At 29.9% G+C, this 109,037-nt stretch overlaps 1 protein-coding gene across 2 annotated transcripts; it reads right to left on the bottom strand.

Annotated features, from left to right (window-relative positions):
* Window positions 1–15,539: 15,539 nt before the first annotated feature.
* Window positions 15,540–68,931, bottom strand: LOC132756957 (homeobox protein Hox-C11a-like). Of its 2 annotated transcripts, XM_060748105.1 has the most exons (3): window positions 68,786–68,931; window positions 62,201–63,395; window positions 15,540–16,411 (listed from the first exon to the last, which is right to left on the bottom strand). In XM_060748105.1, exons 2-3 carry the CDS (start codon window positions 62,685–62,687, stop codon window positions 16,077–16,079), a joined length of 822 nt encoding a protein of 273 aa, XP_060604088.1. In that variant the 5' UTR covers window positions 62,688–63,395; window positions 68,786–68,931; the 3' UTR covers window positions 15,540–16,076. The 2 variants fall into 2 exon arrangements, with proteins under 2 accessions (XP_060604088.1, XP_060604094.1); XM_060748111.1 differs by lacking the exon at window positions 68,786–68,931 and having other exon boundaries at window positions 15,540–16,387; window positions 62,201–63,625.
* Between the last annotated feature and the right edge of the window lie 40,106 nt (window positions 68,932–109,037).

Here is a 109,037-nt window from a genome sequence, read left to right as displayed (position 1 = left end):
AACCGGATGGCAGATTTTGCTTAAACTTACAGGGATGAACAACCTTAATGTGTAGATGGTAGTAAAGGAAGGAATTTTCGCTGCGACCAAATTTAACAGAATTATGGCCCTTTGTTGATTTTTTCACTAGATACTATGTAGAAATTTTGTGAACGCAACTCCTCTTAAACCGGATGGCAGATTTTGCTTAATCTTACAGGGATGAACAACCTTAAGGTGTAGATGGAAGTAAAGGAAGGAATTTTTGCTGCAACCAAATTTAATAGAATTATGGCCCTTTGTTGATTTTTTCACTATACACTATGTAGAATTTTGTGAACGCAACTCCTCTTAAACCGGATGGCAGATTTTGCTTAAACTTACAGGGATGAACAACTTTGAGGTGTAGATGGTATTAAAGGAAGGAATTTTCGCTGCGACCAAATTTTACAGAATTATGGCCCTTTGTTGATTTTTTCACTATATTCTATGTAGAAATTTTGTGAATGCAACTCCTCTTAAACCGGACGGCAGATTTTGCTTAAACTTCGAGGGATGAACAACCTTAATATGTAGATGGTAGTAAAGGAAGGAATTTTTGCTGCGACCAAATTTAACAGAATTATGGCCCTTTGTTGATTTTTTCACTATATACTATATAGAAATTTTGTGAACGCAACTCCTCTTAAACCGGATGGCAGATTTTGCTTAAACTTCCAGGGATTAACAACCTTAATGTGTAGATCGTAGTTAAGTAAGGATTTTTTGCTGCGACCAAATTTAACAGAATTATGGCCCTTTGTTGATTTTTAGTTTTCAACTTGTGGCACATGTAGTCCAAAAAATATTTGACCTAGAGTCATAACATTGACAGAACAGTGGCGTGTGGGGGCATCAGTGTCCTATGGACACATTTCTAGTTGTTTTCAACCTTAGGGTTTATTCTTTGTGACCACACCAATAATCTTCCTATAGATTCTGAAAATATTTTATAATGTGACTTTGAATTGAAAATACTCTTTAAAAAAACAACAACTAATTTATCTTTTATTTTACCATTCCTGCAATACTCCTATTTTCTAGATTATGCAAATGACCTTTGTAGGAAAGGTCACTTAGATCATTGCCTTTATATACTGAAATAAAAAAAAATGGATGTCTTTTATTATGTATGTAACATGCTATTATATTTATATACTTTAAGGGGCATACAAAAGAAAAAAAAGCAAATGGTCGTTTCTAAAGTGATTGGTCATAAAAAAAAATAAAAATTTATTTTATATGTAAAAATTTTGGATTTTCAGAAAAGGGAGACAAACAAAATATGGGGGATAATAAAGGTTAAAAAGGGGGAAAAAAAGAATAGTGAAAAATATTAATTTTCATTTTAAAGATATAAATTTTTACAAAATTTTTTAGATTCAAATTTTTTTACTTAAAATTGTTGGAAAATTAATATGCAAATGGAAAATTTCTTGAAGTGAATTTAAAAAGGCACTTAAATGTTTTCATTATTAATCAACAAGATTTAGATGAATATCATTAAGACAAAGTAACCGTCTTCATATGTCAATATTCATAATTCAAATAAATCACTCTCATATTTTATTGTTACATTATTGTTAAGTTCTAATTTTGACCATTGTAACTCAGCTTTGACAAAGTTGCTATGATCTATTAGATACACACAAAGTTTGGATCATTTATATGCCATCAGTATTGAATCAGGCCGGCATGTGCATCCGTGCACTTTGACCAGACTTGATTTTTAATATATTGATATCCCTGAAACTCTTAATGGACCAGTCCAAATAATCACTGGCACAAGTCCATTATACAAATTCAGGTTGTTAGGTATATAGAATCAGTAATTTGCCTACATGGCTAATACAGGGGTTTGTAATTCCTGGCATTTCTAACCGTAGAAGATGAGATAATTAGGTCAAACTTTCCTACCATTAACACTGTAACCTAGAAATTCTGTGTCGGGTTCAATTAACTCAGATTCTGTTCCAACAATGGAACTATGTGGTTAATGTATACAATATTATAACACATTGTCTGTTTACATTGTAGCCCTGAGCTGATTTCTTGTACAATATGATACAACAAGAATTTCTGGTTAGGTTCTGAAAATATATACACTTTCAAATAAGCATACTATTGTTTTCAGCAAGGTTAAAAGTTAGTGGCTCTACTTTGTTTGTGCTCACCTATCGTGGTGCATATGGTGCAGTAATGGGTTAACTTGTATTAATTTATATAAGGAGTTAACCCATTTCTGCACTAAGGTGACAATGTAGGTGATAAAAATGCGTAAGTCAGTATCTCGGGTGTTGATTCTTCCACCAGTAAAGCCAAGTGGATATGGTAAGAAACACTAGACAGGGATAGTAAAAAAACATTTGTTTATAGTACATTGTATATGAATGAATGATATAAATGATGTATAATTCTTTATGAATGAATATATTTTGTTTATCTGTATAATTATGTCAAGGAATAAATGCATAAAACTAAAATATGCTTCCCTTATCAATTCTTTATTTAATTAAGCAAGAAACATTAAAATTAAATTGATTTAGTGTTTATTCATTACTAATAAATATTGTATTTTTTGTAATTTCAGAACAATTTATCACCAAATATATAATTATAATTGTCCATGATTTTAAACTGCTGACCTGTAGATTGTTTCTAGCCACTCTTTTATAAAAAAAAATATCACTTTTTGCTAAATCTATCTATTAAGACTGGTAACAGACACAATTTTGAACTCTAGTTACCTCCCTTGGACTGTTACTTGATGCAAAAGATTTCACATTCCTTACATCACTTCATTTTGACAGTATTCATTAATACTGTGATCAAAGTTGTATGTCCAAAATATTCTAGGTGTGCAGATTCATTTTGCACAAAAACTATGTACATCTGTTGAATGTCACAATAAGTAATTGTTAGATGTATATTTTAAAGTTTATAAATAGCCACTGAAACCAAGTTTTGTACTGCTGGTTTTGCTAGCTTACTATTCCTGTGCATAAAATTTAGTTTTATTCCATTGGATTCCACCCAATGCTGTGTCATCAGAAATTTTGTTGAGTCTAATGGTTATTTAACTCTCAGTGCTGATTCCTGTGGAATTGGTAGTTGGTCACTTGCAGAGAAATTGGTATTTGCTGGTTAGTTATCCTGGATAGCCAGTTAGATTGAGCTTCTTGGTAAGAAAACAGGATAAAAACAACCAAACAAACAAATGTTGTAAACGTCTGACCCAACACAAGTTTTGATAGTATGTAAGATAGTTATTGTTCTATAAGGAGACCATACCAGTGCCCTTTTTATAAAGCATTGGCTGAACTGTGCTGTGGCAAATTCAATGTGGCTTACTGCCATGATCCAGAGAGAAAACTACCAACACTGCCCTATATAAAATATTCAGACATATTATGTTATAGTCCCTGGCGTCCGTCCACCAGCCTGTTAGCAATTTGGTTTCCAGAGCATAACTTAGGTTCCATTTGGCCCACAATATTCAAACTTCATAGGATGATTGTCTATATTGAGTAGAAAACCCATATTGATTTTTGGGTCACAAGGTCAAAGGTCAAGGTCATTATTACATTAAAACTGATACTTAACAGTTTCTGCTCAATAACTGAAGAATTAATCAACCTTATTACATTAAAACTGATACTTAACAGTTTCTGCTCAATAACTGAAGAATTAATCAACCTACAGCTGTAAAATTTTATAGGATGAAAAGCCATGTCCAGTACATGAACACTATTGATTTTAGAGTTATAAGGTCAAATATCAGGGTCGCAGTGATCTTTACACTGAAAATTGTGGTTTCTGGAGAACAACAGAAGTTCCATTTGGCCCACAGTGTTCAAACTTCATAGGATGATTGCCAATATTGAGTTGAGGACCCCTATTAATTTTTTTGTCACAAGGTCACAGGTCAAGGTCACTATTACATTAAGTCTGAAAATTGTTGTTTCTGGAGCATAACACAAGTTCCATTTGACTTACAGTGTTCAAACTTCATAGGATGATTGGCTATATTGATTAAAAGATCCATATCTATATTCGGGTCACAAGGTCAAATGTCAATATCAAATGACCTTAATATTGTTAACAGTTTTGCAACTGTCAAACTTCATAGGATGATCACTTACATTGAGTACATTAATGATATGCCCTAAAAAATGTCTTATATTATGTTAACCTATAGCTCTTCAGCGTTTCTTATGTAAAATTCTTCCAAGTATAAGTAATAGATATACCATTGCTGCATTGACGATTTCTGGGTTTGTGTAAATTATACCATAATCGTGAGGTTAAGGCATAAGAAAGGTCACGTGATTATGGTATAATTTACGCAAACCCAGAAATCGCCAACGCACCAATGGTGTATCTGTTTTAACCTATAGCTCCGCCCAGAAACACTTACTCCTTCGATCTTCAAAACTGAAAATTATACCATAGTCTGGGTATGGTATAATTTACGGTTATTGGAAATTAACCTAAAGCTCTTCAGCGTTTCTTATGTAAAATTCTTCCAAGTATAAGTTACTTGTTTGGATATTTCAAGATTATTATATATTGTTCATTAATGGCCCTAAAACCCATCCGTCTGTATAGATATTGCATTTGAATCGACTTCGACCGTAACCTGTGGATTTTAATAGCTTATCGTTCTGGACTAAATAGGTGAATGATTAGGTAATGAATTGGGTTTGACTATCACCACAAAATTATGTGGTAAACATATTGCACCGGAGTCGTCTGTTTGTACGATATTTGGTGCTTTATTCAAATTTTCATCTTAATGTCAAGTATTAATCTGTTTTAATTCATTTGTCATAGTATAAGTAATTCTGTAATGTAATTAAGACTGTCGATAAACTAATTCTTAGTCTTAACTTCTCCAGAAAGAACCTTTCCCTTGTTTGCTTCTTTTCATCTAGATCTCAGTTGTTACTACTGTTATGGTAGAATTTAAGCGGCCTTAAGCTTTATTTTTTTTTTTTTTTTTAATTTCATTTTTTTTTTTGAAAAACTATTCTGTGCCGTTTAAAACTAAGTATTTCAGTAATATTACCTAAGAAAGTACGTCATATCACTGCTATTTATAGCTTGCAGTGACTTTCGTTTCTAAAAATAGAAGGTTGGGCTTTACTTATTTACAATTAAAGAGCAGTGTATCAAGGGATTTCCCTATTGTTTATCTATTATATCAAAGACAAATTTCATTTTATATCTTTATTCTTTTGATTCGACAGTTATATGATTTATCTAAAAATAACATATTTAACCTTGAGAAAAGCTGAAGGCCGCTTTAATCTCGATACTGCCTTCTCAAGATATTGGTCATTTGTTACCTGCCTTTATAAAAGGATGATCTTTTCTTTCGATATATAATTATCCTCATCTTTTTCTCATCTGGAATGACCTATTCAAGGTTGCGATTTTGTTTCTTATCCCGACAAAATTATTCCGAGCTGTTGCTTTTGCAAGTTGTTTTTTATACATGAAACACCTGGTACATTAAAAGCTGTGAGACATCACATATTTAGGAAAAATCGATGCGAATTTGGTAAACCTCAATTTAAATAAACAACAGCAAAATCTAAGGCCTTTATTGAAGTTAATTTGACTGGAAAATAACAAACTAAAGAAGTTAAATGTTGCGACTGAGCTGCCAAAATACTATCATTCTAAGTATGTAGATTCGTTTTGATCTAATTCTGAGGTCATTCAAGCTTAAAAAAGGCAAAAATGATAAATCGATTTGATTGAAACAACATCAATTTACAAGTACAAAATATACCAGGATTGTTTTAGTCAATATGAAGGACCAGAGAAAGACCAAAGTCATGTTTATATCTTCAATTTTTAACTCGACTAAAACAAACGTTTGCGTCCGCGTAGATACTCGTATTTCTGATTAAAAATAGTGTGCAGTATAATATATTACATTACATTTTCTTTATTAAAAAAGGAATTTACTCTAAACTTCAAATATAATATCATATTCACATTATCAGCACCTACATCACATGTGAGATAAGATGCATAACACTTTAGCTTCTTTATTCTTTAGGGTAATAATAACTCATGTTATTTTAGAGATTTCTCCTCTTTTGAACTTACAATCTCATATTTAAATCTACTCAGTTTTTACATTTTACTCTATCTTTTTATAATAAAACATTTCAAAGATTCTTTGAACACTTAATCCTTATAATTTTATAGACAGTTAGCATTGACAAAGTTTTTAAGACTGGCAACCATTTTCCAAGAACTATTCACCATTTGAAGTAGGAACGTTGTACATTGGAGAGTCTTGTTTCTAATAATGAAGACATATTTTAAAAGATTCGCAACCATTTCCCAAGAACTATCAACCTTCTGAACTAGGAACGTTGTACATTGGAGAGTATTGTTTCTAATAATAAAGACATACATTAATTATAATTAATATTTTGTTTGGTTTATTTGTTTTTGTCGGCCAGTTCTTCGTACAGTTTTCAAATTCTGTATGAAGTCACTATTTAATAATATTTGTAGTTTAAAGCATCTGGGATAAGTACAGTTTGAAGTATCAATACAGTTTTGTTTTAAGGCAACGTTATTGCCTTTTCTTGACTATTATAGCAGAAGTTTTAATATTTAGGGATATACATGCATGTGATACGGCATGTAATACAATTATAAGATAATAACGTTATTTGATAATACTTCTAAATCGTTCAAGAATGTGTCTTAAGGCTTTAAAATAAGATTGAGATTGATTACTGTAAAAGCTCATTATGTTTAAGGTGAAACAAACTCTTAAAGACCTTAAATATATACGATTTGACTTATATTTGAATAAAAAGGAAGAGCCGTATATATTATTTTCCTATACATTTTCATTTGACTTTTGATATATATTAAATAAAACTGATTTCATATCAATAAGTTGGCCATCAAAAAGTTAGTATATTCTCTATTCGCACAGTAAAACGTGACAATGAAAATTAATATTTTAAAAAGTATTAATTACCTCCTTTACGTTGACATAAAAAGTAAGTAACAATTTCAAATTCATATTTTATTTTCTCTTGAAAAAAAGAGATGTATTCACCAAACTCCTTTAACTTGACATAAAAAATAAGTAACAATTTTAAATTCATATTTTTATTTTTTGAAAAAAAGGAGATGTATTTGCAAAATTTCTTTACCTTGACATAAAAAAGACATTAAATGCACAATTTTGTCATTGTCAACTCATTTGCTTGTGTGTTTTTTTTCTTCACACAACTGCACAGTTTGTAACCATTTACGTCTTAACACAAAAACATCCATGGCTAATTACATATGAATTGTTAAAGCTAAACCATCGTACAGTAATTTTACTGCAACTGCATTTAAACTGTAATCAGAACACCAAATAATAAAACAATGTTAAAGGAAAATAAAGAAGCAAAACAACAAAAACCGCTTAAACGATAAAATGGTCCAGATTGAAGGTCTTCTGAAATCTTAGTTGTATTTCATCACCGTGACATTGATTTCAAACTTATCCAAGACTTTCCGGCAAAGATGCTGTCCAATTGCTTGAAATATGTTAGTTTTTCCATAAATATTTGCTGCTGAAGGAGATTCTGGACTGAAAGTCATCGGTGTATCCTTGTCTAACACTGAATTCCAAGAATTGCCATTAGACGAAACAAGTGAAAGATGTTAAACAATAGAACAGAGAAGGTGCAATAAGACTTCTGAGCATCGCGATCAGTGACCGCGTGTTTCAAAAAAAGAATGCCATTTAAAAATGTATTGCCAATGCCCAGGGAACATTAGACAATTACGAGAAAATGCAGATAAGATTTGCATGCATTTTTTTATCTTTTATTTAAATTTCATGTTACATTTATGTACTTAAATACAAAATAGAATTCCATTTAATATTATGTGAATATGTCTTTAGTCAATTTATTTATCACTTTTGACTTAGTGTGTCTTTTGATGTTTTGCAAAAAAGTGCTTTGCGGTGAAAACCAATTAAATGTTCTCTAGTGATTTCTTTTATACACAGAGCAATACAATTTTATGGTTAAGAATTCCTTTAAGAACCACATCTTTGTTTCTGGCCAATGTTATAATTCCATTTATAGGGTCTTTGTATTATTTCCGTATTTGATGCTAAGTTTTAACTTTAAATTTCAACTTCTAAAATACTGCCTTGAAGTTACATTTAAATTCATATTTATTTTAAATGTCAGAACACTATTACTCATTTGCCTTATAGAATAAAGTTCTAATATTATGTTTTCTGATCACAATTGACTCATTAATATTGCCTTTGCAATTTTTACTTATGTATACTGTGCAATGCCCATTAATTCCTCATACTTTTGTCTTTATACACAGTTAAATGCATTCTTTATTTTTTCTTAAACGTTCTATTGTATTAACAAAATGTTATGCATTTCTTTTCCTTTTTACACTTTCCTTTATTTACTCATTGCATTACCCTGGAACTTTTATTTTCATCCAGCTCTAACTTCACTTTTAAAAATGAAAAAAGACCCTTGATGAATGTTAAAGAAACGGCTTTGCTATGCTATCTTCAATTTGTTTTATACTCTAGACTTCCTTCTGACAAATTGATCTTACTATTCACTATGGTGGCATTTGTGAGTATTTTGTGTGTTAATTATCCGATTTGTCTTTGACCCCATTTCATCATACGCATGATGCTGTTAGACTAAATTCTGAAGTGGCTTCGTTCCTTTACCGTCTCTTTTTATCACCATTGTGTATCTTTCCTCATACGGATCATTTTGTCTAACTAAACTCTAAAGTGGCTTTATACTTTTACCGTTCGGTTTTCACCATTGCATATTTCATAAATTGAAATGGAACTGCATCTATTATAAACCTAACAAAAATAAATGCATTTTTAATAATAATTTCAGGATTCAAGATGACAAACACTTGAAATGAGTGCCAATATGCGTGGGTTCCTCTCAGTGTCTACATTTATAGTTATACCACATGTCTGTGTGTTTTATCCATTGTGTAGTTTATGACTGTTATTGTTGCGTCTTTAATGCCAAGTTCTTGCCTTGCTGTCACTGATCTTGAAGTGAATACAATTTTTATTTTATTCAAAAGTGCGTCAGTTTCTTTGTATTCTTCCATTTTGTATCCATTTTAATATCTAAAAAAGGATGATTTATCGGAAGGAAAAACAATTCAAGAAGAGTATAACAAATTGTTTTATCAATGTAGAAATCTTTAACGATTTCATATAAAAGGCAAACATTACTACAATGTACTTTGTAGAGTTCATGCATGTTAGACTGAAATAAATTATTCTTCTCGCAACCGAATGCATCCATTTGTACAGAGGATTGAACGAAAATGCACGATTCTCCACCAACGCATACATTGTTTCTGTTTTTATTTTTTACAACACGCAGAATTTTACTTTTACTTTTTACTATTACATGTATAAGGAAAAATAAAAACACTTTCTAAAAACTGCGTGGGCAGTTAAAATGTAATTGTTGACAACATTTAGTCGTGGCATTCAAGTTTTTTTTATTGTCACTTTGAGTATAATTATGTTGTCTTTGCTTAATTGTATATAAATACCTCTAAAGTAAAACTAAGTTTTAATTGCCAGTGTTACAAATTTTAATAATCTGTTTAATTAAATGATAATGAAAACAGCAAACAACCCATAGTTTGATGTGTTATGACCACCCTATGTAACGATTTTTACTGTTACTCCCTCCGTCGCAATCCAGCATAAATCAATGTTTTATGCCATAAAAATGACTGTTATTATGACAAAATATGATCTAATACTGTGCGGTAGGAGACGCAAAACATTGGGCTCTCCCCTCAGTAGACTAGTTACGTATCTGAACATTATTAAAGCAGTTTCTCATTGTTATTTATGGTTGTACATCATCATTTGTAACCTCAATTACAAAGCTTTCTATCTCGAATGCATCAAAATGTACAAGCTCAACTGATTTATCCTTCTGTGGATGTATTTCCTTGTGTTTTGGATTATATAAATTTATATTTACTACGTGAATACTACTTTAGGAAATTTGATTTATTTTGGTCTTTAAAACAATGTCACTTCTGTTCGAAAGATGTGGCAAGCAATCTTCTGTTGAATGTTGTATAAACTAGTTCGGGTGTTTAAGGAAAAAAGATGCTAATAGATTGTGGCAAAGCGATGAGAAATCCTCCAAAATGTCTTGATAATTACATTATAAATGATATACAGTATAATTATGTGTTTCATCTTTTTGGCATTGTTCCTTTGTAAAATGCTTCGGGCTGTACCGATATTTATATCACGCACAAATTGAATTGAATTTTAAATACAGTTCTTAGATATAATACAGTATACAAAATATAATAGCACATAATTGCGAAACTAACCTTTGCACTATACTTACTTTAAATGGGCGGTTTCATTTGGTCTTTTCATGTGCCATTGTTATTATGGCATCACGTTTTCAGCTTACTGTGCATGTTATTACATAAAATAATGTTACTTCGGTCAGTAGGTCTACAATAAACAGCATTTATGTGTTATGCAAATGCACCTCGGGTATATACAAAAATTAACACCTGCGATAATATTTTGTCTTAATATTATTGTCCGCTCCTTGTAGGAGCTTATTGATTGCACCTTCATCTTTTTTTATTCGATACAATGGTTGCTAGGATGCGCGCGAGAAAGGGGGCGTGTCGTAATTTTTGAGTTCTCAACATTTGCTCAATAAAACGGCGTGTTGTCTTTATTTTCTTTGTTGCTTAATGTTTCTTATCAGATTCCATACAACGTGGAATACATTGTGCAATAGTGCACACTTGTATTGTGATGTTTTATGCGATGTCTTGGAAACATGTAACATGTTTGTATATTTGAGAAATCACACATTAAAACACACCAGTCCTCTATAACAACAGAATGCAACAAAACAGACAAACCTTTGGATTATTTTATCTTAAAAAGTAAATGTAACAAAAATGGCCGCTTTTGAGAGATGCAAAAGTCTAATGTTTAATATTTAAAGGACAAGGTAATATTAAAGCAGAATTTCCCGGACAGTTCTTGCAAGCGTTTTGAATTGTGATGTAAAAAATGAACACTTTTTTCTATTGGTTTAAAATCAATACATAATGCATTGTTGTATTTCATTATTATCATCTTTATGATCATGTTGAAAAGCAATATGCTTACAAACAATATTATTATTTTTTGCAATATGACACTTTAGGGTGCTCGTATTAACTTAAAAATTCACCGCCAAAAATAATACAACAATGAACGTGTGTGACTCATTATTCAAACATATTTTTGAAGATTTTATTGGACGGTAATAAAGATCGTGATTGTCACGTTTAGTTTTTCATCCGGAAAGAAGACTAGATTGATTCACCAAGTTCATCGTCCCTTCTGATGCTGCAGAGTTTTACCTTAGTTATCCCCCTTTCACTTTGCACTAGATATGGTCCAGAAGACCATATTTATCAGGTTTGATGCTAAACACACCATAAAGTGTTTTAAAGTAATCAGTTAGTTGAATTATTCTACCATATACCATGATTCCCTTAATGACATCATTCGACATGGTTAGTTATCTTTCAGAATGTATATTTAATGAAAAATCAGCAATTAATATTCGAAGTCTTTGAAACAAAACGGCCATTACTGAATGCGTTTTCAGCAGTTTTTTGGTTATTTATTTTTCATGTTCTTTTTTTTTTAGAAACAACTATAATGCAATAAATTTGTAAATTAATCCATAAAATTTATTAAGGACTTGCCTAAATGTTTCTTATGACTAGTTTAAACCTTTCTAAACATATCGTAATGCCATGAAATTTAGAATGTCGTACTAAAACGCTAGGGTTTGTTGAGGTGGGGCTCTTTTTTATAAGGAGGTAAGTGTTTTCAGCACCAAGTCACTTTCATTGGAAACGACTTTAATGTATTTGGGGGTTACATGCCAAGGACGAACAAAGACCTTCGTTTCGCTTTTAAAATACAAATTTGACACGTCTTAATTTATGAAAGGTCAATGCTTTGTTGACAACGTTTTATATTACATGTTTAAGGGACATCTTTTGCTGAAATGAAATGCAATTATTATCTCTCATTTGCTTGCTAATGCAATTCTGTAGACTTGTTGAAATAATAACAAAACAAATTAAAGTTCTGAGCACATTTTAATCACGTTATACACATAGGAAACCTTTTGAAGAACATCATAATAAAGTAATAATGGAAGTAATTAAAATGAAAGTATACAATGAAAACATGAGGCAAAAAGAAAAAGAAGAAGAAAAAAAACAGAGAAAAGGTATAAAAAACCCATCCGTCAAATTAATGAAATAATACGTAAATAAGTTGAACTTAGCTGCAGACGAATTAACGTCATTAAATGCCCGGATATTAGCCGTTATTTTAAAATAACGTAAATGTGTTTTAATTCACAGCTCCAAAAACACTCATGTCGTCTTCAAAGCGTATACGATTTAACAAGACAGCTCAACACTTATCGGCTGTTTTAGCAATATATTTCATGTTGTTGCTTTTTTCTTACAGAGAATGTATGGTCTTGTATTGTCGTAAGAATGACAGTGTTGTCTTTTTCAGCAACAATAAAAACGGAGATATACTGCACTTGTTTTAAAAATGTTTTACACAATAATATCAGACCAAAACAAATAAAACAAACAAACATTATATGTGAAATGCCTTAAAACAAATATATATAAAAAAATCAGTTACAGAAAAAGGGCAATAATCATATGTTTCTATATATTTATTTTTACAATACACCTTTATGATTTAATCAGTTTTTGATATGCTATAAGTGTGTAATTACCAAAATGACAATAATTTGTCCTCAGAAGTGTTTCTGCCAGTAGATATGATTTTCAAAACATGTATTTGTAAGCATATTATATAATGTTTTGTTTCCAAATGAAAAGCTTATATTTATATATGAATATTGATTTCAAGTGGCATTATTTCGATTTAATAGCAGCTGTTCTTTTAAAATAATAAACAGTGAATTAAGACTGGTTTTGTCATTCTTGAACAACATAATATTATACATGTATGTATTTGTAATGTAAATAAAATATTTCTTAAAACATTTGTAATGATTTTTTGTAAGAAATGTACAACAAATAAAGATGTTTAGAGTTTTTAGTCTAAACAAAAGTCAAACCTTTGTATTTTATGTTCTTATAAAATGGTGAAAAAGAAAATAAGAAAAAAAAACTTTAAAAAAAACAAACTGAAAAAGCCCCGATCTATTTAAGGTAAGTTAGCTGATAAACATGTATTCTATATTAATATATAAATGTTTGAAAATTATTATAAATGAAATTTAACTGCACGTTAATTTGACGAAAAAGTTAACTCTGATAAAGAGGAATTTGTAGAAAATATATGAAATACATTTTTTAAATATAAATCTACTCTAGAATTAATATACTGACTGCAAAAGCTAGAATAATTTACCTTAATTATTCTTTGAACTTTCTTAAAAACAAGAAAGTTTTGTTTTTAAATTCATATATGAAAATGACTTTTTTCATTTTCAATATAATCACATTTATATGTGCCTTTTAGTCAGTGATATTTTATTTTAAACACATGTTAAGTTCTACTTTCAATTAATTTTATTACAAAGTTGATGGACATATATTTTGAAGAGAAAATTGCTCGTAAATAAAACCATTTAAGACATGATTTAACCATGCGTCAAATAACACACGACTGGGCTTCAATACAATACCATTAATATACATGTGGAACTTTATGACGATAAACAAACCACATAGCCTAAACTTAGCCGAACATGATTTGTATCTTAAATTTTCTCAAACGAAATATTTCTTTAACATCGTTAAATTTATTAAATAGTAAACACTTTTAGATTCGTAGAATATTTTAAATAATCTTGCCATTTATTGTGGGCAAAGTATTATTTAGAATCATTTTATGAAAATAATAAAATTAACGAAATATACTAAGCGGTGTTTACCGGGTGGTTATACGAATGTTTTTTTTTATTATTTAGCCAAATTATTATCAAAATATGTTTTATAAACTGGGTTTTGGTCTGAAATAATATTATATCAATTTTATTAACCAATTTGATATGTTTATTTTTAATAATTTACAAAGGTGAATATCATTATGATACTTTTAAACTCCTTACAATAATAAACAAAAGAAGGATTCATTTTAAAACGAACGATTTTTTAATTCTTTTACAAAAATACTTAAAGTTGTACAAAAATTATGGAATAAACGTCAAAGGCAATTAATTTCGTTTAAATTCAGTACGTTTAAAAAAAAACATTCTACGATGACTTTGTAACTTTATGATTATACTATGCCTGAAAACTTATTAAACGTTAAACTAAAAATAATAATACTCGAATATTTAATAACAAATAAAGTAAGATTAATAACTAAAATTAATCTCCATCTCAACATAGTTAACAAGGCAAAAAATAACATATTATAAGAAACAAAAAGATATAGTTTTATAGATGAATATTTTTTACTTTTAAGTTCACGCGATATTTTAATCATAAAATTATAAAACTTTTTTGTATTTCTTTTTTATCATTTTTTTAATATATATTTTTTCTTAGCTGCTGAAATTAATTTGTACGAGAGAATACTAAAATACACGCATATTTGACAACAAAACCCATAGAAATTATTTTTCTTTTCTTGTACAAACCTTAGCACAATTTTTAGACATGTTGTTAATTAAGAGCCATGCAATTTTTCGTTCTCAACAAGCAATCTTCATGTTACTGTATTTTTTATGCCACACATTTGAAAAATTGACTATAACAAAAGAAATTACTCAACGTTTATTACTCAACGAGTGTTATATACTTCATATTCCAGTCAAAACAGCCGAATTCAGTTTTGAAAGATGACTGTGTTGTATTTCTAATTATAAATCACAAATGTTACTTTAAACTGAAATGAGTATAATTTTTATTTGAAAATGGAGTTAATTTGTACATGAATTTTACCCTTTATATAAGCACAAACATACATTCTTAAAAGAAAAAAAATATTTCAGGATATTTATTTATCATATTATAGAACTAGTTAAAATACAAATATGTTAAAAATATAGCGCAAATAGAAATGTATCGCTATATTGTAATTAAACAACTGCATAATAATGTGCGCTAATTTTCAATTACTAGCTAACTAACATATTTCATTCGGCATTATGTCTTTGTCTGCTATAAATAGTATACAGTAATTTATGAAGATTATTTATCATTATTTATCTATTCACTCTATAAATAGCTGCTAACAGGTTCAAGGATATATTTTATTCAAACCGTGATGCCTAGACATTAATTACATGGAAATTGTAGGGACATTTATATTCAAACACACTTACAAATATATTTCAAATCATATCAAAAACAAAAGTTCACTTTCCAACGTCACTTCCGGTAAATTTTGCCGAGAAAACGTCCTCCGTTGCATGACGTGTATTATTTGTTTTCATTATTTGATATATATTATTTCATCTCGTGCCCCTAATCACAGCACCCTCTTACGTAGGCAGTTAAATTCATTGCAAAATTGCATTTGCAAATAGACCATGTGCTTGTTATATCGGGACCAGACAAGACTGTCGGGTGAACTGGAAACATTTTATGTTTTATGCACCATAAACGCATCTCCTTGATTTTGACATTGAGTGAATAAGTTTAAATCTGGTTTCACAACAAAAACACATTTGGCATTTGTTATGATTTAAGCGCTCCATATATAGAGCCAATGTTATAAAAGCCCTTTTATGTTTGCTGAGGGCGTTTAAATGAGTGTAATATGGATCACGTGATCAGCACAGGCTTTGTAAGTATGTCCGACACTGTTTGAAGATCATATCATTTCAGTATATAACAGTCATTCATGAGAACTTATTCTTAAATAATTCTCATATTTACACTCAATCAAAATATATTTCATAAAATAATTCAGCAGTTACTAGCTAACTCGTTTCTCATTGGCTCATGTGCATTCCCATGTCAGGAACATCCGGACTATCGTTCTTATCCGAATCACCATCATGTTTGCTGATTTTTTTCGCTTTTATCCTCCGGTTTTGAAACCAGATTTTAATCTGTCTTTCAGATAAATTTATAAGTTGGGAAAGCTCCCATCTCCTTGATTTCGATATATAGGTAGAACTGTTATATTCCCGCTCAAGTTCTGCGATTTGAAATTTAGAGTACGGACGACGACGTTTTCTCAAGGTCACGGCCGTCGGCGCTAAAGTTGTTGAGGGTAAATGGATCGCATTCTGCATATCACCTGAAAGTAGAAATGAATTATAATCTATAAGTAGCGGCCAGTGTAAATTAGCCGCATAGAGTAATAACATTTTTACTTCTTATATGTTATATCTACGTTTCATGTTATTTAAAAACAACAACAGCAACAACAACAACATCAGAAAATAGAAATATATTTTATATAGCATATAAACGCTAGACTTTTTGCCGTGATACAGAGAATTATTAAGCTCTTATTTCTATGATTATTTCATCAAATAATATACTTTCGTTGAAGGTTCATTTAACTTCTCGTGTAGAACTGGTTACATTGAATTTCCCTTAAGACGTATTAATATCTTTTTTTTATATATAATGCTCGAACTCTATGTACTTTCATCAATGCAAATGTACAACATACAGAACTGACACAGCTTTTCTAAGACATTTCAAAATTGATCGAAATATATCATTGTAAATGAATATAGATCTACATTGTATTAATATGTAAAATTACTAAAATATATGTTTTTAATGGTATTATAGTCATGATGTTGTGGAACGTTGATGAATTTTCATCCTATTTATATTTTTACTCTTACCATAATGCTGTTCTTGATTATTATTATTATTTTTATTAATTATTATTATTATTATTATTATTATTATTATTATTATTATTATTATTATTATTATTATTATTATATATTTTGTTATGCTCATTGCATTGTGCGAAAATCAATCTTTTTGTTTTGTAAAGTTAATGAAAAGATAGGAACATTTTTTTTTATATTGAAGAAACAATTATTAAATTTCTTGATATTAAGTGAAAAAATACAAAACATATTGTTACGGTGTATCTTATAATTATCAGTTGATTTGCTTTGAACAAATTACGTACTATCAATAATATAATAATTTATATATTTCCTATTCGTTCAGAAGACAAATTCACCTACTAAGTTAGCGTGATATACAAACAAGAGGCGTTTTTTTATATTTTGATGTATTATCAATGTTAAATTTATTGTTTTCAAAATATTCAATTAATCCTCAAACGCATAATTACTCATTTTTTATGGTTCAGTTTTTAATAGACCTACATCACATATCCGAACAAAATAATCGATTGCCCGAAGATCATTAAAAATGTTTTTGTACGGTAACAATGCAGATAGATAAAGTAGACAGGTAAAAAAAAGAATGAAAACAAAAAGGAAACAATGAAGGATGTATATAAACAAGATGCGTATTTAGGAAATTCCAGCTATCAACGGTTCGTGTATTTTCGACTTTCTTCGTAAATTTCCGTATATAACATATATTTCTCATAACGGAAGACTGGTCATACCTCTTGAAATAAAGTCTTAATTATCATCATCATTATTATCATTATTATCTTTAATAAAGCGTTCAGTTTTCCGGACTATTTATTGATCCTAGGCATAGCAATAGCTTATGTGACGATTAAAAGACACGAAAAATAACGAAAATTGCCGAATGTTTACGAAGTTATGATGGATGTATTGCCAAAAACTTTAATTGATTAGAATAAACGTGATCCATCAATGGCTGCAAAAAACGAAAGGCGACGGAATATGTCCCAATATAAATTGATGAATAATGATGAGCCTACAAATAAGGTTTTCTTTAAAATATATAGAGGATATTTGTTTAGTTCAGTGTAAGATCGGAATATATTTCACCGAGTGAGCACCAAAAGGTATATTTCACGAGTGGCGCAGCCACGAGTGAAATATGAACTTTTGGTGTTCACAAGGTGAAATATATTTTGATATTACACTAAACTTAACAAATTTTCTTTTTATTATATGCAAAGAAACGTTTTAAAAAGACATTAAACCTAATACTGAATGAAAAGCGCGCCAAATAATAATACAACGTGACGTCATTTATGACGTCACGTCATTAAGTTGGTATCCAGTTCTGTGCACGCTGGTATTTCAGTGAAACAACGTAAGGGGCTTAAATTCAAAACAGTGAAATTATCAAAGTGGTAATTTCACTGTTTCAAACAGTGAAATTACCAGTTTTTATATCACTGATATATTTCTATAAACCACCGAAAAGCATGTAATAAAAGACATTTAACAATGCGACAAATCATAAAGATATTTAGACACAAAAGAACAACACGAAAATCTGCAATTTTTCTAATGAATCAGGCAAGTTTATGCGTCGAAAATGAATTGGAAACAGCACTGCTTAATTTCTAATAAATACAGAATTATTCAAAGATATTAAAATTTAACACAGGGAAACAGCCAGACAGCAAGATGGTCAAAAGGGTTGGGGTGAGGTGGTGTTGGGGAGGGGGATTTATTAATATCCATTGGTGTTTAAGGTGTATATAAAATTAAGAAACGATTTGATGTGTAGCATATTGCCTGCCCGGATATAAGTAAAAAAACAAACACCAAAATGAAACAAAATAAATGATATTTAAAGTATATTGTTGTTTTGTTTGAAGGGAAAATTAAAGAAATAAATGCCAAGTGTTGTTTCATGGGTGCTTATCTTGGGACAACGTTACAGCTGTTGTTGTGAATTGTTGCTTATTTGATACTTTCAAGCGTCAAGTCATTTTTGTGACTTGGCAGCACCCCTTAAACCTACAAAATATATTTTTTATAATAAAAGAAGGATATAAAAAAGAATCTAAAAAACTTAAAGATTTAATTGAAGTACACTGTAACGTAACATATCTTCTTTATTATTATTTTTTTCAAAAATAAAATTATTGAATATCAATAATAACAAATAAAACAACGTTTTTTCTTGAATAATTTTCCAAGGTCAGGAAATGAATAAAGGAATAATAATGATTATGTTTTTTTTCTTCTATTTGCTTAATGAACAAGATTCGGACAGTATTTTGATAAATGCGATATGTATAAAAAATTATCATAAAACGCGTCATATTTTTTGCCTTTACGGTTAAGCCAGACAAAATGGGAGACACCAGAATAAAATCAAAGGCAACTAAACTTTGTGATTCAAGAATATTACATATATAATAAGCCAGCGTCACGGTGGTCTGGTCCATTTGTCAAACAGTGACAACGTTATGAATTGTACATCTAGTAATTAGTTGTCATAATAGAGTTTAAACGCCAAGCGACGACGTTAACGACTCTACCACACACGTTAACGTAACTTGCATAATATGCGACGTAACGCGTAAATTTACAACATCATAATCTAAATGTTCCGTTTTATCACCGGCCGATTTACTTTAAACGTTTTCCGCGGTAAAATGTCGCCCGTAAATTAGATTATTCTTTAAAAAACGGTGTTACCGGTAACTTTAAAAGTCTCCGTTAAAATTTTATTGCTTTGTCTCTGACTACAAATTAACTGACATTTGCAGCCCATTATTCTGCTTTTTTATTTGACAAAATAGAATAGACAGTAAGTTGATTTCAATATGAACGTTAAACGTAACTTATTTTGATAATAAATTGTCTTCATTTGTCCGTAATTTCCGCATTTAATTTAAATTAGTCATGGCAAGTCATCCAATAGTTCTTAATTCATAAACATTCTTCGAATAAGCATTTAGAAATAAACAAGATACTCATTACAGATTTAAAACAAATATAAGTAATTTTGTTTAATTTTCGATTAAATTTAATCGTATTAGACAAATATGCAAATAAAGAAAACGAGTGTAAATAGTAGCAAGGGCTACATGTATATTTTTCAGCTATTGTGTAAGGCAGGAAAATGACCAATGGCAGACTTATTTGTCTTCAAAATTCTTCTTAATATATCTTATTTTAGTTGTTACAATAAGTAAAGAAAACAACAAAATATTTCTTTATTCATGATTCTATGTTGGCGAGCTTTCTTTCCCAACTCCTACAGTTTCTATTTATTGATTTCAAAGCCCAAAAGCATTCTTTCGTTTTCAAGCACATGTCTAAATTGTGTTGACATTCCCAAATGATTAAGGAAAAGCATATGAAATAATTAAAATAGTACACAAACAAAAGAGAAATACTAGTCATTGCGATTTCATATTCAACAACGACAATTCCACGTTAGCATGTAAAAATAAAAAACTGAATTCTTTATTATCAATTTATGATTGCCTTATTGGTAGCCCGAGCCAAAAAGACGGCCTTATCCGTCAAGTTTGACTTTATTATTACCCCTGTCATCAGCGGAATTGCGCATGCAATCGTGGAGGTTAAAATAATATAATCATTATTAAAACAATATTTCGCACTAAATCAAATACCTACGACTATAATGGTCATGTTAAAGAAGTAAAAACAAGCGCCGCCTGTCCAAAATGAAAAGTTTGCAAGTTACATATTCAAATGAGAATAAAATTTAAAAAATAAGACCTTTGAATTTTTTTGTAGTGAATCGTATAACAAAAGACACTTATCATTGTCAGATATTTATATTTAAAACTCGAATAAATATGCATTCTATGATAAAATCGTCAAAGAAATGTCAGGTCCGGGCATAAATGCGGTGAAACTGTTTTATCCACCAGCTTATTAGCATTTATTTCGGCAAATAATTGTTTATGTGTTCTTTACCAAAAATAGTAATGCGTGTTTTACTAAAAGTAATATAAGTTTAGTGCATTTGTACTGTTTTGCAAAAGATTGCACCAATATACATACATTGTATATCTCATTCTATAATAAATTTATTTTTCAAATCTGACAACAATCATATTTTTTAACAAATTTGTTTGAACATGTATACAAAAGAAATCAACATAAAAATAAATAAAACACGATTTTTTTATAGCTTTTTAGAAAGATACATTTCAATTTCAGAATCAAATCACCCTACTATTTCTACATTTAGATATTTCTTTGTCCATTTCTCATCTTAGTATTTAATTATTTTGTTATTGTAACACCTTTGGCCAAAGGAGGAAAACAGCTTAATATTGTCCGTTTTTCTCTTTATTTCGGATAGGTCGTAATTCGGACATATTAAGGTACACAGAGCGTGTCTGGGAGATAAGGGGTCTTTGAGGTGAAGATTTGGACGAGTTCAAAAAGAAATAAAAATTTCATTAGTTATTTCTGTGCCAATTAAATCAGTATTATTGTCCATGTGGCCAACAATATAATCTCGAAAATCATGGAAATTTCGCTATGAATCGGATATTTTTGTAATAGATACCGACAAGTTAAACTTAAGCGTGAAATGGCACAGCTTTCATGGTCATTTGGGATTTTATTAATTGTGACTTTCCGTAATAAAAGAACTATAAACGAGTAGATAATATGGCACAGGGCTTCTAACGTTAACACCGGTCAAATTTATTATTAGAATATTGAAAGAGTTAGAATTTTATTCCCATTTTTTTATGAAAGAATCCAAATAAAACGGACAAGGTTGTAAACGATATTATGAAGGAAAAGTGTAAAACCGAAAAAAATAAATTTTGGATCAGTAACAAATAGACTTAATGTTTAATAAATTATCAAAAGCAAAAAATGAGTTCAGTGAAAACTTAATTGTAAATTAATTTTTTAAAAATCAATAATACTATACACAATAATATTTGAAATGTTAATCAGTTAATCATATGCAACTGACAATTGATTAATATTTCATCATGAAAATTATTATTTATTCAATAAACCTTTGTACCGAATTACATTTACAGTGTATATTAATATATTCATACATTGTGTAAGAATCTGTTATTGTTAACTTCATATCCTGTACGTATAACCCCATCACCACTCTTCCACTTTTAATTGTCCACTTCACCGGTGTTCGTCGCCTTGGCCTCTGATTGCTGACTGATATATTTATTTACATATTCTGATTTTTATAGACATATTTCTTTTATTTCTGACAAAAGAGAAAACATTAAATGACGTGCTTATATTTTTTGGTTGACCTCGTTGACATGTTCTTTAAGACGAAGGGTTATTCAAGATCGTGTTTAGTTTGTACAACCATATAAAACTCAGTCTTTAAACAATCGATTTTGGAACACTCTTAATTCAAATACTTAGCAGGGTGGTAAAACCGGTTTTATTGTCACATAAACCCATAGATCAAAGCGTTCTTTAACGAAAATACAAAACTGTTCGAAACAACGGCTAAACGACAAATAACATAAAAATAGTTTTATTGTCTACTTTTAGTGTCTCTATGCCTTGAAGAGAGGTTCCCGGCTTGAACCGTGTAATGATGGTGAAATCGGGGAGAAAATAGCGTGATATAAGGACATTTTCCGCACTCTACATCCTACTTCTAATTCAGCTTAATTTATCTTTAATTTGATCGCACCTTGTAAAGCTTTCCCTTCCATTCGAAGGCTTAAACGTGCTTTGAAGAGCATTTATATATGTCATGGCATCAACTATTTTGCTATTATTAATGTAGAAATTGATTTAATATTACATTATTTTTTCTCTATGAAATTTATGGAATTAATCATAGACCTATTGGATTATTATAGATTGAAAAAAGCAAAAACGGTGGAGAAAGTTAAATGAAAAATGTAATTAATTATATAAGCAATGAAAAATAATGATTTTGGGAGTTCATTGTTAAAACTATTTCAATGAATAAGGACAAAGTTGCAATGTATGTTTAACAACGTATTTGTCAAAAAACATAAGTATCAATAAATGATGATCATTTGTTTTTGCGTACCGTACTTTTTATTAAACGAGTAAAAGAAAACTCGCAAAATTATGTGAGACTTTGGGTCAAACCCTTTTACTGGCTGTAACGTAAAAATTTTGTTTTCTGAAAAATATTTAATGTAAAAGACCGCTATAAAATGATAAAATTAATTAAACTCTTAAAGTAACGCGTATCTTGGGAAATATTTTTTAAAATTATTCTGTTTTTAAGGGGTAAATTCGCCGTTCTCCTTTTATTTAAAATGCTTTTCGCTTCGATATTTTAAAAAAAAAAAAGGTTCAACAAACAGTTCTCAAAATAATATAAAGAAAAAGAATAAAAAATTTTGGGACAAAAACTATTCCTTTTCTATTTTTAAGTGTGTAACAATAATTCATGCATACGCACTCATTTTCAAGAAAATCTATAAAAACATTTTCTTTCAAATCGGTAACATTCATAGTATTTTTATAATTTCTATCAATTATCTAGTAAATAAAATACAATGTATCCAAATATAGCTTTCTTTTTTACCCTTCTAAAATGATACATAGACTCTTTGACTCACATCTTCTACTCTTTTTGATATACATGTACACTATTGCTGCGCAAGCATATAACAAAAAACTCAAAACATAAAATTAGTAACAAACGTTGACGATTGGCTCATTAATCATAAACTCCATGCTGAATATGAAAAAGAGAACCCCAGCTTTATAACCATTTTAAGTGCGCCATAAATGTTTCGACATATCAAAAGAGGCTGAGTATTTATTACAACCTGGAAGAACGTCATTGGTGGGCCCCCTCATATCTCAGAAATATTGACATTTTATCACTTTTCTTAAAAAAATGGAGACACAATCTTGTCAAAAGTTTTTTTTACAGATATTTTCGATAAGATGAATAAAAAATTGCTTTCTTATGCCAAGGTATCAATTTCCAGCCACAAAACAACAATAACACCAATTCGAATCGTTTCTTTGCACCCCCCCCCCCCCAAAAAAAAGAACAAAGAACAAAAACAACACCAACAATAGTTATAAGAAGAAGAATTTCGGAAATGCTATTCAGTATAGAAAATAGATAATAATTTCCCGTCTAAAGATATCATTCAATGGTCTATTTAACAACCGATTTTTTTCTGATTTAGAAACCACCCAAATGGTTACCGGAAATACATGTTTTTGTACGCGTCAAGAATTCAACACCAGAGGTGCAATTATCGCCATAAACTTCGCACAAACTTCTTCCAGTTTGCCGTATTTTTTATCAAAGAACACGAAAGATCTGGGCGATGTCTTCCATAAAAATCAAGATTTGTACACTAAAAGAAATCTCTTGTTTAATAAGTACCTTCTTAATTGGCCACAACCGTCAGGTTTTTAAACAGCAGATAACAAAAACACAATTGCAAATAACGTGTAAATAAAACACGCGTCCCTACACAATTAATGACTAACACGAAATTGTCTGAAATGTTTTGAAAGTAGGAAATATCCGTGCCTTATAAGAGCGTTTCTAAGATTTCAGATTCAAATAATGTATCTGTAGCATTTAGCATGAAACAGTGCAATAAAGTATTCCGAAGAAAACATGAAATTAGAATTCACATACTTTTAAGAAGCTATACACAATTTTATTTGTGTACTCGTGTCGGTTATTTCAATCTGATTTTTCAAATAGAACTTGTTTTATTTTTGTGGCCAGGTATTTGACTTTAAAGAACATAATTATGGCAAAAAACATACACTTGTAATAATAATTTCTTCATTCAAACAATAACTGGTTACCTCTGTAGATTTTTGAAGCTGGTTAAATAAATGCTAAATGAAAGTTTCATATGCTTTAAAGCAGCATGCCTCCAGATTCATGCTATTTTTTATGAAAATGTTGGAAATGTTTTTTTGTGAAATATTGTAAAGTGAACAAATTTACAATTCAAGTAAATTACCAAAATGAGGACGAAATATGTACACAAAAAGTCCTTACTGCGTTACAAACGCAGTAGAAATATTGTGATTAATATTGCAAATCAGCCATTAATCCCACTTTACATGTAAAATATCACTTGAATCATTTTACTTATCTTAAATCTTTGTACATTTTTACCCCAAGTTTATTTTTCTTGAAATAGTTTGGCTCATCTGGAGGCATGAAGCTTTACGCTTTTTAATCAGTTCTGACTGCAATATATGTATTTGTTATTTTGTATTGAAAATATGAAGACGAAATAAATATTGTTTAATCCAAATACTATTTTCTTTTCACACATTATGCAAATGATATTAATCCGCCTTAAAATGACACATGGTATTAAGAAAAAGTTGCATTGAAAAAGAACTGTTTTATTTCAATTTTATTTGAAAGGTATCTATAATATGCAAAGCATTTAGTTTATACAAATTTATTTAAGTTTGATTGCGTTAGAAGCTATAAGCTTATTGAAACACTCTCGAATCCGTTCTTGGAACCAACCAGTACTAAGCAATGACTGTCAAGTTTCTATCTAAAAAAAAACAACGAATTGCCCCTGCCAGGGTTTGAACCCACGCGGTCAGTACTGCTTAGATTACTAGTCCGACGCGTTAACCACATTTGTAAAATACTATGAAATATATTTTATATTTTCACTGTAAAAAGTGATTATTATAGACTGAACTTTAGTATGACATTGCAGTATTTTTACAATGTTAAATAGCTTTTTTTTAAATTAAACCGTACATATTTCATGTACTAGTAACACACACACATGTATAAAAATGAACTTACAAAACAAATGTTGCATTTTGTGTGTCATTATGCTACAAAAACACTTAGCCTTATTTAATTTAAAGAGGAAAACAATCTTTATAACAGCTGTTTAATTTTCTTTATAAATCAATAAAGACATAAAATAATGCGATATATGTCTAGATTTCATCTCTATTGATACTTTGACAAGATCTACCTTATAAACAAATTACATGTTAAAAGGACTCCACTTAGGGTAATTTTGAAATAACGTGAATGACGATCATTCAAGATATGTGTATTATTAAATGTAGGTCTTGGTCAAAAGCTTTCGTGCAAAATTTCAAAACAATAGCGCAATTTTTTTTAATAAAAAAAAATTTAATTCTGCAAAATGACCCCAAAATGAAAAGCGTTTAACAAATTTTTGACTTAAATAAGGTTACAATCTCACTTTTAAAAGAAGTCATTTTCAATTTATTCCTCGTCCGATTTTTATTACCTTTTTTCATACTTTCCCGTTTTTTATTCCCCCATTTTATGTATGGAAGAATTTTCAATTTTATGATTTTAATGTTTCTGGAGCACCTATTATGATATGGATAACTGTAGAATTTGAATCTGAAATTCAAAGCTTAATTTTTATGTTAAAAGTTGCAAAATATCTTAAGAAATATCACTGCAAACTAATTCACGGCTGCAACACATTACATTTCATTTGTAATGTTAATTTACAGTATAACCGTAACGTAATATACGAAATCAAAAATAAAATATGTTGTTTTCCTAAGGTATACGAATATTACAAATATTTCAACTAATGAGGAATAAAACAAAGCCTTTAACAATAAACTTGCGTAGATATAACGTAAAATTCGGATGAATATTTGCAAAAGTATAACAAAATCTTATGTTTTTACTTAATTTCTTGTTATCTTTTTTTTTATTGGATACTTGTCAATGAATTAACTCGATAAATATCTAAAGTTCAAATAATGCTTAAAATGCAGCTAATTCTAAGACTATGAGCTTTGCAGAAAAACGAGGCCGGATTATGTAGGAAAACAAAATACGTTGATAAATAGTTTTAAATGATATAACTTTCCATGTTATAAGCACCGTTTATTAATTTTAATTGTACGGGAATCTGACAGTTTTTATGTCTACTTCATTAAATGGGGTATAATGTGATTAGGAATACATAAAATACCGTAAACATTAATTAAATGTAGGCATTGTAATACGTAATTTGCAATTTGTACAGTTTATACTTACAGCTCCATTCTTAAATAGTCTTGCATGTCGTAAAACTAGTCTAATACAGATGTTACTAATTTAGCTATATACTCCTGATCATTAATTCGTGCAAAAGAGCTCGGTTTTTAGAGTTACGTAATGGTTTAAAAGCTTTTTCAAGCATTACATACACCTAGTTGCAGTTAATTAGCATCTAGAATTGCCCGGAGATAAGAACTGTATCCAACTCCCTAGAGACATCATATTGTACAATCATTGATCCAAATTCTGATTTATATGATCTCGTTGGTGATTTATGGCTCAATACACTTGTATTTACCATGTCAAAACTAATTTGGATTTCATACTGTCACTATCTAGGCTATAAAATGCGTATTAAGTTGTTAGGTTAGCTTTTTGTTCCACTGCTCATGACGTTGATCAGTGTCATCATCACCATCACTTTGAAGATTATTATCCTTCTTTAAAAAAAATAACAACTGTTGAAAAATCCATTTCGTATTCATAGTAGTTAGTAGTGGTTAACATTAGTAGTATTTTTATAATACAAATAAAAAATAATCCAAACAAGTGGTAGAAAAAATGGACACAATTTAGAGAAACAATGACAATGGTTTTAAATAAGATTGTTTGTCGAAGAAATTGAATTGCAAAGAATTAAAATGTAAAAAATTAAACAGTAAAATATCTTCCTTATGTTTGGATATCTTTTCTGGCGAAAGGAAAGAAAAAATGCTTTATTTTGCCTTGTGTTCGTAAATGAGAAAATGTTCATTTTTACTACGCCTAGCTCTTAAACACACATGTCCATGTATTCTATTAATGATCATATCTTTCCCAGCATCAAAGGTCCTCAGATACTCTTTAGAATACATATACACATTTTTGTACAGTTAAAATACTAACATAGGACTTAATACAGAATATACTTTATATGAATAAAGTGTATACAACCTTTGTAACACCATATCGGGTCATTATGATATAATGTTCGGAAAAGGACTAGAAGATGGTTTTCTCAAAAGACCATGGTGTTGATACCCACGGTGTTGGTATGAAAAGCAACCAGGCCAAAAAAAGGGCAGGTGAGTTGTCGTGAAATGCCATAATGCATATGCACACGGTTTGTACGATGATTCGTCAATAATAGGCCATAAAACTGTTATACTGGGTCATGTTAATGATTAAAAAAGAATTCAGCAACCATGGACTGCAGCATAGTTCGTATGAACAGTCATCCAGCTAATCACAAAGGCCAAGAGGTATACAAATTGTCATTTGATCTGTTCATGGAGAGCAAATGAATTGGTATTTGCAACCAAAAAGATGGTACGAAGTGCCAGACAATATGAGATTGTTATGGGGGTACCAAGAAGTTGGTATGAGGAGCCATGGAATTGGTACGCGTTGTCATGGTGTTTGTATGGGGTGCCATGGTGTTGGTAGGAGGTGCCATGAAGTTGGTATGAGGTGCCATGGAATTGATACGCGTTGTCATGTTGTTTGTATGAGAGGCCATGGTGTTGGTATGAGTTACTATGACGTTGACTGGAAGTGACATAAAATTGGTAAGAGGTGCCATAAAGTTGGTTGAGGGCCATGGATTTTTGGTATAAAGTGTTTGGGGTTGAAAAAAGTGTCATACTTTTTGTGGGGGGCCCAACTTAAGAGGTCCATGGATTAAACAAGGGCACAGAGAGAAAATTGGGGCTTTGAAGAACGCCACAAATCTGCAGGTTTAATGTTATCTAACAACATTCCCGCATCTTAACTCTCGTTTATTGTCTAGATGCTCTAAGTATGTAACCAAATGAATTTCGAGATTTTTATATGCATCAAGCTGGGTTTATATACTTACTTTCTAGTGCACTTACAGTTTACTTATCATATATAATGCACTCAACTGAACTAATTTGCCGACAGTATTTTGTTTGCTCCGCTAATTAGTCAGCTTTACTCTCTTTTACCCGTTTTTTAAATTAAAAATCAATTTTTCATAAAATTTTCAAAATTTAATTACCCCTTTATACACTTAGATATAAAAATGTTAATATAAAATTCAAACCATATGCGTATGTTAAAAAAAAAGAAAAACAGTTCGATTTTTTTTTGAAAATAAAAAGATTGATTTTTCTACAGTGACGCAGACGTAAACGATGAATTTAATGTTTTTTGCAGCAATATTATGATCATATATTTGTATTTAAATTGCCATTAGCATATAAATGAGAGTATTTCCATTTGTAAAACAGATGTTGTTTGTGCTGATATATGCGTAAGTCCCTAATCCGAAGATGGATTAAAACGGATAAAAAAGTTTTAACAATTTTTTTTACCGATGCATTTTTAAAAGGGGGTGGGAAAAAAAAAAAGCTTTTTAATTAAAAGGGCCAAAAAATAAAATTTTGGTCCCCAGAACTCATAACTGAAAAAGAAAGGTGTACATTTTGAGAGTATTTCGTATATTTTAAGACACCATTTCATATGTCTTATTTAATTTCTTAGATTGCATTATGTAGTTCTTGTAAAAAGCCGCAACTTGGTGTATTGTGATGAAATAAGATTGATAGTTTATCACTGAGTAATGTTTTATATATAACAATTAAAGGTTAAAGCCAAACCGAAAGAATTTAAACGAAAATCGCCATTTTTGTTTTGACCAATTAATAAGCTCTGACAACCGAAGCATGCATGTTCAGATAATCAATATAACCAATCAGAAACGTTGTTACAAATACCGATAATCTATGCGACGAGCTGCGCATATATTAGAACAAAACGAAAACAAACATGCACCTGTTTGACAAAGGAAGAAAAGTGGGCAAAAGAAATCGAACATAAAACTTTTTTCTTTTTTACTCAAAGAAAAGGGGGGAAACAATTTTTAATTAAAAAGTTTCCCTTTTTTATAAGTAAAACCCCAGAGAAATTTTTACCACTTAGTATGAATTAAACACCCCCTCATATTCCCGCAACATGTTTTTAAGTTTTCAAAAAATCGTCAAACCAACAAACCGGGAAAGGTTTTTTGAAAATTTTGTTTTATTATTTTTAAAAAACCTAGGTATTAGAAACGGGTTCAAAGTCGGGTATTTTTGAGCCTTCCTTTTAAATTTTGGGGAATGTAATATCACATACTCAAAATTATTTTTATCACGAAAAAAACTCTTTTTCAGTCAAAGGGTTAAATTTTCAATCGAATTTCAATAAAAATTACTATATAAGACCCTTTTTTTTCCAAAATCCGACAGAAAATTGTTTCACAAAAAAAAAATCAAGTCTAAAACCACTAAATCGAAACAAAAAGTTGTCAGAAATTATAGGCCAAAATCATCGCTGTGTTGCTGGTAGTTTTCACTTAATATAACCATCATTCGTGCGGAAGCTTTGCAAGAATAAAGAAAGACAAAAACAGCATAAGGCGATTTCATTAAGGTATCCCGTTTTGTTACTCCTATCTCCTTTTTTTTGGTCAATAACAAAGTAGTTTCTGTCTTTAGTTTTATAAATAGTTTCAGTAGGGAAGCGTTAATGAATTTCGAGATATATAAAAGTCTTATAATTGGTAAATGCTAAACACTAACCACGCTTAACATCTTTGTACATCTGTCACTATGGATAAAACCATTCATCATTTAAGGGAAATATGTACTGCCTTCAACACCAGCAGGCTATTGTTAAAGATATAAAATTTGTGAAAGTTTGACCATCACGAATCGTTACAAAAAATGTATTGTTAAATCAATTAACAAAGGCATTAATAACTAGATGTGTAACTAGCACAAACTGTGCCATGATTCTTTGCTTTGTTTATAACGTAGAAAATTCAAAAATTTAACGAACAGTCGACTTCTCTTAAGAAATACATGTAGAATGACTGTTTAATCTTAGTTTTAAACTAGAGTTTGGTAAAGTGAAACCATATTTCAGTATACTAAAAAAATGTAAATATCTATCATTACATAAACATACAATTAACATTTGTGCATTAATAGACCTACTACAAGTCCAAGAACGTCAATACCTGCATCCTCCTTGAGACATTGCTATGCTTTTGTTCTGTTTTTATTTTGTTAATTACAGTTGACTCCAAGTAAATTCAAAATATAAATGTAACAGTAATAACTACAAATGATAATCAAATTCGTCATATGTTAAAAAGATATACTTTATGGAATTACCCTGTCTGTGTTTAAGTCGTTTGCCTTTATATTAGTTAAATTCATTTAATCTCTTATAAACTAGACACTTTCAAATTGTGTTGTTCAAATTTACAAATTACAAATTGCTTGTTGCATGTCATCCCGTTTTAACAATTTAACAAAGGTAATTTATATTATCTGAAGTGCTTTAACAAAGTCTTTGCTGAAAAAACATAGTTAATTACTTTAGCGCTCTTACATAGCGATAATATGATATAGTTTTATATTCGCAGTATTTCAAATATATATGATGTTTCATTAATGGTCGGGAAAGACATATAATTAATCTAAAGTCTTAAGAAAATTGAATGTCCTTGGCCAAACTTATGGAATTAATAGGTATTTTGGAACACATCAGTGTGTATTGTCTGAATAAGGCATTAAAAGCAGTCTTATTTAGAACAATTTTTTTCTAAAATTAATGCATAACAATTTAATCATTAGCTCGATAATAGTAACAGAATTTACACATGTTACCAGTACAGACTACTAAGATCAGCCGACACATCCGTGGCCATTTGATCATGGTCTGCATTGTTCGTTACTCAGTCTGTTCATATTTTAATATTTTCCTAAAAGTTATGAATGGTTTTTGTCCAGTATGAAAGATGGGAAATTCAATGTTAGATATATACTTAAAGTGGTTTTGATTAGAAATAGTAACATTATGTATTCACTAGTTGTTAGGTTCCTTAGAAATGTTTCTACGTTTTTTAGAATCATTGCATCATCTTTTTGCGCGCACAGTGGTTAACAATTTCCTCAATCAAAAAAATTAGACCAAAACCTTGTTAAAACTTTAAAATTTGTAATTCGCATTAATAGACTTAAATCAAACATTTTATCACAAAGGTAAACACGATATCCTTCTCCCTTTAATCTACAAGAATGACAATATCTAATCTGTGTTTTCAAATTCTTATTAATTTGAATATTATCTCTCTTATTGATGTACGCCTTTCGTAATAATACGGGATCAAACAGTAAAAGATTGCATACATTTTAAATTGCTCCAAATTGTATACAAACAAGCAAATTTTGCGCCTGCGAGCATCACTTTATAAGCTGCACAACAGGGCTGGAGGCCTATTGTCTATTTGATATGATCTGAACAAGAAACAGGGCTTACATTGTAAGACATCAGCGCACTACCTGATACATATATCTTCCACGACATAATTATGCAATCTGGGCGGTAAAAAATCGATAAAACCCAGTTTCCAAGTTTTCCAGGTATCAGATGTTTATTTTTCTTTTGATGTATATAATATTTGTGGATTTTTGTATGCTATTTATACAATACCTCAGCAAAATAACAAGAAAAATATATATCAAAAAATAATCTGTAATATGTTCTTGAAATTACCAATTCATTTGAATTATAATTAAAACATATTTTATCTAGTAAACAATTATCAAAATACAGAAACTGGAATTAAATGAAATGCCAGTTCTGTAATATATATGTTTCAAATTTACCATGCCAACATTTTTTCTCTAAAATCAAGGTTGTATGTATGAACAATTACTATTAACTGTTGGAATGTTAAAATTCTGCCAAATTAAAAAAATGTATCTGATAGAAATCTTACATTATAATACTGTTGTTCATTTTTCTCGTTTTATTAGTATTATAACTTTAATAATTTTTGACAAATTACTTGATTAGGTATTAAACTGTTTAAAGAAAAAGGTATAGTAAAATGTCAAGATTTCGATTTCGTCATTAAAATAAAACAAGGAGAAAATAGAGAAAAAGAAAAAAAAACGAATGATGAATTGATGATATTATGAACAAAAAAACCCAAACAGAATGATAAAAAAGTGAATATATCTATTGAGTTTGGTACATTTTAACCACATGGATGCTTTACAAATCATAGTATGGTTTCTCTATTCCGATTTGATTTGTTTGACTTTACGGCACACTAACACAATTTAGGTCATACACGCTAAATCAGTTAAGCTTATTCAAATAAAATTTCATAGTTAAACTTAAAAGTAGCTTACGTAATAAGAATTGCAAAATTTAATTGGTAGATTAAGTTGTATAAATATTATTTTCACTTTCCTGTTCTGTTTTACTCGTAAGTCTATAGCATAGCAAATAAAACTATCTAAATTAATGTTTCTAAAGTTATAAAGTTATAACAAACAGTTATCAATTCACAGCGGTTGATCTTTTGCGCTATTTACTATCTGGTCATATCTATCGAATTAAGATTTTCAAATCATGAAACATACAACTATAATTACAAGTACAAAAATAAGATTTTTGCGCACAAATTGGACAAATACCCCACCACCTAAATATGTGATAATACTTATTTCCTAATAATGAAGTGGTTTTAAAATTTAATGACATATTTCTACCATTACTCTATGACCTCGTGACATTATACAGATATCACAGCTCGTGTAAATTATAAACTAGCACGACATCCGGGGATCTGTCTATTTTTTTGCGATAAAAATCCATTTTTATGCTCTAACATCTGTGCATATGGGAGCACATATGAAAACTATTTTTCTTATGCGTACACACAAAAAAATAATAACAAAAATGGCCGACCTGGTAGGTTATTGCAATATTTAAAGTTACAAGACCACCATGTATTAAAAGATCCACTTTTACTTTCGTCAGCATGATGGCAAAATATTCTTTCTTAAAAGCAAAAAATGCATGACATGTCCTCGAATATAAACATAATTAAATTGTAGGAAAAAACAGGCTTCATTTCGCGCGGCTCGGTAATTATTTCAATTAACGTAACATTTTACACTTTGCTTTGGTACAGTTTTTTACCATTTATTACAGTGAAAATGCACCAAAATGCCATAAAAACTAGCCAATGATAAGCTTCTCAGTGACATAACCTGCCCTTACATATGACATAAATTTAAAGATAATTTCCTCACCATGAGCATTTTTTGTACAATTGTAACGCAAAGAATACGTCGTTTTTTTTCATTTATCAAAAACAGTTAATTAATTCCTATCTAAATGGAATTCATAATTAGATGGGTTTGAAAACTTAACATAATAATTAAGAGATGTTTTTTTACATGGACAAATGGAAAATGCATTAAAACTGTAGGAAATGTTATATAATGGTATGAACATGACATGTCAACTTGGTGGTTTTAGAATATACACATGCATCCTTGAGTTGTGGCGACTGAATGGCCCGATTATTAAATCTAAACAAGGCTTATACAAATATAAATAGAACACATATGTGGATACCTTTTTAAATTCTGAAGTGATAACCATTTAAAAAAATGAATTCTGCTTAAGGCGGTGCTAGGGTGCTTGGACGGCAGATTGCATTAACTATAATGAAAACTCCCCATGCAACCAACATACAACAGTCTCAATTCCACCGTGAAACCACCATGAAAACACAAAGTTTACCAATAGATAGTTATAGATAGATCAACAAACTTTGCTTCTTCATTTTGAGTTAAAATATCCAACAATTTGGATATTTAACTCTAAATGAAGAAGCAAAGTTTGTTAATCATATTCAAAATTTCAAAAAGAATCACACTTGACAGAAGTCATAATTCAATATCATCAGAAATATGAATACTCATTTCCAAACATTTCTTTAAACCCAATTTTTTTCCAATTATGCTCTCCAGCTGATATCGACTACGCTCCCTAGCACCGGTTTGAGTGTACATTAACATTCAACTCAGTAGAGAAATGTTAATTTAAATCTTTTTTTCTTATAAAACCAATTAGTTTAATAATTTTTTTGTGAATTTTTTCCCAGCAGGATGTATTTACTTCCCATGTTTAGATTCACATACAATGACGTAAATCAACCAAAATCCCACAGCATTTAAATACCAAACAAATATGTGTACGTTAAAAATACCAACAGTTCGTTAGCTGAAGTTACTTCAATGTAATGCTATTCAAAATGCAGTTTTTAAATACTGAAATATATTGCCATTTCAACAGTTACCGGTATTTAGTCTGGTAAATTTGTCTTTTAACAAGAGCGTTACAATTGCATAAAACTACTGGTTTTGCAATGGTCGTAGTTAATGACTGTATTAACACCTATGTGAAACTCATATAAAACTCGCCATATGTATTTCGTCTTCCTGATTCATGATTAGTGATCGGTTCGGACAGGTTTGGGTGGTCCGTAATTTGTTCTTGGTTTTGCTCTGTTGGATATGTCATAAGAGGGATGCAAGTACGAGACTTTATGTCTTGCTTTCATCGATGTTTGAGGACGAACCGGTGCAAAAACAACTCAAAATGAAGGAAACAAGAAAAAACCCATACGTTTTTGCCAATGTTTCCATTTACAAGTTACTTCACGCGGAAAATATAGGTTGAAAGGTATGAAATGTATATGGCGTAGTAAACAATGTTAATTAAGTAACTAAATAGAAAAAAAATGAAAATTAAATTATTGCACAAACATGACCAAAGTTTACTAATATCTATACTGAAGGAATCACTTACTATGTAGCAGACGAAAAATGTTTTATAAGGGAAGTCATGCTATCCTTAAAATACCTGCAGTCACATAGAAGAATGATCATCTCATTCATTTAATGTTCAAGAGGCTGACTCCCTTTTCTTTATTGGGTATCTTGATCAAAGTTATTCAGCAACAGCGTCCATTGAAATTCACATTAAAACAACACCCTTATCCCATGGTAATTTAAACAACAAGCAAGATAAAAAACCCAACAATCTCAATTGAAACCCTACTATTTGCTAACCAATGTTCCGATGAAACTGATCACCAAGACCACACAACAGAGACAATGAATTGCTTGTCACGTGATCCTAGGTCGCAAGGTGCGGAACTCTTCATCAGTTTTTGTCAAACGTTGTCAGCCGAATGTCTCCGAATGTCAGCGAAGATAGCATCATGGGAATTCGTTTTTGCTTCCGGCTGATTGGATGAAGTTGATTAGAGCACTAGGAATCAATATAAAAATTAGAGTTTCACCTGTGAATTCATTCTACTCCAGTTGACAAGAACATGTTAATTTCAAGGGGCAATGTCTGCAAACAATTAGAACAATTGTTTTAATTGGATAATTAATGGACTTTCACAACAAGTTTAGAAATGAACACAAGAGTGAACACATGATGGCGAACAGAATATGACAAGTTTGACAACATTACCTAAAGTAAATGTGTCACATTTATTTTCACTGTTTTGAAATGCATAAACATGTGTGGTAAATGCAGCATATTTTGCAAATGTGTAAAATATGATATATATCATAAATAAAGACCTTTGTAGCTAAGGTCGTTAACATTTAGCGGGAGAAGAAGCAACCGAGACTGAAAAAAAACTCCAATTTACGCGGAGTGTTGTTTTGGAAAACACAAAAGCAAAGGAATGAATACATGAAAGACACTTTACCTAATTGCTTACTTCAAAAGCTCATGATTTGATTTTTAGGCAATTTATTTTATTTAAAGACCTATAACAATAAAACTAACTTTATGTTACAGTATTAACAGCTTTGTGGCTTTTTTTTACATATTGGTAACAATGCAGTCTGATGTAATAAAGAGTGTAGTAAATGAAATACAAAGAATAAAAATACCTACTTAACCAATTGGGGGTAATTATTGAAATTCTAAGAATTTGGCAAATGATAAATTAATACATCTATTTCATTTATTTGAATTTACGGGAAAGCTAAACCCCCACATAAATTGTTAAATTTCTTACATTTAGAATTTATTTAGACCTGAAGTTCATGGTAAAAAAACTAGAATAGATTTCTAAGCTTCAGGGTATTAACCTAATGGTAGGAATACATCTCTTAGGACAATAGCAATAGGAATACTCTTGCAGACGACATTCTTTACTTTTTTTCTAGTTGAAAACGACATAACGACAATACAATAATACAAAACAAAATACTCAGCACTGAATTGTGTATATTTTACAAATGCAAATGTAACATGCTACAGAAATATCCAGTACTTTGTTTCTTGGGAACAGAAAAAAATCCTTCAATTAAAACACCTTAATGAGCTGGTCTTGCATGCAAAACAAACACATTTAAAGACAAAATGTTCAAAACGAAGCAAGCTGTTGTCGATGTTAAAATATATTTGTTTGCATATGTACATCAACGATATGCACATATGCATATAATTGAAATGTATCTGTTTATTTATGGGTAAAACCCGCAGATGAATTTGTGTGAAAAAGCCACGAATATGGCATGCAATGTGCATTTATGAGCAGACGACTTTGTTTCATCAGACACCACATGTTTGGTTTGAACAGCTTTATGAATAGCTAACATCACATTAAATTTTTTAAACTTTCGCAATTACGTAGGTTAAAATCTGTAGATTTGTATGGTTTTATGTGTATTATATGAAGACATTATTAGTATTGTATTTGTGATTTTTACAATTTTAATCCAATGCCATGCAGCTTTGAAGTTCTGTTCTAACATTTTCTTTCTTTTTCCAGTTTAACGGTATATTTGCTTGTTTAGATCAGACGATGTCCATTTCCAACCTTGATAATAACAGTCATTTCAACTTCCGTTTACATACATTGAAGAAACAAACTTTATTCTCTTCAAGTGATAATCATCTCCACAGGGCGCTTTCTTCACTTTTGCTTATGCAAACAGAACTGTGGTTAAGTTATTAGTTTCAAATGACGAAATGTGAAACTGAATACATACAAAAAGCACAACAACGCCGTAGTTCCACCTAAGTAGTTTTCCTGATTTTCAGGCGAGCATTCAGGAGCCACCAAATCGTTGTCAAAGATTTGTAATGGGCCATTTCACGTTCCGTGACTTTGAATGCCTTTGATATGCCGATTATTAGATTAAGTATTTCATTTTAATCCTACAATGAATCGCAAAGTAGCTTACACGTTTTTCAAGCCGGTAGTTCATCTTTCGTATATTATAAAGCAATTCATTCATACATAGAAATGCACGACATTGGAAGTTTGTATTTGTATTTTACGCCTACGTTTTCATTTCTTTGCAAAAGAATCCATTTAAAACTGCAACATTTTTTTGTTTGATCCTGAACGTTCATTCTTAGCATAAATCATAAATTGTATTGGTTTATTGATTATATATAAACCGTTGCCATGGTACCGGCTGGTATTAGTACATTGTATAAACATTTCTTTAAAAATCATGTTTCATGCAATTTAACCAGGGAATACAACTGATATTCCCAAATGATACATTTGCATATTTAAGGTATAGGCATTGCGCACAGAATTTTGAGCGTTGTGGATATATATCTTTTTAGGTTTACCATCTTCCTTATCACCAGGTAAAGGATTTTAGAAAGTGATACGTAAATTTTAGCACTGCTTTTTCCTTTGATATACCACATCATAAAACGACTTAATTAGCCCTTCTAATTATGCAGTACCTATGAAACACGTAAATTATTATCATCTATGCTTTTAATGTGATAGAAGAATATTCAAATATAAATTCCCAGATTATCTGTTTACGTTTTGTTTGTCGTTTTCAAACAGTGTGTAATATTTACAAGGTGTTTAATGACCTTCTCAACCCAAAAGCTCATATCTTCTTGCCTTTTTTCTAACATTGAAAGGTTTTTTCTTTTACCTGGGGTGGTGATGGTCGAGTTCAAAGTCCATCATTTTGTTAACCTGTCTTAAAATGTTTTCTCTCTAAATACATATGTATACTTCTATATCTATTTATTGTTTTTGATAAAGATGAATTTGTTGGAAGGTATGATTTAATTATGAGACCATATTTTAAGGTTGAGTTTCAACCTTCTCCTATGTTTTAAATATTTGAAAAAGAGATGTATTATTATCATTATAATGCATTACTCTGCCATGTAATATATAGTATGTTTGTAATATGTTGTTCTCATGGGCTTATTAGCCTATTGGAAATGAAATAAATAAACATATTTTAAATCAGATTAGGTCTTTTTCAACGTGACACAATATCTGTTGTATACACCGAAAAAACATTTAAGAACTTATCATTTCAACTGTGATCAGTAATAAAATTGTACACCAACGTTTGACGTAAAGCCAATAAAAGCATGCAATAAATTTGTTACAACACAATTTATGATTGCATGCAGGCACGAGCAGTTGGTATTTTGCAAAAGTGTTTAAATGTTTTGTGCATACATTAGAAATATGACAATAAAATTAACCGATAGTATTTTATTAATGATAACGCTTCACCAATATGGACATAAATTTAAGATAACGAGGTCTGCTCAAACTGTTAAGAGATGTGGCAGGAAAAATATAGACTCGTTCATACATGAAGAAAGACTTTTCTAAACTAAATAAATTGTTATTATTGTTAACAGTTGACAGAGATGAGCATTTTTATCACCTATTTGATTTAATAAATTATTATTTAATGTGTGCAGTGGTAAACCAGTAACTAATATTGGCTATAAGCAATTTATTGTGCGCTATATGTAAATGTACTTTTTTACATACCAAGGTTGAAACTTTTATTCTAATATGGCCAAGTATAGCTTCTAGGATATACTTTGCCTATATCTAAATCCACTTTATTTTAAAAAGAATACTTTCAGTAACATATTCTACCATATTGTTAATATGTTGTCATGTTAGCAAACAAGAGCACTAGGACAACATAACCCAACCCTTTATACGTGCCAATATATTGTTGTGTATATGTTCTTAATATATGTTTAAAGAAAACACAATAAAATATGAATGTCATCCTAAAACGAAATCATTTAAGGAATATTTTCTGCCATTAGTTGATATGAACTTTTCCAAAGGGTGTATTACAAATATTAAAAACAAAAACACTGACAAGGCATAAAAAAACAGTTGCACTTTTAAACCCTGCTCTAAATAAGTGATTGTTACAAAAACCAAACTTATTTTAGAAATACTGTCAAAACAATTACAATTTGTATTTGTGATTGTTTCTTTTCCAATAATATATTTAAAGCAATTCATATTTCACATAATACCAAAATCGTTTGTCAATTTGTTCCACGAATATATGTGTATGTTTTGAGTGACTATATCCATTCTTAAGATGTTGTGTTATTTCTCTCTCACCCAATAAATGCTTCATGAAAGCTAATTGCTATAGTAAAAAATATATTAAAATTAACTGATTAGAATCAAGTTACACTGGTAACTCGATACTGATACTATATCAAACAAATTATCTTGTTTTTTCAAGTTTTAGAAAAAAAGAATTCACTTTACTAAAATACAAATCAATTCATAATTATTATGGAAAATATATCATTTTTACATAAAGCTCGTTTTAGTATGATGACAATTCGCATTAAAATCTTCACAGAGCGTTTTTATATCAAAGAAAAAGAAACATTTCTAAAAGACAAAGTTTTACTAAATGATGATTGGCATTGAAATAGAAGTTCTTCACAGTTTTTGCAATCCCCAGCGGTATTGATTAAATGCTGTGTTGTTTTAATTTAATAATACTAGATTCTTGATAATGATTTGTTAACTTCTATATCGTCCGCTTATTGGTAACAGAATGACGCTGCATTTTCATTAAAATAGATAAAAACTTTCTGCAGGTAATCTGAGCAATTTAAATGTTTTATAGAAAATCACATCTTCACGGCATAATTCATACGTTTTGAATTGAAATAAAAAGTATATTGAAATATAACATAAAAAGCTTCAAGCCAAAGTTTTGATTTGGTATTAAAATGCTTTTTATAATAGCTTAAGATCATAGTATTAAAAGTGTAACGTACGTTTAGAATCGATGAAAGCTTTAAAGTATTTATACCCATTAATGGTTTCAAAGTACTGAAACAGCAAAACGCACATGTAGTTTTTAAAGAACTCTTAGTAAGAATAAAGTTATGTTAAGTCATTCATCGTGTTTTTGTACTAATAAATAGCTTATCTGAAGCCAAAGAACACAAAAATTGTTTTACTATTATTTAGTTTTGCATATGATTGACCCATTCGAAGGCTTCGATTAGGGTTTGTATATATCTTGAAAGTAGAACAAAGACATTCCCCTCATAATTTTTTGCTTATAAGCCATAGTTATACATGAATTCTACCAGTGTAAAATAAGAACCATTTAGCGATTGGATGTCCTCTGTAAGATAGGTTAACATTCATTTCCAAAAAGAGTCTTTATGGAAAAAAATCTAAAATTGAATTTTAACCTTAAGAAAATGAATAGAATGCTGTTAAAGTTCTCTAAAGCAAAAATGTATTACTTAATTGAAATCAAGAGCCTTGTTTATCATTTTGCAATTGCTGTTTTAGGTTGATAACAGCGCTATTTTAATTAAAAATAATATATTATTTTGACGGCGATATAAACTTTGAAGGCTCTTTCGTTTTCAATAAAGTGTAAGCAATAATTTTATTTACTATTTGTCCCAATAAGTAGATAAAGGGTTCAGATGTGTTAATCTTTTCGTCTGATCTTGAAAATTAATGGAAGAAAAGTCATTTTTATGATACACTCGTCACCTTAACCGCCAAATGTCGTAAAAACGGTTTCAATGAAGAATTGTAGAAGTCACCACACAAGAAGATATGTCGTAAAATGTTCTCAATTGTGGAGATACATTTCTCTAATTGCGAAGTGTTTATTACCCGGTCACACCAACGTGTGCATCTAATTTACAACGTATAGTTTGTCCTGCTAAAAGCTATCATTTTGTAAAGTTGAGAAAATCAATCAAAGTTCATTTTAAACGTTATAACCAAAGTGCAAAAGATTTGTATATTATATCAATTTTATTTCTTAAATTACATTTGAAAAAGGAAATATACAAGTACTGTTCACCGCTTTTATTGACTTTAAATTAAAGCTGAACCCACGCATTTTGCTATGGAAACACTACAGATGTTGCAATCCATATTCTAAAGTTTTTATATTGACCTGACTTCCAAGAACTTTCATCTACTTTAAAATACGGCGCTAACTAGTGTGTCGGCAATCAATTTTTTTACAATGCCTCAAATTCACACATCGAATTGTTCTAAATTCAAACCAGGGTTTATATTATTACAAGAAATCGACGGGAAACAATTCACGGCTACGAGTTTTACCTTTGGTTTATTTCAAAGATATAAGTGCAAGGAATTAATCTCATTTTTCTCGAATAATAAAGAAAAAGTTGGGTTGTTAGCGGCATTACTCTCTCAGTTACCACTGTGATTATGATGTAAATACTTAATATTTGTGTAATAAATGTAGTTTTCAGGAAATTGTTCGTTATTATGTGATAAAATGAAATCGAAGATTGCATCCAGTCGCTAAGCTTTTTATGAGTGGATTTATGTCTGCTTAAAAAAAGAAAGATATATGTACTGTTTTCTGTAACACATGTTCTTAGGGAACGGCTTGTCTTGCGGCGGTGAATGCCCGAGTACAAACAATAAAAAATCGTTAAGCTATGTACGTAAATAGGAATATGTTATGTACTTTTCATATGAATTATAAATATTAATTCTCAATAAAATAATCATGTTAGGAATATTTACATATGAAACAAGAAAACATTAGCCAAAGGCTTTGGCTTTCAGATAGAACAACTTTCTGTACTTCATTAGATGCTTGACAACTGACAAACCAGTTTCTCTTCGAGTAAATAAAAGGTGGATGGTTATTGATTCTTTTAAAATTTGAAAGACAAATCTAAGCAGCAAACGATACAATTGTCGTCTGCAGCGTCTGCTGCTCGCTATTTAATATACACGTATATTATTTTGAGTAAAATAGAATTTTAAAGATCTTGTATGTTATAATTGAGGTTGTATACCACACTTCAGTGAAATTTTATATATGTATATAATTATGCATATAAAACAATTTTCAAACATCGAAGGACATGTAAAATATGTACTGCAAATATTTGTGCACATTATGTGTAATCATTAAAATGCAAAATCCATTCATTTCTTATTAAAGTATTTGACTTAGACTTTATAGAAAATAAATTTCTAATTACATCCCTTTATTTACATGAAATGTTAAATTTGCTAATATCATTATTAATATTGCTTTTTGGAACTTACAATATTGATATATCTTAATTTGAGCATCATATTTATGATATAAAACAATACAAAATGTGTTACAGAATCTTTAAAGGGATCTGAATTATCGTAGTTTTGTAATTCAAAATTAAACCTGGATGGAATGATGAGTCCCATTGACAATAAAATGTTGTACTTATTTCTTTATGGTATAATTTTTTAATTAATTTCTAGAAAAAATGCAACTTGCATCGTTTTAGATTAATCATTTTATTAGATTTTATTACTTTTGCTGTCTCAACCATTGGAAGCAAATCTTTGCTTCAAATGAACAAACAGACATATCAAATTAACAAACAGACATATTTTATATAATCAAAGTGAATTTGTACTTTCAAACCAGGTGTTAAATTTACATATTATATTATAGATACGTTTACGTTATTTCGTGTTTAAACACTACTTTATCCTTTTAAAATGAACATTTTAAAAGAAGGCAGTTGTATTAAAACAAACACAGATGTGTGAAAGGTGTTTGTTGAAGAAGAAAAAAGTCCAACAAAAGGACCGATAAAACAAAGAGCAAATATCTTCTCCCAAACTTGTCCAAAATACAGTTTGTAACGTTTCTCGTTTGACATAATCGGACCACATACATGGCAAATCTATCATGTATTAACCACAGGTGTTTTATTGTATATATACAAAACAATTTTGCATCATTAATTAGTTACTTATCCAACTAATAATTCATGCTTCCCTGATTTCTAACGTCGTGAACGAGTCTCACTTTAGCTTGAAGTATTTGTTTATCTCTTTAAATAGATCACACTAATTGAATTAAACTTGTTTTGTCTAAATACATTTGTACTGCTTTTTTGGAAAATGAACTAATGATTTGAAAATTTAATATTATCAAACAGCCGACAGTAGGACTCATCAACGATAAGAAAAGTGAAACTTAATATTTAAAGAGACGTTATGTCCATCAAAGGGGGAAATGGTGAGTGCAAAGGTAAAAGTCAAATAAGTTTACATTTTGCCAAACTTGTGTTGAATTTATATTTTACTATGAAACAAAATAATATCCCATATAATCCACGGAGATTTCTGTAAATATAAATCGGAATATAACGTTCAATTAAAAAAAAGAGTGAGGCAGTCTTTTTATAATTCAGGTGTTTTTTTTTTATATCTTGTCCTAAAAACTTATTGGCCAATCATCATTGTGATAGTCAATCTCTAGAAATATTTTACTAATTCTACTCAACTTGACAGCGAAAACATGAACATAATGTCACTTTAATGGTACAATACTCAGCACGCAAATTGTCCGAGATCCTCAACGATGATGGCTCCACGGCGGTTTTGTCCTGGGCAATGGTTCACGGTGCTTAAGTTCAGATTATGTGCACATAGCTCACGGAAACCTGATGGCTTCCAGAGAATACTATCCTAAAATAGTCTTTGTCTTGTGTATTAAACGGGAGAAATCCATATTCTATTCTAAAATTGTCTAGCCAAAATGATACAAAGGCTTGTCTGTTAGTAACTGATTGGCCACACGTCATGCACTTTAGTCAATCGAACATTCATGTAAGGGCAAGTATAGTTGTACGATAGCCCTTCACCTTGGCATTTGATCTTTCGATTATCTATTAACTAAATATAAACGGAATCCGTAAAGAACGGTCAAAACGACAAAATTGAAAACATTGAAGGCTCGGTTTGATTGAGCCTGTTCATGGACTGCAGTGGTAATTGCAAGCTACCGTCCACGCCCCCTAGCACCGGCTTATAAGCCATGGATATGCATCGTAAAATCATAGTCAAATTTGGGTAATTTCATGCCAAAAGGAACGGTAAAAAACTATGACCTATTCGTCAGTTAGACAGATAGTTTCTACAATCGAACAACAAAGCTCATGATTAACTGTGACTCAACGTCAGATACCATTAGAACCTAAAGTTGTATTGACTATTGTTTGAAGTAGCTCCTATTTTACTTAAAAAAGTCTGAATTTGAAAAAAAGTTTCCGTTGATTTGCACGGAACTGTAGAATGAGTCATTTGGTCTTTTAAGAAGATAAATATGTTTCTTTCTCGAGATAAAAAAGTACTATTTTCAGCTGATTATCCACCTGCAGCCAGTGGAGTTCGAACGTAAAATAGCATGAAAACGTGAAGACAAAAAACCGGATGAAACCTTGGCAATTAGAAATTAATGCCTGTGCTTGCTTAATCACATTGGTAAAAGGTGTAAATTCAATTTTGCTCACAACATGTTTAAAACGAAACTTTGGTAAACAGCCAGAGTAAACATTGTTATGATAATTTCATATCAATTAAAGATTTAGAAATAATACTCAAAGAATTACACTTTATGGTGATAAGGAACTACTTTTTGCGCACCATTTAGCGGGTTGTCTTGCCATAATGTTCCATTTACGCATTCAGGGAAAACCCCTTGTGCGCCAGGATGCCTCGTTATATTCATATGTAAGTGATTATGCAATATGTTTTGGAATCAACCAACAGTATCTTAAGACATTTGGCCCTTCTGCAAGTACCTATACATTATGAAAATAGGTAATTTATAAAATCGTTACCATGCATTTATGCTCAATTTTGCGGTTAGAAACCTACTAATGGGCAATTATGCATATTCTGAAATCACTGACGATATTCCAAGTTGTTGCTTTCAAATATTATTATCTTTAGACACGTGTAATTCTTTTATTAAAACATCGTGGTGCTAAGAGGTAAGGCTTTGCTTTTTATGTAAGTACGTGAGCAATAAATCACAAAATATTTCTTGAAAGTATATATGAACAGCCGTACCATGCCTCAAACGGGAACCACTTTCATATAAGTATCAACTTGTCAGGGAAAACACCTATATGAAAACAATAGCACTTTTAGTACAATAAGTAAGTGCTGAAAGCGGTGCAGATGTTGGGCACTTTCTAGTTCAATTAACCCTCTTCCGAACACTCGTAGCAATTAATACAGTCATATTACGTCACTTCCGTATACCCTTACAAAACTGCTGCTATCGTCTGCTGTATTCAAGTTGTTTTTACTTTATTTCTTAAATCTAAATATAGGTCAAATTTCAAATCAAAACACGTTCAATTTCAAAGCTTGCAAAGCAAAACATTGGCATCAAACAACCATTGCAAAAATCTTTAAAAAATCTTGCTTATAATGATTATATGTTTAAGATATGAAATATTAATAGAGCACAAAGACATGTTGATATTTTCTCGAAACATCATAGCATATGCTAGTTATCGATGTACTTAGCAATAAAAGTCAGCGGTCTTTTGATGTCCGAGAAAAATCGTTGAAGTTTCAAACTACACATTTTATCAATGTAAGCGTTATTTTGCATTTGGGAATCAAACCCGTATGACAGGATTGATTTCTGTAAAGTAGAGCAGAACTCTTGTTTTGATTAAGATACAGTATTGTTTCAAAGCATTTGTTGTCGTTGTTTGTTTTTTTTTGTTTGTTTTTTTTTTCATTTTGGAAGTTTTGTTTTGATTCGTTTATCAACATATATTTCCTAGGACAATACAAGTTACCCTGTCATTCTATATTGCGATTTACTTTTAGAATAGTAAGGAACTACTTTCTTAAGAAATCAATCCGCTATATAAAACCACAGTGTCTCTGTACGCTATCAAAGGTATTCTTATTATTTTCTAAAGTATAGTCTAGATTGTGTCTATTAAGACCAAAGTAAGCTATTAATTAGCTGATTATCTATTATTTTGACTTATATCGACCATAGTCTATAAAAAAATAGTTCGTCACGCATGCGTTGTTATTTGACAGCGGTAATCGATTGCGCCATAAAAACAATAGCTACGTTAACTAATCTTGATAATATAAATATCTTACTCCATCTTTGGGCGTGCAGTCAGGCGATTAAATACAGAGGTCATGACGGGACAGCAATACAGCGCAGTTAGATGATGGATCGTCGAAACAATATTGACAGGCGAGGGAAAATCGTGTTTTGACAGGTCTAATTCTCGTTAAGGCCATCCATAGCCGTTACTTATGTCCACAGATTTCCTTGTGTTTATGTCGTTAACTTTGTCGATATAGGTCAGATTTATGGCAATTAAAATGGAGCCATAAAATGTCGACGAGGAAGGTCCTGTTATTCACAAATATTGAGATAGTGACCTAATCATTTATATTAGGAGTTTCCTCATTTTGAAATTTATCTAACTGTTAAGACATTTACGGCAGTGGCTTAGGGCTTATTACAACGTAATACAACAGTATACATGTGCCAAGCAATAGCTAGTTTTCTTACAAAACCGATAAAAATCAATAAATTAAAATTTCTTACAATTAAGGAGGGATTTTCAAACATTAACCAAGAAAAATGGAAAAACTGAATATATACACCTTATATATATCTGAGTTTCCACGTAAATAATGTGCACTATAGAAAGAGTGACGCAAAATCATGAATATGATTCCTTAAAGAACTATTATATTGTCCAAATACTCATTTTACTCTATAAGTTTCCTTGACAACTCGAAGATAAACAAAAGGTCACTAAGTTCGAAGCGAATTTAATTAGAAAACACATCAATACACATGATTTTTGTTGACAGAAAATCAACGACTGAAGAAAGATGATAACGATACTGTCACTGTGTGCAGCATATCGGAAGCGTCATATACCGTGCCTAAAGCGGAAAAGCGCGTGGCCTCCTTGCATGTCAACACTGACCGAGAGATAAGCCTTCCATGTTAGAGTATAAAAAGTCGTCTGCTTTCTTGTAAAAAACGAAATTGTTATGATATAACCGATATATTCAGCAAAGTGTTTTATTTTTCAAATACACGAAAAAATAAAAATAAACAAAAAGTGTTCAATGCAGAACACTCCTGTTATGAGTTGTTTAATAGAAATTCAATGCAAAAAATTATACAGCAAGTCATCATCATCATCACCATCATCATCGTCATCATCAACATTGACAAATATAAAATGTTGGCCAAATTTCTATGATAGGATTAAGGCTCTTATAAGGGAGTTTGACTATCTGAAGAACTATTTTTTTTATCAAAATCAAGTCAAATCATTTTCACATTGCTTGGTCTTGTGTCAACTCTGAGAAATATTGTCGGAATAAAATAAATATGAATTTAACATTAATAGTTTCTCCTTGAATATCACACACGCTTTGGGAATTCTAATAACAGATTCATTTATATCTCGAATATAAAACATTTATATCATGTCTCGGTGTATATCTAAATAAATCCGACACGTGACATCTACGTGGCTCTAACGAGTAAATTTAGAACAGTATATATTAATTAAGCATAAAGTAAGCAGTTAGAATATAGAGATATATAACACAATGGAAGAAATTAAATGGGTCGCTGAAAGAAACTTGAATTTTATAGCCTGATAAGTAAATGATTAAACTTATCTTGAAATGTGACGTCACATGATGGTACACATACCTTCCTTGATATTACTTCAACAGAACAAACATCTTGAGCCATTGCTTTTGTTAAACCAAACGTTTCCTGGTTTTTGAAGTCGTTATTTTTATTCTATTTGCGATACTACTACAAAGGCGATGTGAATGAAATAAATTTGTAGCGAAACTGTGTTACAAATTGCTTATTTTAATAGCTCATATTAGACGAAAATTGAACAATTTATTGCCGCTACATTGGTGAGGCTTAAAACATATTTACCAAACAAGCAACTAAGCGCCAAATTGGCTAAAAATGTCATAAAAACGACTCAACTTTATTAAGCAGCTCGTTTTCATTAGAGAATATGAAAGATTTCCCCTTCTCTTAGCATGGGTCATAAATTTCAAGCCATTTCAATCAAACATGAGTTGACGGTAGTTTTAAGTAAAAAAAAAAGGTAGAAGAAAGAGCAGAGAAGTAAAGGTGTTTTTTTTACTGTTTGTGCAGATTATTTCCACAGTTTAAATTACTCTTACATTAAGTTTAAAGATCTTGAATAAGATATATTTAAATATCATAGACTTAACAATAATTTAAATTCATCCGCGTGAAACTTGATATGTGCAGCGAAATGTTGTCTTCATGTGTTTAAAAGATGAAAAAATATCAAGAAAAAAATCTCATGAACATATATCAAAATTGTTAAGAAATGAATAAAATTTCTGTATAACTAACTATTCACTATTGATCTAAACAAATCTTGATCCTCCTTAAAGAGAATTTTATCTATAAATATTATTTAAATATTATCTCAAATATTTGTCTTCTTAGTATTAAAGAAATAAATAACTATGAAACGTAATGTTTATGAAATAAATGAAGCCTGTTTGAAAGATTTGTAAGTAATTGATGTTATCAATTGAACAAGATAATCTTTCAAATTATATAAAATGTCTCGACGTTTTATAAAAGGTAAAAAAAAATGACTGATTCCATTTAGTTTATTATAAGTAATGCCCCTTTAACACAGTGATTATTTTAACGAAACGGTGTTTTTTTAAACGAAACGGTATTATTTTTACAAAATGGTATTTTTTAACGAAATGGTTTTATGTTAACAAAACGGTATTATTATTGTGTAAGCAAATATCATTAACGACCAAAACATTATTGAAATAACTTTCATCATCACGCATTTATATATTTACGAAAGGCAATACTTTCTGTTGACGCAGACAGAATTGTGGGTTTTGATCAGATTTATCGACGTCAAATTCATGCACGTAGAAGTCGGAAGAATTCTAGAAATGCATATTGCATTGGCGTTTCTGAAATTCTTGCTTTCATTCAGTGGCGAGGAATTAAACAAACATGATAACTGCCTTGCTAGAAGCCTGGAGTATTACATTAATATTAATTTTGTAGCCGCTACTTGATACTATAAGTTTTTTTGTATAATCTCGCGAGAATTTCTAAAATCTATACTATTATATATTTATTGCCAAGCATAAAACTTTTTATATGGTCATAAATTGGCAATAAATCATTCATAATGAGAATAATATCGGCAATTTGTATTGGCAATGTACGGGCAAGATATCTGAAACAATGCTGTATGAAAGGCAACAGAAAACAATACGTAATTAAGATGTTAAGGAAGAGTAAAGTATGTAGGTGTGCATGGGTTTTACGGAAATGCCATTTTTTGTTTCCAGAAATGTGGGCAAGAAATAAATTGTGTCAATAGTGTTAGAAACTCATTTCATTTGAATTTGTATATAGTTCCCTTGATTTTTTTTCTGAAGAAGTCTAAACGTCGAAAGTTAAAAAAAACGTTTGTTTTCATTGAACTGATTGTATATATAGTTCCCCTTACATATGCAATTGTTATCCAATCCATACCAATGTTGCTAAAACAGAATTCCACATACACCACCCCTTTTTAACTTATTTATAGATGTATTTTTTTAAAACAATTTTAGTCTATTATTTATACAACTAAGCCTGTGACGATGACAATTTCAACTACAAAACCTGTAACAGAAAGAATAGCCCTTATCTACGCTTCTTCTATCAAATTGTGACCAATTTTGAATAGAGAACACATTGTTATAACAACTTCCAACGAAAATTTTTATTGTGAAAAAGTACAAACATTTGATAAAATTTAGAATGAAAATGGAGAAATAACGCGTTTATTACTCTAAGGAGTTAGATTTAGTAGTAAGAATAAATATCTGGACTCTTATAACTTTTTATCTTCATCCAGAATCAAAGCTTTTTAGCACACGTTACATTGTTTTACGTGTAGTTTCATGAAAACACAATGTTTCCGAAACATCAAAGACTATTCGACGAAGACAAACAGCTGTCACGTGACCTTCCAAGAAGCCGGAGACCAGACAAGAAAGATAATTTGCTCGGACAGTTTTCAAAAATGACGTAGACACAAATGATATTTGTTGTAGACAAGAACACAGAAAGGCATAGCGTGTAGAGAACCGTTTGAAAAGAAGTGTTATGGAAGTTTTTGACAAGCAATAGGCTACAAAACATTTCGGTCCGTGCTTGATTATAAACAAAACAGATTCGGTGGAATTTTAGACGTTATCTTTGAGAATAGGAACATCCGACTCTCTAGCTAGGCTACATTATTTTTGTCACTAACGATTTTTTTCGCGAGATATACAGAGGGCGTTGAAAAGCCTACAAATGCTTATCAGCGACAGACTGGGGAAACGTTGTGCAAGATTACGGCGTGTTAGAACGTGTAATTAATTTTTATTGGCGCTAATTATAACTCAAGCGTATTTTTGTCATTTTTCTGGTTCTTTTGTTCGGGGTTTTTATCAACATAGTTGAGAATTATGGTGCATATGGAACGTTTTATGTGTGCATATTTCCCTTGTTTATCCTATATGTTAAACAAATTGTTCCAGATACTTACATTAAACAAGGAGATTTAACAAAGATTTGGTTTAGTTGCAAAAAAAAACAAACAACAAAAAACGAACCACGTATAGGTATTGAATATATATTGATATATCTGTATTGATGTTTATGTCGATAGAAATATATGATTTTTATCTATCAAATCTGCTATGAAATTTTGATGAAACAACAGCAGCAACAACAACAACAAAAATCAGCACGACCACCAACAACAAACAAACACAAAAGTCTATTTCTATTTAACATGTTAATAAAACTTTTAAGAATATCCATAGCGGCAAATTAAACAAGTGTTGAAGCAAATTAAACGTTTCTTTCTCAAGATATTTTTTATTGTTCTAACTTTTGATCTTAAACACATTTAAAAAAAAAATATCTTAAAAACATTTATTTATAAATGATAAAATTCTATAGATTATATGCCATATAACTGATGTCTAATATTGTAAAGATCACTTAAAAGATGTATATCTGCAAAGAACATATATAATATTATCTCTATATCCTATTCATCTAACAGTTATAAATAGAGGATAAAATAACTACGTTATAAAATCTCAAAAACATTTCAAGGTCTAATTAAACCGTGGTTTTTGGCTACAGCCATATGTACACATTTAATAGTTTAAATCTTGACTTCCTAATTCAATAACCACCTCTGACTCATAAATTAAAATCAGAAGTTAGCCCAAAAGCAAAATAGTTGACTTTATGGCTACAACCAATTAGCGGAAAATTGACCTCTGTTTTTTCCGAGCAGCTACCAACCCTCCGGCCCCTAATAAAGATACATCATGATAAACAAATATCTTAAGTTCGGTATAGATACAAATCTATGTGATTTTGTTCTGCGATATGCGTGGGTATTCAACGAAAATATTTATTGAAAATTACAGCAACCATACGCAAAGAGCATGTAGGTACATAACCAAAATAAAGTAGTACTGGACTGAATAAGTTATGGATATTAAAACACTTTCTGCGTCCTCTAAATCAAAATCTTCAACAAAAAAGCGGTCAAAAGACGAGGAGCTCTAAAAGCTTTTATCACAACCGAGCTAAATGAACTAAAATGAACAAATCAACTTCACTTCTAAATAAGTTTCAACTATGTGGAAGTTAGTAAACTTACTGCACCAGATCGAATACATCGAAATGTTTTTCCCCCGTAAAGTTGCCCAATTTCCTTTGTTTAAAGTGCCTATTAATTGCGTTTCGTTGCCTATTTTGTGATTAAATTGCATATCTTTGTGTTCCAGTGCCTATTGATATGTATTACAATACTTTTTTATGTGTTTGATTGTATATATTTCTATGTGTCATGTTTTCTATTTTTGTGTCATTACAAAATATAAAGGTATCAAATTGACTTGTATACTATACATGAAAATGTTTACAAATATAATTATGTGTATTTTATTATCATATAAATATGATATAACAAGTCATCATATTTTGACTGACGACAGTTGATAACATATTATAAACATGCTACGATTTTACTATAAGTTATAAAATAAAACGAAATTGTGCTCGTCCCTAAACAAGATGTGTTGTTATACAAGTAATGTTCTTAAACATGCAATTTGAAGTAAAATTAGCAATAAAACATTGTTATCTGCAATTTATCGGATAGCTAATGCTCAAAATTGAAACATTAAGTATAAAATCATCTCAATACAGTTTTAATGTCATATAAAACGCATAGATGTGTAACAGGCGAATCGATACTAGCAACTTAAAAAATGATCGATAGATTTCACGAATTGAACAGATAATCTTAATGTGATTTTTTAAAATTAAATTTAAGAGATATCTTCAGTATTCACTTTGTAGTGCATGATCACCGTGAATAATGGAAAATATGCTCTTTGCATACATTAGGCTGAATCAAATATACTGTTTGGTTGTTGAAAAATTAAAAAAGTAACACGATTTAACAGAAAACAAGACACCTACTTTTTAATTATTTATTTGATTTAGTATAATAACCATTTATAGTAAAACTTGTATTAAAAGCCATTACTTGTCAAAATTGTTAGATATTAACTACAAAAACGTCCCGTGTATCACCAGAAAATTATGTCGACAGAGTAAATACATCGTCCTTCCATAAGAAATGAAACAGACAGCAGTGTCCTGGCAACATTTCTACACGAGCTTAGCGACAACATTGGCAAGCTACTGAGAACTATGAATGAATGAATATGAATGATGACCAGACTATCCTTATGATTAACATTACGATACAAAAATGCACTGCAATATTTCTGAATATTACTGGATTTAGGATTTAATTTAATGTGCTAGAAGTACTGCTTTAGCCGGTGCTAGGGGGGATGTTGCACGTTGTATAGACTCTTTAAACCGAGTCTGCAGTTTTAACTTTTACACTTTGTTTTCTTCGCTCTCGATTGATTGACACTTTTCCAGAGTGTTTTTTTACATCTATTAAACGTTTTCTAATAGTTTTCGTTTTATTCTGATTTGTATTTTGTACGGAGAACTAGCAGTTTCTGTTGTAAAAGTATATTTCATGTTAAATCAAAACATCTTTTTGAACGTTTTATACATATTTTTTCACCACTTCATTTTGACCGTATAGGTCAAACACAAATACACATATTAATACCATCTTCAACTTGTTTAATATAATTACCACTTCAAGTAAGTGGCAAATTTTGATTCACGTCTGGCCTTAATGAAAATGTCTGAACCAAGAGGAGACTATTAAAATGGATTAAAATTTACATAAGTGATTCCCAAATGCTTATCATAACAATACCGCATTCGTTCCATGGGAATGTGCAATTTTAAATATGGTGTATTTTTTAATATTTCTCTTAATCGTTTGGTGTGCAATTAATGAAGTTAGATGCTGCATTAACAGACATGATGTTAATTGATATAAGAGTAATGTATAAGATAATATGTTACATCACAGGTGCACATCGTAAGAAAAGTCGTTTTGTAAATTCCACTGCTTTCCACGGCGAACATTAAGAAAATAAAATGGGTGGCTAATGTAATTTTAACTGTGTTTGCATGAGATAATGTAGGCATAATGCTATCTCACTAATATTTAATGTTTGCTGTCAAGGTTTACATTAGGAAGCAGGCCGGCTTTCTGAACGTGGGGGGAAATCCAGAATGAATGTTTTACATACGCAACAATGTCTCGAAAATGTATTTTTCATAATTTGATAAACGTTGATAACTAAAACTAGCGGTGGTCTAGTAAGGTTTCTTAAGAAATGTTTTACAGCATTAAATTGTTTATTTGTTTTGGGGATGATATTTTTAAATATTCATTATAAAGATGACACTAGGAAACATGCAACTTTTAAACGAAAACGAGGCCAAACAACAATGGCGGATATTTTTAAAAATTATATTAAACATCTGCGTACTTCCCATGTAATAATATCAAGCTTTGATTTTACACTGATGAAATGTGAAATAGAATTAAGTCAAAAGTTTTTCATTAAGCACATTCTAGCAACCACAACACAATCTTTGTTCAAATACAAAAAAAGGCAAAAGCAACAGATACAAAAAGCAACACCGACGAAAGGCCTATTTCACAGCCGATAATTTGAATAAATGATGAAGTTTAATCTTCAGCCTAAAAAATCCAAACCAAACACAAAGAGTTGTGCGCATTAAGTATCATTTAATATTCATCTAATGCCATTAACCACGTTAACCAAGACCTTCTTGTTATCCTAATAAAGTGCCTCACGTTTCACTTAATTGCAATTTGAAAAAGCAATTAATTAATTAAGCACTTAGACCAATCGTTTTAAAAGCATAACCTTGTATCGTTGCGAGAAAAATTAAATACGAACATTTTATTAAAATCTAATGTCGTTACAGCACTAAACGTGCAATGTCCTGATTTCATATTTGATGCATATACAATGACATCTGCCTTCATGTAAACCACAGAATATGGACAAAATTGAGAAATATTTATCCAAAAAAAAGTCGGAATAACTTATTTTTAGAAGCTATCAATTTAATAAGGTATGAATTACACGACAGCGTGTTTTTTGCTCGTGTCAGGTGAAAACCGGCTATAGTAAAATGACATTCGGAAATTAAATTGAACATTTTTTTCCCTTGCTCAGGCAATTTCACACTGCTGTTTCAAATATTTTAATTTGCAAAAAAAACACCCCCTGTATTTTACTATATGAAGGGCAATGTATGCATTCAACAGGATTTGTCTAATACCACACTTTAGTCTTCTGAAAAGAAGATTGCATCATGAAATGTATGTTTTTTCACTGCGGCATGTTCTGTTCTTTGACTACACCTTTTTCATAAATCATGAAGATAGACATCTTGCTTATAATACATCATATAGCCTCTGTCTACACTTCTGATCTCACACGAATATGATGTTGAAATGTTTTCCCTATGTCTAAGTGAAGCTGAGTATAAGCGCATAGTAGAAACTCAATGTTTTTGTTCCTAAGTCATACGGTCATGTGGCGTCTTTCCAGTTTAACATTATTTCAGGCACAATCAGGCACCTTAAGTAGAACTACCGCCCTTCCATAAGTTAAGTTTATTTATAAAATTACATTTATCACCATTCACTTTGTCTTTAATAACTTGCCTTTAAAATGTTAATATGATTAATATAATTTCTCAAGTGATATATACTTGACATACCGGTATACTTGTTAAAAGAAAAAAAACTGTCTCAACTGATTAAGAATTTTAGAAATTCGGAAACAATAATTAAGATATTTATAAAAAAAATAATAGTGCTATGATCAAATATGAACTAATATAAGGGAAACTAAAGTTATCTTTAAAGAATAGAAAAGGAAATAATGGAATCCCTAAAGAACACCAAAACGACTTATAAGTGATATAGTTCTCTTTAAGTCTGTAATTATATCAACGATTCACTGTTGCCTGTAAGTCTTAATTAGAGCTGTAGAATGTTCCGATCTTGTACCTGTTTCTCTAAATACTATCATATAGCTATACAATTTAATTAACAAACTTAGTAAGGTGACACAGTAAATCACATGTTACCCGTTCTTGATCAAACAAGCCCATTATAAAACATTTACTACACGACAGCTTGACGAAATACATCATTTAGTCCGTAGAAGAATAAATTATAATATCAACAGGTTTTGGGTTGTACTTCATGCAAATTGAGAAAATAAGAATCCCTAAAGAAAGTCCAAAAACGCCAAAGTCTGACCTCAACAAATTGGTAATTCCGACTGATTAAGTCTATAAACTTTGATATACCAATAAAAAATTGATAACGACTGAAATGAATACGAGAAATTTTTTTTTCTCTCTGGCGTTACTTCAGTATTAGAAAGTTGGCACCATGGAAAAACGACCACCCACTGACGTCGGTGTGTGACAGATGACCATAGTCAGTTAATTAAAAATAGAACAATAGTAATGGAATGAGATGTCTATGTCTGTTAGGGCACATGCGGCAATATCCTCATTGATAAAACTGCGGATACCGTATGCATCTAGTGCACTGGCTAAGATGTATTGAAAATGCTACATTTGGTGATATTCGGTATATCAAACAGATCTATTTAGGGCCAACAATGTAATAAGCTATGTTAGAATTTGTCCCGAAACAGTCTGTAGCGTGATAATATTTGACATTTAAATACAGGAATTGGGCTTAGGTATCTCAAGATGACTCGCATGTGACCACTTAATACATGATGTAACGTTAGATATAAAATTGGAAATAAAGCAACATGAAGACGATGACAAAGTGAGTAGAAAAGAGCAAAAAATGCGCAAAATACTGTTTTCAGTAGTCAGTTTTAAGTGATCATCATCAAAATGAATGATAAAATTTCAGCTCTCTTGATATATCGACATAACCAGTAAAACATGTCAAGATAAGGCCCTTTTGAAAGAGTGTTTACATTTATGTTAAATTTATGAAATTTATATCTTTACTTTTTTGCTTCTTGTTAATATTTCATATTCTGTTTTATGCATTTTCTCGTGCATTTTTATGGCTGATAATGATTTAGTTCGTATGTTATGCCGAAGGCATTTGGATTTATGTTAATAATATTGCTTCAGTCGAAGCTATAATAATTCTTTTAATGTCTAGCAGCTTTTGAGGTTTTAGCTTACATCACGGCATACAGTTAGTTAGGTTGTAGCGCTCAAGCATACCGTTCCTCTAAGTGCACATTTTTACTCCCACATCCGTACAAGCTACAATTGTCGGCTACTTTACTCCCTATATTTTATAAATGTGCCGTCATAGTAGATCATTCCAAGCGACATTTATTTGATTACTGGCAACTGCTGGCTTTGAAGTTTTCCCTCATAACATTTTTCCGGGCAAATTTAGAGAAGATAATAAATCAAAGTATAATATTATAAATATTGCAACTTCTGATTTTTTTACTTCCAAGACGAAATTGGAATCCCCAAGGTAGACCCAGTGAATATTCTAGTGTATTGTCTCTAAAATAATGACTTTTCACTTCAGTTTAGCAAGATTGTCAAAAACCCGTGTATATAAATCACTAAAAGAATTTGAATATATAAATATACAAAGAGAGAAAAACTTGAAAAGGCAGTTATATAAACTTTTCTTCAGTGTATGCTTTTAAGCTGTATTTTTGTATCATAAATAACTTTCAACAAATGCGAAAAAAATATTCAAACGGATAGTTTTGAAAAATAATAATTTAGTTATTAGTTAGTATTTTTGTGACATACATAGTGGAAAGCAGATTGAAGTTCAGCCTCCTGCCCAACAAGACCTTTCATAGGACATTTTAAATTTTGCACTTTTCCTGATTTTCAAGTGAAAAATTATTAATATTTTTAACAAAGGATTCATACTACTGCAAGGCACATCTCTTAAGGGGACTGTAAGTATATACTCTTAAAAAGACGACTTTAGATGTTCTTTCGCAAATTGAGGCGCGCTTTGGAGTTTCAGCGTTACAGTCGTAAACGCAGGTTTTTATGCCAAGATGCGAAATAAAGATTATGAAAAAGCTTTGCGATGTCTGGATTCAGCACATTATTATTGTCCTTAACCCCGCGAACGCAATAAAACCTGACTGAACAACCTTGTTGAAAAAGGTTTATCAGGTTTCACGCCGGTCTGATTTATCTTCTATTCTCCTTACAATTTTCTGCCGGATGATATAAGAAAAGATTAAAAGAAAAAGTTAAACTTCACATTGACAAAGACACAATTAAATACGCCATGTGCTCGTTTTTTTAAGTATTCATATACATTAGCAAACAATTTGAACTTTTTTTTCATAAATTATTTCAACTGTTGTCATAGGGATTGTTCATGTGTGTCATCAAATACGTTTTGACAGAATCATTTTTATCGTCATAAAAGTGTTTTAAGTAAACGAATAAATGAAAATTTATTTCACCAAACATGGATAAATATCGCTAAATAAGGTACGAAATAAAGTGTTGTTAAGAAAAAAGTAAAGTGAATCAATTTTACAAATAAGTACTTTAAATTTGATATCTCAAATGAAAAAGCTTGGGAATTTATTCAATTATAAACTGAAAAAGTGTAAATTAATTCAAATGTCAATGCTTTTGCCTAGTGCAAATAATCATAAACTTTAATTTACCTTTAAATGCACAGGAAAGTAATTTGTCCTAACAAATGAATGCAAACGACGATTAGCTGTTTGTTTTCCTTTGTTTCGGACGCCTGTACCACTAAATAATGCCTGAATAGTAATATTAAAAAAACATGGGCAGCAAAAGATTTTGTACTAGTTGACATACCAAGAAAAACTGTTGTTTTTTTACAAACATTGACTATTTGAACTAAGATATCTGTATTATTTCGTACTATATCAGGAGTGCGGCAAGGCGTAGATGTCACAACGTTTTTGTTTTATTACAATTACACGCATTTGTTCCGATACACATTTATGACAGCATAGATGACCCTATGTGAAGTTTATGAGTGTTTTATTTCACTTTGTCCTGCTAATCATCCACATGGAAAAATAGAGATAAATTATCACACATATTGACGTAGACTTGAATCCATTTGTATATGCATTAAATGTTAAGTGTTTTTATTTAAAGCATTATGAACATAATTTTTACAGGATCCATTACTTTTTTCTGTATAAAAAGTTAATATGTGTAGGTATTTCACAAAGTACAAACATTTTTGAAGGAATCTTTAAGATTTTACCAAAATAAGTTTGCAAAAGCCTCCTTTAAAACAGTCAACCACCCTTTTTTAATTCTAGACTCCTATAAATACAGTAAACTATAGCGATTCACTCATTTCATTCACGAAAATGACTTGAAGAAGATAATATTTTGAATGAAGCATTAAATTTTTCTTTCTTTCTTTCTTTCTTTCTTTTAGCTTCATCTGACATCAAGTAACTGTTACAATTTAATTTTAAAGTATATCAAAATATTAACACTAAACCTATTGAAAACGGATGTACTTGTATTTAGCCATGCCAGTCTGAACTTACGTTAAGTCTTACCAAGATTTATACTGCTTGTACGATAATAAGAAATAAGATCATATTGTTACCTACAATTGTTATTTACTGTTTAAACAAGCCATTGTGGTGATACTTGATTTATGAAATTTAGATATTACAACTGTTTGTTTGTTAATGTATTTAGATATGTAAAATGATGGACATATCAGGTCTTACTTCTGAATAAAGTATTCTATAAAATTCACTTAAAATTTGAATGAACATTGCCAAATTCAAAGCTGCTCAAATCACTTACACAAATTTAACATGTTAAGGGTTAACTAGTAGGATGGTTCTATCTCTCTTTCTCTCACACCATTACTAAAACAGGATTAAACCATAAAGTTATGAGATCCCAAATAAAAGTGATTTTGAAATATTTTAACTGCTGTGTTTTGCTTTGTCGAATTAATCAATTTCGCGCTTAAATTAATTGAAATTTGTTTCATTCGTAATCATAATATGGAATTGAGTTGTTTTTCTTTTGTTTTCTTTCTTTTTAAAAAAAATCGACATTTTAGCATTTATTAAATCCATGTTGCATTCAATTTTTATCTACAATTTTAATTAGTTTATGATACAAAAAAGGAGTCTTTAAACGTATGTTTTACTGAATATCCTAATATCAAAGATTTAATATGTAAATAGTTAGCAAATTAATTTTAAGGAGAATAAAAATGAAGCTTTTTGGGGGCTACATCTGTCTGTATATTCATAATTTGTCGTATTAATCAAACTCCGATTTCAAAATTAATGAGAAATTTATTATACCTCATACACCTAAATATGTTTTTGATTTTATGTAAGGGCTAAGGGTGAGTGCTGATGCTTTTTATGCACATAAAGTTATTAATAAACAATAATCTACGCGTTGAATTAAGGTTACGGGGGAACATATTAATATGAAATATTTTGATGTAAGCGGCGGGCCGCTTTCAACAATGATTATATCATAAATAATGTGTATTTTAAACATCTTAATCACAAAATTTAATGTCATGTATAAATGAGGTATACAGCTTTTTCCCCTTTTGCTTTAGGGTTTAGATTTTTATGTAACCAACAATTTGACATATATCATATTAAAGTAGCTCAAATCTATCTCGTAATTTGAATTTTTGTAAATGTTGGTTTTACAAAAATGTTTTGCATTAATTTTTCTCTCTCTCCCAAGATGTTTTTTAAGCCATATCCTGTTTATGAGTTAGGACACCAGTACTTTTATACAATACAAATCAAATAAAACATGTTGGAAATTGAAGCAAATGTATACAGTTTTTCATTAATTTATACCTTGTAATTTTGCAATTAAATAAAGCTGAAGAAAAATTGCTTTCACGTTGTTTGAAATACAGTTTTTCTATTTTACATGCATATAACCTTATTATTTTCTATATGATTTTAATTAAGGACCTTTGTTACGTTTGGTGGACATTCTCTTCTGTATGTTATATTACAGACTGACAGTTTGGTCATCGCCTAGTGACATGCCGTTAGCAGGTGTAGGTCGGGTTTGTTTGTTTAACAATAAAAATTAAACCGCTCTGGCATAATAAATAGTGTCTAAATATATGTCACTCCATCACCAAAAGTAAAGATGAAAAAAAGATAAAATAAGATACACCGCAAAACTCAGACCAACATTTAATATACATGTTTATAGTGTATTATTTAATGAATTATTATGAAAACCTTTATACAAATCCGGTTGATTTTTTAAAAAGTATTCTTGAGTATTTAAATTATTTGTTGAATCGATTTTTTATGTTTGTTACTTGACAGATGTTAAATTAGAAAACTATGATTATTTTTTAAAAATTCTTTTTTTATCCCTTTTATCTTTTTATATAGTAAGTTTGAACTATTAAATAGTTTGCCTTTTCCACTTGTTTTATTTATCATATTTGGAAACACAATACCGGTTTTATTTTTAAAAACGTGACAGTTTAAGATGGGTTTTTTATTATTTTTATCTTGAACTTAAAAGAAGAAAAATCACTGAAATTAATTTAATTTTTGTAATTAAATATCAATGATGATAATATATTCAAAGGGTTTCGAACCTACCTCTGTTACAGAGTGACTGATACGGTGTCATTGATGACATTGCCATGGTTGTTTTGTTGAAGTCCAGGGCCCCGCTCAAATCGGCTCCGGCCCAGGAATTATTCAGCATGGGCAGTCTCTGCTGTGAACTGCTGCACGAACACGACAAAGCACAACATGAACGCTGATGTTCGTCCGTACTGTCCGCATTTCTACATGTATTTGGCTTGTATATACTGTCATAGCCGCCGGGCTTCGGTAAACTCTGATCCCGTAAGTTATTTGGCGACCCGTCGGAAGATGTTGAACACACGGACGAACTCTGTAATTTCCAATCCCCATTATGCTGTTTATTATTCTCCGGATTGAAAGGGTATACCGACGATGACGGAAAATATCCAGACGGTAAAGATCCGTACATATGATAGTTTCTCTCGTAATTCGCCGCGCCGTCGGCATACGACGGCAAGTGCCACCCACGGAACGCGTATGGATTCATAGCGGTCATGCTTAATAGAGAACCATTAATTAAATATTGAAATCTCTTCTGTGTTTCTTGTTTCGGATATCTCAATTAGAAAATCATCAAAGAGAGATAAATGTTTTTCAATTAAAATTATCTAAAACGCCGTGAATTCTGACGTTTTATCAAACAATTAGGTCCGTGAAAATTGAATGTAAATTGATCTGATTTTTCCTGATGAAACATAAAATCCGTTTTCAAAGCAAAGTTCCAACTTAAGAACGAATTCAGACACTTATACTTAAAGCAAATTACACAACTTGTATGCTATAAACTACAAATAACTGCGCTCGAATAGTTCAAGTCTCCTGGAGCCAGTTTGTTTCACGAGCCAGTAAAATACTGTGGTAGAGATAGGTAATAAATTATTCCAGCCTCCCAGAGAACGCTTCGCTCGAGTCTTAAGATTTTGTAGCGAGAAATGAGTTGCTAGAAAACAACTCGTCATGTACCACACTTTCAAACACTACGCCGTCTTGTGAAGTCTAATCACTACGCCGTAAAACAACCATCAGTTTGTCGTTTTAATGTCGTTTTTAACCATCTATATATACGAAATATACACATTCATCAAAGGTCAAACGATTGGTGTTTAAGTCCCTATATATATCAAACCGCAAATTTCTTCTGGACAAGACACACTCCTTTCAATAAAGAGCTATATATTCCTCATCTCCGTGGTAAACGTTTAACCTAGAATAAACAATACGTTACAATTAAATTTGTTTACACTTACTCGTCAATAAAACAATGTGTGTTTAAATCACCCGAGTCATTTGCATAAACGGAAGAAAGTAAATGATCATTAATCCCAAAAAGCAACTAGTTAACAGTCCGATACTAAATTTCATATACCATCTCTTATATCTAGTAATAAAGTCATTCCAAAACTATCTCTGCGGCACTTTGCTTAGAAAATAAATAATATAAAATGGTCGCCTAAGCGAAGATGTAAGCCGTTTTGTGATTGGATAATTTCAACTAGCTAGACAGGCAGATGACTGCGCGATTATTACACGGCAATGTAAGCAGCATGGGAGGCCTAATGGTTGATATGTAACGCTTAAACGATTCGCAATCTCAACAAAGTATACCAATAAAAATCTTTCATGACACAATTTTGAAACATTATACAATTTATCTCTTTCGTAAAAAAGTAAAGCGCATTGAAAATTTGAATAAAGTTCGCGGACTATTTTGTTTTCAATTATTCTTATAAATGATAATTTCATGTTGTTTTTTCTTCTTTTTATTCTGAAATATATGTTTCGTATTTATATAACCTACATTGAATAATATATTTATATGATTAAAAATATCAGATATGCACTTTGAACTGATTTAAGAAGAAATGAAAATAATATTTGTTCTTGTTAAAGAACACTGTTTTATTTGTCTAAAACAACAATAACAACAACTATTATCAGCATGTAGCTATACAACTTTCAGGATACACCATTACGGAAAAAAACCCAGAAAAGTGATAATATACAAATTCACTACATAATATCATTTGAGACCCCCTTTAAAAAAAAACAATACATTTTTGTAGCAGAAAAATTGTACATAAGCTTAAATAACACATTCCCCCACTCCCTTGAACTCAATATATTATCTTTTATGTGTATTTAGTATGTTAAAGTTTTCAATAATCAAAACATTTATATAAATTTGGCAAAATTTACTGTCTTTACTCGTTAATGTTGTTGTGTTTTTTTTTCCACACGACAGTGCCATGTTTTAGTTTATAAAAACACATTGGTGTACCTCTTTTAAGAACTTAGTCCGTAACTTTACACTATTCGAAAGATTTTTCTTGGTCACTTATATTATGATTTGCATTCTATAGATTATGTATCACATCATGTAAACAGATGAAAAAATAAAACTACACAGTTCTATATAAAAATCATCCGAAAAAAACATATTAATAAAGCAACATTTATGATAAAAAGCCCATATAGTAATCTATGTGATGTAAATACATTAAAGAAATTTTTTAACATGTTTAATTTTCATCAGACCGAAATGATGAAAACTTTTGTTTGAACTTTTTTGTATGACATGTTTACGTAATATGCAGTTTTATTTACTGATTTTGCTTAAGTAACATCTGGTATGTTGTTGTTGTTTATGCAAGTATAAAATAAAGACATCATTCATTAAATATAAGAAGATTTAATAACTATTTTGTACCATTTAAAAAATGTATCGTTTCAGAAGTTGTCAGTTCTGTAGAAGAGCTATAAGATACCCTTTTTCACAACCTTGTACTTATCTTTGCAGCATCTATATATCCCGGATTTATCCGTATTTACAATATTTCCCAATCTATTCTGTAAAAATGTAAATGACGTAATCATATATCAGGATACCCTAACGCACTTATTTTCAATAGGTTAACTAGATGGTTTTCAACAGCTTATGCATCATTAATGATTTTTTAAATCAATAACGACAATAAAATATAGTGATTATATTTCTTCACACACCTCTTTCAAAATCATAAAATGGAGACTCCTAAAATCTGATCGCACATTCAAAAATAGTTCCAGTTGAATTATTATTACATGATGATGCAACTCATGCGTTATAAATCACTGCTCGTATTAATGCGCGTGTAAACAATTAAGAGTTATTTCCCTTTACATAATACGCATATTCATGAACATTTTTTAATTTTGATATTACATAAAATGGTGTTGTTCTATTCTTAGAATATAACACCAAGAAATATTGCATCCTCCAGGCTGGCTTGAAATTACTTTGTCTTATTAAACATTAAACAAATATTGCCTCCATAAACTTTAAGGCTAAACAAACGGTCATTTCTGTTTTTTATTACTCTTTAATTAAACTGTTAACAACATAGCGTGGCATTCATAAAGGCAAAAAAAGGCTACTCTAATTTTTTTTGTCATATTATTTCTGCATAATAATTTATTCGAAACTAAAAAGAAGTGCACTCAATAAATGTAAACATAACAATTTCAGTGTTACAAGTACGGACGGTTTTACGGCCACACAAAATTCTTTATGTGTCCAATAAAGATCACCTTTATACTGTATGTTCATTAGTAATTATACATAAACAAAGGGTTAACACGCGATCAACGTCAATGGTGAGGAAATTGAAAGCTCTGATGATAAATGTAGAAAACTTTTTTTTGTAATTTATTTCTCGTTCGTTTAACGTTCGGACCAATTCGTTAACGTAAAACAGCTTCAGATAATCATTTTTTTTTTAAAAAAGGCAGAAGGAAATACAAGAAGAGAAATGAGCCGTGTCACGACAAAACCAACATTGTGCGTTTGCGACCAGCATAGATCCAGACTATCCTGCGCATCCGCGCAGTCTGATCAGGATCCATGCTGTTCGCTTACAAAGTCTATAACAAGTAGAGAAACTGAAAGCGAATAGCATGGATCCTGATCAGACTGCGCAGATGCGCAGGCTGGTCTGGATCAATGCTGGTCGCAAACCCACTATGTTGGTTTTGTCGTGACACGGCTCAAATGTCTAAATAATCGTCATGCGAACGAATGTGCTCGAGTGATGATAAAAGTTCAAACAAATCGCTAAAACTTGTCATTCTCATAGTTGCTGCATTTTAAGCACAATACTCGTAAAAATATGCAATGTATTCTTTCAAAGCTACAAATAGTCCAATTTTAATATCTTTATTTCCATTCAATCAAATCATTCAAGTTAATTTAACTGCATTCAACGCTTGGAAAAATATGGCATATAAATTCCTTATTTTCTGGAGGTCGTAGGGTTAATGAAAACGCTTAAGACAGATGATTTCTTTGCTTTTTCGGGACTATTTTCTTATCCAATATCGCAGTTCATTATTTCATGTTTACGGCATACGTATGGCGTTTTAAGAAACGGCATAACAGCTTGTCGTGTGTATTGATAACGATATGTTAATATGCCAGACAGTAAACGGGGTTTTTTAGCTTTCTTTCGCACATGTAAATCATATCCAAAAAGATTCTTTCAAACCTACAAATAGACCAATTTTTGACCAGCGGAAAAATAACAAATTCAACAAAAATATATTGTCATTTCATACATATTCTAAACTAATTATTGCAAATATTCGGAACCCCTTTCTTATTTCGTCAATCTATGATACTCGTTTTGTTACAGTGAACGGAAATTTCGTGCGTAATTCAAGTTTTACATAACTTATATTACACTATTTTAAAATGTTGAGACATTAAGTAAACAAATATAGAATAATAAACAAAAATTACAAACTAAACTGAAAATAACACTACAGTTAGGTGTCTATTACTGTCTTATACAAACACTTTCGATAATTTTTCTTTAAAAAACAAAAGATCCAGTGAAAACCCGACTTTTTTCTATGATTCAATAAGAGTGCAATTTTTTACGATATAACATTGCATTGCTTACATTTAATATGAAATTATTTACAATTATTACATATCTACATATCAAATCATTCGAGATAAATTAACTTCATTATCTGATTTGACTTAAAAATTCATCGCATGGAAAATTATGGAAAGTTATAGTAAAACTTTAACCTATATGCCTCTAATTAAAGATATCACGCAGAAAATGAAAATACACTTTAACTAGACTGGAAAAAATACATTATTAATAGACTGGAAAAAATACACTATAATTAGACTGGAAAAAATGCAACAGTGACAATATTGTATATCACATAATGATAACCAGCATGATTCATATTTGTATGTAAATCACAATAATATTGATAAACAACTTGATTCAAAATGTATGTATTTCTTAAACTAGCAAAGTATTGCTTTTTGTTATTGTTTTTTTTACAAATTGATATAAATATGTACGCCTTTACGTGAATAAAATAGTACCCATATGTTACTTTTCAATATCAAGTTTTACAATAACATCAGATCATAAAACGCGTCAAGTTATTTATATGTTAGCTAAAGAGTAATATCTGTCATATAAGTTCATATCTTGAATTTTGCAAAAGATACATGTTTTTCTTAATTTTATAGTGAAAATGTATTTAATGAATACTAATTACACGAATGCATGATAATTCAGAAAAAGTTAACACATATTGTAGAGAAGTTAAATGTAAAACTGTTTAATGACCACGATAATATAAATTATAATCATATTGAGAGACATTTTTGACTTAAATATCAACTTTGGTATTATTATAGCAAGCTAGCATTACAAGTGAAAAAGTTTGAATGATATAACATTTAAGTAAGTTTTCCGTGTATTTTCTTATTACTCTTGAATGCATTGCTTTATTACATCTAAATTTGACTAAAGATTGTTTATACACAATAACCAGAAGTTATAAGTAAGTCCTAGGTAAATAAACTGAGTAAATGTATAGTAATCTCAACAATTCTCTAAAAATAAATCAGCATTTAAATGAAAATTTCTGATTATAAAAAGGAAGAAAAAAAAGCAACGCTTAAGTTGATTTTTTAAACAAAATTGCAAATTTTAATTCCACCAAAAAAGTTAGATAGATTAGAAACACATCTGTAAGTAAGATTATCTTTTCTTTGATGTACTGATGTAAACTTTCTTAATATCAAAAGAAAAAACCCTCAAGCTTTACAACTATGATAAAGATATTTCGTTAAAAATGTATCCATTTCCTTTAGTTTGTGATCTTTGGGTTTGAAGAAGATTAACTTTAATTAAAAAAAGAAGAAAGACTATGAATATCCTTAGAAATGCAACAATACACAAATAAAAAATATGCAGTTTTACTTTAACAAACACTTCAAACGTTTTGACTGATGGTGTTGTAGTACTCGGACATAAAACAAACTTTGTGCGAAAACTTAAACATTTAATGTAGTCATTTATGTGATCACAAAACTAGTCATAATAATATAAAATCCGCTGCAAAACACTGTTAAATCAGCACCAGGTCACGGCCTGTCTAAAATGTATTTCTTTCAAATTTCATAGAACAGTAAAGTAAAAATAATGGTATATTTTATATTTTATAATTTCATTAAACTTATATTATGTCCGACAAATAAACATATATACGCATTAAAAGTGAATAAGTGTAATCAAAACTCACCTCTCAAAAACCGTAAAGGCTGCCGAGTAGCCGTAAAATTCGTTTAATCGCCTTCACCCGTCTGGTTGGCCTTCTTTACTGCGCTATATACGCTAAAACCACTTTAGCCTATCAACGCAGTAACTCGCTAGCTAATTGTCATAAACTAGGCCTGTGGGAACGCTACGCGAGAAAAATCGATATGCTATCAGCGTCGGTGTAAACAATGCGCAGTAATATGGGCGGAGTTTACGGCGCGATAACCAATAGCGCTCGCTCATTCCCAGACGGTGCTAATTTAATATTCTTGCTGAGTTTTTTTGTTAAAATAAATTTGCTGTTTTTAATTGTGATTCTTTATGACGGGTACCGTGAGCTGTAAAACCGAATCTGCATGTTTAATTAAATGTTGATCAACAGTAAAAGTTTATAGTACCCGATTTTTATCTTATAATACAAGAAAATGATGTAGTATTTTGCACACATAGCCAACTATTCAAATGAGAAAAAAATTACTTAATTTGTTAAGTCTATAGATTAGCTAATTGATATAATTTGTACCCGTTTTACGCGTGCATGTTGCGACATAATTTGTTAATGTGTAAGGCATCACTTCACGCGTTGTTAAGGCATGTTTGATTCACGTTATGTGAAGTAAGGGCATTTTTGTTTCTTTTAGCAGATATACTGTTTTAAAATCAATAAAAACTAAGGAAACTTAGACAACCAAAGCGTAGAAAAAAGCTAAATTTTGCTTAAATTAGGCTTATTCATTTAATGCATACATGATTTAAATTTGAATATTCGATTTTATTCTTGTCAATCAACGCTTTTTGTTTTAAAATTAACACACACTTGATCAATTTATATGCATTCGAATATATATTAAGAGTTCAGTTCATCTCATCTTTTTTAAACATTTGAATATCTATCATGAGATAATGAAATGCTTAAACAAAGTTTGTTCATCATTTTAAAACATTCGAATATTTATCATATATGAATATAACGTTACAAACTTTGTCCATCGTTTTTTAAACATTCGAATATTTATACAAATTAAATCAAGGTTTAGATAACATAGATATATTTAACACGAAACGCTTAAGAATTATTTATGTGAATAATAGCCATCCAATATTTATTAATTTTAAAATGTGAAGTGAAATATATGATACGTTTATACAATAATTTCTATAGAGTTCTTAAATAACTGATAAAAAACAACTTATTTTCAACAAGTTGTATTTTCATTCAGACACTTTTAATAATTTTGTGTGATAATTAAGTTATATGAATGCATATCATGTAGTGACGTTTCATTCATAAACACAATTAAGTGTGACGTTTCAGGTATATGACCATTAAGTGTGACGTTTCAGGTATATGACCATTAAGTGTGACGTTTACGTGACATAAAGTGTGACGTTTCAGTCATAAAATCATTGAATGTGATGCTTATGACATACACACGGATGAGAGAAAAATTTCAGCATATACGAATACTTTTTTCAACGTGAAAATTTAGTCATACAAATCAACTAGAGTCACATCTTAGTCATATTTACCATTTATAGTGACGTTTCAGTCATTTCAGTCATAAAAGCACTGAGTGTGACTCTTCAGTCAAACGTTAAAATAAGTGTGACATTTCAATATTATACAATACTTAGTTTCGCTCAACCGCTCTAGAAACGTGTATTTTAATTCAATTAATTCTATTATTATTCATTCATTCATTACGAATATCTTAGTAACAATGATTCTTTATTACCTATTGTATATATCAAAATAAAAGCAGAGGAATTCTTTCAATTATCATGGAAAGGGAAACTATTTTAAAAGATTTTATTTTTCATTTGTATATCTGTTGCACTTCATTATAGATCTTTTAAACAACACATTTTAAGGCGCATTTTACGGTAAAAATGTAACAAACTTTATTAAATACACGTACGAACACTATAGAAAAAACGAAATACCATTTTCATTTTTGTTTTTTAAACGCTTAAGTTATCAATAAACACAAGTCTGATGCATTGTAAGGCTGCTTCGGATGCTAATAATCTAATTAAATATATATCCATTCTTTTTTGCCAGTAAATTGGAATTTAGAAAAGAAATGTTACAACAAAAAACTGACACTTGAAAAGACAAAAGTGCAAATTCCTGCCATTAAATTGGTAGAAATAAATACGTATCTTATAGTTATAAAAACCCTCGCATAATATGTAGCACATTTGGTGACATGCCTATCATAAATGCATTACTATTTGCACACTGAAAAATATGCCTGTTTCATACATATCATTTTAAAATGATAGCTTTACTCTACTCATTGGCCATTTAAAAACAAGTAAAAGTGATTATTTTATTGTCTAAGGACATACTGTTGATTGTTTTTCATTATTTTTATACTGACAAAAGTATTTGCATAGATGCTTATTGCATACATTTTTGCAGCGGTGTTACATTCAGAAAATATAAAATATTTCACGTTAACGTGCAGATTTTTTAATTCTTTCTTAACAGTCTATAATTTTCACATTATTATCATGTACGAACGCTAATTCCTTGTCCGTAAAACAGTAAAAAAGATATATGTTCACATATTTTAACATGCATAAAGTGAGGTTTGTGAGCTTTCATTATGCTCTGGACATTTATTTACTTACAGTCACTTTGTTCCTAAAATAAAACAGTGACATATAACTAACAAAAACTGAACAGAAAAATAGCAGACGACAGCCGTTAAATTGTATTACATTCCAATGGAAATGATAAAACTAATGGCTCCCGTGCCATGCCGGCTCTTATCTAGAATAAATATCGTTGCCAATACTGAAATAATTTGTCTAAATGGCGTACACAATTCTTCCATCTTCAATCACAAAAATAACACACAAAACAACAAAAATAAAAAAACAACAACAATACAACATTACTGACAAGCAAACAATGACTATTTAGACTAGGAAGAATTCTATTTCTTTCAAAGCTGTTTTTATATATTCCTTATACTGTGTACTTTTATTTGTTGGCCATTTGTATTTTTCAAATTTGTAAATTTGTGTAGTCCTCTTCTTACAAGATTAATATGACTTTAAGAGTTTTAATGAATTCAATTTTAGCAAAGTGTTCATAGCTTTGCATCTGATAAAGTGTGCATAACATCAAAGTTAACGTACAAAAACTAAAACCCGGGAAACAAAACAAGCAAACGAAGGGAAAAAAATAATAATAAAATAAATAAACATACACATTAATAAATAACCGAAAAACAAGAGCATCTGCTATTGACAGTTTTTTCTATTTGGTATTGAATTTTACAGAATATATTTGAATTATGGCAGTACAAGAAATCGACCATTTTAACATGCTTATACAAAAAATGATATACGAAAAAGGTTCTTTTGTTTGTATTTGATTACAACAATTCATACTTGGGTGTTTTATGTAGACAAAAAAAAAAGAATACCATGGTCTGACCGGATTTCGAAAAGATGATTGTTTCACGTTATGTGCAGCTGAGAAAATAGAAAGTACGTCTCAAACTGTTCAAAAAATTGCTAAAAATTATGCAAATTAGTCCGAATTATATAAAATGATATCAATTAATTATTTCTAAAAAGTCAATTATTCAATATTTGCTTCCTATTTCTTACGTCGGTGGTTCTACTCGGGTGCCCGTTCGTGCCTGAAATAATGCACGGAAGGGCACCTGATGTCTTCCTCCACCATTAAAGCTGGAACGTCGCCATATGACCTATACTGTGTCGGTGTGACGTAAAACCCAATCGAATCAAACAAACTATTTCTTACAATTTATTTTATTTCATAATGAAATTAGTTTTACATATTCATTAGATACTAAACAAACTTGTAATACCGAAAACATAACATACAATGCGCATACGTTTGAAAAAGTAAATGTTATAATTGAAACACATTAACTTCACTATAATAAAATCAGTGCATGGAAAATAACAACACAAATACAAATCGCCATATAAAGATTAACCAAATACTGTTTTGAAAGGTATTTCCGACAAAATAAATTCTAATTAGAATAATTGTTGCTTAGAAAGTAATCATAAATCAGAAATCAAAGAATTGTTGGGATCTACATGTATATCTTTAACTTGTTAAGATTGGCCCAACCTTTGCGCTGGCGGAACAAAATCTTCATATTGTGTACATATTGCAGCCTTATTAGTGTGCTTATTTCTAAACACGAATCTGTAATTTACGTGCGAGATTTTGAGATGTGATCAAAATTTTTATGCGAAATGATACGTCAGGGCAGTCCTTATTTTTTTGGAAAGTGTACTGAATCTTTATATAAGTTTTTGGATTTTAAATAGCTTCAATCGTTTTTCTCAGGATCGCTATTGTTTTTTCTCCTTAAAATTTAAACCGAAAGCCGTCATTTCCAAAACAATGTCAAAACACTTGCGGAAATTGAAATTCAGTTTTACTATGAAAACAGATGCGAAACACTAAGTATGTTATTTTCACTTAAATGGCACGTTGGGGAGCGTTTGCGCGCTCGTTATTGGCGGCCATTTTGTTTTTAGAGATTTTGAAATAAGATAACGCGCCAATGCTGATCGTGCTTAGCAAATCCAATTTGAGTTCTGCAAAAAGCTCAATCTAAATAAAAAAATGTTATAAAACTTTGCCAAAAAATCCTTCTTTCTGATAGCGATTTAAGGCCTGCTTTAAGCGCAATATTTATCAAGTTCTTTTCTCTTGAACATAAAAAACAGTTTATTCAGCCTGCATGGTGGTTTATGACGGGCTGTTCCAAGATTCTGGTCTTAGTACCAAGTTTCTTTGATTAAATCAAACTGTTTACCGGTGTATAAGATTAAACGGTAATAAATATATCAAATGTTAAGTTTAAGAATAACGTATTGCCGGTTGAATTCGCGTGTGTGGTCGGCTGTCTCAACATGATTTAGGTACCTGTACCGTCTAGTTTATATTACAAATTTGAATAAAATGTATGTAAACAGACAGTGCGTTGCCTACTTTACATATTGTTTTGGCAGTATAAGAATTAAGTATGATAAATCATTAATTATGTCTTGACTTTGTTAATTCTACAAAACACAATATATGAATCACAAAACGCGCATTTAGTTATTAATAATATGATTATTAATTAATTAAACAAAGCATATACATGCATTTATGATGCAGTCTAAATAAAAACAATAATTTGAACTATTTAAACTGACGTTTCTAACTTAGCTTCAATGAATAACAACAGTAAGCTCATTTCAAAAAAGCAACAACTGTGCTATATTGATTTTATTGCTTCCTTTATTTTCATATCATAACTATGTGTTATTTTCCTTTTACTTTGGGATCGACATTCATAGCCACAATTAATATTAATTATACACAAAAAGTAATTTGATACTATATTTATTCCCAATTAATTCTCAACGAATTAATTAGTATAGAAAAGGTTATTCAGAAGTATGCGTTTACGTGTACCAATCATAATCAAAAGAACATTCAATAACGCATTTGTATCAATAAATAAATCAGCAGCCCCCTTGCACCGGAAATGATTATCAATTATCTTGTCAAACAAGAGATGTTTTTTAAACTTACTGACTCAATCTGGAAACTGTGCAATACTTGATATGAACCACGTAGATAATTCTGGAGATGGTGTAATGACAATAATGATGATGATGATAATAATAATAATAATAATAATAATAATAATAATAATAATAATAATAATAATAATAATAATAATAATAATAATAATGTAGATGATGATGATGATGATGATGATGATGATGATAAGTGATCGAAATTGAACAGTGACTGATGTTGAAAAATGAAATCCGAGGATTTCGGCATATTCTGTTAAAAAAAAACTCTAACAACTTATTCTGAAAGAGGTGCGTAGATGAATTTTGATAAATAGTATTAAACAACGGTTGTCTGTTTCGAGTAAAATTATGAATTTCAATTCTCCAAAATTAACCGTTGGCACGATTAAACTCATAACCAGAAATTCTTATATTAATTGAATTAGAATCCTTAAAAAGGTTTAAAAACTGGCATTTTCATCGATCAAATAAATCATATTTTTGTGTAAAACCGATTGCCGATATATTCAGCGGAATGGAATTGCGAAACATTTAATTTCTGTTAAAATTTCGCTTTAAGAATTAAACCGATTATTTAATCTAAGTGTTAAGATTTTATTATGAAAGCATTGTGGCGCCGTGGGTATATGCTTTGTAAAAATGAATACATTCCAATACTTGACATATCTAATCAAACAAGACCACAATAGTGTAAATAGAAACGAGAAAAAACAATAATATCTTAAAATTGCACAAAATTAATTAATATGTCTTTATTGTTTTCAGTTATCATTTATAATAAAACCGGCCGTTACATTTTATATGACCGAGTTACATTAATTTTCCATCAACACTGCGTAGTTAGCGATGTCCCTCGTGGCAAACTTTGTTCTAATCAAAGGTTACTGGTCAGTGATACCTTTTAGTTTTACGAGGCAAAGAATGTGTGAACTTCTGATTACAATTTTACTGCCTCGATAGGTAATAAAACCTTAATGTAATTTTGTCCTGAAGGATTATTTTATAACTACGACATCTTATCTTTACGTGTGTCCAATTTGTATTAAAGTCTGTTTTATGTCCAATGTCCAGCACGCAGCCGATAAAGGGGGGGTATTTCATGTGATAAAGTTCTTAATAACAAAAAGATCGATTCTGATATATCTGTATTCTTCTATTATAGCACGATCATTCTTAGTTAGTTCAAACGTCAAGAATTGTCCCTGCAGTAGTGTCGGTTTCTCCGCCACAAATAAAGGAACTGTGTGCTTCTAGATGCTCGACTAACAGAGTTTCAGAGTCAAACCTCCGACGTGAACATAATCTTAAATTATTATATTTATTTATTATGGTGGCTTATTTGTGTCATGTATTTTTGGTCCGCGGTTCGTCCGTCGAAAATATGAATATACGACATTCAACATTTGTCGCACTTTCGCTACACGGGGTGCAAGGCGAAAACACGATAACACTGTCACAGGGTCAAATATTTCTTGTTGAAAAGAAACAAACTCTGGGCGTAGGTTCGATGTTTTAAATGACTCCAAATAAAAATGGTCTAAAAATATAATAAAATAATTATACATCTTACAAATACAATACATAGAAAAACAAAATACAATGAAATAACAATATATACACAATCGACGCGGAATAAGAAAATACATAAGAAATACAATTAATATTCTAATATTAATACTATTCTTACCACAGCGTCTGTAATTAAACCATTTCAATATAAATTGAAATAGGTAAAGTAAATGTAGATCTATGTATAAATGTTAAGTTTTTACTATGTCTGACTCGTAAGAGATGACTGTAAAGAGTGAGCGGGACAGGAAAAGCAAACAGTGCGCAGAAGTAAAAACTATTTAAAAGAACCAATGGATATCTCTCTCACATAGAATCATTCATAACAAACACAACAATTGGATAAGTTACAAGAAAGAAAGAGTGACCAGTGTTCACGATATTGCACGGGTGAGATCGACAATGTACATCATTGACGGAAATTGTCGATTTTCACCGATTCAATACCGGAAGTTAAACTTATACGATAAAACCTAAACGAAACCGAATAAAAACGCGCGTGCACGATGTTTCCGCTTAAATAAAACTATGGAAAGCCACGGCTGCCATTACCATATAATTTCAATCTGTGACAATACGATAAAGTCGCCATCATGTCTTATTTTCGTGTTTTCGCCTGGCGCCCCGCGGGTCGAAAAACGACAAAGTAGTGCCTTCGTCGTAATTTCGTGTTTTCGTAATTTTCTCTCTGCAAGCCAAGGTTCCAGAGTTCCTGAAGTATCGGCAAATCACCGTGGCGGACAATACTCGTACAATAAATGAAAGATATAAATATATCTATAAATACATAACATATTAATACCGTAACTTATTATCTGCGCGAGTGAGCGGAATAGGTTCATTAATTATACAAATCATTTTAATGCTATATAAGAATCAAATCAAACATCACATTATGATAGACATAATAATTATAACGAAACGAAGGAGTCAAGTAAAAGTGGTATAGATAATATGGGAATTACCTCAAAGCAAACAATTTACCAGAGGCTATTGATACATAATTTGCAATAAAATGGTAAAGTTTCTTCATATATACGTATATACTCTTGTTCAGTTAATTAGATAATTACAAGAATAGAGAACAAACAACACATTGATGGCCTACTACATAACAAACGGGGAATCATCAAAGACACACAACAACAAACCGATGATCAACTAAACAAACGCATAAAGAACTCTGCCGGCAAGGAACACGCATTTTTTATCAGGAGCATTGAGCAAATGACAAAAACTAACAGTATTTAAATTACTTCTACGGCGATGATTTAAAATTTCAGATCTAACAGTTGATCATAATCCAATCGGTATCCGTTCATGAAAAGTTTACATTTGGAACGAGTACTTATGTCAAGCAAAAGGCCCTCTGGCTATTCTGGCAAGGGATGATGAGAGATTGTCTTTCGTTTAATATTCAGGTACATGGGGTCAGTACACATGTTCAACCTTTAGTAATCTAGCTAGATTGATATTCATCCTAACATTGTCAATGTCTCTCGTGGGATATGAACTGACAATGGTCCGGGACAAGCGATTCTAATTCCGAATCAGCGATCTTAGCTTGCTGCCAAGACCGCCATTTAATAATTTAAAACAGTATAAATTATTTGACTTTGGGAGGAAAAAAACATATGATATTATAAAATAATAACAAGTTTTAATATAGAATAAAAACATTTTTACTGTCAAACCGAGAAAAAAATAAAGAAAAAAAGTTATATTTCATTTATTTCTTTTTATTTCTTTTTATACATAATTTCATCAATATTCTATCATAAAATGAAACGGAAACAAAATAAAGAGCAAACAAATAATTAAAACTGTGTTCGTCTCGTCTGCAGGATCAACGTATACAAAATATGCATGCAGTCGTTCTTTTTGTGTTTCAGAAATAACATAAAAATCAAAGTTATCTAAATGCCTGAGGTGAATTTACTAAGGTCTTAGGTAACGAAAACCTCACGGCACCTTTAAAAGACCGCCAACAAAAGAAAGTGACATATTAATTGTTTAATTATTACATCGCTGTAATTGACAGTGCATTATCAACAAGTTTATTTCTAAATCTGTGTGCGATTTGCACATAAAAGGAATTTATTATCATCTTCTGAAAAAATTGTATTGCTCATGTAACTTTAAGAAATGAGTCATTGATTTATCATTTTATTGTGAAATCTCTAAGGATAAATAAATAAATAAATAAATAAATAAATAAATAATTTAATTTAATAATTAACCAATCAATTTATTAACTACTAAATAACAAAAAATAGATATAAATGATTATAAATGAATAAATAAATGCGTCCGTCCGTACATACGTACATGCACCGTGTTGTGAAATCTATAAGGATAAATAAATAAATAAATAAATAAACATATAAATAAATAAATAAATAAATAATAAATGAATGAATTAATTAATTAACTAGTTAATTAAGTGAGTAATTAAGTAATTAATTAATAAAAAGTAGTACATCGCTATGTTAAAATGTAAAACATGTATGCAGCATAATCAAATAAAGAAATGTATGGCGCGTTTTTTTCTTCAATAATTAAACACGTACAATTAAATTATAAATTTTCTATTTAAGAGGATAGTAAATTATTTCACTGAAATCTCACAATTAAGTAATCTTAATGACAAAGATTTTTTGATATATTTGTACATTTCTCAACTTATTTCTATTATCTTCACAAAGAAATTCAATTAATATAAACAACGATGATCTATTATTACAATAATTTCTAAAGATATTTTCTACATAAATCAAGAAATCTTGCACATTCACAAGATATTTAAAACAATACTTCTTGTTACATCATTTCCTATAAAGATATTTTTTCTTAAGTATATATTACCGGGTATTTTGCTCTTTAAATTGTAACTATAATACGTAATAGTATTTGTAGTTTCTAGAACTATAATATGTTTTCTTATGTATGGAATTATTTAGAAATATACCGAAAATCACTCCGTAAACAATTGCAATTATAGATATGTATTGTAGTTATAGATATATAAACTAACATTATTTGTTAGACATAGACTGTATGTATTACTTTATATCAAGCATGTCGTACGTACATGTATTTATGCAAACATATGACCGCAATATATTTTAAATAACTAACATATTAACATCAGTGGACAATTTTAAGCAACAGCTTAGTGTTACAATATATGGTTCATGATAAATACCTCCGTAGATGTTACTAAATTCTAACTTGTACAATTTCCAAATTTAAATATTGAACTGTACTTCAGCCGGTGCTAGGAGGGACCTGGACGGTAGCTTCCATTCATAAATGCTGCACATAAACAGGTCCGATCAAACCGAGGCTGTAGCATTTTTAACTTGACACACTTTAAGGTCATTAGATATTTTTGTTTAGATATATTTTGAAGAATTTCATTTATTTTTAATTCATTTAAGAGGGTTAATCGAATCTACTGCTTATATGATTATTCTAAAGTTTATCCACGTTTAACGAAGTCAATGATGACGTCATGATGTATCGATTGGAAAACATATTGAGTCGTAAGATGTATCTAATACATAATCATGCCGTTATTTGACTCCCACTTAGACACCCTGTCTAAAGAAGGAAGGCTAAAATTGCATTTGGAAGTGATGATTTCGGGCCAGATACACAGACACGGATTTAAAAGCATTTCAAATATTTAATTTAGAAAACATGACCACCAAGGCAGACTAGCTGTAACGTTAACAAGTCTCAAACACATGCATCCAGTATAATCTTCTGACGATTTTGAAGACAATAAAATAATACTTTGCAATTTTATTGCCCGTTTTAAGGCATAGAATGTTTATATTTACCCTGACTGGATCAAATAAAGCATGTTTCCCTTCACTATAAAATCGGTAACTTCAAAAGTTTCTTATCTTCTTTAATTATCGCGGGTTCCCGTTACTTTTCCAATAAACTCGATCAGGATAAAGATTTCGGACTACACTTGCATATAGAAGCCAATCGTTAATGACACAGATGCGCTCTTGAATTTGTGTGTTGTAAACAAACACGAAAATAAATGGTACTTCCCAATACTCTTGAGAAATTTAATTGGCTTCACAAAACGGCCCCTGATGTTTGTGTCGACTAATTGATAAAACAATCTCATATTTTCCCTCCAAGGCAGCAATAACGTCATCTTCAAAATAATACAAAACATCTCAAGTTGTCATACAAGAAGAATGCACTGTATAAATTACAATTGATGCATATTATGTAAAACAAAGCATAACATAATATTTAATACAATATAAAGCAAAACATATTGAAAATAGCAATATTTAAAATGCTTTGCGAAACATTATTTGGCATTAACCCAGTATACATATTTATCTGTCATTAAAATAGTTAGGAACAGGAACAACAGGGCGATAAGTCAATCGCGTCATTGTCTGTGTCTAAGCATGATTATAAGTTTAATTGTGTCATATCATGATTGTTATATCACTGTCATGTTGCAATTGCCAGCAATGCCTATCCATCTCTAAAAGATTTCCGTGAATATTGGTCGGCTCTTAAATGTTTGGTTGCAATAAATTGGAATGCTTCCTTTCATAAGGTAAATCAGAAAAATCTAGTTGAGTCACACTTTAATGACATCGAATTCGATGTTTACACAAATTGCAAAAGGTTTTATACTGAATGTTTTGTACAAGTATGAACCAAATCCATCGAAAATTAACAAAGTTACAGTTATGTGATACATTTTGGAAATACCTAGGAGTCAATGTCATGATATTTTTTATTCAGAACTGTCAAGTTCAGCATGTCATTACATGCCCAATTGTGAACAAAATCTGAACTAAACAACGAAGCTTTTCTTAATTAAGTCACGGCAAAGGTCACACTCGAGTTCCTCTACATCCTGTGTGCAGTTATGTTTTAGACTGAATAAAATATATTCATCAGCAATATGGTTATGGCCAATTTTAGAAAAATTAAATTAAAAATAATTATATGTGTTGTGCAACCATAATTTAACCTACTTAATAAAAAAATCCAAGGTCTAATGCCTTTTGCTTACCAAACTTTTGTGTAACATCTCTTTTTAGAAAAGAAAATAAAAGAATTGACCATTATTATGCCGACATGGCGTTTGTGGCTAAGTGAGCTAAAATGTAATCTCCAAAGGACGCCCAACATATAGAATTAATACGTAAGAAGCTGTTTATGGACGACAGCTGTTGATACAAGCTATCGTCCATGCACCTTAACCACGGGCTTGAACAGATTCAACACTGAATACAGAAGTAATAATTTAGAAACAGTCTTGTATAACAAACCAACGTTAGTCTTTCACCTGCTTTCTCTAAACACCGTCCTTTTGTTTACAAACTATTCCAATTATTCAAATGAGCGCGATCGCAAACTTAAGAAATCCGTCTGACACATTTGATATTTCGGTATATATATATAGTCATTTTTTCTGCAACTTAACTGTACATGATCGAAGATGTAAGTAACAATTAACGACAATAAGTTCAGAATTATTTAGATGTCAGCACTTGTTTGCACCAATCATTATCTGCTCGACAAATGTTATAATTATAGCCTTTGCATTATCAAAATCATTTATTTTTTCAAGTATTGATTAAATACATTGATTGATAAGTAAACATGCCAGAACACTTATTAATTGATTTGATATTTTTGTTTCAACATGGTTAAGTAAAACATGCACTCGAATATGCGTCAGTAGTAATCAATAGTTTTATTGAACTAGTTAAAGACTCAGATGCATGTGTCCACATTCTATCGGAATTGATAAACGAATACCATTATGAGTTACCATTATAGTGAATGCAAGTGCATGTGATATGTATTGGAATGTTGCCATTATCTTGTCAATTCTCAATCCCATTTGTTTAACAAAATATCAACAAAATTCCATAAAAACCTTATTGGATTGTAGCCATGGTCATTTCTAGGATTGTACATTTTCGTCAAGATCTCTTACTTAAACATTATGATTTCTTCTTCATTGGTCTATTATATATTATTATTAGATATGATACAAGTTTAAATAGCACTGGTTTTAGCAGTAATTTAACTCAAGATGATTTGCGTTACCTTCTTGGTAATGGACTGTTGATCCAGAAACAACTGATGATGCCCTTGTCAATTTGGATAAAGTGGTTGGAGAATTATACTGTGAAATAAGCGCTGGCTGGAAATAAAATATGCCTAAGATTATTGCTTGCGTCAATATTCAATGGAAAAAGTGTTGAAAACGATGTAAAAACAAACGCCATCAATAAGGAAAAAATACACAACAAATAAGAATGGGGAAATTACAAAAGCAGACTTACTTTCTATAAGTAAACACTATCAGGACATACTTATAATGCCAGAGCAACTGCAGCTTCTAGTCGGTCAAAATCAAATTGAAATCGGCAAGATGGGGAGCAATTTCTGCTGGACTAATTATTCCACGTGGGTCACTTTACTTTGAACTACATTTTATGTAAAGATAATTTTAGTTGAGATACCTATCAACAAGAACATGGTATTATAAATATCATATTTATTTCTCATGCAATGATATGTAAGCAATGAAGTTCTCATATATATTTTGTAGATCATATGCAAGATATACAATTCTTTTATTAAGATATACCGATTACTATTAACAGCTACATAGTAAATATAATATATTCAATCTTTTATAAAACGCTTAAAAATGCATATAAAATGCACTTTGAAAGTACAGCAAGCTGCGAGGAAAATACCTCTTGTAGAAAATAATCCTAACGTCTTTAGATTATATTCCAATTTACTGCTATCCTTAAATGAATCTTCCTTTTTTGAGCCATTCTTATATGTAAAAAATATGTGAAACAAAACTGTTTGTGATTTGCCCAGCATCATATTTTAACGGATTATGTAACCATTGCCTATAATACATTCTAATAAATTTCTTATAAAAAAAGAATCAGATGAATTATTTTTATTGTGCCACCTATGTTTCTTTTTCCAATGGTAGATACCTTTAAGCTTCTTACATATGCAATAACCATAGTTTTGCTGTTTTGTTTTTGATATCACCCTTAGCAATTCACGTTGCAGCTTAAGTCAATAGCTTTCGGTTTTGGTGAAGTGCTTGCACTAAAGTAATTGATGACGAGTATGAAACATTTACTGATAGTCATCGGGAGACCTCTTACAGCGACTTTCAAAATTAAAACAATACAACATTTGTGAATGGTTATTTCAATATTTCAAGTAACATCATATTTGTCATTTTTTCATTTTACCTTTTGATATAACACTTGAGTGTTGATGAGTTTTAAGTAAGGTTGAAAGATATAAAGGTTGCTTCAGATGGCCAATCAAAAAGACTGTTAGTAGTAAATAAATGTAGCCATATTGACATTTATCATATTAGCTCAGACAAGCTAGCAGAAACCATACATATTACAATATGCTGATGTGCATTGCGTAGATATTCCCCCTCAACTACATCTTACTGCAGCAGCATGGCGTCTATACAACGTGACTATTTGTGATCTTCATGGGACAAAAACAAAGAACAATGAAAAAAGCGGTCAAGCGCTTTTTCCTTAATAATTGTTTTAAAATAAAAGTCCATTTTATGGGGTAAAGAGTGCAGTTCGCTCTTTTTTCAAATGAGTAACCCATACATAGAATGTTCTCTTGGAAAAGGTCAGTATTTTTGTCGTAAATTGTCTAAACATGCGGTTTCACTTTGCAAAACATAAAAAATATGTGACGAAAAGAAAATGAAAGAAAATTTTAACTTGACAGAATTTCGTATCGGTTTTCTGTTCCATGCAGATCACAAAATGACAGTGGTATAGTAACCATGTTCAACAACTTTGTGGTGATGATTGCGGCTCCAAAGTTTGTATGAGCAAGCACAGAATTTCCTATCGTTCTGATTTCAGCCTCTGAAGATTTAAAAAATTGTATTCAAGAGAACTGGTCTAAAGATGTAACCTCAACAAGTAATAGTCGTTATATTTGTTGTCCTTCTGAGGAAACAAGTATAGCCATTGACTTGGTAAGTTGGCTTGCTTTTTTACGTTTACAGCCCTTTGCTAGTGGAGATGGTAATTAATTCTTATTGTATCAATATATACAGGCAATATTTCTAATAGTTTTTGACGAAAATGTTGAAAAAGTTGCCATGGATATTATTGGGAAAAGATTATTTCTTGAACATGTTCATGTAGTCCTTGATTATCTTTCTTATAAATGTTGCATTCGCATTGTGCATTATTATTACAAAACAATAGAACATGTCTAGACTACATTATGTGCATCTTAATTGTTGCTAATACCGTCCGCTTTAAAACGACTTTCATTTGTAAACAATAAACATTAAATTTTCTTTTAAATTTAAATGCTTAGCTAATAAATTATCATTTTAAGGCCAAGTGCAAGACAACAATAACATTGTCCGCTAATTCAAGAATGTATTTGTCATTTCTCAAGGCCATTTCGTCTAAGCTTGATTTTTAACATAATCGCCATATTGTATCTGAAAAACATGTATGGAAAAGCTGTCCGTAATTTCTAATTGTCCCTGGCTTATTTTTTGCTCTCTTTTACTAATTATTTTCAAACATTTCTCATCTTGATGACAACATATATATATATATATATATATATATATATATATATATATATATATATATATATATATATATATATATATATATATATATATTATATATATATATATATATATATATATATATATATATAACAAGTATTACTATACTAGAATGTATTCCGTGAAATGCGTTGTATGGTCCCCAAGTAAAATAAGGATTTCATTTAAGAATACCTCTTGCACATAAATCACAAAAGATAAAACTAATTTTTCCTGAATGATTAAATATTGGCCATAAATTATTTATCATGGATATTTGATAATTGTAGCTGAAAATTCAAATTACGAGGTGATTAGTTTTTCATAGGTGCTGCTTTTTTAACGCCAAAAGGATTCCTTCTAATATAAACGACGCATTGAAAGGGTCGTTTGGTGTTGCTGGGGTTTGTTGGGGACTGCGTTCGTTGTATGTGATGCTTAAAATCACTAAAGGAACGGATTTCAAGTCATTAAAACGTTCATGCATTCCTTGCTGTTTAACAGTTATTGCTGGGCAAAGATTCGTTGCTTCCCTTAAGTGGCATGTAGTTCAAAGAAATTAATTTGAGAATACATATCTGCATTGCAATTTTTCGCAAAGAAATTAATTTGAGAATACATATCTGCATTGCAATTTTTCGCGTTATAGATAAATAATAATGCGCAAAACAATTTTTTAAAATTTTAAAATACATGCCAATACATGTATGTATCCATAACAATTCATCTTGCAGTAATGCGAAACTCTGGATGATCAACTCTAGGTATTTTTTCTGACACTTTGCATGATTCCAATAGTCAATTTACAAGCGAACAAAAGACAAATGAATGGTCATTTAACCTCTGATTGCTTTGTGTATCCGCTCATTAAATGTCAGCCTTCCTTGTTGATCTTTGTTTTCATATTTTGAAATAACTTATTGAACCGACATATTCGGTACAAATTTACATTCAATAACAGCAACAGTTACGGTAACGAATAGTTCTTTTCAAGGAATTTCTTTTATGTCTATAACCATTTCCGATTCAAACACTAAAGTCCAGTAATTTTAGATTCTGCACAAGGCGGTGCTGGGGAGCGTGGACGGTAGCATGCATTTTTCACTGTCATCCATAACTAGTTCCAGTCACTTTCTAACTCGATTATTTTGTCCATAGGTATATCAGCAATACCGCGTTGAAATAAACAATTTCATACAAGCTAAGTGATGTTACTTCATTATTGCATTTACACACATTGCAAATGAAACCTCCTCCCATCAGTTTTCTTCATTTGATACGCTATTTTCTCACAGTTGACTTAAGTTCATAGATAGCGAATCGCTTTAAAATGTCATGCATCGACTTCAAAGTTACTTAATGCTATCATGATGGTATTGGTACAGAAGCCAGGAAACAAGTGTTGTGATACCTGACCAAAGGCACGAGATATAAATCCTTGTAAAAACTTTCCGCTATCCATGCAATAACTTTAATTATGTCAAGTCGTTTTCCATCATGTCTTCGGAATAATACAAATAAGAGAATATCAAAAGTACATCTGTTTTAGAGATAACCTATTATCAATTTTATCTGTGTAAATAGACAAAATAAGAATCCCTAAAGAAAGCCCAACACGGCAAAATTGAAAATGTTGCAGGCTCGGTTTGGTGGATGGTACTGTCAAGTGCAAACTACTGTTCACGTCCTCTAGCACGGCTTAAGCAGAATTCAAACATTTAACATGAATTGGTACAATTTTGAATTTTGAAACATCCGCAGATGTGTTCATATGGCGGTTATCATGGAACCTTCAATGTGATACGTAAGTGCCATTCCATGAAAAGCGGCATATGGTCCCCCAGTAAAAAAAAGTCTTGCTCAATTGAATTCGTATTGTTTCATAATTATTGTACTGAAAATATTTAGTTCTTTCAGTTGAAATGGACCGGTCCTTCGAAGCGGTGTGGTGGCGGGAGTTAATGTATCACAATGAATCTTTACTAATACCGAGTGTTTAAATATATTTATGTTTTAGACAGTTGTGCAACAATGTATTAACGTTTTGCTTTATAACATAACGATTGTCTTCGTTAAATGCGATTCTATGTTTTTTTTCAAAATTAAAACTTTTTACAATGTATCGTGATTTCATTCTTTTTTATCATTTTGCTTTGTTTTTAAAGTATATAAAGCTATATATCTGCTGTAAAATTATTGTTGTTAATGAATACTTCCAAAATACTTGTTTAAATTAAATATGGCAAATTGCATCAACAACGAATGGTGCATGCACGAAATTATTGTTAAACGGATAAAACCTATTTTAAAAAGGCAAAATAATATTTTGTTCCGCAACATTTTATTTTGCCTATGTATAATATTATTGTGCGTTACTTTATAGAGACATTCTATGTAACAACTCTTTCGAGAGCCGACCATAATATCATGGAACCAATACATTTTTACTGTTGATAAATATTATAAAAACATTTCTTAAGATGTAGCTTATACACTTTAATGATAAAGTATTCTTACATTCTTGCGAGCATGAAACAAGATGTTTTGATAAGACATAATTTGTAGAACATTCAAACTAATATATATTTATATCAGATGAAGTGGAAACGCTATATTTCAGATTGCCATATTTCTATTAATTTGGTGTTATTTTTCCGGTAGATCTAGTAAGATAAAATCTCTCAAAATTTGTTTAAATGTTTCATTACACGTCCATTGATATTTCCCATACAATAACTTTCAATTCCAAAGACTGCATGTGCTTTAAAAAACAAACTTTGCCAAAGTTTCAATATATTTTTTATTGTGGTTTCAATTTTTTCACAAATCATTTTTATATACATATCAAAATACCATAACAAAAATGGTAAAAAAACCCTACACAACCTATTTATTACCAAGCTTTTAATTATCAAATAATATCCACTGGTTCGCATGTTACCATATCATTCCCATTCGATCAAACAAGAATTTCCCGAAAAGGTCCAGTCCAAGGAAATACCATGTTCAAAACAATAACAAGCGCCACTCTCAATTAAAAAAGGAAACAATTCATATAATTTTCTAATGGCTTTAGTTGCTACACTGAAGAAAGAGATCTTATTAAGAACAATACATAAATAGATAAATGAATAAAAAATAAAACAATAATAAATAAATAAATGAATAAATAAATCTCCAGAATAATGAAAAAGGAAAAGCGGTATAATTTACCTATTGATTTACATTTAAAAAATCTAAAAAGTGCAATTTAGAAACTACATTGTACATGTTTATTATATTTCTGTTTTAACAAAGTCTTGGGATAAATTTGTTACCATGATGGAATTTCTAATTAAATAAATATACGTTCCATAGATAGATAAACAATCTGTACATTGAATAAAAATTATACAATGTTTCAAATGTTGATGCACTTTTTTCACGAATTTTATATTATTTTGGATGAATATATTATTTTGCTTACTTAATACATATTTCATAAAGCAATGGAACAGAATCACTATCAAAATTTCTTTTAAAAAATAATAGTAATTCAAAAAATATTACGACAAACTAATACATAATTAGTATTTAGGCACATTTGGGCAAATCTATTTAGAAAACATGTAAAGACCAAAAAAGTGGATAAAGTCCTTTGCACTTGAAGATAAAAAATGTGCCGACTTTTAGTTTTTTGTATGTATATTAAACAAGCAACGACAAATTTTTGAAAATTTTACAATTTCTTTTCTTTCCGTTTCAACCGGAAATAATCAAAAAAATAATATTAAGATCAATATGTAAGTCATGATGGCATTCGTCTGTTAACAAAACGCAGGAAAATAGTTTTGGTAAAAAGTGCTGAACTTTTGTAAATTCACATACCCCGTACACTTTGTAAATAAGATTCTTCAGGAAAACATTTGCGAAAAAAAAATCAATATATAGTTTGCCCTTTCAGGTTAATCATTGACATAATTGATAATTAATTAGTAAGTATTTAATAATGCCGTATTTATTTACTGCTTTCTCCTTACAAAGAAATATTACCGATTGCACTGCATAGCAAACAACAACATATTTTATTATTTAAAATATAATCCATACCAAATGCCGCCGAAACGATTCTGCCATACATTAAAACATACATAATTTCCAACATAATTTCTATAAACAATGTATAGATAAATACATATACATACGCTAAGCTAAAAAATATTATACAACAATTGAGTTATAATCACACTATTAAAAATAACGCAAACAAACTACGTAAACATTGAATACACAGTTATTTTTAAGTCACTTATTCCGGATAATTCCGTAGCATAAAATCTGTCCCATTCTTCCACCATTCCTGAAAATAAATAAATAGATATGAGTATTCACTAAAACATTTACCATTTAAAGCATTTATTCATTTGAAGTAAGATTTTTTCTCGTATTCTTGTAAAAACACTAAAAGAAACAAGTAAATAATCATTTCATTAGATGTAATAATATATGTATTTATCTTTTTACAAATTTTAATTTTGCGTTTTAAATCTGTTAAATATACTCGGAACATTTGACAAAAATATGTTTGCAATGGCACCCTTCAAGATAACCTTTTCATTATAATGCATTTTTACAGATGTGTCACTGAGTATAGTCACTGTGCACAGTCTGAAACGATTAAATGACACGCTATTACGAAACCAACAATTTGCAAAAGAATATAAAAAGTAAATAACTAAGAAAAAATCTTAAAATATTGACATCTTATGAAACCAAGTATAAAGTTTTATATTCATATTTTCATGTAAAAACGGGTCTTTAAAGCGACAAAGTTATGAAATTTTATATTTATTGGTTTACAAAAATTAGTTGAGTGTAATTTAGAGACATGATCGCTATCTGCTAAGAATGGGAAAAAGATACATTAAATATTATGTACTAAAAGTAGTGACTGCTAGAATTTTTCTTGTATGTGGTGTTCATTTATTTGATGTCAAATCAGTGTAATTTTATATTTTATTGACAACAAAAATCTAAAAGTCAAAGCAGAACAAGGCGTTTTTATTCATTTTCCGATCAGAAAAAAGGTTTCATTGCTTGGAAATCAAATAACGATCTTATTTCGAGAGTTATTGAAAAGAAAAGTTACGATTCCATACACTGAGTTACAATTAATTTTCTTTCAATTTAAAACTCGTTAACGAAATTTCTGGTCTCATGTAACATAAGTCTTCATTTACACAACTTTAGCAAACAAAAAAGTTCTCGAACAGTACGAAAATAAGATTATAAAACTGTATAATCTATTCCGTGGAAATAAATCAAAATGTAAACAAAATTATCGCATTCAGATAAGCAGCAATGGTTGCTAAGTGAGTCCCAAGAATAACTATGCAAGCCAAAACCTACGGTTTCTAATATACCCCCCGCATACTGATCATTTCCACATACCTCACATTTCCATTTTCTACCCACATTTTAATTAAACGAAGCTTGTAAGGGGACGTTTTATCTAGATTTGCATATTTCAGATTTAATTGACCTTTTAGTTGTGTACCACCTAGGAAGCATTGCAATATGTTTTAATCATAAATGAATGTTTCTTTCTACATAATTCTCACTTCATTTCCTAATCAGTTTTATAACCCAATGAAACAGTTTTATTTGAAAACCACCCAATCCCGCTACCCCATAAATGTTTATGGAGCAATGAATGGTTAAGGCAAAGGGACCCATGAGTATTTACAAAAGGATAAGATTTCACGAAATCAATTGAAGTAACATTTTCTTAAAATACGCAATACCAAGTCGCTAAATTCTTAAAGCCTACGGGTTTATCTGCTATAATGAACCGTGATTATAAAATCTTAGGAACCCAATATTGATTATAAAAGAAACATTGGAGAGCCGAGAGATACTCTCAAGAATTTAATTAAGAAAAGCAATCTAGTAATGTCAGTTCTTCGAAATCTTGAAACAGATGAAACGATGAAATCAAATATTCACACACAATATTTTAATTACAGTTAAGTTTTTAATACAGACAATTATCTATATGGGGAAACAAGAGTGATCCTGTTCTCGAAATAAAACACAATCTAGGTTTCATCGAATCTGATGATATTAATTCCAAAGTAAAAGAAGAACACACGTAAGAATTTCCAATCTGTTTATTTTATAAAAATGAAAATGTGATGCTGGAGAATGTTGAAGAAATTGCCAACATGATCTACAGAGAATCTTATATAATTAGGTGAAATGATTTATGAGGTCAATAACTCATTTCTGAAAATATTCAATTGTCCATATTCATATACTCAAAAACATAAGCAGAGAATTAGAGTGAATGTAGTACTATTTTTATTTCCTTTCAGAAAAACAATATTATGAATAAAAAACAATATTTTTATTCTAAAATATAATCTGAAACAACATATATTTTTAAATAAGATGAGCAAATAAAACTTGGCCTCTTCTTCATATTTCATATTTATTCACAAGTCCATTAGACTTTGTCATGTGAGACTGTTAGAAGCACTTCAAATAGGGCACCCTTGTCGGTTATTGAAAAAGTAAACCAATTCTACATGTATATCATCGCAATGGACAAGGGATTAATAGAGAACACGCAGTTGCTGGTGTTAAAACTCGTGGTCAAATCCGTTTGTATATTTTTTCTTTCATTGTCTGTATCTATATTATTTATATGCATGGTCATACACAATACATAGGTTTCAAGATTTGGAGACATACATTAAAAAGTAAATGGAAAAAAACAAAACAAGGTTAGCTTAAATTTATTGAAAAACTGGTTGCTTTCCAAACGCCATGTTGTGAGGGATTGATTTGATATCATCAAATATTGCTTTACAACAATATTATTGGTCACTTTGCTCGTAAGTGTTTTGTTAATAAGTCGCCAACTTATTTTGTTTTTACACAAATACCATAAACAATAATTGAATTTGGTCACTAATTAATAGCCATCTATGTCAGGAAAACAATAATGCTAATAATAATATTTTCATATTTGGTCAAAATTAGTTATATGCAATATTTGGTACTTAAACTTTCAAATTTGTTACTTATTTTCATTAAAGGTTTTTTGTTTGTGTTTGATCTGACAATGCAAGGGTTTTATGGTCTGACAATTTAAGGCATATAAACTACATGAATTTTTTATAATAATAAACAATGGGGAAAAACATGCAAGCTACTGTTTTGACACGATTTAGGCGTCAAAAGAAAGGATGAAAGAACACGATTGACCTAAACTAACAAAAAAAGAATAATAAATACTCAGAATCAACGAAGTAGGTCCTTTCAAAAGCCTAATTTCGTACTCAATAAAATGCTACTATATGTCGGAGGCCAATAGATAAACGTAATTCATGATGACTTTAATAACACGTTCATTGATTTAAGACCAATGTTTATAAGCTGTCACACTAGAAGGTAAGTAAGCACACATCATCACCATTATCATGAAAACGCATGTAAATAGGCGAATAAAACAATAGATTTGCGCGTTTTGTGCTTTTTTTATTGGTCTATACAGTCCTTCGTTGTTGTTGTCTTTTTCAGTTTCTTTATATTTAAAAGCTTAATACAAAACTATCGAAAGAAATAAAGTCTTTTCTATTCTTTTTTATTTTTAAAATTACTACATTTCTTTTTTAAAATTATGTATACATGATTTTTATTCTAAAATGACTGTTATATTTACATACAATGGACAATTATTTTATTTGTTGCTTATATATGTGCTGATAGTATACAGTTATGTCAATATATTTTTATAATAATGCTTATGCGAATGAAATGATATTCTAACTTTTAACAGAAGCAAAAAATTAAATTTGGTTAAAAAAATATTTTCCATTATTATGTATTAGATATCAATTAATAGAATATTAACCAGAACTTGTCTGAATTTTTGTTCTTGTCAAAATGTTTTTTTTTTTAACTTTTCTGATAGCAAATTTTAGAGTATAATTATATTTCCTATTATTGTCTAAAATAACATATTTTGTCTTTGCTTTTCCTTTCAAGTCAAATAGTTTTGGATAATATTTCATATCTCAATCTTTGATTTTGTCTAATATTTTATTCATTTAAGATGCATAACTTATTCATATCATTGTTCCCTTTAAAAATATTTCTAACAGATATAGATATTCGTTATTAAAATGTCGTTTCAACTAACTCAAAAAGGCAGGAGTTTGTTGCAGAACAACTTTGTTCTGATCACAAAATATCTGAATTTCTGAATGATACTTTTTACCAAAACAATTATAATATTTTGCAAGCTTTCCATTAGGTGCATCACATGTTTGAAAACATTTTAATGTTGTTTTTTACCCCTAGGGTTTCTTACTAGAAAGGGACGATTGCTTATGGACATAAGATGTCCGTTTGACAACCCTTGTCTGAAAAATGCTTTATGCTATGGATACTGCAGATGGTAAAGAATACATAAATTAAAAACCTACCGATAATTTGTAATACAAATTAATGTATATAAGTAAGACAAATGTTAGTCAACCGATTTACAAACGCACGTGTTCCAATATTTTAGGAAAACCATAAATTGTAATTTGTTTTTGTACTTTTATGTGTTATAATTAAACCAATAAAGATATGTATCATATAAACGAATGTATTAAATTGTACAAAAGCTATTGTCGGCAAAAACTTTATATAGAAAATAAAATCTGTAGAATCGCATTGTTTTCCTATTCCAAAAATTGTCTAATAGTTTTATCAAAAATGTCTCATTTAAGTAACGCAACACATGTGCATATTAGGTGTTAATAAAACCATAAGTTACCAAGCAAAATATATTCTTGCATTTTATGTAATGAATTTGGGCATGTGTCGCCTCTTTTTATTGTAATTTGCAGACATATTTTTTAGAGGTCAAAAATGCTATTTTTCAAATTTCTCAAAAGCCTTTCCTTTACAGTGTACCGTTATAGTTTCAAAAGTAGTACTAATTGGCCTTATCTCTGAATCATGTTTTGTTTCTTTTGCTTTTTGGCCATCAGTAAGGATATATTGAATGAAATTCAAAATACTACTTTTTTACATTTGCTACTTTTATGACAAATTGTTTCACATCCAGCATTACATATTCAGGTGATTAGCATCTACTATAGTCTCAATCGATTAGTAAAATAGTATGAAAGAATGCTTGCCTCTTCTGTAAAGGAACACTTGTAACCACATATCTGAGGTTTGATATGTCTTTAAATTGTGTACATGTAGTATAAAATCTATCAAAAGCTAGGCTTAGGGTAAGCTTCAAGCTTTCTCCTCTATTTTGATAGATAACCTTTAAAGTGCACTTATAAATCCATGTTAATATTGTTGTTTTGTTGGAATACTTAATCTTTCTGTGAATATTTGTGTGTACTATTTAGGATACATTATGCAATCTTTTGAAAAATAATTGTAACCAATATGGGATCATTCTGTCCCAGATGATTGCAGGCACAAAACACATCAGGCTTTTAATTAAAACAAAAACATTCCATATTCAACAGTAAGCGAAATTTCCAAGAAAAGAATTCTTATTTCATTGACATTGTTTGAAGATATTTAAAAAATGTGATCTTTTCTTTGATTTAATTTATATTTTCACAGATATTGTCAGCTATCAAACCATCTTCCTATCTCAGTAATAATGTGAATGTATATCAAGTTTTAGCATCTTTTTCAACATGATAATGAAAATAATGTCATTTATCTTTGTAGGAGTCTACAGACTGTGGCTCCAAATAATTGTTTTGTATTAAATCTAGGTATAGCTGAATATTGCTAGTCTATTTGATTAATACTATTTGTTGATAATATAAGAGAACACTAGCAATTAAACGCGTTTCATAAGTAAGGCAAGTAGTTTGTAATATATATAAATTGCCATATATATTTCTTTATATGGCAATTATTATAAGTATTATGTCTATGGGACATGCAGTTATATTTTATGAACAATATTTAAGATGTAAGATACACTTGTTACACTGATATCTTAAAGATTATCCGCTGGGATATAACATTTTACAGACTCGGTGGTTTTGATTGATTTTTTTGTGTGCTTGCATAAAATATGAAACATGTGACAATGCCCCCAGCATTTGCTTCCAACAACTGGTTAAAATGAAAACAAAGACAGATAACTAGCTTAATAAGTTAAATATGCTTTTGTTAATGGTCGTTTAATTAGTTAATGAATAAAGTTGCTGTAGAGTAATTTAGCAGAAAAAAATGTTGATTGGTAATGATGATTATCTGAATGTTACTAAAAATCAATCTTTAATAGCTAATATGAATTGAAAATCAAAATTTTATTTGTTTGCAGCCAATTGTTTAATTTCTGCTTTCCATATAATGTAACACAAAATGTGTAGATTATAAAAATATATTGTGAATTTGTTGTCCAATGTTCTTTATCAAATTACTTATCAAATATATCATATATTGTCATATAAATGTAAGTTATCAATGACATATACAAATGTACTTACAAAACCTTCTATAACAAATCATTGAAAATCATGTTGACGATCGGACAGAAGCATTATTAACACTCAATTATATAAATAAATGTTTTATCGTTAATCGTATTTGAACATATGCCTCAAGGTAAACTAAACAGATATGTGTTTGACTTTCATCTCCCAAGTTTTTATGAGTCCCTCAACCCTTGTGAAACGCATGGATGACAGAAAATCTTTAAAAACATTTGTTTCTTGTTGCGTATGTGTATCAAAATGAATATCTTTATTAACTTTATTTAATATAATTACATAGTAAAACGAATATCTTGATTAAGTAGAATAACAAAACATAAGTATATTATAAAATAGTATTTGAAAGGTATTGATGCGACATAAAAGACAGATGTTTGCAAACATATCTCATTTGACCTTGTCCACAGAACTCAATTTAACTATTATACAACTTGATATTATTATTGTATTTATAGACATGGAATTTTGTGAAGTATGTACTTATATTGAAGATGAATACAATTATTTACTCATTACTCGTTTGTTTGGCGTTCAAACATTTAAGTGCTTACACTTTTGTATAGCATTCACACATAAAAATAAAATAAAAGAAAAAACCCGCCCTCTAAAAAAGATATAAAAAAACAAACAGACAAACAAACGAAAAAAAATGATGTAATGTTGCTAAATTTAAAGGTTTGAAATTCAGATACAATGTTATAATTATCTTAGTGCCTCTCTTTTGAATAAATTATTTATTGATTGTGTTAGTTGCTAGTTTATGCGAAACAAATACATATTATATTACTAGATTATTTTGATATGCTAGTTACTGGTGAATATGTCTTAACCATTACTCATTTTGCATAATATGATGGTGACTGCAATATGCTAGTAAAGATAGATACTTTGACCATGAATGTATATAGTCTTTTAAAACAATACTATCCAAACAATAATAAACGCTTTTATCTCCGACAATTTTTTTTTACATTAACTCATTAACTGTTTTTATCATTTTAATGTAAACAAAACGCTGCCTAATCTATGACAAACATTTTACAAGATTGATAACGTATAGAAGTATAGTCTGTGCAATTTAATGTATAATCACAATTTTGATAAATTATTAATTAGAAACTCGTCATACAACATTTCATTACAATGATGAATTTGATAATATTTTCATGCATCTAATAAAGTATTTGCATTGTCATCATATCAAATCTCAAATTAATATGCTCAATCAGTCGTTATGGAATAAATAAAATAAATATAAATCCAAAGCATTGTTTATAATTGATAAAAAAATCCATACACTTATACACATAATATATTTCACCTAATACTTTGTTTCATTATTTTATTTGAATAACTATTTGATGTAGGTCTGGACCTATTAATTTTGAATTTTAGTTTTTTTTTATTTAAAACATCTATGATGCAGTCAGAATGTGTTCCTTTCTTATTCTTAATACTTCTAAAATAACTAGTGATACTTCATATACAATATTAATTGGCATTATTAAATGTACTGGTTACTGAAATCTTTTTAAAGAAAGATAGAAAAAAGGCAAATATACAATGTAAAAAGCATAATCATGAAGTGTATAACTAATGTATTAGAGTACATTTGCTACTGTTTATCAATATTTTTAACGATTATATATAAAACATAGCCAAAATCAATATAATCAGTATAAGCAATCACAAGGGGACCTTGGTGGAATATATTTGACAGCGGTCAAAATCAATATAATCAGTTAAAGCAATCATAAGGGATCCTTGATGGAATAATATTTGACAGAGTAAAAATAAATAAAAAATAAAAATAAAACATTAAAGGTTTTAAAACTTTAATTTGCTGCTTTTTCTGTAATATTGTTTTTCTTAGCTTTTTGTTTTACTTGTTTGTTTGTTGTTTATTTTTACAATTATTTTTAAAGGTAGAATTTGATTATTATTGTTAAGCTTTTTGTTTTCCTTTTTTTTTTTGGATTTTTTTAAAGGTGGAATTTAACTTATTTCACAATATTTTCTAAGATATTTTGATATATTTTTTTGATAATCAATATACTCCTATGTCACACAATGCTATATCTTAAGGATCACAATAAAAATAAGAGTTTGTTTTAATCCCTTCTTGTGTAATAATTGATATATGATATAATTGTAATGTGTTTTGATATTCGATTTATAAGTTCATACATCTTGTTTCAGTTTTTTGTATCTTTTGTGATGTGCTATTGTAAACACATTGTAGAAATAAAGATTCAATCAATCAGTTGATAATTTATTTTATAGGTAAATATTGGTCAGTTTTTAATAGGTGCTTCTGTTACAATATACCGTCAAATTACTTCAAGTTTTCTTTTGAAATATTTACTAAAGTCAAGTATATTTTATTTAAAAAGCAAATATATTCACTGTATCAAAGAAAAGGAATATTTATTTCATTAAACTAACAAATGTATTGGCAATAAACCCAATTTTACCCAATATACTTTTATCTATCTCTTACCATTAAGCAATTGTCTGTCAGAATGCAACATGAAAACTTTACAAAAAAACATTAACAAAGTAGATATGAAAAATAAATTATAAGCGTGGGCAATCTTAATCTACAGTTTGACAGTATGCTTTTTAAATACTTACTATGCCTCATTAGTATACTGTTAGAAGGATTACGTCAATGAACTATTTTATTCAATTACATCATCTTAGTTTGACATATAATCAATCATTTAACATAAACATCCGCTATAAATATATCATTTAATACCATGTACAATAATGTCCAATGGATTCAAATTGAATTACATTAAAAAATGATCTTTAATGCAGTTAAAGTATGTAAATTATTATGATATACTAGATAAAACAATATGAATTATTGTTTTTACAAACCAGGATTTGAATTATGCTAATTTTTTTAAAGAAATCCGAACCTGTCAAAAATGAAAATTTTCATACAAACTTTACTTCATATTCCTTGAGCTCGATAGTAAATAATCGGGTCTAAACCACAAATAGTAATATATCAGCTTGAATATTACAACTAAACAAATTTCATAATAAAACAAGGGGGAAAACAGAAATTAATTTATGGAGAACATTTCAGTTATAGTTAGAGTGGGCTATAAACAATCTAGCCCAGACAACTTCTCATCTCTGGTGGTCTTTTCCCTAGGCGGCTTCAATTTTTACGACCTATTTATGATTCCGCGACAAAACCGAGGTTCGCCAGTCAGTTTTATGATAAAACGCCTATTGCGGCGTTAAGTATAGGTTGCAATATATATTCCGTTTATATTCTTGATTTGAGATATTACTAGTGTGATATTCTTGAGCTAAGTGGGGGTGTCGCTAATGTCTTCTATCCCATAAATCGTTCTAAAGTATGATGAAAATATACAAATACCATAGGATGAATCACAAAATAAAACTGAAATCATTAATGAATTCAAACACCACACGAAATGAAAAGAAAATATTTACAAATTGAATATTTGGAAGTAATAAGCCTTGAACTTTGACACACATATTAAAGTTAATCTTAAATTTGATCTTCGTCAACATATCAAATGAATATTGAAATAAAAATACTCTCGATTTTCGTTGAGTAAATGAAAACAACACATTCATTTAATTTTCTCTATCAACGTAGCGTTAACGTCATATGTGATCTTAACATTTCAAGTTTCAGATCCGAAAAGTACCTATTTGACAAGTTTCATGTCAGGAAGGAAAATGTATGTCAGTTTTGTTAATAAGGTTTCCGAAGAGAACATATTTGACCTTTTCGTTACAAGGTTCAGGTCTGTAGAGAAATTTTGCCTTATTTGTTCCAAGTGTTATTTTCTTAGAATCATTTTGCTTCTAGTTTCAAGCCAGAAAAGCAAATACTTGACCTTTTTATAATGAATTCTGTATTTTGCTTCTAGTTTCAAGCCAGAAAAGAAAATACTTGACCTTTTTATAATGAATTCTGTATTTGAAATCTCCTACTTAATGAATCTAAAACACATTTATTTAACAAATATTAATACATTTGCATCTATGTGTGATAATTCTTTATATCATTTCCCCCGTGAACAAATATACTCACATGACTGGAAGAAACACAGACGTCTATAATATACAAACACGATATTATTTTCCTTTCAAGAGTGAAGCAGGTAGATATTTAAATGTTTCTTCAAATTACATGGCAGAGTAAGAACACACGAAAAAGTAATGGACATGAATTATGAATTAGCATAGCAAATAAGTTCCATTCCAGATCCCTTTTCTGTTCTGGACTACATTATAAATGAAAAAAAAACACGCGTTTCATTTCAGTTAGTGGGACTTTACTAGTGTAGATTACAATTTGTCCATTGTAAGTTAAATTGATCAGATGATACTATAGAACCTTGTCTGACGGCATGGTCCTGACCAAAACATATTTTATCTGTGTTGAAGCAAAGTATTACCTTAAGTGTCTCTTCTCATACCATTACACTTTTTTTAAATTGAAAAATCGTGTGGCATATCTTGTTGCACAGCGCAGCTATTTTCTCACTCTTATTTTTTTTCGTTCAGCAAGCAACATATATTCATTTTTGAAAAGTAAATCTAATTTGTTGGGAGTGACTCATTACAAACGTTTGTGAATAGTTTTTTTTTCTTAAAACATTTTCTTGTTTTCCATGGTAATGTAATTTAATGAGCTATATCTCGACTGAATTGTGAATAACATTATTATATTATTTGCCTGATACCGAATACTGATTGGTGCGAAACGGTTGTATCTTCTTATTTATGTCATGTGAGTTACATCCATTTTGAGCCAATCCTACGATTATTTTTTTGTCAGGAGTTTGTTTGTAAATTTGTCTTAAAATTCAAAAAATAAACAAACATAAAACATATTTCTCTGTGCTGTTGCTTCATCACATATGCTCCTATGCTCTAAAAATACAACGAAACACTAAACGTGCAATTCATTATTTATTTTAAGCAATGGCAAAGACATGCTAAACACGTTTCCTAGATCGTCTTGTATTTAGAGCCCACCATGATGGTGAAAGCCTATACCCACCACATAAACGACTGACGACAGTTTTACTACCATTAGTACTATAATAGCATGGCAATAAGATTTTTCCATACGATATCATACCATGTAGTCATAAATTATTCTCAAAGAGCCGACAGTTATGAGATATTAGACAGAATTGATTAAAAAAGAAAATGGGCAGGGTTGATAGATTCAGTCACGTGGTTTCGTGTCAATTAGAAAAAAGCTATTATAAGATCAACTTTCACTCACAATTTTTATTCTTTCTTTCCCAGTTATGTTTTTTACAATCTCTTTGTAGCTTTTATTTAAAATAGATTTTGTTTTATGTAAAACCCACTTTACTTTGAAACATATGAATAACGTTTTTTTTTTATTTTTTAAGGGAAAGTATTGTTGTTTTTCTCTAAAAAAATGAACAGCAACAACAACAACAACAAAAACACAGATAATGATTGTTTACCACCTTTTTAATATATTACTTAAGGACTCAGAAGTGCTTAAGTTTCTTTCTAAAAAGCGTTTTATTTCTTAACAGCCCTTAATAGCCACATAAGCTATAGTAATTGACTATTGTTATGGTAGACAAACTGCCATTTTGCTTACGTTTACCCCTTTTATTTGTCATTCAACGCCCTTTGCTTAACGTGATGCACATCTTACATAGTCTTAATTCACTATTCAAACGATTAGCTATTTAATAAATACTGGTTTGCCCTTTTTTATTGAAGGACAAATCTAATTTATTTATGAGGCTTTCTATGCCTTTGAATAAAAAGATTAAGACTTTAAGTTCTGTAATATTAAAATACTCAAACATATTTTGGAATAGTTTGCTAAACCAATACATAATTATATTTATGATGCTTGCAATAGCTATAAAGTTTCCAGTCTGCACAACTAGAAGTCTTCGTGATTTAAAGTCTTTATTAACCATATTTAGAACTCCTGGAAGAATTTGCTGGAGATAAAACATTGCGGCTTACGATAAACATTATAGAAATATTATCAGGGAATTAATGATGAAGGCTAAAGATACAGCACACTGATAAGCATGTGAATCATGATGTTTTAAATGCAATATGCAGAGAGAAACCAGACTCGATGCTCTAAAAAGGAAAAATGTTTAAATGTAGAATACAGTAGCAATGATTGTTAAAGTTGGTTGGTCTACAATAGGCAAATTTTCCATAAGTAGTTCAAATATTGATTTTGATGTCAATTGAAAAGTATTTCTAAGTGGTTCTAAGGGGTTTAGGGTATTAATATTTTCTGTAGAACTATTTATTATCTGCTATACATATATAGGTATGTAATATTGGATCATATATCTAGCATTTACAAACAGCATTCTTATAAAAGTCCTTCATGGTTTCTTGTCATGTTTGATGCCAAATAATATCAACATAACTATTTGCGGTATTACAGTTCTTCCTTTCTGGACCAACAAATATACTAAAAGTGAAATAAAGTGATGCAGATGAATCATTAAACATTATATTCTTATTTCATAAATGTAAATATTTCTTTTAATATTCATTTTGGACCCCGGATGTGGCTTCAAAATTGTAACAACCGATGTTAGCCAAAATCATCCTTTCCTTTTTTGCCACCATATGACCTGAATTGTGTTGGTGCACAGCAAAACAAAACAATATATTTTAACATTATGCTTTATGCCCAGACTTTGTTTATACCTTTACATCATGACTTCTTATGTTAAAACTAATTGGTCCAAATAGGCATGTTACGTGATTTTTATATGTGTTTACAAGTTCTTTTATAATTACATTTGCAATATAAAATAATTATCTTAAGATTTAATGATTCTTAAAGAGATGATGGCTTAACATATCGAACCTTACCAAATATGAAAAATATAGTTTAACTACTTCGTTCTCATATGTCGAATGATTTTACGAAGCAAACCTGTATTTTATTTGGTAACAGTTCTTAATTTTCTACTTAACCTTCAAACAAAACAAACTGGACGTATTTAAAATATTTGAGCCTTTTTTACGTGCAATATTATTGCGATTCAACATCATCTCCTAAAAGACAAAATGATACGGTGCCAAAAACAAAAAAAAAAACAAAAGGCCCCACAATAACAACAAAACAATGGTCTGTAATAAGGTTTTGAAGACCAGCTTTCATGAATATTTCAAGTAATGAACACACACACACACACATTTGTTTACGAGCAGACACCAGTTTTATAGTACAATAATGTTTCCTATTCTACTAACAGTACCCCTCTTATCGTCAATTCAAATTAACGGTTCCTTGTCTGTTTTGTAATATTCAAACTTTCAAACCACAGGATGCCTGACATGGATAAATATAAATAAAATCACAAAACGCTCAAGGTACATTTCTATGAAAACTTAGTTCGGCGACGCGTTCATTATTACATCAAGAAACTGATAATAGCTTTTATATTTTATGGATCTGAGAAAAAATCTTTATTGCTGTATATCTCTACTAATTCGCATTTGGATTGTGACTTTTGTGTCTCCCTTGATTTACTAAAGCAGCATTTATGCCAGTAGCCTTGAAGGCCTTATAATAACTGCATCTCAGCATAATATAAAACTATTACCAAAATCTCCGTTTGCACATCTTTCCCGGATTTGAACAGTTTTAGGAGTTCACCTAAGCTTAATTTTTATGTGCGTTTTATAGATATCGAAGGCTGATTTAAATGTAGCCACAATAGATATAAGGATGTTATGTCCTTTTTAAAGTGGTACTAAAACAAAACTATAAATATGCGAATTCAGTGTGCATTTGCTTGATACACTGATATCTTATAGTGAGCTTAATACACATGCTTCGGATATATTAAATGTGTTTGTTCGGTGGTGGATATATGTGTATATAATGTGGAAAAATTGTGATTTTCTAGTTTTTATTGGATGTATTGGATATAATCTATATTTAGAACGGTTGCTATGATCACGAAGTAGACGGTGAGTATGGTTAACCTTTTTTATTGATGCTATTTTTTCTATATGACATAACGAAAAGGATGTTCTTTAAAAGACTGTCTCATAGAATAAACGCTTCGTAAACCTTGTCATTTAAAACACGTCTCTGTGTAAACCATCATTTCAGTTCTGTAAAAGATACTTTCTTGATTTATGGTTAATGTACCAATCGAAGCAATTTCAAAGGAGAAAGTAATTTATTACTCTCGTAAATCAAATAAAATTGTAAATCGTAAATGGTGTATTTAATATATTTAAACAACAACAAATAAGCGCAATAATTCTTTAATCAACGTGCGTCACAACTGGCAAGGACAAACAATCATAACAATGTGAAGCCTTTTTTTCTTTTGGTTTAGGGGGCAAATAATTTATTATCTTTTCGATACAGCGTACTATCATTATATCTTCACTAATAAAGTCAATCTGTTATACTCATTTGTGTTTTTCTTTATACTCATGCAAGAATATAAAATAATTCTTACTCGCTATCAAACAAGCGCTGTATTATTTACCAGGATTGCGCAGACCATTTGGCGCCACAGATCGTAAAGGCTGAGACACTTACATAAGTTCGGATGATGGATCTTCTTTAACGTATTATTCAACCAATCAAATGATATTCATGCAATATCTTCCTGAAGCCGATTACAATGATAAAGTGCCGTGTAATGTACTAAATCATGTTGAGTTTCTTTAATTTTTTTTGTATTATTAAGAAAACATGCCAAGATTACATGTTTAAGTTAGTTGTTAAATGGAACACCCAGAAAGCAATGCGGCTGTCATAACTACACATTTACATAGGGAAATGTATGACTCATGGAACAATCAATTACACAGGAAAGAAAACAACTCCAACTTAATTATGTCATCTTATCATTCTATAATGACGAACAAAAATAATGCTTTATTCCAATTTCAATTCCAATAAAATACAAAAATAAGATTATGAAATTCACTCTAAATTTAAAATAGTCATCAAGTGTCATCTGTAAACATGAATATTTGCGATTGATTGTGAAATATATAAAAAGAAAAAAAGATTATTTTAATGAATGTTTTCATAAAAAATATATCGTATTATGCTTGAATTGTGTCAGATTTTGTTAGCATTGTTTTAGTTAATTTTCAATTTGCCGGAATGTCTGTACTAATTCATTAAATTTAATTAAGACTTGACACAAAGTGTTTACAATGTATTGTTTTTACATTTGACACATAACGTACAATAAGTAAGATATTCTGTAACATTGTTAATAAATTATGTCATTTTGAACTGAAGAAATACATGCGCATTTTTCATGCACATGATACTTTTGAATTATTAATAATATTGTGAAGGCATATAATGCATTGATAACAATAATGAACTGACTGACAGATTGATTGATTAATTAAAATACTCAATGTACATTGAAATGATATACAGACATTCATGCGGACAGAAAAAGACATTCAAGCTAAATCAACTTAATCACAACTTAATTACAGAAATACATCTCTGTTTTATGAAGTTTATTTGGAATGATTATGGACATGCAATCAAAACTATTTTTATGATAAATCGTTTTCCAACGAATATTGTTTTTCTGAAAAATAATACTGAACAATTAATTTATTTTCTTTTCTTTTTTGTTCTTCATATTGTTTTTCTTCCGTCAATCTATTTTTGAATAAATGAATGAAATTGATCTAGTTCTAGAAAGTCCCTAGGTATGAAAATAATTATCACGAAAATCATTGTTGGACATATCCACACAAGAGCAAACAATATTTTTAAAATTCTATTTTCAAATGACAATGATAAGTATAACAAAATATATGAACTTATCTTTCCCATTATATATATGTGTGTGACGGTTATATTCAAACCAAAGGTAAATACTTCCTAATAAATTGAGTATTGCGATAAGAACATTTATCTGTTGTTATCTTGCAAAGTAAATGTTGTTTTGGCAGAACAAGAACAATTGTTTTAGTATCATACCCTATTTGTAAGGAAATTTATGCCTTTGTTTTGAATATAACCTACACTAAAAGCATGATAATGAAGATATTAATATAGCAATATTATTATGATAATTGATAATTAATTATCAAAGTGTGATTATTGTGACAAGTCAATGGTAGTTATAAAGATATACTGATGATAATTATGAATATAAAATAACCATTTCGTGAATACATGTCTTTAGCAAGAATAATATATATGCAATTATATGTAAATGATCATGATTAAATAATACAATTTCAGTGAAGGAAAATAACTGTTCAATATTCTCTAATATATCTGAGAATAAATTCCTATGTTTAATCAAGAACTCATTCAAAATTCATACCTTTAAACTGATAAAATCAAATCATTTGAACGTTATTTTCAATATCATTATCAATTGATTTTTTTTACTTTACTTGTGTTAAAATGCAAATATGAACACATGGACTAGGTTTGGGCTTGGATTATGCATCAAATGTGATTTATGTATGCCTCTAATTTTATGCAATATTTTAGAAATATTAAGCATAAAAAATAAATATATAAATCGTCGCTTTAAAAGATTTCATGTTTTGTTTCACATTTTTAAAAAAATATTTTGATAAAGAAGTATAATAACTAAAATAGAAGCGAACAAAGACAACATTTTGTCTGTCTAAGATATTCGAAATAATGAATATATGATTTACGAATTAGTGAAATATAAATTTACAAATATTTTTTAGATTGCGGAAAAGAAAAATAAATAAAGTGAATGAAATAAGAGTGTTGTACAGAAATATCCTTTGTTCACAACTTTTATCCTTAACTAACAAAATATTTACTTTTTGATTTCAATACAAATATTGTTTTCTTGAATTTAATATGTTTATTCATGAAGAAAAATATAATTTTGTTCTGTACTTTGCTTTGATGATTTTTTCACGAAAAAAATAATTCTCTATTTAAGATATATAAATATAGAAAATATTGCTAAGTAACCAAAGAAGAGCAGCAAAATTAACAAAAATAATGATAAAACTATTCGGATATTTGTAGTTGTACGCAAAAGATTTTAATACAGATACTGGGGTACTAAATTATCGCAAATTTTATTTGCAAAAATTTTCAATGTTTATAAAATTTTCCAGATTCTTTTCGATTTATGTTCAAAAGTTAAATACTACCGGTATTTGAAATTCGCGAACAATTATGCCGAAGTTGTTTTGGTTTGAAGTGAAAAAAATACACAATAAATATGTTCTATTGATAACTTTTTGATGAGTCAAAAATCGCGGCATGAACTTAGAGTGTTAAAACATATATGATCTGATATATCTTAAAATGATTTCATTGTAAGAAATATATGTCACTCTTTGTATTTTATTGTCCACGTTACTTTACTATAATAATGAATATTGAATATATGTTGTACGTTACTATGTAAGGAAATGGTAAAAACCAAGAGTAGCTAAAGGCTTAGGAAAAGTATCTCTATTTACATGTGGTGAACTGCAAGAAATAAGGGTTTGGACAAATATTTGGCCAATAATAGTACCGCCCAAACTAGCACCACAATGATAAAAATACACAAGAATTATAGTGTAACGTTACATACAAGTAAGAAAATAGACGCGTCTACAGTCCGTCATCCAAAGCCTAATTAATAAAATTAGAAAGTCTATGTACAAGAGGGCAATATCACATAATCAAACATAATAGGGCGTCTTGTGTTAAAAATTCTTTCAATAAATTCATTTAGCGTCACATATACGTTTAAAGTAAAAGTATAAGATTCGAGTGTTTAAACAACTTTAAAATATGCTTTCTTCTCTGATAATACAAAAAAATAGTTCCAAAAGCCTGTTTTATATTGAAAACGATGGCGATACCACACAGAGTTTTTCGGCCGTTGGGAGGTAACAATCCTTAACTAATCCTTAATCTGATTTAAGGCCACTTGCTGGGCATATTATTACCCGCCTGAATCCAAACTAGGAGAGCCGACTGTGAGGGATCCAAACTTGTCATAAAACAGTTGACGATTCATAATGCTTAGTCCATGATATTTTGTTATAGATCTTTGTTTAAGAGGGGCAACCATTTGTTGAGGAGAGCTTATCTCATTGCCAACGTGGTGGCCTTGTAACACAAGATTGTACTCATAGATTAAGAAGCGGTTGTAAAAGCACAGAACTCACCGAATTTATTTAGATTTATTATTATCATATATATTTTGTCTACACGATAATTACACGTTATGATTATACGGTTTGTGTAGGCAGTTTTAATTTGAAACTATCTCCTTATTGATAATATGGTCTAGAATAAAAACAATGCAATATCATAACGCGCAAGTGCAATCAAAGATTTTGTTTTGAATAACTTGGACGATGGAAAATAAAACAAAATGTTATTAGTGAAACTTTTCATCAATTAAATAAACAGTTATTTTAATTTAATGTATTACCAATGTGTTTCTGGATTCAGACCAAATGATTATAATACATAGGAAGCATTTTAAGATAGCTTGGCAAAAGAAAAAATGTTATAAAATATAGAATTACCCAAATGCCAACGTTTAAAAAAAGAAAGTTCAAAAGACAAACTGAATCCACTCAACAGATAATTGCAAACTTTCAAACAAGGAGTCCAACTTTATTCCGGCGCTGCATTTACACAATGTTTTGTAACAAATGCAGTAAACTAGGTTATATATTTTTTTGCAATGTTTAATTTCCCATAAACCTTTGAAAACTGCAAACCAATGCATTAATTTTGCAAGACGTTTTGCTGTAAATTTTTGTTCAAACACTAGAAAAGAACAGATTCTCAGTTGAAGTTTTAATTATGCTACCAAGAACAATCACTTTCAATGATTATAAACGTTTATGCTTTTGGAAGCCCTTACGTGTTTTTTCTGGAACTTTAAGTATTGAACATATGCGCATAAAGTGTTTGTACAAAATGAGAATTTACTGGCATATGCTCATTATTGAGAAGTTGTTCCATAAACAACAGCGATCAATTAAATGGTGGATTTATTTAACTATCTATTGATTTTTCGTCTTCAGTTTCGCTGAAGTCTTTCTAAGGAACTACATCAATGGCTTTAAAGTCTTTCAATTAAAAACATAACATGAAGTCATTCTCTAATTGACTTCCGTCTGCACACGTAACAATTGCAAAGCGGTGGGTAAGTGCGAAATAAGTTATGCTCATGCTCAAAGAACAATTGGATAGATTACATTTGCACCAATTTTTTCATATAAATAAAAGCCAGTTTTTTGTTGCTGTTTAGTGAATTGTATATCTATGAAGCCCATGTTTTCATCTTAGATATCAATTTATACCATGACAATTCCCACGCATGCTGTTTGAAAAGGATTTAATGATAACACATAATCCTTTTTTACAGCTGCGTCTATATTGGGTATGATTAAAAGAAAAAGCAGTTTCCTAAAGAGGAAAATCTCATGCTTGTTCAGAAGATGATTCGAATTGTAAAACATTTTTTAAACAATCCGTAGATCCGTATGACAAAATCGATCTGGTCTATGTATGTGAATGTGAACAAGTACAATATGTGTAATCTGTAACTGTTATTCTAACCTACGCAATTATATATTTAGAAATAAAATGTAAATTGAAAAAAGAACGAAACAGCATTTCCAATTAAGTAACAAAGGCAACGTTACGCTTGGGATTAAAATAACAAGTTAAAGAAACAATATTCTAATTGTCTTAAAATACATATTTCCTGATTTTGTGTAAGGTATGTGATCATTCAAAAGCAGTCATTTCTAACTAGAAAACTATAAAATGATACGAGTATTAATAACTGCAAGTTAATGGTGATAATCAATGTATTATACACCAAATGTACATGATT

Source organism: Ruditapes philippinarum, unplaced genomic scaffold (genome assembly GCF_026571515.1).
Source record: "Ruditapes philippinarum isolate M1 unplaced genomic scaffold, ASM2657151v2 ctg433_1_1_1_1, whole genome shotgun sequence".
In the NCBI taxonomy this organism is placed as follows: Eukaryota; Metazoa; Mollusca; class Bivalvia; order Venerida; family Veneridae; genus Ruditapes; species Ruditapes philippinarum.
This window is presented reverse-complemented; position numbering and strand designations above follow the sequence as displayed.

Coding starts and splice junctions, on each gene's coding strand:
- LOC132756957 (XM_060748105.1), bottom strand. CDS start 62,687: ATGACCGCTATGAATCCATACGCGTTCCGTGGGTGGCACTTGCCGTCG. Junction 16,412..62,200: donor TCAGTCACTCTGTAACAGAG/GTAGGTTCGAAA, acceptor CGCTACTTATAG/ATTATAATTCATTTCTACTT.